At 42.6% G+C, this 144,179-nt stretch overlaps 1 protein-coding gene across 1 annotated transcript; it reads right to left on the reverse strand.

The window, feature by feature from the left end:
• Window positions 1–33,058: 33,058 nt before the first annotated feature.
• On the reverse strand, window positions 33,059–107,848 carry LOC145392090 (uncharacterized). The gene is made up of 8 exons (XM_080266545.1): window positions 107,754–107,848; window positions 103,941–103,991; window positions 93,286–93,499; window positions 82,673–82,731; window positions 65,106–65,470; window positions 54,326–54,393; window positions 33,924–34,075; window positions 33,059–33,097 (listed from the first exon to the last, which is right to left on the reverse strand). The coding sequence occupies exons 1-8, from the start codon at window positions 107,838–107,840 to the stop codon at window positions 33,059–33,061; spliced, it is 1,035 nt and encodes a 344-aa protein (XP_080122671.1). The 5' UTR covers window positions 107,841–107,848.
• Window positions 107,849–144,179: the final 36,331 nt, after the last annotated feature.

Below are 144,179 nucleotides of genomic sequence, written 5' to 3' on the forward strand. Positions count from 1 at the left end.
TGTTTTCCTCTCTTCCTCTCTACATATAACTCTCTCTTCCATTTCTCAACTTCCTGCATGCACCTGTTTCTCATCCACTCACTATATGCTTTCTTCTTTTGAACCACAGCCTGTCCTACCTCTTCATTCCACCATGCTGTTCCTTGCACCCCTTTTCATCTTCTCTTCACCCTACACACCACTTCCCATGGTGCACAGATTACTTCTGTGAATATCTTGCACATACTTTTCACATCCCCCATCTGCCTTCTGATCATATTTACCCAATCGCTCCTCCACTTCTCTCTTATATTATCTCTTTTTTTCCAACCTCCTGCAACCTTTCTACCCTCCTTGTATGGACTGCTTCCTCCTGTCCTTCCCTTCTTCTACTCCTCCATTTCATTTGAACCTTGACTTTCACCACCACCATGTGGTGGTGAGAAAGTTCACTTCCCCAACCTCTGTACGCTCTTGCATCCATTACACACCTTCTCATTCTACCATCCACAAACACATAATCAATCATTGCTTTCCATTCATTCAGTTCACCACCCACCCTTCTCATCACTCACCATGGATACCTGTGGATCATTTTGTGTCTAAAGAGGGTAATGGTTATTGCCAACCCCCTTCTTTACAAATGTCCACTAGTGCACTGCCATTCTCATCCACTTCTGCAGGCACACCCCACTCTCCAACTACTCCATTCACCTTCACAGTCCTTACTTTTCCATTCATATCTCCAATCAAAAACACTCTCTCATTCCTTTCAAACTTTTCCATGTACGCTTCCACATTTGTCAAGAACTCTTCTTTCACTCTACAGTACTTGCACGCTCTTGCGTTGGCGCTTACAGGCACACAATTGCCCACATTTGTAGTTCAACTTTCAATCTTACCCACACAATCCTTGAGCCAACGGATCCATACTCTCTCATATACATTAAGGAAAATCAGACATTATATATTAATAACACCCAATTACTTGGTATTATACAAAATTACAGGTATTGTGCATTACAATGTAGCAGAATTCCCATACATTATTATATGCTGATTTTAAGGCATTCTAATCACAAATTCTTGATATACAAAAGCTGTTATACTATCATTTAAAATATATACCTTTATACAAAAATCTCAACCTCACTAAACTAGTACTAATTGGTAACAGAAAGATGCATCATTGCAGCACAACATGCCCACTCCCATTTTTCTACATGAAAAAGCAAAATTCTTCCATTCAGTTCACCAAGACCCAAATCATAGGCCAATGTTTCATTTTTGTCCTTCATTTATCAGTAATGAAGTCACAATCATACAATTATTCTGACATCACATACCAATACAGTACATGTATCATTATTAAGCCACACAATTTGTTGGAATTATTAAATGCTACTGTGCATGCTGGTCCAGCAACACTGAATGGATGACTGTTATTAAGTGATTCACTCCACTGCTATCTTTCAAAATTTTATTTCTTTCACATCTCTTGTTCTGGTTATTTACTGCTTGAAATCATGATGTCTGATCAATATTAACACTACTAAATGAACATTCATAATTTCTTTTCATTTGGTTATATGAGCTCTGTTCAGAAAGTATCCAACCTCATTTTTTTCTCACCAACTTGTTGGAATATAGGGGCCGGATTTGTGTAACACAGAGCAAAACCTTCGTGCACAGGCGTGATTAATGCCAGCAACCACGAGTGACTCAGAGGCTGTCAATCGGTCTGTGTGCATCTTCCAGTCGTTGCAGTCCCGTGCTCGTCACAATGCTCGAAAAAACTGAATAACATTACTGCAACAAACTGTGCCAGAAACTAGGTTATACCCAAGTTGACACTATCAGGAAGATCCAGCAAGTCTGGGAGGTTGAAGTCATGGGGTAATGTAAATAAGGAGTGGTACAATCACTTCAAAAATGGCCAAATGTCAGTTGTGAGTGATCCACGTCCTGGGAGGCCATCAACAAGCAGAAGTACTGAAAGTGTGAAAAAAGTCTGTGATCTGGTCATGGAAACTTGTCAGTTGACTGTCAGAGAAATTAGGAAAATTGGAATTGGTGATGGATCAGCACAAAAAAATATTACCAGATGATTTGGGCATGTGAAGAGTTGTTGCCAAGTTTGTTCCAGAGCTCCTTTCACATGAACAACAAGCTCTGCAGATGACCTCTGATCATGACATATTGGAATGTGCAAATTGCACTCCAGACTTTTCTGAAGACTGTTATCACTGGAGATGAGACTTGGGTGTACGGGTACGACCCAGAAACCAAAGCAAAGTCGTCCCATTGGAAGCATGCGGAGTGGCTTCAGCCAAAAAAAAGCATGACAGGTCCACAGGAAGGTGAAATGCATGGTGACAGTTTTTTTTTTTACTACTTTGGTGTTCTGCATCACGAATACGCACCAGAAGGTCAGACTGTCAACAAGCGTTAATATCTTGATGTTATCTGTCGCCTTTGTGATGCAGTTGGACAGAAGAGACCAGACCTTTGGAAAGTGGCAAGTTGGAAGCTGCACCATGACAATGCCTCAGGCAATTCTTCTCAACTGATTCATGAATTTTTGGCCAAGCACAACATCCTGCAGGTCTGAACAGCATCTTGCAGGTCTGGCAGGCTCCCTACTCACCAGACATGGCTCCTTGCAACTTTTGGTTATTCCCCAAGCTCAAAACTCCACTGAAGGGATCCCAATTTGAGACAAAAGAAGAGATCATGAAGAATGCGACAAAGCACCTGCAGAAGAGACCAAAAACTGACTTTGAAAAATGTTTCAGGCAGTGGAAAGAATGCTGGGCTACGTGTGTCAAGTCAGAAGAGGCCTACTTAGAGCGGGATTAATGTCCTAGCTCAACAGGTTAGCTATTTAATTTTTTAGAGCCTAAGGTCGGATGCTTTCAGAACAGACCTCGTATGACAGCAAATGAAAAATCCAGATGAGTGCATCCTCCTTTACAGACATATTACAATAAAAAATACACATTAATTGTACATCAATATAAAGAATGACTCATATAAAGTTTTCAAACCTAGATATGCATATTTGTCTAAAAAAACATAAAATCGAGATTTAGATGGCAAAGACAATACGAATTAAACAGCGCTTATCTCTGCTACATGAGATCAGAATGATATACTGTACTTGTGTATAATTGCTGCCAAAAATTAAGTAATTGCAACAGACAGTGCTATGGACATAAAATAACTGGAATGCAATCAGTAATTAACGTTCCCAAAAATACATTCATACAACCATTGTCAACTTCTATTTAAAAAGTTCAAAGAAGAGTAAACTCTCGGTTATCCGTTGTCGCAACATCCAGCCCAGTGCAATATCCGGCGCTGCTGGCTTGGCTCTATTAAAGCACTATCCGGCACCAAAATGGGAAGTAACCTGTGGTTCTATGCAATATCTGGCATTGAGGTGTATCAAACATCTTATAAATGGTAGCCAACTGGTGCTGTATTACTGTATTTTATCATTACTTTATTATATTTTATGCTTAAGTTTCATCTTCTGCTCATGAGAGAGTTTTTAGGATAGAGGTTCGAGATGGATAGTAACACAATATCCGGCTCAGTGCAGCATATTGAGCCAGTGAGGGGTACAATGCAATATCCAGCATTTTACTTTAGCCCACACAGGGCTTGGGTGAATTACGCCGGATAATTGAGAGCTTACTGTAGTTTGCAAAACTGTAAAATAATTCAAGTCTGCTTTCCCTCTGACAACTCTAAATATGATCTTTAGCTTATTATAGTGAGGTCCATCTTTACAAAATCGGTTGGGTGAAAGTTCATTAATGAATAATTAAATGCAATACATTTATAAACATAAGAATATAACACGTTTTAACTCAAAAGTTACAAATGATAACTCACACACACCACTAATTAATCTGATAAGCTGGTTTCTGATCCACTAAAGTTCAGTCTCATATAAATTAGAGGTACAGGCAGTTGTCATAACAGGTCTACAATATGTTCTAAAGTTCTGTATCAACTTTTTCAATATAACTGATACTGTAAGCTTGGTGAAACTGGCATATCAGCTTAACAGACTGCAAGGAACTTTAATGGGCAACTTTAATCTAATTTAATGTTGGAATAACAGCAAAAAAGTATGTGAAAAATGGTAACAATGAGGAATTGTTGTACCACTGAATCCTAGAAATATATATATATATATATATCTGTACCATATAAAAATGCAAGCCAAAGCTGCGGTGGTCAGGTGGCTAGCATGGTTGACTATGAAGCTATCAGCTTGTTGGAGTCAAGGTTCAAATCCTGGTGTGGGCAGCTGGCACCACTCAAGCCAGGTGTTCATCCACCTTTTATGGGTTGGTAGGTAAAATGAGTACCTAGGGTAACACTAGGGGAAGTAACTGCGGTAACGTAGATGATGCAATGGTCTTGTATCACAGGATATTGGATGAAAAACTCACTACAGGCTCAAAGGTCTGTGTTACTGAGATAAGCACTGAGGGTAAGCACCTCATGGCATCTGCCTGGCCTTTATGTAAATACCAAAGTGTGTCATCACTGGAGCTACCAAAAAATAAAATATTTGTTACCATATTCTGAATCATATAAAATCCTCAGTGTTCTACTGTACGGTATATAAAAATTTTAAGAATGTGGGATTAAAATTAACCTACATAAAGTCATATTCAAACCTCATATTATTGATCTTTATTAGCAGAGAAGGAATTTTAAAAAATATAATCATTGTATATAAATACAGTTCTGACTATAATGCAGGACTGGTTACATGTATGAACCCTTGAATCTTCTGCTTCAAGATTATTATATTCAAGTTAAGAAATGCGCTCCTACAGAAGCAAAATTTAAGAGATGTCCCCAGGCTATAAGGGTTAAAACTGGTGGCTTGCATTCTCAGGTACACCTGAGGAAAGTTCTGCGTTATACATTCGCTCACCCCTTCAAAATACAGTAGTACATGTGAGACAAGTGGTATCGAAGCAGGAGCCAACATTCATCTACCTGGTATCTGTGAGAATGATGGTGATGGAAGAGGGAGGTGTAGGAACTATCAGCTCCCCCAGTCTTTCTCCTCCCTTAACCTCTTCCCTCCCACACAGTGGTACCAGACATTTGAATGTCTGGCTACTGCATCACTAGTGGTTGTCTCACACATAAAGGTCCGAACTGGCAGGCGGGTGTGTAAGGTGAAACTTTCCTCGGATGTACATATCCGAAGTGATGAACTGCACTTTTTTTTTTTTTTTTTTTTTTTTTTTTTTTAAAGCTAGAATCATCTTAAATAATACAGTTCAAAATCTAAAGTGAGACAAGTGTAAACTTAACATCTGACTGGTCAAAAACTCTCTGATTGTTCAGATTTCTCTCAGTTCAACACTCATCTATATTTACATGAATAGTATAACTGACAGTCTTTGAGTGCAGTTAACAAAAGAGGACTGTTTAAAACAGACTTTACCACCATGACTGCTGGAAATTCCCTCTTATGCAAGCCTGAACAAGATACTTTAATATGTCCATTATTAAAAAAATTATAAGGAAGCTGATACACAAAGAGAGTTCAGGTCACTGGTGATCTGAAACTTAACAGTAAGTTTATGAAGACTTGATCATGAGAAAAACAGACCACCATGATCATCACTGCTAGGCAGAGATCTCTGCTATGAGTTAAGCTCAGTCTGAGACTCTCGTACTGTTCAAGTAATATTACATAGCTGACCGACTGACAGTTCTTTTTACTTTTATTTAGTTCCAGCAACCGATGGGAAGTATGGTACTGTAATCAGCTGATTTAGCCCATCAACTGTACCATGCTAATCTTAATATGGAGGTTCCTTCACACCCTCTGGATCATATCGTAGCAAAAATTTGCTTAAATATTAATGAACTGTCATGTTGGCAGGTTTGATTCTTCATGTTTTAATAAGATAATGCATGGAGTTATAGTCCACTGGCCAGTAAAGTGTTATTTTTTTTAAATGGGATCTGTCTAGAACTTGAATCATGACTGGCAAACTGAAAAAAAACTATGTGTGCTATGACCTTTTTACACAAGGTTAAACAGTCAAAACCACCAAATCTGGTCTTGGTGGGTTGTAGGCTCTCCCTCTGACTTTACTCATGCACAGATGATGGGAAACTCCTTCAATTCAATGATGAATGATGTGATGCATAAATATGTGGGCCAGTAAACATGGGGGTCAGCTTGCAGTGGTAATGTAAGACTGGTGCCACATGTGGAGGGAATGTTTTCTATTTGCCCATACTACACTTCAGGAGGGTAAGTTTTCTATTTATCCAAGCTATAGGCCTAGCACATGCATTCTAACATTTAACTATGGTTTTTGCTAGCAATATGGTTAAAAGTCAAAAGGGGAACTCTGGGCTCAAGGTAGGGACAGAAATGAATATTCCTAAAGTTATACAAATTACTGTCAAGTGGGGTTAGTGGAGGATTAGTGCCCCTCCCTGTAAAACAATTAACTCTAAGCCCTTGGGCACCCCGTTTGGGATACATGGCGTCTGGCAATGAATGAATGAATATACAAATTACATAATGCATATAATTTACAATGTGATATGCAGCCGGGACGGAAACTGTGCACTGTAGGCAAGTGGGTTGTACAGTATTGTAATCTGACGTGAGAATGGCTCAAGTAGTGGATAAATCATTAAGTAGGCAAAGCTGCAATTTACATTACTCCACACCAACGTAATGGGAATCTGGCACGGATATGTCGGTGCCAATTTTCTGTTTCAGGACTTTACACTACGTAACAACCCAAATGGTTTCCTGTAACTCAAGAAACCATGTACTCTGTACTGCACTGTACTAGGCTGGGTGGTAACCAACCAAGAAATGGATGCATGGTGGTCCAGTGTGTTAAGGGACTCCAACCAGATGTGGCCCAAATTGGTTTAACCCTAGGGGGTAGTCAGGGTTTACTGTTCACATAATGCTGCTAAGAGCAACTGTCTCAAATACAAACTGTCACAAGACTGAAAGTGGTTAAAGTACGTGGATCTTGATACCCTGCCTGTACTCCATTCTTTCTGTTGGGAGGCCCATTCCACTCAACATGCTGTTAATAGTTCTACCACTTTTGTACTTTCTCTTTCCCTGATTTTGGATCCTACATCACCTCATGTTTAGGTGGGAAAGATGATGAAGATTATGATAATGAAAACTATGGTATGAGAAGTGCCTATGGCAGTATTTCCAACTGAGAACCCCAGAGCAATAAAGGAGTGTCCTTTTAGCTTCATGTTCCCATTCTAAAATAGCATCCAGACTATTCAGCCAGTTACCCATTATCCACTGAGAAATGTATCTCTGTTCAGATATTTATGAGACAACTCAAAAGTTCTCCTTTTCCCCAAACATATAATCCTATTGATGGTACTGTGAGGGATTATTATAAGGTTAAATAGGTGTCATTGCTCTGATCCAACAATACAGCAACCCCTCCATATGTGTAACTAAACATTAACCTTGGCTTCCATGCATACAAAATCCACATAAACAGATCTCTTTAACCTATTATAAATCACATGTGTTAACTAGATTTCTGGCTTGACTCTAACTTGCCTACAAAAAACATTATGACCTCAACTAGAATATGCTTCTTCTGGGCATAACCTACTGTAGAGTATACAGTATAAGTAAAACAGATAAAAGAAGCAAGAGGTTTAAGGCAGTAAATAAGTAGGAAATAAGTACAGAACTGCACCCTCAGCAGCCTTTTTCTGCATTAATTGATAATCTAGTTATTTCCAGGTTATGAAAAACTGACACCTGATAAAAAAAAACATCAACTATTGTTCTTCATACTGTATCCTGCTTGGTGCATGACAGTTCTATTTAAATACACAGAGACAACTGTCTGAAAGGGATACCAGTAATCTTTAATCCATTCAATCCCACAATGAATTTTTGCATTGGCGATATTCTTCCTACCACTAGACTATTTTGTTCATTTTTGGAAAGTCCTCCCATACTGAAGGACTTGTGGAAGGCTATAATTAATCTCTACATAAAAGTATCCAAAGGATATGAATAAAATGAAGAGTAATCAGTATATACCAACACACTGAAGAGGTTAAAACTTGTAAGACAGCATATTTTATTCTGGCTAGAGTCAGAGAATTTTACAAAGATTAGGAGACATTCCTCTGGCTAATGATATTTCAAATGGTTTAACTGGGAAACATCTGTTGGACCAACCATAAAATCACCATGGGATACAGTATTTACCTAAACAATTTCTTTCATATCTACACAAACTGTAAAAATATAATAATACCAGTTTAGACTTATACAAGCACTTCCGACACAGAATAATGAAAGTACCAGTAATAGGCAGTATGGGGCTCTGACATCCTCATGTCAGCTACTGCAATGTTATTTCACAGAAAAATTAAACACTCACAAAAAGGTACCATATTCTTATTAATAAGAGACCTGACAATTGTAAGCGAAAAGTACCACTGCATAAATGTGACTGGTCATACAAGAGAATGATCCTGTATCCTTATTTTATCCAAACATGTGGTGCTGAAGAGGGGTGCTTTCACATGCAGGCACCAATATAATCAGGCAGCTTCAATGCCTAGTTACACAATAGTCTTCAACTTCCTCTCTCTATCCCTCAAAAGGAGGACGGTGAGCTGCAAGTAAGGTATCTTCAACCTGCAGTCCCCTGGGTTCATGCTGAACTGAGCCTGGGGCCACAACAACAACAATAATTCAAATATATAGTGAACCTTCTTCCATTATACTTCCTTCAATTAGCTGTTAATAATAGAGTATATACTGTATTTGACTTAGTATGAAAATACTTTTATACAACAAAATTCACCTTATGTTCCTACCAAGTCATGAAATACAGCCAGTAAATGTAGATGTCAAGGTGTCTTGTATTTATAGCACTAAATAGAGACCTTCATCTTATTTGCTGTATTTCTTTTGTCATGGTATTACAGATAACAATAACCTAAAATACAAATCACACATGGGGTGATATAACAATTAATTATTATAAACTGCCCCTTCCTCAAGTATCAGGTTTGCTGCCAGCAGTGTTGGGACATAAAGTGAGTAGAGTGGTCCCTCATTTTGTGGCTTCATTATCTACCGGTAGGTGGGGACAACTGTGGTACGTGGGGGTGCTCACCATCCACTCACTTGATGTAGTGCTGCTCTCGGGTGTCTTCCCTTTCCTCTCCTCCATCCTTTTTCCCTTCCATCCTCTTCTGTCATTCCTTCATTCTTTCCTCATCCTTCTGCCTACGGGTGACTTTACGCTTCCTCTTCTGTCTTTCGTTCCTTCATTCTTTCCTATTCCTTCTGCCTGTGGGTGACTCTACACTAGGTGACAAGCCAAATGATTTCCTGTACACCAGGAAACCATTTGCTATGCTGGATGGTAACCATATAACCAGATTTTGGTGCCTGGTGGTTTAGTAGGTAATTATGGCGCTCCAATTAGATTGAGCCGGTGAAGGTTTATATCCAAGGGATGGTTGGGGTGTATTGCTCACCTAATGCCACTCAGGGATGAGTAAGGCTGGTCACTCTCATCTTAAATGTCAGGATCAACTTGCCTAGCCCTGGACTCCTACGCTTCTCATGGGGCGACGTAGGATTGGATGATGGATGGATGGATGAATGGATGGATGGATTATCTACAGCTACTGTTACTAGTGGGTTAATAAAAGATCTCAAAATACACTAGTTTAACCCATAAACTATGACTTACCTCAACAGAGATGTGGTTCTGACTGTAACATACCTCAATAGAGAACAAAGTGAAACTGAATTTCCCACACTTTTTTATTAGTGCTTGATACTCTAAGGTACAACAGATACTGACCCTGAAAATTTGTATATCCATGGTTTAGCTTGCCCTCTTCCATCTAATACCCATACCTCTGACTTGATTTAACAATCATCTCAAAATACATCTTAAACAAGTCATGGTTTAGCTTGCCCTCTTCCATTTAATACCCATATCTCTGGCCTGATTTAGCAATCATCTCAAAAATACACCTAAAACAAGTATATCCTTATGTCTGATAAGCTGGGGCATGGAAGAAGGTTTTTGGCAATCACACAAACTATGACTGCAGAGGATTTTTTTTGAGGGGTACTATCTCAGATTTTGCCATTCACAAGGTGAATAATACACATCCGCAGATATGGAGGGCCCAACGTGTGAATTTTTTCAGGTCCCATCAAGGTTTTTAAATTGATCAATTTTGATTTTTCATTTGTTTTAAGACAGTTTAAAACAGTATACTGTAGTCCTTGGTTTATAATGTAAATTAAGGACTACAATATACTATAAGGCACCACTCCTAGTCATATCATCATCAGACTATCCCTGCTCCCAATAATACATGGGATGAGCATGGTTCACAGACAGGAAAATTAAAACACAAACAGAACTACCAGGAAAATGTCTAATAAAATGGTCTGTTCATCAATATTACTCACCAATCAAGTTTCATGAAATTATGTCAATCATGCTTCACCTATTGGGCAAAACCATTCAGTGTTTGTACAGTCACAAATTAATGTAAAGAATTCAGGTCATGAATATATTAAGCTGCATTAAACTAAGCTAGAAAACAGCTGTGGTTTTAAAGAATTCATGTAGGGTCATGAACAAAAGTTTGCCAATAATCTTCTGCCAGCACTGTGTTCTGCCTTCCAAAGTGTATCCTTTCTTCCTTCCCATATTCTTTTGTTGTGTGCTTCATATTGATATCACATAAAAATAGTCCATGAAATAGAAGTTCAGGAAGCTGTTGCCTCTCCTGACACTGAGAGGGCTAACCCTCCGTGCTAAGGGAACTTTGTAAGCAGCATGTGCTAGGGGTGTAAAGCTGTATGGTAGTGAGACCTGGGCACTAAAGGAAGAGGATATTCGAAGGCCACAAGTACAGAAATGGCAATGATTAGGTGGATGTGCTCTGTGTCCATGAGGGCAAGGCCGGGGGGGGGAGGGGTGTAGGTATACGATAGAAGAGTTGAGAGGTGGGATGGGACTGGAGCGTACTGGTGTTGTGATAAGGAGGGGTAGATTGAGATGGTTTGGGCATGTGGAGAGGATGGGGGATGATAAGTGGGTGCAGAAAGTGAGAAGGTTTAATGTTGGGGGTAGGGTAGGATGTGGTACACCGAAAAAGTCCTGGGAAGAGTGCACTGAGTGTGGCCTCAGGGATAAGGGACTAAATAGGGAAGCTGCCAGAGATTGAGCAGCATGGAGAGCTGCTACTAGGTGACCAAGGCCGACGCATGCAAGCATGTTAGAGCCTTCAAAAACAAAACAAAAACAAAACAAACACCCTCCACTGCCACAATCAGCAGAGATGTGTCAGCAAACTTTTGCTCATGGCTGTACACTACTATATGGTGTTGTACTTTAGCCTTGCACAGGAATTTTAAGTTCACTGTAATAATGGCAGCATTGAAATTAATGCTTCCTGTGTAAAAACATGCACTGCCCCTAAATCCTGTGTTAGTAATATCTGTCAAAGTCTATGATTCTACTACACAGGCAGCATCTTCAACTAGTTTATGATATATGCAAATTTACATATCCAGCAGTATGGAAACCAAAATATGCACTTTGAAAAGAGTAACTGAGAAAGTAAAAAAGGATGTGGACTAGCTAATTCAGTTCATCCACAAATACAAAATCTACAGTATTTTGGATGCCTGAATTAAGTGACAATGGATGGTTACATTAGTAAAGTTTAAAAAAAATTATTTATCTCATCACATGAATAAGGCAGAAATTTAACAGATTTTCCCCTATACACTATGGTTAGCTCCTTGTCTAAAAGCAAATAGGAAAGCTGCACATGCACAAAATATTTGCATGTCTGTACACACACACACACACACACACACACACACACACACACAAACCAGACGTGTCTCAACCACCTCTGCAAACCTCAAGCAGTTTCCAGGAATTATGTTTGTCCTGTCTCCAAGAGCCTTTTCTAAAATTTAAAGTACCATCTGTTAATATAGTCTGCCAAAAATGTAAAGAGCCACTGTCAGTAAATATTTGGGTATGCATGAATGTTCATAGGAATATCTATAAAATATGTTAGTACAACCATCAAGCATGGATGACCATGTAAAAATTGAGGGATCTCAAATTCCAGGATTTGGCAGTGAAATAAGTGTGATGGATTTCGTTAAAATGCTGATTATGAGAATCAGCGAACTGGAAAGAAAGTGGAGGATCAAGTATAAAGAAACATGCCCAAAATGACCAAAAACACTGTACAGAGTCTCATACAGACCAATAAGAACTCGAATCGGGAGACCGAGAATTTGAAACGAGAAAACATTGAATTATGGAGAAAATTAGAGGAGAGCAGTAACAAAACGGAGAAGGTGAGTACTGTGTTAGAAGAGCAAAAGACAGAATGGGCATATGTGGACGAAGAACAGAAAGGAGTGGTCAGCTTAAGAGAATTCATTCAGAAGGAAAGAGAGATGAACAAGAAAAAAATAGAAGAAAATGTACAGAAAATATTGAAGAAGAAAGACAAAATAGTGAGAGAAACTGTAGAAAGGAACAGATGTGTGGTACTATTTGGACACAGGGAGGGAGAGGAAAAGGTTAGATCTGTGAAACTCGAGAGACTTGAATAAAGTGAGAAAAATATTGGGCAAGATTGACCCTGAAGGAAGCAAGTGGGAAAAAGAAATGAGGAAGTAAAGAGGATAGGACTGTATAAGAAAGGGAAAGCATGACCAATGAGACTTAAGTTGTCATCAGAAAGTGTAGTAAATGACATACTTAAAGTGACCTGGAAACTAAGTAAAGAGGTAGGGATGGAAAATATTATAATAAAGATTTGAATGAAGCAAGAGAAGGTTTAAAATCTTTGAAAGAACAGGTAAAGGATAAAAATAACAGAAGGACAGAGGAAGAATGTAAAAATTTTTTTCTGGAGAGTGATGGATATGAAATTAAGCAAGTGATATGTGGGGAACTAGAAGTGATGGAAACAAGGTGGATGGATGTAAATACTGTAGGAAAATGAGAAGAATGAGTAAAGATAAAACTGGGGCAGTATATCTAAAAATCATGTATAATAATGCAGATGGAATATTATCTAAGAAAGGAAACTGGAGACTATATAAACGAAATGAAACCTGAAATGGCTGGCTTGGTGGAGACTAAATTGCCCCCGTGATGTTGATACAAAATTATTTGGATGGAACAATTACAGTATTATATTTGGAGGAATGATACAGAAAGCAAGTCTGGGGGAGGTGTAATAATTTTGACTCGAACTGACTTAAGAACAAAAAATATATAAACTGAAAATACAATTGAACTTTTGGGAATGGAAATAGAGGGCTGTTATGGAGAAAATAGATGTAATAATATTTAATATGCCCCCCCCAAACTCGAGCATGGACAAAAGTAGATTATAAACAGTTAATAAGTGAATCATTTATAAAGCTAAAGATGTTAACTGAACGAAGAAAAAGAATAATAATCCTGGGGGATTTTAGCTGCAGAGAAGTCGATTGGGAATGTATGGTTGCTGGGAACAGTAGGGAATCATGGGGATATAAACTGATGGAACTGGTGATGCAAAACATGTTAACTCAATTAATTAAAGAAAATACAAGAATTAGAGGAGACGATGAACCAACGAGGCTCGACTTGGTATTCACAGAGGACTCCAATGATAAGCAGAACATAACCTACTAATGCCCCTTTGGTAAACATGATCATCTGGTTATTGAGATGGAAGTGGTGGGAGTAAGGGAAGAAGCAAGAGATGAAAAACACAAAGAAAATAGACAATTAATTATGGGATGACAGATTCTGCTTCCCTGAGGAACTTTTTTCAAAATGTGGACTGGAGTAAAATGAATGCGATCACAAACGTTGATGAGAAATATGAGTTTTTCATAGAAGTATATAAAACAGGAGAGGATGGAGGGTGAAAGACTGACGAAGAGAATACTGTATATGTGAGTGAGGTGGAGGGGGGGAAAGGGAGGGGGAGGCCGAGGATGAGATGGAGGGATGGGGTGGAGAGGTATATGAGAGAGGGGGATGTGAGTTGGAAGCAGGGCAGTGAAATGGCAGGGGACAGGGCGACGTGGAGGTGATTTGTTTGTGGCCACCCCGAATGGGATTGAGCTGTTTGGCAATAAAAAAAATATATATATAAAACAGGAGTCAGTAAATACTGTATGTCCCAAAATTTTCCACAGCAATGGAAAGGAAGAAAGAATGGTTTAACAATAGGTGTAGAATGGCATCTGAGGCAAGAAACAAAGCATGGAATAAAGTGAGAAGAAGGTATAGTGAAAGGGATTGGGAGGAATACAAGCAGGTAAGAAATGAATATGCAAAGGTGAAGAGACAGGAAGAAAGAGAATATGAAAAAGACATTGTAACTAAATGTAAAAAAGAACCTAAACTATTCTACAGGTTTGTGAATGGTACAATGAAAGTTAAGGACAATATAATACGACTGAGGGATGCGGATGAAATTTACGAAAGAGAAGAAGAACTGTGTGAAATAATGAACAACAAGCTGCTGTCAGTCTTTGTGTTGGAAGATGAATTTAGGGAAACTGAAATGGAACCCAGGATAATAAGAATGGTGGAAACTGCAGTTGACGTGAATGGGGTGCTACAGCTGATGAGGGACTTGAATGTGAGGAAAGCAATGGGACCAGATGCTGTGGCTGTATGGATCCTGAAAGAATGTGCTGACCAGTTAGTGTGGCCTATTTGTCATCATTAAGAGCTCTCAGTATAATGGACAGTTACCTAAAGACTGTAAAGGAGCAAATACTGCGCCAATCTTCAAGTGAGGAGATAGGGAAGATCCACTCTATTATTGATCAGTATCGCTTACTAGTGTTGTTTGTAAAATCTGAGAAAATTATTAGAAAAAGATGGTTTAAATAATTAGATGACAATGAAATGATAACACCAAGACAATATGGTTTTAGAGAAGGATGATCTTGTGTTACTAACCTATTAAGTTTCTATAGTAGGGTAACATATGTCATACAAGAAAGAGAGAGGGGTGGGCAGATTGTGTCTATCTTGACCTCAAGAAAGCATTTGCCAGGGTCCCCTATGAAAGACTGCTGTGGAAGTTGAAGACTTTTGGAGGGGTGCATGGGAAACTATTAAAGTGAATGGGAGATTACCGGTATCTGATAGGAAGGCAGATGAGAAGAGTTATATGAGACAAGGTTTCACAATGGAGAAATGTGACTATACTTCATTTCACCGAGTCTGGCACCATCAGTGATGTCCTCAACACCTGTATCATTGTTAAAGGTCTTTAGTAATGGATATACCTTTTTGTACTGCCTTTACATATTGGTTCTCAAAGTAATAAATACAGGTTCACCTAGTGCACAGGGTTTACATCAACACTACAAGCATTGAGGACATCACTGATTGTGCCAAACTTCGTGAAATGGAGTATAATGCAGTAGTAGTAATAGTAGTTGTTCCCTAGGCAGTCTGGCCAAACAGCCCCGAGTCCCTACGGAAGGCCACGGCTGAGACCGGACTTTCTCACAGAGCTCTCAAGGAGTGTATTTTGTGTTGTTGGTGTAGGTGATTGTGTGCAATGCAGACTTCCATAATGTGCTTAATAGTATGGGTTGCTGTGTTACATTTTGGACAGGCATCAGCGACGGAGTCATCCAGCATCTTCTGGTAACTTAAGAGGGCTGGATAATGCCCACATCTCAGCCTGGCCAGGTGGACCCTGTCCTCACGAGGGAGATAGGATTCAGAAGGATGGATATCAGGAGGCCATGCATGCAGCGGTGAGTTGTCTTAAGTGACTAGTGGAGTACCCCAGGGCGCTGTCTTAGCCACAGTAATGTTTCTGATATATATAAATGATTTGCCAGAATGTTTGAATAGTTACATGAGTGTGTTTGCGGATGATTCTAAAATCGGTAAACATATTAAATGACTGAAAGTTGTAAAAAACTGCAGAAGGACTTGGACAAACTCTACAGGTGAAGCCAGACTTGGACAATGGATTTCAATGCCAAGAAGTGTCATGTATTAGAAATGGAAGTGAGTGACTACATTGGACATATAAAATGGGCAATGAGATAATTAGTAAGAGATGAGAAGGACTTGGGAGTGATTATTCAGGATGACTCGTCACCAGAAAAACATATAAACATAATCACTGGAGGCACTTATGGATTACTGACCAACATGAGAGAGGCTTTTATTTATATGGACAAGCAAATGCTGAGGGAGTTGACAGTGACCATGATAAGACCAAGACTAGAGTACGCGGCTGTGGTATGGTCACCTGATTTGAAGAAGGATATTGATAAACTGGAGAAGGTTCAATGGATGGCTACAAGGATGATACCATGCTTAACCCCTTAAACGCGGAACGTCGCATTTGCGACGGTCGGCCCAAAGGACATAACGGCGGATCGTCGCGTTTGCGATTTGAGTAAATTTTGAATAACCGCGGGCAAGCAGGCTCCAGTTGGTATTGTCTATCAGTACCACCACCCTCTAGCTACAACTAGCATACTTTACCTTTGTACTACTGACCTCAGTTGTTGCCAAATATCGCGTTTTCCCCGCGTCCCCCCCCCCCCACCACAGCCCGGCCAGCCTGGCTGTGATACATGGCAGCGCTCTGAGCACTCAGAACTGTAAATCTGCGCTCTCCTCTCACAAGCAGTTTATGCTACTAGGAAACGCTTGTTTCCCCAGTTGTAACACTAGCTTTTTTTCTCACGGTTTGCCCCTGTTTAGCGTCAGTTTGCTGCAGGCTTTCAAAGTGAGATTATGGCGAGTTCTAGCTCTTCCCAGTCAGTGCAAGCGGCCGACAGGAACGAGAATAAAGTGGCGGACGTAAGGCAGAATAAAAAGCGCGCCGTGGTGATCTTTTGGGAAGTAATATGATTGAAAATAATGTAGTATACATGTTTTTAGCTGTGAAAATGGAAATGTTTGTTGAGTGACGGGAAGACCGCCGCCACAGTGCATGTTGGCCGTACGCTCCGTTGATTTTAGCCTTATTTTCAGTGCTTATTGTACAAATACGGATTCCTAACTACCTTTACGTTGTAGTATAAAGTTTACTGTGACAGAATGAGGCTGTGGTAGAGGGGAAACCGGGTTGCTGGAGGTGTGGAAGTGAAGATTTGGTTACCCAACTTTGCAAGTCTCCACAAGTCCTTGGGTAGTCCACGAAGGCTCAACACCTGTCTCTGGAGAAAGCTGAATGTAAGTACTATCTGCCATACCAAGTATAATGTTCTAGGATTAATCTCTGATTTTTGGCGAATATTTTCCTACAGGTACTCAGACCGCGTTACAACCTCGCCACTCGGGGGGGAACGACTGTACACAGCCGCATTTAAGGGGTTAAGGGAATTGACCTACGAGGAGAGACTGGAAAAACTGAAGTTACCAACACTGCAGTCACTCTCATCTTAAATGTCAGGACCAACTTCCTTAGCCCTGGGCTCCTACGCTCCTCATGGGGTAACTTAAGATTGGATGACAGATGGATGGACTACCACTGCACGAGAGAAGGGTAAGAGGTGACTTTATGACGATGTTTAGAACTGTAAGAGAAACGGAAAGGGTGGATAGAGAGGATCTTTTTGTGTTGGATGATGGAAGAACAAGAGGTCATGACTTCAAGTTGGGGAGATGTAGATGTCTTAATGATCTTAAAAGGTTCAGTTTCCAAAATTGATGCATAGGTATAGTATTTGGAATGATTTAGATGAGGAGGTGGTGCAGGCAAAAAACATTCATGTGTTTAAAACTAAACTGGATAAATGTAGATATGGAGACAGGACCTTAGCTCAATTCCTGCATACTACAAATGGGTAAACACACACACACACACACACACACACACACACACACACACACACACACACACAAACACTCTCTTTTATCTTTCATATATTTCAGTGACACATATTGTATACCTCTATTGCCATATTTCTAACTCTCTCCTGGTCAGTATAATCTACATCTTTTATCGTCACAGCTCTTTCATGTTTTCATTTACCCTACTCTACTTTATTAAGGCAAAAATGGATGGGCTATGGTTGGGGTACAAGTGATTTAGGATATTAAATCTGCAGCTTCACACTACTTCTTATGCCAGATAATTTTTATTCCTCGTTCTACTTCCTTTAACATTTAGCTATTGTAATAATCTTTTTACCTCTCTCTCTTTTAGGTGGATGGTGGTGGGAACCCTCATCCACTTACTTGATGTAATGATCTACTTCCTCATCTCTTATCATTCTGTTTCTGTGTCTGCTCTCCTCTCTTCCTAGTTCTCCCTGTCCTTCCTGCCATTATTTATTACTGGTATATAGGGAGTACTCTTCTTTCCACTTCAGGTGGCAGTAAAATGGGTGACAAGCCTAATGTTTTCCAGCAACCCAGGTGGAGAGATGCAAACGTGGCATCCATCCAGGAACTAAACCTCCACACTTTTCCCCACACCTTGATGTTGTGAGGCACCATCAACCACAAGGGAACAATGATTCACTACACAGGATGACCCTACAGAGGCAGCTGCTTGCCTGTGGTTGATGGGTCTGTTAGGACAGACAGACCCGGGTTGATCATCAACAATAACTATCTCCTTTCTTTTAACTGCCACTTCCTTTATACTTCCCCTAATTTAATTTCTGATTTTTACGTTAGCCTCTCGTCTTTTGTCACTGCTTCACATTTTCCTCCAACTCTCATAATTTTTGTACCATTTTTCCCGCCCTCTGTTCTAGTTCTCATCCCCTACATCCCAATTACCTTTACATATTCTCTCTCTCTCTCTCTCTCTGTTACCACCCCTCACTTCCTTCCCTCATTCTCTTCCTTCTTTCTGGTACAAATGCCTATTCTAGTAAATTCCTTCTTTCTTCCTTTCCTTGTGCTACCTTCTGTCTCTTATTTTCTCATCTTCTTCTCCTGTCTTTTTTCTTTTCTTCTACCTTCTGTAACTTCCTCTCCTCTATTTCTCTTTCTCCTCTTTTATCATACCTTCTTCCTTTTCCTATCTCTTCTATTTTCTCTCTTTTCCACTTTCCTCCATTCTTTGTCTCCATTCCATATTCTACTCCCCTTTCTTCTTATGTTTTCTGTATTCTCTTCACTTGCTCACTCCTTCCATTCTTCATCTCCTGTTTCATATCTTCTCCCCTTTATCTGCACAAACTTCCTCCCATTCTCTGTGTCCTTGTCATGTTCTGCTTCTACACCAACATTCTTGCCATACTGACCGCCATACCTACAAGCTTTCCTGGTAGTCGGGTGGATTGCTGGCTTGGGAGAGGGGCTGGTCCTTAGTCTGATCAGAAGCCTGCAGAGAAGGAGAAATAACTGATTAAAATCATGTAAACAACTCTCTCTCAGTTGGAACAATGCTGATATTCTCTTCTAGCTAACTTCAGACCATATGAGGTACTGGGAATGGCAGAGGTGAACTCGCCACCCGAGTGAAAGTTTGATTCTTATACAAGCATTTTCAGTAGACTTCACTCTACAATAAGAGAACTGATGGATGCGAGTTTGCTTCTGTCTTCCTAAGGTAAACCCCATGAAAAGCGATGGTGTATTCAGCCAAGATCACAAGAGTTGGTGTCTGGCTTGGGCTGACAGAGAGCAGCGGTGAACTCGCCACCTGAGCGAAAGTCTGATTTTTATATGAGCATTTTCAGCAGACTTCGCTCTACAATATGAGATTGGATGGATGCGAGTTCGCCTCTGTCTTCCTAGGGTAAACTCCACGAAATGTTATGGTGTATTCAGCCAAGATCACGAGAGTTGGTGTCTGGTTGAGGCAAATTGGCCAGTGGCACTCCTGGCCAATCACCCACTTCATCTCTTCCTTGAATCAATCAGCATGCGGAAAGGATGGTGTGAGCCAATGAGCATTATGCTACAGTCATTTCTGGGCAGCTCCAAGCTTCCCCCATGGGAAGTAGGCTTTCCAAGGTGACAATTTTAAGGATGGCAGGGTCTTCATTTTTTAAAAAAATTATTAACAAGGCTTTGCCATTACATCTGGCTATGACATGTCTCACACCAATGAACTCAAGCTTCAAAAGGGAAGGGCCCCAGCTTCAAACCAATCCTTAACTTAGTTGTAATACCCCTGCCACTCAAGTACCACCAAGCCATACAGATCTCCAAGAAAAATGTTGAAGACCTCAAGGTACACAGAGGATACTTAGGACAGTACCAATGTGGATTTATTTATGGTGTCATTGTCAGCCAATCAACTTTACTTGCTGCAGAAGAGGAAGTGGCATCAGATGATGACCAAATCACTAAAAATGACCAATCATACTCTGCTCAGTACATCAGCTTCTTAAGCAGAGCAGACATTTCATCTAAAGTGAGTGTTACCTTTGTTTAACATTTAGTTATTATTTACAATTATTCAAAATATAGTTTTTAGAACAAAAAGTTTTTATCTCATTAATTTCATTAATGTTCATTTCACACAATTATATAATTGAACACAAGTTTGCACAAAATCATAAATGATAGTTTAACCCTCGTTTTCTCAAAACTGTTTCGGTGAGTTCGCCCCTATCATTCTCAACACCTCACATTATTCAGTTGAGAACATGTCACAACAGCCTGAGTATTAATCCTATAAACATACAATGTAAAGTAACTCCAATAATTGTCTTCTCAATCTGAAACTACCTACCTACAGAAGAGACATACTCAGCAAAGGTTTTCTAGTTTAGCAAACATGAGTACAGAAAACCCAAAAGTCAGGCATCTGTGGATGCCAGGGACATTGAACAAAACTTGAAAATAAAAGGAAAGGATATGAGAGAGAGAGAGAGAGAGAGAGAGAGAGAGAGAGAGAGAGAGAGAGAGAGAGAGAGAGAGAGAGAGGCTTGAAGAAATGAGAAAGACAGGGAAATAAGAAGTATGTCAGGCACTGAGCAGTCAGAATGAGGAAAATACGAGGAATGAATCGAACTGTTTGGCAAAACATTGGGGGAGACTGTCCTGGAAGGAGAGCAGAGCTCCAGGGAACTGGAAGTCTGGTGTAACAGTTCTTCAATAATAGTTACTGATAAGGAACGAGGGAGCTTTGGGGACAACAGAGGAAGTGCAGACCAGATATTCATTTTACGATGTTTAAAGGAAAATTATTTAGAGAAAAGTTGTGTGCTGCTTCATGTGTAAAATATTTTTACTCCTTACATCATAATATCCCATGGTTTTATATATTTTTGTCATGATGTTATGTATTCTTTACATCAATTCAGTACAATATTTATTTTTTCAGGTGAACAATGACCATCCATCCATCATCCAATCCTACATTGCCCCATGAGGAGCGTAGAGACCGGGGCTAGGCAATTGGTCCCGACATTTAAGATGAGAGTGACCAGCCTCACTCATCCCTGCGTGGCATTACATGAGCAATCAACCCCAACCACCCCTTGGGTATAAACCTTCACCGGCTCAATCCGACTGGAATGCAATAATTACCCACTAAACCACCAGGCGCCAAAATTTGGTTATATGGTTACCACTCAGCGTAGTAAATGGTTTCCTGATGCACAAGAAACCATTTGGCTTGTCACTCAGTGTAGAGTCACCCACAGGCTGAAGGAAGTGGAAAGAATGAAGGAAAGAAAGACAGAAGAGGGAGAACAATGACATTTGAGACTAATATATTACCAATGAGCTCCTATATATTTTGTGATATTTATCCACATTCCTAGAAGGATATACCATAAGTAATTTAAAAGTTTTATCATAAGAGTCCCTGAGGGAAGGCTAAGCGCTGCACTAAGGAGAGAGATGCGTGCTCTCTCTGTGTTTTGACTTCTTGAGGGAAAGGGTATGTTCACCAGCCTGGAGCTTTTCCTTCTCCTATCCCTATTACGAGTTAGTACATCAACTTCTAATCCCCCAGAGGGTACTTTGATTTCATTAGACCTATGCCAGTAATGATCTGAAAGTGAAATCTTCCATGAAGATTGCGAGAAATGAGAAGATAGAACAGACATGTGGGGAGGAGCGCAGAACAGCTGTGTCAGCAGCTTGCTGCCCTGTGGTAAAACTATACAGTCACATACACAATTCTGATACTAAAAACTATTTTGTAATTATGAAATAAGAGTGATAAGTTCTTATCCTACGCAGTATCACCTTAACAACTAAAGGTTCAAGTGGTCAAAAGGGCGGCTGCATTATCTTAATTCCCTGAAATACTCCTATGAAAAATTTTATTTTTCACATCAAGTATAATACTTTCATCTTAGTAATTTGCTTAAAACTACCTGAAAGTTCTAATACTTTCAGGGGTGTAAGTCTGGGAGTGTTCTTCAACCAAGTTCTGGCATAGTTATCTACCACTGAGACTGGATTGAACGTGGACATTGTTTGGCTTTCAAGTACCTTAAAAGTCTTGCCCTGATCAGATGTATGGAGATACAATGAGTTAATAAAGAACCACCATCTACAGTAAACTGTTTCGTTGACAATCCTCTCTTTCCCAGAAAAGTGAAAAATCCTCAGAAGTCAAGAATCTGGATATCTCGTACTAATTTGGAGAGTCAACTACCATGCATATCTTGTGCCCTTCGGCAAGTTATAGCGTAGACACCTCTTTATATTAGGTCCATTTACTATTTTTTATGGTAGGTGGGGGCACTCACCATCCACTCACTCGATGCAGTGCTGCTTTGGATGTCTGCCCTTCCCTGTCTTCTTTACGTCCTCTTCTTTCTTTCTTTCTTTCCTCTTCCTTCTGCCTACAGGTGACTTTACACTCCCTCTTCTATCTTTCTTTCCTTCACTCTTTCCTCTTCCTTTTGCCTATGCATGACTCTACAGTGAATGACAAGCCAAATGGTTTCCTGTACACCAGGAAACCATTTACTATGCTGGGTGGTAACCATATAACCAGATTAAGGTGCCTGGTGTTTTATTGAGTAATTAATCTCTGTAAAGACGGGCACTGGAATGTTTTGACATACGCTCAGGACAGGCATAATTGGTGGATGGGATATGGTGGCGGGGTTGTGGGGTGGTGCAGGGGGATGGGCTGGGTGGTGCAGGGGAGGTGGGGGTGGGGGTGGGGGGTAGGGTGGGAAGTGAGGGTTGGGGAAGGGGGTGGGGGTGGTAAGGGGGTGAGGTGGCAGTGGAGGTTGGAAGGATACAAGTGTTGGGGGTGGTCGGGTAGGGGGTAGATGGTGGGGGATAGGGGGTTGGGGAAGTGGAGGATGGTTGGGTGGAATAGGGGGGTTGTGGAGGGCATAGGGGGTGGGTTGTGTGAGGCTGAGGGTGGGGAGAGTGGGGGTTAGGGGTGGTAGGGGCAGTAGGGGCATTGGAGGGAGTTGGGTGGGCAATGGAGGGCATTGGGGGGGGGTGGCAGGGGGATCAGGGTGAGGGGTGGTGTGGGTAGGAAGGGTGGGGGTGGGGTGTGGGTGTGTGGGACGTGACCACATTTGCAGACACCTGTCTTTCTGACCCTAGTACCCTTGGATAGCATATGCAGACACCCGCCTTTTAGGGGTTACAACACTCCAATTGGACTGAGCTGGCTTTATATCCAAGGGGTGGTTGGGGTTTACTGTTCAAGAAATGCCACTCAGGGATGAGTTAGGCTGGTCACTCTCATCTTAAATGTCAGGACCAACTTGCCTAGCCCCAGGCTCCTACAGCCCTCATGGGGTGGCATGGAACTGGATGATAGATGGATGGACTTACATGTCCCAACAGTCATAATTTTCATATACTGTATTCATAAACTCTTAAACTCAAACGTAGTGGTCAATTATAAATGAATGTGGTTGTTTCAGCCAATATACACGGATCTGGAGAAAGCTTATGACAGAACAAGGAAGGGATGTAGAGGGCGATGAAAATACTTGGAGTACATGGGAAACTGTTGAATGCTGTCAAAAGTATGTATGAGAGAGCACATGGGGCTGCAGTGCATGTGGAAAGTGAACTGATTTACAGTGGAATCTCCTAAATCGCAGCTTTATGAGACTGAGCACACACCGCGATATGAGAATTCCGTGAGTTAAAAATAATCTTATGAGGAAAATTACTTATGTATTGTGTTGTCACCTCAGAAAAGTTGCCCCCTTACACCCAAATCTTCATCAAACTGGTCACCAATGAACACTATCTATCTATCTATCTAATGCCAGACGCCTCAATCCCGTTCGGGGTGGCCACAAACAAATCACCTCCACGTCGCCCTGTCCCCCGCCATTTCACTACCCCGCTCCCAACTCACACACCCCTTTCTCATATACCTCTCCACCCCATCCCTCCATCTCATCCTCGGCCTCCCCCTCCCTCTTCCCCCCTCCACCTCACTCACATGTACTCTCTTCGTCAGTCTTTCACCCTCCATCCTCTCCACATGGCCAAACCACCTCAGTGTATAACTCCTAACGTTTCCTATCACATCGACATCCACACCACAACGCTCCTTTATATCCTCATTTGTCAGCCTGTCTCTCCATGTGACTCCACAGGCTCCTCTTAAATAACTCATTTCCACTGCTCTCACTCTTGACTTGTGTCCTCCCAGCAACGTCCAAGCTTCACTTCCATACCTTAGAGTTGGTATCATAATACTGTCATGTAGTAATTTTTTCACTTCCATGCTCACTTCCCTGCTTCTTATCACTGCTTTCAAGGAACTAGCAACCTTTCTTCCCTGCTGTTCATTTTCAAGCACTTCCCCCTCCAAACCTCCATCCTTACTCATCACACCACCCAAGTACTTAAATGTGCTCACATTCTCCAACTCCTCACCATCCAACCTTGCTGTACATTCATTGACTTCGCCTCTCTCAAAGACCATCACTTTACTCTTCCCTACATTCACCTTTAGATTCCGTTTCTTACACACTCTCCCAAACTCATCTACCAAGCCTTGCAGCTCCCCTTCATCTTCACTCAACAATACAGTACAGTATCATCTGCAAACAACAGTACAGGGAGTTTCCAAACACTATCCTCTCTCACCAGGGCCAATCCAACATCCACTACCCTACCTTGTACCTCTTTTATTACCCCATCCATGTACAGATTGAATAACCATGGAGACATGACACATCCTTGTTTCAACCCAACCTTCAAAGAGAAAAATTCACTCAGTTCACCATCCACACGCACTTCAGCCTTAGCAGCATCATACATACTCTTCACAGCATTCAACAACTTCCCATCTACTCCATATATTCTTAATACTTTCCACAATCCTTGTCTATCTACCCTGTCATATGCTTTCTCCAAATCCATGAAAGCCACATACAACTTCTTTCCCTTCTCTAGAAACTTTTCCACTAAAGATCTAAGAATGAATATCTGATCTACACAACCTCTTCCCTTCCTAAAGCCTCCCTGTTCTTCTCCAACTAATTCCTCTTTTCTTTCTCTAACTCTGTCATTAAGTATCCTACCATACACTTTCCCTATTATACTAAGAAGATAGATGCCCCTATGATTACCACACACTTCTTTTTCCCCTTTTCCTTTGTACAAGGGAATAATTATACCTGACTTCCAATTCTCCAGGACTCTACCTTCCTCCCAGGCCAATCTGCACATTTTCCACATCCATTCTACTACTCTCTCTCCCCCATACTTCAGCTTTTCACCACACACTCCATCAATTCCTGGGGCTTTCCCCAATTTCACTTTCTTCATTGCTTCCACAACTTCTATCCTACTGATTTCTTCCTGTCTTCTCACCTCCCTCCTTCTCCCAGCCATTCCCCAGCCACTTATACTCGCATTACTTCCATCCTCTATGTTCAACAATTCCTTAAAGTGTTCTCTCCATCTGCTCACTTTTTCTCCCTTCTCCACTAGTTATCTACCATTTTTATCTTTCACTCCCCTACTAACTTCACATCCACCCTGTCTTACTCTTTTCACCTCTTTCCAGAACATTTTCTTACAGTCCCTCCACTTTACACTCAAGTTCCTTCCAAATTCCTCATCTGCTCTCTTCTTACTCTCTCTTACTATTCTTTTCACCTGTCTCTTTCTTTCTACAAATAACTCTCTCTTCCGCCTCTCAACTTCTTCCACGCCCCTATTTCTCATCCATTCATTGTATGCTTTCTTCTTTTGTGCCACAGCCTGTCTCACCTCTTCATTCCACCACGCTGTTCCTTGCACACCCCTCTGTCTTCTCTTCATCCCACACACCACATCACACGCTGCACATATTTCTTGTGTAAATATCCTGCACACACCTTCCACGTCCCCCATCTGCCCCAATTCATATTTGCCCAATTGTTCCTCCACTTCTCTCTTATACTCTGCCTTTTTCTCATCCTCTTGTAACCTTTTCACTCTCCTTACAAATACTGTTTCTTCCCGTCCTTCCCTTCTTCTATTTCTCCATCCTAAATGGACCTTGATTCTGGCCACCACCAAGTAGTGGTCAGAAAGTCCACTCCCCCAACCTCTATAAGCTCTTGCATCCATTACACATTTTCATATCCTTTCATCCACACACACATAATCAATCATTGCCTTCCTTTCATTCAGTTCACCACCCACCCTTCTCATCACTCGCCATGTATACCTGTGGATCATTTTGTGCCTGAAGAGAGTATTGGCTATCACCAACCCCTTCCCAGCGCAAATGTCCATTAATGCACTGCCATTCTCATCTATCACAGCAGGCACACCCCACTCACCAACTATTCCATCCACCTTCACATTCCCTACTTTACCATTCATATCACCGATCAAAAACACTCTCTCATTCCTTCCAAACTTTTCCATGCACACTTCCACATTTGTCCAGAACTCTTCTCTCACTCTGTTTGCACGATCTTGCATTGGCGCATACACACACACAATCACCCACATTTGTATTCCAACTTTCAATCTTACCCACACAATCCTTGACCCAACTGATCCATACTCTCTTATGCTCTTCTTCCATCTTTTACAAACTCCTTCTTTTGCAAACACTAACAACCTGGAAAAGAAATTAGTAATGTATATATAATGGGAATGAACGATATTGTAAGATTCTCATCTGACTCTGACTGATGACATTGCTTAACCCCTAACCCACGGGGTTGTTTTGGCGCTCCTTGCGTGTCCCGCGGGGATTTTCGCGCTTCGACAGACTTTGTAAAAATATTTGCCAAAAATCAGTTATTAGTCCTAGAGTATTATAATTATATATGCATATGGCACATACCTTTAGCTTTCTCCTGGGATGTTTGTTGAGCCTTCGTCGAGTACCGTAGGACTTGTGGAGACTTCTGAAGTTGGGTAACGAAGTCTCCACTTTACTGTACACTTCTCGACACCCCGTAATATGATTACCACAGCCTGATATTATTACTATAAACACTATTCTATGATTTTCAAAAACTTTGGAATCATACTTAAAAAAAAAAAAAAAAAAAAAAAAAAAAAAAAAAACACTGTGAAAGCAATGAAAATTATGAGCGCATACCAGCTTCCCACTTGCGCTCGTTCGCTGCTGGTATTCTGTCATTTATTGCTCATAAATACACACTTTATATTTCTATTACTATATAACACTTACATATATCTGCAGCCTTTATCCATAAGTTTCCTTCAGTAATAGTAGTTTATTGTCACTGTAGGGATTCAATTTCTCTTTCAGTAAAATATGTAGCATTCACTTTCTCGTCCTGTATGCTAGCGTTGAGAGCGAATCTGTCACTTTCACTTTCACAACTCATAGTATTCATACATGCTAGAGTGAAACTTTCACTTTCATTACTCCTAGTAAATATACTCGTATTCTTATATTACTACTCATTTACATTTCTATTTATATTCTCTATTTTATTTACATTATTTACATTTCTATATTATTTACACTGTGTTTTGCACTGTCACTTGCAGTAACTTATAAAAGCATTTTCCACTGTTCACTTATATTTACATTCATTGCTTTCACTTGCTGTTTACATATTATTTACATTTCCACTTGGACTGTTTTAGTCACCAGAAAGATCGTAGTCACTGTCCATCATTTTCATTGATAAATTAGCCAGTTCACGTTCCACAGCAGTCACTTACCCCTTTACCCCTTTCCACACGAGGTTTAGTAGGGGTAGAGGTCACAGGGCCCTTTGCATGGGGCTAAAAAGTGGCGGAATTGGAAGGCGCGAATCCGACGTGGTTTCACCTTGAAAGACGACAGTATACTGAATGCTGTGGTGGCCTAGGGGCAGTGAAAGGCTGCCAATGTCAGCGTGGTGACAGCTGCTAATGTATGTGCTATGAAATGATTGGGAGGAAATCTAGACAATACATAATAAATTAAGCAGTTCTAGGTGAATGTAAATATCACTTAGGCTTCTCCCTTCCTTTCTTATATATATTTTTATTACGAGAATAGATTACACGGCATAATTCAAGGGGAAATAAACAGGGAAAATTAGCAAACGAGTGCAGATGAGGTGTTGTCAGGTGATAATTAGCCAATTTCAGGTGTATGGCACTATCACTTTCCTTATTTCTTTTTTGTATACTGTATTCTATTTTGTATAAGAATAGGGCATAGGGCTTATTTCAATGGATGAAATCAGTGGAAAATTCCGGGGAAGATTTACTTAGCGCAGCGCAGCCGGGCAGGCGAGAGGAGAGGGTAATGGAGGGGAGATAGGGAGGGGAGTCAAGAATGGGGAGAAATGACTAAATTGTCAACAATGGATGGGAGTACAGATGAGATTAGGAGTGCTGACTAGTGTTGGACATTGGCAGTACTGATAGATGATAGAAGCCACCACTTGAAAGCCCGGACAAATTCAAAATAACACAGAATCACAAAAGTGACGCCCCACGGTATGATCCCTTGCTCCTAAGCGTCACGAAAGTGACGCCCCACGGTTAAGGGGTTAAATGGACAGGGGAGGGGTTCCAAGGCTTGAGGCGGACTACGGCCTCTCAGCACGAAGCAAGTGTGCTGCTGCCTCATGCTGCCGCCCCTGTGCCACTTCCTCCTCATCAACTTCCCTCAGGAACTCCTCAAAGCCCAGTGTGGAGACTATGGAAGCGCTGTCGTCGTCACCTTCAGATGCTTGCATGTTGTCATAAAAGTCGTCGATTCATTGAGAGTAATTCTTCACCAAGCTGGTGTGGCCTTTCCATATTTTCTACTGAAATGAGTCTTTCACAGATTACTTGTTCTTATTCCTGGATTACCAAAGCTGCTGGGCATTTTTATAAAGTTACCTCTGAAAGCTATAAATGAGGATTTAGAATGTGCGATGCACTGAAGTACCCAGTCAGAGCGGTGGTTGGTAAACAACTCGGCCAGTTGGAAAGATCATCAGTAAACAATGCTGCGGGCAACCTGCCCGCTTCCTTAACCCATAGACGTTGGACTTACAGGCATATTTCCCAAAATAACTTTTTTTCAAACCTTCACATCTGGGAAAGTATAACAGTTAGGGAAACAAAGACCATATTACTCACCAACTCTTCTTTTGGCAAATGAAAGCATCCCCAGGTCTGCAGGTCACATCAGTGAGTATGGACATGAAGATGTGTAGCTTTTGGCACTTGAAGCAGGACGTCTCCGTGCGTGTGTGCATGGCCCCGACTTGTGATAACACTTACTTTACTACTTATGTTCTATAGCACTTATTCTATTTGTACCTGATATAACATTTAGCTTATATCACATATTTTACATTGTAATTTCAAGGCCAATAAAAATACAGATGCTCAACCCAAAACATTTCCTACAGGCATGACTTAGGTTGTCTTTCATTATAGCTAGGGTGACTCAAGATATTTACAAACTCAACTTCACTTATCAGCTTTGAACATTCATTATCACTTATAAAATACAGACAAATAATCACATTACTTGCACATCAAGTATCCTTGGGCAGAAGCTTGGCAGGGTTGGATGAGGAAAGGGGTCCACATGAGGCAGGAACAGAATCAGACGAGGCGGATTCTTATGACATTGCTCTACACCTGGCTAAGTCACTGAGAAGACTGAGCAGCTCTTGCATGGGGTGGCAGGATTCTCTCCCTACCCTTTGGTGACAAGCCCAAATGGCGGCCAATTCAAACCGTGGCGGGATTGCATTTGCGGATCTTACTCTCACCCGGAGGTAAGCATCCATCCCTTTAGCGTCAATCCCGACTGATGCACAGTGCGTAAGGGTTAAATACCCCCAAAATAGGTATACAGGCATACCTCGATATATTATACCTCTAGATGCAATACCCCGGCTTAACGAAGGGGGCAGAAATACAGAAAACCCTCAATGTAATGAACCCTGGTATTGCGAATTTTGGATATGACAAATGGCCAAATTGCGACCAAACTTTCCCTGGATTCTGCGAACAAAGGTCGTTAAATGAGGGGGAAGTTCGGGACTCAGCCCATGGTGATAACAGCAGAGTAAGTGTACTATAACAGTACTACACTATACTGTATTCTTATTAAGGTATTATATTTATATGTACAACTTCATACAGTACTGTATTTACATGTACACCTACATAAACCATTGAATTCTCCATGTAAAACTTCATACAGTTAGTTTAAGTTATGTCTGAGCATGCAGGACCGAACAACTCCCCTCATATAACGACATGAGTTCGGTAATCACTCGGAAATACAAACCCTTCATAATTAGCGAACTTTTGGATATATTGACACACCCCTCTCCCCAGTTAGTTAGTTATATTAAAGGTTTCCTGTACCACCATACTCCACCTAATGATGGCCAAACCCTGATTTAACGAAGGGTTTTGATTTTTTTTTAACGATTTTTATTATATTTTAGACTAAAATTGTGTGTCTAGGTTGGTTTACAAACTGTTTTTAGACTTGGATTAATGTGTTTTAGCCATAGGTGGGGTGAACGCTGTCATTTTGGGGTACAGTTTACTAAGCATGATTGTTTCCAGACTTATATTTGACGATTTCCAGATTACATTTGTAGGTTTTAGTGTATTATTTACAGGTGTTAGGGTTATGTTAGCTTCCTTTACAGCTGTTAGGCCATTTAGATTGGCTTTAAACTTGTTTTTGGGCTCATCTGGGTGGGTTTTGGACTTGGTTTGGGGAGAAACCCAAGGCTGAAAAACGCATCCCTTTACTTCATATGTTAAATCTACCCCGATATATGATACCCCACCTAATGATGGGTTTTTACTTAACCAACAGCATCGTTAAACTGGGATATACCTGCACTCAACCCTCAGCTATCACGGGTTCCGCTATAGCGTATCTTGCTATCACGCCTATATAAAAAACTACCCAAATACCTTTATCATGCACTAAATGCCTGCTATTGCGCATCACAAATGTTCAAAAATTTCAAAAAGGCCAGGCTCCAGTGCTCTGCCTAACCAACAAAAGCTTCACTTCGTGATTGGTCGTGTGACGTCAGCGCCAGCCGAGCGCTGATTGGCTGCCCAATCGAGTCTCCTGCCCGCCAAACCATTCAAGTGCGTGCCCTCAGACCGTTAACAGTGATAGTGAGAATAATAACTTTTTTTATGATATGACCATGGCCAACGTACCACCTCCCCGTCCCCCTACCATCACCCAACATAATGCTGCAGCACCTGGCAGGGAAATATATAAGAGGAAGAACCTAAGTTATGCAGATAAACTGGAAATGTGAAACTTATAAAGAATGGTGGGACCAAGCGAAGTGTGAGGAAGAAACATAACATCAATGAATCAACTGTGAGGGGTCTTTATAAGAATTGTGATCACATCATAAAACATGCTCATTTTTAGACTATTATATATTAATATGTGGTACAAAAAAGGTATCTTAGGGGTAAATATTGAGGTCATGGCACCAATGAGAATTACTACCATAAGTTCTTCAATTCGGCTATCATGGTTTCGGCTATAACACAGCCATAGCGGGACCAATTGGGAGTGATAGCCGAGGGTTGAGTGTATTTTGTTTTTTCCACTCACTTCTTGCAGGCACAATTCAACAGTTAACTACCTGTGTTGCATATGTACCAAAATTACTTAACTTGAGAACATGCGTTTGTTATGATACAGGTAGAGTCACCGCACCTGTCTGGTAATGAACTACCTGGATGACTGAGTCAGTAATGGTGGGCAATTTTGGTTTTCTTCTCACTGCCGTCAATCCTTATGATATCAAACTTTTGGGTAGTTAACAATGGCTTCTTCTTCCCTTTCCTCAAAGAAGTTGTAGGCTTAGGAGGGTTACAATCAGCCATGATAACACTGGGCAAGTGAAGCATGCATGGGGGGGGGAGGGGGGGTCCTCTCACCACTACAGAACCACACGCTAACAATGGGGAGGAGACAAGACACTGAGCCGGGCACCGGGGCATCAAGTGTGCACGTCCTTCATGCTTGGCATGGGAAGGATGCACTGTGATTGGCTTACAGTAAGTGCTATGCTCGAATATGATTGGTTTAGTAACTGCCATGCTTGACTACAAGTGGTTTACAAGCAGCTAGACATGCAGGCTTGAGGTAATGGTGGTGTGTATTGCACTAGGTATCAGAAATGCATCACTTTTAAGGCTGCATTCGTGAATTTTGTGTACTTTCTGCGAGTTACTGATATTGCAAGCAAACTGTTGCATTAAGCTGCTGCGTATTATGAATCCACTATTTAGGATTGTACGATTTAGATTCCTCTGCAGTTATTTGAATGTTGGGATGAAACAGGGATATATCATATCTCCATGGCTGTTCAGTATCTTTCAATCTATCTACTCATCTATTTGTCTATCTCGACGGATAATTTCATAAATGAAATACAGTACTAGGTAGCGTTGTGGATGCAGGGGCATTCTTAGTGGATAAGGTTTGGAAAATGCCAGTGCAGTATTGTTGTCTGCTTATGAGAATGCACTGTTAACTGATGAAGAGTGGGAGCTGCATGGCTTGGTGAATGAGTTTGGAAGTGTGTATAAAACAAATGGTTATAAATGACTTTAGCTACAGGTAATGTCTTGGAGGGGGGGGAGAAATGAAGTCACAGGGTACACAGTGAGGCTGGCTGGTCAGCAACTACCTTGACACGTACAAGGTCAAAAGCAGATTATCAGAACTATTAAATCACCAGTTATGAGGAAGATAAGAGGAAAGAGTCACTTTCTCTGAAAAATAAAAATGAAAGTGGCAGAATCATCGCAAACAAAGCAACACTACACACAGCCCGAAGTCTGACTGCATGATATTTTCCTGCAAGGGCAATTCACATCACAAATGGGACGAGTCCCTCATTTGCTCACTGGTTTGCTACAGTAAATGGTCATGCAGTATTGAGAGGGGACGGGATTCATGCTGTGTTCATCTAGGCCAAATCTGGTGGGCTTTAATGTCAGAATTTCCCTTCTGTTCTATGAATCTGTAAAATCACTTTCTCCAAGGATTTTTCAGTCACAAGTCACATTCTAAACATTTCACATTGTATACAGTGCATGATGTGTTGTATATGACCGTACTGTAAATACAAAATTCTGAACACAGCCTGTGGAGTCACATGGAGAGACAGGCTGTCAAATGGATATAAAGGAGCGTTGTGGTGTGGATGTGGATGTGATAGGAAGCGTTAGGAGGAACACACTGAGGTGGTTTGACCATGTGGAGAGGATGGAGGGTGAGAGACTGATGAGGAGAGTGTATGTGGGTGAGATGGATGGGGGGGAGAGGGAGGGGGAGGCCGAGGATGAGATGGAGGGATGGGGTGGAGAGGTATATGAGAGAGGGGTGTGTGAGTTGGGAGCAGGGCAGTGAAATGGCGGGGGACAGGGCAACATGGGGGCGATTTGTTTGTGGCCACCCCATACTGGACTGAGGCATCTAGCAACAGATAGATAGATAGACAGAACACTTACAGCTGAGGCACTTGAGTTGATAAGGTCATCTAGCGACAAGTCCTCCTCTATGTCCTCTGTAACCTCCTCCTCCTCTTCCTCTTCCACATCCCCATCTCTGCCATCTCTCTCACTCATGGAGGAGAAATCATCTTCATAGTGCTTGTCATCACCTAAAACAAAGTGGGCTTGATATAACACAAGCGCTTAAGAAAAAGCTTGTAGTTTTCATACATGATCCATAAAATACCTGTAAATTTGGGTTAATTATCAGAAACATACAAAATAAATGAAGGGTAAAGCATAGGCAACAACAGTTACCAGTAAGTAAATAAGGAGCCTACTCAATGCATTTTTTTTTTTTTTTTTTTTTTTTTTAATACAAGGAAGAAGGAACCAAAGGCCAGGAGCCTGCAAGACTGTTCCCTCCAAGAAAAAACAAAAGCAAGATAAATGAAAGCCCAAATTCAAGATCAGTTCATTTTAACCCCTAACCGCTGGGCTAAAATTCTGCTTTCACCTCACCTCAGTACAGAAAAAACACAATATAGCTCTACTTCTAACCTTAATATCTCAGAAACTATAGCAATTAGGGAAACGCATTAAAGACCGTATAACTCACCAACTCTCTGTGTTGTAAATGAAAGTACTGTATCCCCAGGTCTGTAGGTTGTTGCATCGATGAGTAATGACGTAAGGAAGAGGACTAATTTTCACCACAATAACAGAATGTGTTCATGCATCTGCCCATGGCCCCGACTAAGGCTTTGCTCTCAACATGAGAACTTCTCTAGATAAACTAGACACAGTGTCCAAGGCACGCCCTATGGCACTATCACTGAGTACTTTCCTATTATCCTTCGAAGGAGGCTTAGCAGGGGTGGTCGAGGCAAAAGTCCATGTGAGTCGGGAACGAAATGGGACGAGAAAGGTTAAGAAAAGATCGTCCTACACCTGGCAAAGTCACAAAGAAGACTGAGGTATGGTTGGGCGGGCTGGTGAGAGTCTCCCCAGAACTTTTGGTAACGAGATAAAATGGCCGCCACTTCAAACTGTCTGTATTTCCTACTTCCTATGATCTCCAGTCTTTCAAACACAGTGTGACCAGGCATCTCAAAATGAAATGAATGGATCTTGAATTTGGCTCTCTTTTGTATTGTTTTTGTTTTTTTCTTGGAAGAAACCATATGTGGGCTCCTGGCCTTTGGTTCCTTCTTTCTTGCATTAAAAAAAAAAAAAAAAAAAAAAAAAAAAAAAAAAACTGTGCTGGAAAAACAAGTGTGGTTCTTACCGACACTTCACACCACCCGGCCACCGATTTTTTGACAGTTCCAACTGACATCTGGTGGTGGCTAAGATACACCTGCAGGTCAAAGGCAGTGAGAAATGCAGACAAAGGAAGACAGTTCCAAAGCTGACTTGTTGCATACATGAAGAACTAGGAGTAACAGTTAACTGTTGCATTAGAGAGTCGGACAGAAAAGGGATGAGAATTTGTTGCCAGACGGGTGCTACACACCCACTGTTGTGCTGGAGGAATGCAAGCTCAGTTCGGGGTATGAATATACTGTAGTACATTAACACTTTATCCTTGCATTCAGAAGTCTGCTTTATAATATGCTTCAACTCCCTGCAACACATGAGGTATTTTTTTTCAAAGTATTCCCTGAAAATCACTTCAAAATACAAAGTTATCAATGAGTTCTATAAATACAGGCAAACCTCACTTTACAACTGGGATGTATTACTGGAAAACCAATTGGATAATGACTGATAATAAATTGCACAACTATAACATGGGTTCAATGGAGGTATGTTTCCGGAAATGGTCAACAATCTGACATAACTAAGGTTCCATCTCATCTAAACTGGTGGATATTTTGCTTCACTGCACTTCACTTCCTACTTTAACCCGTCCCGTCCCGACTGATTTTCCACCACTGACTCCCCCCAATCCCGACCAATTTTGGGAAAAAAATTATCTGGCTCAAACCTCTGCTTTTGGTGAGACACATTGATAATTCATAGATAAATCGCTCACCTGAGGTTTAAAATAGTCGATACAGGTAGCAGTACCCCTTACCTCACTAGGTTTTCTATCAGGCTGGCTCCAAGGAAAACAAATTCTATGGGAGGGTAACTATTCCACACCACTCATAAACGGTATTTTTTTATTTATTTGGTATGAATTTATAAGAAGTACGAGAGTATATTGGTTTTCACACAGTAATATAGGCAATATAAGCATTGTTTCACTCACCAAACACATCAAAATACCTGATCATCATTTCTGACTGTTTCTTCCTCTAATGCTACGTAAACTTTGTCCTCCACATTGTCATCGATTGGGGAATCACTCTGGCCCTGAATTTCGTACCATGGCACGACATGTCTTTACTGGCCAGGTCACTGGCAAAAGGTGAATTGCTGAGACAATGGCATGTGGAGGGGGGGGGTCATGCAGGGTAAGGCATTGTCCCTGCCTGGCATCTTGTAGAGGAAGGTGTCCCATGTACAGTAATCCCGCATATTTCGCGGTAGTTACGTTCTTGTAACCCCCGCGAAAATTTAAATTCGCGAATACTCTATTAACAATTGAATCTTGCACTTGTGTCCACCATGCTGCCCATCACACAGTCCATGTCCATACTGATTGCGAGACAATTCGCCGTCAGACAATTCCCCGTCAAAACATGGACGATTCCCCTTCAGAACAATTCGCACCCTGGATGATTCCCCGCCATTCTATAAATATACTAATCAATACTTTTATAAATATACTTATTATTAATTAATCAATACTTTAATAACTATATTTCAGTGGAATCCAGCAAAGTCTATGTTCAGTAGCGTAGGTTCTGGATATTATTTATTAGTTGCACCTTTAGTCAATAATTAACTTGTTTCTTCCTCGCTGTAGTCGCCTTTGAATTATATTCTAGCGTCACCCATAGCTATCTTCATTAATGAAGGCGAATTATCTTGTGTGTTTGTTGTGACTGCGAATTGTCCCGAAACCTCCATACTCATCCCGAAATACCTTCTTACAAGATTGAAAGCACATACTCCATTATGAAGGAAAAACGTAAACATCGTACTGTAATACACAATTATCTACACATTTATTCACAAAACAGTACAAAATGAAAAGATGCATTAACTGGTGATAGCAAACACTCGCACGGTCGCTTCTTAGCTTGTCCAGTAACACAATTTTCTCTGCTAAGGTCATAACTTTTCTTGATCGTTTTGTCACTTTGGAGTTCTTACTAATTGTATTATTAGCCTTTGGTGAGGCTGGCTTACGTCCTGGGGCCATGTGGAAAGCAAGTGGGAGGCAAGAGGCTCGTATCATAGTGCGGTTGCAAGTACACCACACACGTGAGGCAGTCAGGCATGGACTGAGGAATGCGGGGCACAGAGCAGTGTTGCCATACCCAAACAACGAAATTATGCTAGGGCAGTGAAAAAATTATGCTAGATTGAGCAAATTTGTTCCAAGTAAAAAATGAATTATGCTAACTTGAAGCTAAATGATAAAATTCTATACATATTCATACCACATATTAATCATGTACTGTTTATTATGAAAATATTAAAATGAACCTACACACAGTAAGAGGGTAAATATCGGTTTTCTGCCCATACTGCTTTTTCCCACGAAACTTACGTTTTTCTGATGGATTTTGATGTGATTCATTCGATTTTGAGCATCATTTCCATCGGAAATAACCAGATTTTGAGATATGACCCCCCCCCATCCCCCTGCAACAATGGGGGATCTTTGGGGAATCGGGGGTTATAGGGAGGGGAGGAAACACAGAAAATAGTCATTTCCGACCGAAATGAAGCTGAAAATCAAATGAATCATACCAAAATCCATCGGAAAAACCTAGGTTTCATGGGTAAAATACAAAGCTCAAACTTATCCTAACCTAACCTAACCGAACCAAACCGAACCTAACCTAAAACCTAACCTAACCTAAGGGGGCGCGGTAGCACAGTGGTAGCACGCTGGACTTGTAATCGGGGGATTGCAAGTTCGAGCCTCGCCAGGGCTGCCGTGCCGGGAGGGGTAGCTCCCTCCTGTAACCCTAGTGGGGCTATATAGTCCAATACAGGGCTTAGCTCGGGGGAACTCCATTTCTCCCATAACCTAACCTAACCTAATCCAACCGAACCAAGCCCAAACTGAAAGTAACCAACTATTCAAACCTTACATTTTCTTACCTTATTCGTCTCTCTCTCTCTCTCTCTCTCTCTCTCTCTGATTTGTAGCTTTTATAAAATTCCAAAAATATTCCATTCCATTCAAAATTATGCTAGAATGATGCTAAAACTTCTAATATGCTAAAAAATATTCCAGACTCGAAATTTTATCAAAATTGTGCTAAAAGAATAAAATTATGCTAGATATGGTAACACAGGCAGAGGGGCCGCGGGAAAGGGACAGAGGGTAGCGTGAGTTTACCGCGCTACAATTGGAAGTTGCGGGAATTTCAAATTTTTTGTTTTCTGTATATTCAAGGATATTTCAGTTGAACTTATTAATGCTAAGAAAATCCGCGAGAGGGCAAAACCGTAGACAAAAAATCCGTAAAAAATGCGGGATTACTGTATATGTACCAAAAATCAAGCGCAAAAATTGAAAATTGTGCAAATTAGGGACCTTGCAATTGATGCGCGTTTATAAACATCAACGGGACTGACAGTGACAAAAAGTGTGGAAGTATATATACGTCAACGGGACGCGGCGGGTTAACACCAGTGCTACACTTTTGTTTGATCACTGACAATGACATACCAGACAGTGATTGAGTTCAAAGGCCATTTTGGAACAGACATGTGAGTGTAGACAGCAGGCTTGTGTTGGTGACCACTGAGACTTTGTACTAGATCACAGCAACTGTATAAACAAAAAGGGCAACTGCTGTCTATCCATCTATCTATTGCCAGATGCCTTAATCGTGTAAGGGGTGGCCACAAACAAATCGCCTCCATGTCGCCCTGTCCCCCGCCATTTCACTGCCCTGCTCCCAGCTCACACTCCCCTCTCTCATATACCTCTCTACTCCATCCCTCCATCTCATCCTTGGCCTCCCCATCCCTCTCCCCCCTTCCACTTCATTAACATACATTCTCCTCATCAGTCTCTCACTCTCCATCCTCTCCACATGGCCAAACCACCTCAATGTGTCTCTCCTAACGCTTCCTATCACATCCACAACCATACCACAATGCTCCTTCACTTCCTCATTTGTCAGTCTGTCTCTTCAAGTGACCCCACATGCTCCTCTCAAATATCTAATTTCCACTACTCTCACTCTTGACTTCTGTCCCTACAACAAGGTCCAAGCTTCACTTCCATACGTTAAGAGTTGGCATCACAGTACTGTCATGTAGTAACTTTTTCACTTCCATGCTCACTTCCCTGTTTCTTATCACTGTTTTCAAGGAACTAGCAACCTTTCTTCCTTGCTGTACCCTTTCAAGCACATCACCCTCTAAACTTCCATCCTTACTCATCACACTACCCAAGTACTTAAATGCACTCACATTTTCCATTTCCTCATCATCCAACCTCACTGTACATTCACTGACTTCACTTCTCTCAAAAACCATAACTTTACCCTTCCCTACATTCACCTTTAGATTCCGTTTCTTACACACTCTCCCAAACTCATCCACCAAGCCTTGCAGCTCCCCTTCATCTTCACTTAACAACACAGTATCATCTGCAAACAATAGTACAGGGAGCAACTGACCAAAAAACTGTTTAACCCGCCGTGTGCCAGAGCCGTTTTAAAACTGTCTGACATAATGCCGTGGCCAGTGCCAGTGTCGTTTTAAAACGGTCTAAAATAAAAAACTTCACTGTGACCGCATTTTTCAAGATTCACGGGTAAAAATTGGCAGGCATGTAAGGTAACTGTTCCTCTACCATCCCCCAGGCTGTCAAGGCCATACACTCACTCGCTTCCCCCCTCTCGCTCTCTCTGCCTCACTCTGCCTGTGTGCCTCACCCAGTGCTGTATATAGTGAAGGCATTTTGTAAATATTTTCATGTTAGTGTATGTTGTAAATATTTTCTTGTAAGTGTAAGGACTATATAGTGAAGTCAAGTTGTAAATACCTTCTTGTAAGTGCCAGGACTGTATGTAATGAAGTCAGGTTGTACCTATCTTCAAGTATGTGTAAGATAATGCATTCACAGTGAGAAAGACACGAAAATTGTGACGGATGCTGAAGTAATAAGTGATCAGAAAAATGTACTGAACATTGCTATACCTTCCCAGCATAAATACCTGAGTATACCTTACACAGAAAGCAGCTTTCTCTCATGTACATGGTGAGCGTTAGAGAGTGGCTATACCTGTACACGAGCATGTAGGACTCAATGATACTCATTTTCGAGCCTCGGTGAGCATTTTAACGGCGAAATTCATTGTTTCCACATCAAAATCTATCATTTTAGCCCCCCCCCCCAAAAAAAAAGGTAGAAAAATGGCTGGCACTGGGGTGACCCAGAGGGCTAAAAATAGCCGGCAAGCGGCGGGTTAAACTGCTTAAAAGAAATAAATAAATAAAAATAAGTACATAAATAATGGATGGAACATAACTCTTTTCATATGGAATTGCAGCAACTGTTTAAAGGAAAATGTGCTAAAATCTTATGATCATAATTATGCTGTATGTCAAGTATTGTTTAATGGTCAACTGTAAAACAAGGTTTACCTGTACAGACCGTCCTCGTTATTATGATGAGATGCGTTTGGGAAAACACATCATTGAGCTGATAAATCGTTAACAGGGGATAACACAAAAAGTATCGGGACGCGTTGGAAAGCCTTGGGATTCCCCCCCACACCAAGTCCAAAACTCACCCAAAAGAGTCCAAAAGCAAGTTTCTAGTTCACCTAAACTCCCAAATAGCTTTCAAACATGCTAAACTAAGTCTAAAAGCAATTTATAACTCACCTAAACCCAAAAATAATACTGTATCTGAAAATCATGAAAAACAAATCTGGAAAGAAATCTAACTTAGTAAACTGTACTAAAAAATGACATGTTCACCCCACCTATGACTAAATCACATTAATCTACAGTCACTACTCGTTTTACGATGGGGTTACTTCAGGTCATACCTTATCGTATACCGATTTTCTCGAAAATTGAGAGATTGAAACATTATAAAAGGGGAGTTACGTCAACTCAGCTTCCCAAAGTCACCTACCCAAGACTGAAATAAAAATGACAACCCATCTTAATAAACAGGCTCGAAATAGCCCCAGCCAAATCTACAGTGACTCTTCTCACAAACTGGACAGCAGAACACAGTCACATCCCACACCTCACCATAAACAACACCCCCCTACCACACACACACACACACACCCAAAATCTTTGGTGTAACATACAATACATCAATGTCATTTAAACAAGACATCACAAACATTAAAAATAAAATAACACCAAGACTCAGTGCTTTGAGGTCACTTGCCCATACAACATTTGAACACAACAAAGAAACCACCATCACAGTATAAAAACAATTCATACGTTCAGTGATGAATTATGCAAGCCCTGCCTGGGCTTCTAACCTCACCAAAACACACTACAACACTCTACAGACCATACAGAACAAGGCCCTAAAAATAATCACAGGCTGCACAGCTACTACACCCACAGACCACCTACATCAAGAAACCACAGTCCTCAAAGTCAAGGATCACCTAGACATGAGAGGCACCCAGTTTCTTGCTACAGCCTCCACAAACCCACAACATCCACTACTGTACTTGGCAGCACATCCACCCACACCAAGGAACATGAAAACAATACCCAGCACACGATACCATACACAAATACTGTCAAACCTTCCCCCCTCGCCCACCTCAGACCAGCTTCCAGAAGCATATCCACACTCATATCACTCGCCGCTCCAATCAGTCACTTAAAGACAACACACAGCTGCATGCACGGCCTCCTGACATCCACCCTTCTGAATCCTATCTTCCTCGTGAGGACAGGGTCCACCTGGCCAGGCTGAAATGTGGGCACCATCCAGCCCTCTTAAGCTACCAGAAGAGGCTGGATGACTCTGTTGCTGATGCCTGTCCAGGATGCAACACAGCACCCCATACTATTAAGCACATTATGGAAGGCTGCATTGCACACAATCATTTGTGCCAACAACACAACATACACTTTTTGAGAGCTCTGTGGGCAAGCCCGGTCTCGGCCATGGCCTTCCTAAGGGACTCAGGGCTGTTCAGCCAGACTGCCTAGGGAACAACTACTACTACTACTACTACTACGTCCTGAGTCGGTCCAAGTCGTCTCCAAGACCAAAACAAACACTATCACACCAATACAGGCAGCGATACTCACGTACAGTAAATCGTTCCAACAACACAACAATCACACTTGCGTAACGTTGGTCTGGTGCTACACAATGTATAGGCCTGCTGTAGCACAATGCTTGGCTGAGAGGTGACAATGGCGGGGGGTGGGGGGACACACGTGAACGAGTGGAAAAGACAGGGCTTTGAAGGGATGGCAGGACCGCAACTGAACCAAAACAATGCTCTGCACGCTGGGGCCGCCATCTTGCCTGAGACAAGTGACTGTCGCCTTGCATGTGCCTGGCACTTCGTACAAAATTTTCCGAGGGCAATATCATTATAGCAGGAAATTCATCAGAAACTGGATTTTGGGCTGAACTTTTCTGTTATCATCGTAAAGAATTATCGTATACTGAATCAACGTAAAACAAGTAGTGACTGTATGTCTAAAAACAGTTTATAAATCAACCTAAACGTTTCTGTCTTTTGCTTTTGAAGGTTTCAACAAGCTTGCATGTGTCAGTCTTGGTCACCTAATGGCAGCTCTCTATACTGCTCAATCTCTGGGAGCTTCCCTACTTAGTTCCTTAACCCTGAGGTCAAACTCAATGACCTCATCCCACGTCTTTTCGGTCTACCTCTCACTACCCTTCCCCCAACATTAACACTTCTCACTTTTGGCACCCAAATTATCATCCCTCATCCTCTCCACATGCCCAAACCATCTCAATCTACCTCTCATCACAACTACAATACATTTCAGTTCCATCTTACCTCTCAACTCTTCCATTGTACACCTAGCGCCCCAAGGCCTTGCACTGAAGGACATGCTGCACATCCAACTAATCACTGTCATTTCTGTACAGTTGAGCCTGTGAATATCCACTTCCTTTACTGCCCAGGTCTCACTACCATACAGTATTACACTCCCAACATATGCCACATACAAAGATCCCTTAGCAGGGAAGGAGAGCCCTCTAAATGTTAGGAGAGGCAATAGCTCCCTGAAATTCTTTCAACCACTCCTCACTCTAGCCACAGAATTAGCTCCTGCCCCACCTCCAGCACATAACATATCTCCCAAATAACAAAACTCTTCCACACACTCAAGAGACTCACCAGCTAATTCAATCTTTTCACGCCTGGCAATCTCCACACGCTGTCCCCAACACACCGCTCACATGAAATCAGCATTATCTTGCAGTCTACCTCTAATACTACTACATCTCTTGTGCACCCACTTATCACAAACACTGTACAAGATATAATTACTTCCCATGTCCTTGTGACAAATCACACATGGCCACTCTCCCTCTTCTCTGACAGCATTGTCCCAGCCCTAGATACCATCACTTTTGTTTTATCTGCATTTTCTCTTATGCTCTTGTGCCTCATACCATCTCTCCACTCCCTAAAAATTTCCTCTGCCTCCCTTTTATTCTCTGCAACCAAAACCAAATCATCAGCATACAACATCTTCCATGGGAGTCCATTTCTGAAGTCACGTGAGAGGGCTTCAAGTACCATGATAAACAACAAGGGGCTCAAGACTGACCCATAATGCACATCAACATTCATGGAAAACTCATCACTCAAATCTTCATTCACCCTAACCTGGGTGCGAGCACCCACATACATTGCCATAATGACCCTAATGAAAGGGTTTCAAGTACCATGATAAACAACAACAGGCTCTAGACTGACCCATGATGCACATCAACATTCACGAAAACTCATCACTCAAATCTCCATTAACTCTAACCTGGGTGCGAGCACCCACATACATCGCCATAACAACCCTAAACAGCCACTCCTTCATCCCAAGCTTTCTCGCTGTCCACTTCGCCACCTCTCTAGGGACTCTGTCAAAGGCCTTCTCCAAATCAGCAAAAACAAAGAACAGTTCCCTTTTCTTTGCTATATATTTTTCCCGAAGCCACTGAACAATATGGCATCAATGATCCCTTTGCCTGGCAAAAACCCAAACTAAGTCTCATCATTATTCACTCTTTCTCTAGGCATAGCTTCTAGAACTCTCTCCATTACCTTCATTATATTGTCTAAAAGCTTTATGCCTCTATAATTTCCTCTTTTCAGGGCATCGCCCTTCCCCTTGTACACATTTACAATTACACTCTTTAGCCAATCATCCAGGACAACACACTCATATATGATCGTATTTATCAGGTCAGTGACTAACATCACTTCTATTTATCAGGTCAGTGACTAACATCACTCCTATATCTTCTGAGGCTTTCAACATTTCAGCAGTCAACCCAGACACACCTGCTGCCTTCCCTACCTGCATCCTGCCTATTGCCCTGCTCACAGTGGCAGCATCAATCAAAGGCCAAGGGCCAAACACTGGCTGCTGGCTCCAAACTTTCCTTGTCCCAGTCAAACTCCTTATTCAACAAAAGGCTGTAATGCTCTCTTAATGGGTTTAAAATATCCCCACTGTTCACCACAATCCATCCTTCATCATTCTTCACACACTGCTCACCTACGATATCCTATTCTCCCTCTTCATCTGATTTGCCACCTTAGCCCCTAAAGTACTAAAAGGATCGACTGATCCATTTTCAGGATTATACTAGATGCCGAATGTGATCGATAGAGGAGCCTTTATAAAAAACTCCGGACACTAGGCTTTGACCCGATTGTGACGTATATCGATGCAAACCAATGAGAACTAAGTCCTCTGGCTACCTTCCTCTACCCCAATACCTTTGTTCCCTCTCCCCTTCCCTCGCCTCTGACTGTCTCCTGCTCCCTCCCTCCCCCTCCCCCATCATCCTCCATCATGCCACCATGGTTCCCCCCCCTTTTCCCCCCTTCCCTGTCTCCCTGGGGAGGGTTATATCCCCCATACCCACCCTCCACACCCCTGTACTCCCTCTCTGCCTGTCCTCTGTCTTGTGGTGTCTGTCTCCCACCTCTATACCCTCATACCACCCCTCCAGGCCTCTCCCCTCCCCTCCCCACCCCACCCCACCACCCACCCCCTGTAGTATGCCGTCCACTTACCTTCCCCCCCCCCCGCCTGGAGTACTATACGTCATTGTTACTATTCATGTTGCGTGTTTTCATTCAACACCAGATTATTGTTTGTGTAACTGCATACACCAATACACGAAACATAGAATGTAAGTTTTTTTTTCATGTTTTTTAAAATGAATTTCCATGTTTTCTGCATGTTTTTTTGGGGGAAAAGCATGTTACTGGCACAATTACGTACAGTAGGTGTGCATAGTACTTGAGTTTATGAGCGGCAGAGGAGGTCACTTACTAGGAATTCGCGTACTGTGAAAACATAAACTTGTGGGAAAAATTACATACGGGAGGCACCCCCTTTCATCGGTAACCCTTAAGACTCCTTTCAGACCTAAGTACAGTACCCTTGCGTCCATCACGCGTTAGTTCAGAACGATTCACGTCCAGCACAGAGAGCAAATAATTAGTATTATTTAATACGATTTAATTACTGCAACACGAGTGTGTTAGCATAACACACACAGAGCTCCGAGAAGTGGGCGAAATCCGCAGAGTTCACCTCTAGCACGATCACCCCCGGTCCAACACGGTCATACTGGACATTCCCATGATGATGATAGCCAATGAAAACTTCTGATCAAGTAGCCTTCCCCGCCCGCTATCGTGACGTGATCGTGATGCCGCCCAATTAAAAATGCTTCTGCTGACACGTGATGTTTTGTTTAAATTTCTCCCGCCACAGTGCCACTCAGTCGCATAATTCACATTGGAAGGTGCTTTTTTCTTGCTGCATTTTCTGCCCTTGTTACTGCATTTTACCCTGCTCACGATGCCTAAGAAGCCTTCCGAGAACCCCAAGAAGCGTCGGCACCTCCTTCAGGCCACCAAGCTAGAAAGCATCGAGAGGAAGAAGAAAGGGGAGAGGAAAGTTGACATTGCCAAGGCCTACGACATGAATGAAGCCAACGTGAGGACCATAATAAAAAACCAAGACAAGATCCTGGCAGCCGAAGGCTATCACACGGCACTTCATACCAGGTTTGCCAAGGATACGATGGTAAATCAGAATGGTAACGTGGTAAAATTGCCGACGATACCACGGGCATTTGGAATTCATCTGGATGGATTCCTGCCGAGGATACGACGGGCAAAACAGTGTGACCAAAACCCAGGCGACTCGACAGAGAATGTATTGTACTACAGCATTGAACATTTAGCCTGACACTGAATACATATTAATATTTTAGAATAAATATCAATCGTTTTGAAACCCTTCTCATCGGCGTGTGTACCAGTTTATAAACAAAGTTGCTTCTCCTAATTCTCTACCGAGTCAGCGACAGCGATCACTTTCCACAGTCACGAGACGGGGCTCTGGCAAAAGTGTGAGAAGCATGCCCTTTGCCGAGGATTACAGAGTGCTAGGACAGGCAGAAGCAGGACCTTCCATGGCTGTGGACAAAGATAGTGATTCTGAGTGTGATTTCGAAGGATTTATGAGGGAGGTTGAGGAGGAGCAACAGCCATTACCCGCTAGAGACGCCAGCAGCCATCCTCCGGGGACCCAGTAGGACTACCTACAGCCTTGGATACCACCTTCCATTCCCAGCAAGCCCACCAACACTATCCTAAAAGGTTAGTTATCATTCATAGCACAGTACCATTTATTATAATGACAATAGTACCAATATATGTATAGGTATATGGTAGGTATTTAGGGTGACTTTTCCTAGGGTTGCTGACATAATTCATTTTTCCCCATAAGCTCTATTGTTAGTCCAACACGTTTTTGGTCCAACACGTGACCCATGCATGACAATATTACCGTGTTGGACGCGAGGGTAATGTACTGTACAGTACAGGGAAACTATCTAAGACATATTAGCTAAGATAAAGTAAACCAACAAGATTATGGCTTTACTAAATCAACAAGGATATAGCTTAATTAAACCAACAAGAATATGGCTGCTCACCTTAACCCAGGAGGACAACAGGCTTGATGGAGGTAAGAAGGGGATCCGAGGCAGGGTGAGGCACCTAGCATGCACCTCCTGCACCACCCGCCACACCACCTTCCTCACCACTCTCGTCACCAGCACTTTCGACACTTTCACTAGCTAATGCACTCACATCATTCATAAACCCTTCAAGGTCTATTTCTGACACCTCAGACATCACATCATCTTCTTGATCCACTCCAGGAAATGGATCTTCTGATGTTGAAGGGAGTGATTCCTCACTTTCCTGATGCCGCAGGTAATGGGTGATGAGGGTTCGCATCCTTCTATTAACTTCCTGATTGTGCCTGTCAGTGTAGTAGCAGAAGGTTCTGTCCAGTGAAGTCATTACTTCCTCCAACTCGCAACTGACAGTGTTCAATGTCTTTCAATTCTTCCTTGAATTTATCTAGGGCACACAGTACCTGGCTGACCTCCATCATCGACAAGTCTCCACTCTTCATTGTTGATGGTGCTGGCTGTTCTGCTGCAGTTTCCTGCTCTGCGTTGGCCTCGTCCACTCGTTCCATGATTTCCTGGGGATCCTGCTCCACTGCTGCCGTACGTAAGCCCCTGATCTCCTCCAGCGTGACACCCTGAAACCCGGGCACAGCTTGTGCAGTTGTGAGAGTGGCTGCCTCGGCAGCGGCCAGGGACTGAAAGCTGCTTGCCAGTGTGATGTCACACAGGTGCGGAACGAGAAGGCGCCAGGCATGGTTGATTGTTGCGTTGGTGATATCTGCCCAAGAAGACAACAGGAAGTTGATGGCATCCTTCAGGATGAATGACCACCAAAAAGCTATTACACTCTTATCAGGAGTTGAAGCGGTTGGTGGTGCGGGTGCTGTGCATGGAGCTGATGGAGCAGGTGAAGTGGGAGGCGAGTCCCAACCGTCCTCGGCATCCATGACATCATTCCACACGGTGTCCAAGGCAAGGATTACCTGCAGTTCCTCTGGGTTGTCAGTTTTGGTGCGGAGGTGGTCATAGGGGAGCTGGTGGTATAGCTGCTTCACCATTGCAAGCAACTCCTGATCTAGCAGCTGGATGAGAGAGGTTGTTCTGGGTGGCAAAAAAATGATCTTGCAGTCCCTACTGAGGTCTGCTAGCCAGGTTGGATGACTTTGGGTGTTGTCGAGGATGAGGAGCACCTTGAATGGGATGCCAAGATTCCGGGAATTCGCCTTGGTGTCAGGGATGAAGTGCCGTAGCAGCCACTCCTACATGATGCTGCTCGTCATCCAGCTGCTGGAGTTGCTGTACCTGTACACCCCACTGTCATCCATGCAGCGAAGATTCTTGTAACATCTGAGGTGTGCTGCGGTATGAACCACAACAGGCTGCATCTTGTGTGTGCTTGATAAGTTCATGGCGAACAAGACCGTTATCCTGCTCTTGTCCATTTTTCTCCCCCAAGCCTGCCACTGATGTTTACTAATAAAACTGAACTTCGGCAAAGCCTTTTAGTACAGGGCCGTTTCATCAATATTGTAGATTTGGTCCCTGCTGTTGCCACCCTCGTTGATTATCCCCTTTAGGATGGCTGGATGGTCCTTGGCTGCCATTTCAACCGCCGATGCACGCTTGCCAGTAAGGCAAACGTAACATAGCTCCTTCCTCTTCAGGAACCGGCCTAGCTATCCCACGGAGGCTTTGAATGGTTTCTCAACATCAAGCTTCTGAGCTGCAGCCTTGCAGAAAAGTTTTACCTGGTGCCTGATGTAGCGCCCATTCAGTGGCACTCCCTCCTCCTCTTTCCTCACGATGTATGTTGCCAGGTACTGCTCCATAAGAATTATTGCCTGGTTGGTCAGCCTGCTTCTCCCGTCAAGTGCTGCTGTCCCATACGTCTTAACAGTCTTCTTTATGGCCTCCCTGTTCGTTCATATTGTCCGTACCGTCGATTCTGCCAAGCCGAGTTCCTTCCCAATGGTAATGTTACCCTTGACCTTCTCCTGTCTCTTGATGACTTCCATCTTCAGGGCATGGCTGATGCACTTCTTTCTGGATGACACGGCAGACATCCTGGCGTAGTACGGCAATCACGGGAACGGTTGTAGCACACAAAACAATAGCCAGAGAGTAGAAGAGAACGTAGCTGGAACAGTGAGTGTACCCACTGTGCACACGTGTTTCCTCTGCTGGGCCTCTCTCTTCACATCTACCCTCCACGAGGTGCACTGGGCATCATGTCATGAGTGTACATCATCGACATCACATGGTGGGCGGAGCACAGGCAACCGTTGGAGCTTCTTGGGGTGGCAATGTTGCGTGCTCAGGGTAACCCCAGATTTGGGCCACTCTTCACTGCCGTCTCACCTATTACGAGTTCAGTTCGCATCACCATTAAAAAATACACTAAAATTCGATAAAAAATAGGTCCTCGTATACAATGAGATTCGCGTACTGTGAGCTCGCGTACTATGCATACCTTCTGTACCTACCAAAGGTTTTTGCATATGCTTTTCCATTTGATGTAGTTCTTTGTGTTTCTTTTTGCTCTTTGTTTGTCAAAGCGCATGATAAGTCACTCTCTCTGTGATGTAGAGTTTCAGCTGAGTCTCAGGCAATGTCAGCTGCGATTAGCACCCAGGTAATTTTTCCCCTTGAAATTCTTACAGCTACTTGATTTGACAGCTCTGAGGGGATGGGAGGGGGAGGAAGGGGTGAGGGGAGAGGGTGCTGGAGTGTGTGAGAAGCAGCAAGAAAAAGATTTTTTTTTTTTTTTTTGTTTTTTTTTTGACAACTACACAGCTATGAGGGAAGGGGATGGGGGAGGGAAGATGGGGAGGGAAGTGTTGGGGGGGAAGGGTGTTGGAAGTGAGTGAGGAACACCAACATAATCATTGTGCATGCTATTGTTTGAAAAAAAAAAATGAGCTGGAAAATTCTTACAGCTACTTGATTTGACAGCTCTGAGGGGAGGGGAGGGGATGGGGGGGAAGGGGTGAGGGGAGAGGGTGCTGGAGTGTGTGAGTTACACCAAGAAAAAGATTTTGCATGCTTTTGCTTTTTTTTTTTTTCTTTTTTTTCCTGGACAGTTATACAGCTATGAGGAAAGGGGATGGGGGGGAGGGAAGATGGGGAGGGGAGAAGTGTTGGGGCGAAGGGTGTTGGGAGTGAGTGAGGAACACCGATATAATTACTGTGCATGCTACTGTTTGCAAAACAAATATGAGCTGGAATATTCTGAAGGGTAGGAGTAGGAGGGTAGGGGTGGTAGGAAGGAGGGGAGGAAGAGAAGGAGGGGCTGATGGGAGTGGGTGAGGAAGGTCATGGGAGGGGAGGAATGAGGGAGAGATGGGGTGGGAACGGACACAAAACTGGAGTCACCCTGCCTGGAAGGGAATCTTTTTTCAACTTTGACAGGCTATAGCTCATGAACCAGTTGGTCTAAAATGCTCTGGTTTGCAGCATAAGGTGTGTAAATTCAAGCTCTAAACCATGGGCATAAAACTTTTTATTTCTGTAAGAGTTGAAGAATCAGCTCCATATACTGTACTGTACAGGTCTTCAGGGAAGCTCGGTTGATTGAATTGCATATCCTAGGGGTTAAATATCATATTCTTCCCTTCCATAGGCTTTAGGTTATCAAGTAAAAGCCTCTGTGACTCAGACTTCGCCTTGTAAACCTCTTTTCTAGCCCTACGCTTGGCAGCCAAGTCTTCCTCTTTGTTACCACCTTTCTTACATTCCCAGAAAAGCCTTCTTTTCTCCTTAACTGGAGCCTCTACACCCTCATCCCACCACCTAGTCACTTTATGTCTTGGTGGGCCTCTTGTCCATCCACATACTGAATCAGTAACTCTCAAGAGGTTGGTCTTGGTTCTGTACTGTTCATTAACACTTTCGCCCACATCTCCCTGTTCAGCCACCACCCTCATCTCACTACAGAAGGCATCCCTTACTGTTTGGTTTTTCAACTTCCATATTTTCCCCCTAAACACAAAATTTAAGTCTAAAATATCATCAAAATCAGTTAAAAAAGAAACCATCAGATAACTTGGGACTGGTCATCGATTGGTGGGAAAGGGTCACTTTTTTTACATCGCTATCGCGGGGTATCATATAACTGGGTATGCCTGTATTATTAGTTCACTAATGCATCGTACAGATCTCTTTTTTATATGTACAATATTAGCACTTCCAGTGACTCAGGTTAGCACTGCAGGGTGGGGGGTACTGCATGTCTCAATGACTCTACAGCGGAGCCAGAACTGAGTCAGGGAGGGTGGCAAAAGACACCAAACAGCTTCTAACATGCCAGAACCCACCAGCTACTTCAATAACTGTGCAACTAAGCAGTGCCACAAGAGTCCAAAGAGTATATATACTCCACTTATAGTGGCCTGGAGAAAGAGTGTGGGAGTACCAGTGTACTCCACCCATAGATTAAGGGTTAATTCATGAAGTCAAGAATATCCTGTACAGCACAGCACTGCAGTAGCCTCTCATGAAAGAAATGACTCCAAGCCTCTCTAACATTCATTACTACCCCATTCCTCCCACCACATGCCCTCAAAACTTCATTTCTACATACTACTTCACTTCAGTATGTTGTTAACTTAATTTCTACATACTATTTCCTTTTTGGTATGTTGTTAACTTCATTTCTACATACTACTTCACTTTTGGTATGTTAGAGCATCGTAGGAGAGGACACCAGGCCTCTACAATGTACTGGTAAACACAAGCATGGTGAGGGTGTCATCTCAACTCAGCCATAAGTCAAGCAGCAGGAGCTGTAATTCCACTACACCTGTGAAACTGATTCAAAACCCCAAAAATTTCATTTTGTTGTGGAATGCTGTGGTAATGAGGATTGAAGTGAACTGAAGAGTCGGTTTTCTTGTCATCACATCCTATTCATTTCCACCTTGTGGCACTGGCTTTATTCTTTCATGGCGAGTTGTTTTAATCACATCTGGACTAGTACTTGTTATTAATCTCATCTGGACTAGTACTTGTTATTAATCTATCACCTGTGCACACAATGTGTTTACATGTTTCCTTATAATATTACTGAAGGCTGTGTTTGGAAAAGCATCCACTTTGTAAGTGACACCATCCCAGCATGATCTGCATACCAACAGGGGTTGTCATCATCACCACAACAGGCAAATTCAGTTAACATATTCATCCTGGCAACCAGCTTCCTTCATACAGGAGAGGCTACCCTGTTTCACTCAAGAAAAAAAGTATGACTCATCCCCCAATCAGTGCTTACAGAGACACCTTTTGTAAAGGGTCCTTAACCCCTTGGCTGTGACATTCCTTTTAAAAGGTATGAATGACAGGCTGAGATGTTCCTTTTAAAATCCATGAATCAATTTCAAAAGTTGCTGCCTGTATTTTGGCACAAGTACTTTGTGTATTCATCCACCCATGCTTGGAGTCCCCAGTTTGTCCTTTTAGCATCTTCCACACTGTATCAAGCATTACATAACCACGTGAGCCCAGTTTGCATCAGGAAGTCATAGCATCTACAGGTGGTCCGTTGCGTTCGTCCCAGCCCTCAACTAAGCTTGGTGTTACCAAGAAAAGAGATGCTAGATGTCATATACCACAGAAAAGGAAGTATGCACCTACTAGTGATAGCAATTCTAGAGATTCTAGTGTGGAATATATTGTAGAACCTCTGAAAAAACAGGCCAGCACAGCACGCTCCATGTGACACCAACCCACAGACGTTACACCACCGTGACTTTCACACACTTGTCAACTTCTAACTCCTCTAGAAAAGTGACTGAACAAATGTAAGTAAGTGATAGAGAGCAAGTGTAAATGACTAAAATATAGGGAAAATGAAAGTGTCTGGTATAAGCAATGTAAATATCTTTCACTGAATTTAGCATTACTGTATTTACAATTATTTCATGGTTCAGTATCACATTATTTTATTTTATAATGTTTGTAAATCAATGATTTTGAAGTGCTATGTGAACCATTCAAGATAATACAAAGAAAGTGATGCACATAGTGGTGCATGGTTGGGAAATAATGTCATGAGTGGCAGTGAGGGTGGTGGTGCGTGACAGACAGCTACAGCAACGCCCCCAAAAAAACACCGAAAATGGCATTGCTTCAACCTTTCTCTGTGACATCGTAGGAGCATTTAAACATTCATTGATGTGCTCATAGGTAAGAAAAATGGTTTTGCTTTCTTGTGCATGTTTTATTTATTTATTTATTTTTATCTTGTAAACTACCGCACTGAAAATGGGTAACTTTTGTGAAGTGTGGTGAGTGGCGGTGTGGGTGGTGGTGCATGACGGACAGCTACAGCAAAAAAAAAAAAAAAAATGAAAATGGCATTGCTTCAACCTCTCTCTGCAGCACTGCAGGAGAATCTAAACATTTAATGATGAGCCCATAGGCGAGAAGAATGGTTTCGCTTTCTTATGCATGTTCTATTTTTTTTTCTTTATCTTGTGTATTAATATGAAAATCATTGCACTGAAAATGGGTAACTTTTCTGTGGATTGCCGCAACAGGGGTATCGCTCTTGCCACCTTAACTGCAGCCAAGGGATTAAAGTGGGGTATTCTACTAGATGTCACAGTCAAGAGGATCAAATAATTATCACAGCATGGAAACGAACGCTTCCATTACAAGGATGAAGGAAACCACCTCTCAGCATATATTGAAACTATGGTCAAGAAAGTAGGGACAAGACCCCAGTTTTTTACAATAATTTATGAAGCATGTCATAACAATGCAACGTCTGAACTTTTTGTATCATTACTGACTACATTCCATAATGTGAGATGGAAGTTGACTACACCTAACCTTTACAGGTGTTCTATAGAGCAATAAAAAATTAGGAGCTTCTTTTCATTTTCGCACACTCACTTTTAACATTATGTTTGTAGGTTTCACACCACTTATGGTAAAAGAGGCCAAAGGAACTTTAACTAGGGGCAGCTGTCTCCTGCAACCAAAGTCACCAGAGAAATTTGAAAGCCTGGCTCTACATACTTCTGCCCTATGAGAATATGAAAATATGGTTTGGGATGATGATGTATTTTCTACTCATATCTTGCCGTGGCTTAGTTCCACATTCACCCAAATGAATAAGTAACCTTACCATTTATCAGGCTTTCAGCATCTTGTTTTGTGGCTTCTTCTGCTAACTCTGGAGGACTACAGTCATTTCTGGAGAAATTGAGAAAATAAATAAATGATTTATGAACTCAAAATGGCAAAAAATCAACAATTAGAACAGACCCAGCATATTCGTAAACATGCCACAAGTGCTGGACAGTACGAGTAAGACATAAGATTAAAAAATACGGGAGTTCAGGCCTTTCGGGCATTACAGGACTGTGCAAATGGCCTGCAAGTCTCTCCCTCCCCCTTTGGCCAATTTCCACACCTCTCACTGCTAATTTTGAAGCAGCCATTACAATACCGATGAAGTACTAACCCAGAGATTCAACAACCAATACTAACTATGGGACTGATTTTCATCTCTGAAATAAGCCTATCAGGTAAGTGCACATCTTTTTCTACAGAATGACGTATATCATGGTATTACACGATCAAGAATTAAAAAAAAAAAAAAAAATGGTGGAAAAGGAAAAGTTCCTTTCATTTTAGTGTGATGCTTGGCAGGAATATCGAGGAATACTGTATTTGTACATGACTCATCATAACTGATGCAAGGTGTACCATAACTATTTCACATCAAAGATTAATAAGCCAAGTTCCACTGGACAGTCTGATGTGAGCTTGGAGAAAAAAAAGAAAAAAAAAGAAAAAAAGAAAAGAAAAAAAAAGTCGCTTCTTGGAGAGAAAAATCATAAAGGCATCATGTTTGGTTGTTACAGTGGGTTAATAAAGGTAAATATTAATCACTGTACAATTAAAAAGTCTCCAACATGATTACATGCATAGGCTTCAGTCACTTAATAATGGCTCTTTACATTACTCGATCTCTGGCAGCCTCCCTACGCAGTCCCTCATCCCTGAGGTCACACACTATGACCTCGTCCCAGATCTTTCAGGTCTGCCTCTGATAGCCCTATGCTCGATGTTCACAATTCCTTCCTTCCACACCCAACTGTTCTCTTCCATTCATTCAATATACTCAAACCATCTCGATTTACCCCTCCTCATCACAACACCAATACATTGCAGTCCCATCCTTCCTCTCAACTCTTCAGTTGCTATCCAAGACCCTCCATGCCTTGCATTCAAGGATGCACTACACTGCCATCTAATCACTGTCATTTCTGTAGGTTTGAGCCTACAAATTTCCTCTCCCTTTGCTGCCCAGGTCTCACTACCATACAGCATTACACTCCTAACACAAGCTGCATACAATGATCCTTTAGAACGGAGAGAAAGCCTTCTCACTGTTAGGAGAGGCAACAGTTCCCTGGACTTCCTCCAATCTCTCTTTATCCTGGCAACAGAGCTAACAACAGCACCTCCTGCACATAACATGTCCCTTGAATAACAAAATTCCTCCACACACACACACAAAAATCTCCAGCAAGATTAATCCTTTAATGCCTGACAATCTCTAGAAGCTCTCCCGACATACTACACACACAAAATTAGCATTATTTTGCTGTCTATCTCTAATATCACTGCATCTCTTATGCAACAACTTATCACAAACACTAGACAAGATGGAGTTACTTCCCACACCTTTGTGGGAAAATGCACATGGCCACACTCCCTCTGCTTTGATGGTACTGCCACCAGTCCAAGATATCATCACTTTTGTTTTATCTGCATGTACTCTCAAACTTGTGTCCCATTACATCTCCCATTTCTTACATCATTCTTCTGCATCCCTTTCATTCTCTGCAGTCAACAACGATTCATCTATATATACACACACACACACACACACACACAGATATCCCTCATTTATCCTGACATAATAGAGCCAAAGGCATGTTTGGGTAGTGGCAGCATCTGGATAATGAACACTATTCCCCTACCATGCTCAGACCCTACCTATACTCAACCTTCAACCTATACCCCTATTTGTAAAATACCTATGCTTAATTTGGCAGTGTTTTCCAGTCATTCAGGCATATCTGGACATCAAAACACACATAGGAGTATCCAAAGTCATGCTAAACACCGAGAAAACCATGCAGAAAAACCACTGACAACCAAATACTGTAACACCCTATCTATACACTATTTTATGTACAGCACCCCTCCTTATTTTGGCACTATTTTCCAGTGACTCTGCCATATTTTGATATCAGAACATACACAGGATTATCCAAAATAATTTTCAACACCAAGAAATCCATTAAAAAAAAAAAAAAAAATGAAAACCAAAAAACACCCTACCTGTACACTACTGTATGTACAGTACCCCTCCTAATGTTGGCACTTGTGTCAAGTCAATATTCCATATTTAGACATCAAAAACACACACAAGAATATCCAAAGCAATGCTAAACACCAAAAAAGCCATAAAAAGAAAAGAAGAAGAAGAGAAAAGAAAACCATCAAGGACCCCACCTATACACTGCTGTATGTACAGTATCCCTCCTAATTTTGGCACCGTTTTCCAGTCATTCTGCCATACTGAGACATCAAAACACACATAGGATTATCCATATAAATGCTAAACATCATGAAAACAACACATAAACTACAAAAATCCACAAAAAACCTAAAGACAGTTCGAAAATCAGTTACCTGTAACGAGTGATTGCTCCCGGGGAAAAAAAAAAAAAAAAAAAAAAAAAAAAAATCCATGGCCAAATATGCCACCAGATATTAGTATAAATGGTATACCATCAGCTTCGTTGGTGTTTATACTATAGGGAGAGCTATTCAAACACATAACAATGAAAAGTAAGATTGGATGATGGAGGAATGGATGGATGAACAGTGAAAAGTAAAAGTACACAAATTCAGCAGAAATAAAGTGTTCAGGAGTAACACTTCCATTCACCCATCATCCAATCTTATGTCGTCCCATGAGGAGCGTAGGAGCCCGGGTTAGGCAAGTTGGTCTTGACATTTAAGATGAGAATGACCAGCCTCACTCATCCCTAAGTGGCATTACATAAGCAATAAACCCCAACCACCCCTTGGATATAAACCTACACATGCTCAATCCAATTCGAGCCCCTTAATTACCCACTAAACCACAAGGTGCTATAATTTGGTTATATGGTTACCACCCAGCACTGTAAATGGTTTCCTGGTAAACAGGAAACAATTTGGCTTGTCACTCAGTGCAGAGTCACCCATAGGCAGAAGGAAGACGAAACAGTGATGGAAAGAAACACAGAAGAGGGAGTGTAAAGTCACCCGTAGGCATAAGGAAGAGGAAAGAATGAAGGAAAGAATAATAAAAGAGGAAGGAAGGAAGATGTGTAACACTAACCTTCATATAAGTTCCCACCATCCTAGTGCAATATTTTGACAGCACCTTCCAAGAGTTAAGCATATGTCTAGATGCAGAATTTCATGATATTCTCGTGGATTTTGCGGAATTTCAATACGACCACTAGTAGTCGAATAAACTGCAAAAAAATGTAAAAACTCACGAGTCAGTGTTATCACCATGAAGGAGGGTATGGACTGAGGGAGTGAGGGGGGAGCCAGGAGGGTACGGAGATGGGATGGGCTGTGGGCAGGATTCTCCCCCTTCTGTCAAGAGACGGATGGGCGCTTTTACCATACATTTACTTGAGGCTTGTAGTCTGTTAGACGCCAAGTGCCCATGCAGAAACACAACTCATGGTGACCAGGGGACTTTCAACGTTCAGTAGAGAGGCAGATGGCCGCTGTCACCGAACAAGTACTCGTGGCTTGTGGTCTGTGTTGCAATCTCAAGGGCAGTTATGAAAGGCTTAGGCCAGTGGCCGTGCAACTTAGACATTGGGTGGGGATGCGCCCGGACGTTTTGACACCGCCTGTGGGTTACAGTTGTATTACTCGGGTGCTGGAGGTTCGCTGGAAGTGATCAGACAAGCGCGAGACTTTGGCCATTCAGTACAGGGGGAGAACAGATACAATATTTTGGATATTTTAGCTCTGGTTATGAGTTAAGCCTACTCTGCACTCATGGCTCGAGCCCAGTGGCCGTAATACCGAATGTTTGAATATATTAGCTGGCTGGCTGAAGTTCTCGGGGACTTTTACGTCCAGACAATAGCAAGTAAATTTGGCTAATGGTTTAATACAGCCAAGATCCAGCGTCCTGGTAATGAACACGTCCGGATAATTGAGGGACTACTGTATATAAATAAAAAAACAACACATACAGCTTTCCAAAGTATGGTTACTTTGCTTCATGTGTTTGGAGAAAGAATAGAAAACTGTTTTGCAGTGATAAGAAACAGGGAAGTGAGCATGGAAGTGAAAAAGTTACTACATGACAGTATTGTGATACCAACTCTAACGTATGGAAGTGAAGCTTGGACGTTGTTGGAAGGGCACAAGTCAAGAGTGAGAGCAGTGGAAATGAGTTATTTAAGAGGAGCCTGTGGAGTCACATGGAGAGACAGGCTGACAAATGAGGATATAAAGGAGCGTTGTGGTGTGGATGTGGATGTGATAGGAAGCGTTAGGAGGAATACACTGAGGTGGTTTGGCCATGTGGAGAGGATGGAGGGTGAAAGACTGATGAAAAGAGTGTATGTGAGTGAGGTGGAGGGGGGGAGAAGGAGGGGGAGGCCAAGAATGAGATGGAGGGATGGGGTGGAGAGGTATATGAGAGAGGGAGGTGTGAGTTGGGAGCAGGGCAGTGAAATGGCGGGGGACAGGGCGACGTGGAAGCGATTTGTTTGTGGCCACCCCGAACGGGATTGAGGCGTCTGAATATAGATAGATAGATTGAATGTTCATCCATCCATCCACCATCCAATCCTATGTTGCCCCATAAGAAGCATAGGAACCCAGAGCTAGGCAAGTTGGTCCAGACATTTAAGATGAAAGTGACCAGCCTCACTCATCCCTGAGTGGCAATACATGAGCACCACCCCTTGGATATACCTACACAGGCTTAATCCAACTGGAGCACCTTAATTACCCACTAAACCACCAGGCACCATAATCTGGTTATAAGGGTATCACCCAGTGTAGCAAATGGTTTTGTTTCGTTTCATTTTTAAAGGCTCCAACATGCTTGCATGTGTCGGCCTTGGTCGCCTAATGGTGGCTCTCCACACTGCACGATCCACTGCAGCCTCCCTGTTCAGTCCCTTAACCCTAAGGTCACACTTAATGACCTCGTTCCATGTCTTTCTCGGTCTACCCCTCATAACCCCACCCCCAATATTAACACTTCTCACCTTCCTCACCCAATTATCATCCCCCATCCTCTTCACATGTCCAAACCACCTCAATCTACCTCTCCTCATCACAACACCAATACACTCCAGTCCCATCCTACCTCTCAACTCTTCCATCATAAACCCAGCCCCTCCAGGCCTTGGATGCAGGGACGCACTGCACATCCACCTAATCATTGTCATTTCTGTACGTCTGAGCCAGCGAATATCTTCCTCCTTCACTGCCCAGGTCTCACTACCATACAGCATTACACTCCAAACACGTGCTGCACACAAAGACCCCTTAGCATGTAGGGAGAGCCCTCTCAATGTCAGGAGAGGCAAGAGCTCCCTGAACTTCTTCCAACCACTTCTCACCCTAGCCACAGAGCTAGCTCCAGTCCCACCTCCAGCACACAACATGTCGCCCAAATAACAAAACTCTTCCACACACTCAAGAGATTCACCAGCAATCCTTTCACGTCTGACAATCTCCACCTGCTCACCCCGGCACGCCGTACACATAAAATCAGCATTATCTCGCAGTCTACCTCTGATACCACTACATCTCTTATGCACCCATTTATCGCACACACCGCACAAGATGGAATTACTTCCCACGCCCTTGTGGCAAACTGCAAATGGCCACTCTCCCTTGTCTTTGACAGTACCGCCACCAACCCTAGATATCATCACTTTTGTTTTTGTTCCTGGGGTGCAAGAAACCATTTGGCTTGTCACTCAGTGTATAGTCACCCATAGGTGGAAGTAAAAGGAATGAAAGAGGAAAAGAAAGACAGATGAGGGAATGTAAAGTCACCTATAGACAGAAGAAAGAGGAAAGAATGAAAGAAAGAAAGACAGAATGGGAAGGAAAGAAGAGAGGAAAGGGCAGACACCCAAAGCAGCACTACATCGGGTGAGTGGATGACGAGCGCCCCCACCTACCACTAATAATCAGTAATGTTAGTGTAAACTATTACAGTCTGACAGAAGAGGTTTCAAGCTAAAAAACAAACAAAAGGGCATGATGATCATGGTGATATCTTGATGGCTGAGGAGATAAAGGCATTTTGTTTATTATTTCTGACACATGTAGAGTTCTTCCATTAGGCAACTCTTTGTATTTAGTAACTTTTTTGCAATCTCTACATGGTCTATGTACTGTACTGTACCAGCAGGAAGACCCCACAGCAGCTGCTTACCTGTGGTCAACATGTCTGCTCAGCCAAGCAAACTAGCATTAAGCAACAACTTATTTGCAACAGGCTATAGCATTTATATACAACTAGTGCAGAGGAAAATGTGATGATTTCAATTTGATTTTTAACCAAAGGTTATGCCCCTCTGCACAGCTAGCCCCTCTCTAATGCATCTGCCTCGATCTGTTTTAAACTTTATGGGCTAATCTCAATTGGGTTTCTGAATGGTTCGGGCTATTAAACTCATGCCAAATGAAGTTTCACTTCTTGCATAAAAAATACAAGACTCATCATGATAACTATACACACTGTGCTGATACCTATAAAAAACACAAGTATGCCCTTTCACAAAACTTACTGCAGTTAATCAAGAATGAAAAAATTAATGCCATGCAAATGAAAAAAAATATTCCTGACTAAAGTTAGGTAGCTTTTTAAGAGACCAGATGGTTGTGGTGGGACTGGTATTGTCTAGGTCTCTTCATAATGGTAATGGTAGTGAATAAATGGTGCTGTTTAGGGCCCTGAACAGACACCTTCATTACCACCTTCAAGATCTCACCTTTAATATCATATACCGGTACAGGCACCACCATTAACATGGTCACCACCACCATCATCACTCCAAACTATAAGCCTCACACCCATACATCACAACCACCACCATTACCGCTGCCTTGACACCACTATCATCACCACAACCACCAAACTACACAGAATCCCTAAAAAATATCACTTCACCCATCACTTCACCACACAAACATACACATAACCATTACAGCTATCCAAAACCTTAGGCACAGCATCCTCTAAGGTCCTCCACAAGAAGTAATCCCTCTAATATCCGAACGCCCAATATTCGAACATCCCCACTAACCGAACATAATCGTCCCGGGATCCAATATTCCCAAAATGGTCGGGGAAAAAAAAAAAAAAAAAAAAAAAAAAAAAAAAAAATCCCGCTCATAATTTGAACTTGTTGCGCGCGGCACGAGACAGCATTGTTGTGGCGCGTCATTCCTCCGACATCCGATAGAGCGGCGCTGCATCCTCCCCACTTTCCGCCCGTCTCTCGCCGCGAGTGCACGCTTGTCGTTATGGTTGCCCACGTGATCGCTTTTGTGGTGGTGCCTTACCTGCTGCAGGCACTCCTGCTGCTCTCGGGCCTCCTATTAGTGTGTATGATGATGGACCCGCCACCTGAGAAGAGGAAGAGAGTGGTGTTGACTCTGGAGAAGAAATGGGAGATATTGGAAAAAGTAGATGCGGGGTGGTCTTCTTCCCGCATCCTCCGCGAGTTCAACCTGGCCCGATCTACTTTGTTCGATATTAAGAGATCCCGAGACAAACTCATGCAGTACACGGCTGACTTCTCGTCGAGAAGCAAATGCAACGTGGAGAGGAAGGTGATGTTTACTCCCAAGTCTGCTGAAATCGACCGCTCCATGTTGATTTGGTATCGACAGCAACGTGCTGCTGGTGTGATGGAGCTGAAGGCTGCTGCTGAGAAGTTCGCCAGGCTTCACGAAGCCCTAGACTTCAAGGCATCCGAGGGTTGGCTCTTTGCGTTCAAGTTACGGCATGGCCTTACCAACCGTAAAGCTCATGGCGAAGCTTTGGACACTAACGAGGATGGAGTTGACGAGTTTCGGCACAAGGTGAAGGGCTTGATTGACAGGGAGGGCCTCACTCTTGGTCAAGTCTACAACGCTGACGAAACTGGTCTATTCTATCGCTCTTTGCCAACGAACACTCTAGCTGAGGAGACGGAGAAGCGTGTACCTGGCTGCAAGCTCTCCAAGGAACGGATATCTGCTTTGTGTTGTGCCAATGCTAACAGCATGCACCGGCTTAAGCCCGTTGTTGTTGGCCATGCAAAGTAGCCTTGGTGTCTTCGTAAGGTGATGGATGTCCTTCCTGTCGTCTGGTATCATTCTTTGAAGGCATGGTTTACAGCCGTGATCTTCAAAGACTGGTTCAACCACCACTTCGTCAAGGAGGTCATCAATTACCAGACGAAGACACTGGGAATCAAGCGCGACCAGGTAAAGGCCCTCCTTCTCCTCGACAATGCACCTGCCCACCCGTGCGACAAGGACTTGGTTGCTGAGAATGGCCGGATTAGGTGCATGTTTCTGCCACCTAATACGACTGCTCTCATCCAACCAATGGACCAAGGAGTGATCGTGGCAACAAAGCGCCTATACCGACGGAAGTTCCTGGACGAGGTGATGGTTGTTCTCGAGGACAAGGACGAGCGCAGGGAGGGACGGGACACACGAGGCCAGCGGACTTTGGAAAACCTTCGCCGCTACAACATCAAGTCTGCACTCTACAACTGGGCTAGTGCATGGAAGGAAGTCCCTGTCAAGACTCTGGAAAATGGTTGGTCTCGTCTGCTTCTCGGAACGGATGTGGCGTACGATTTTCTAGGGTTTGACGTGGATGACTTCCATGCACGGCTATGTACGCACAGCGACGATGTTGATGTGGACGATGTTCGTGAGTGGTTGGATGACGACGAGGGCGATCCTGGGTATCAGACATTGTCTGATATCGAGATCGTGTCTTCAGTTGCAGGTGTCAGTACCGAGCTTGAAGATTCTGACGAGGAAGGAGACGATGATGCGGACTCCTCTCAGCAGGACACTACTTCAGCCATCCTCAAGCTGAGCGCACTTCGGGAACACCTAGAGTTCGTCCTAGACTACCTGGAGCACCCGGACTGTGACAGGGAGATGGGGCCCTTGGGACTTGTGGAGGAAGTGCGTGCTTTCAGGCAGCGCATCATCGATTGTCAGAATTGTCAGTCATTGCGTCAATCAACCATTGACAGTTTTTTCAGGCCCGTGACCCCCGCTGTGCCCAGCCCTGGCTCCACTCCGTTGCCTCCCCAAGACAGGCCCTCATGCTCCGAGCCACAGCCCAGCACATCAGCCACGGTGGAGTCACCGCTCGACGTGAGTTTGCGTCTGTCTTCAGAGTTGTCTGCAGTGGGTACGCCATCACCACGACCCAGCGACGCACCCCTAGGTCACCTGCCAGTGATACTCTCGGACTCTGACAGTGAATAAACAGCAAGAACTTCTCCACTAGCCCACACGGGAATTTACAGTGTTGTGTAGTGAAAAAAAAAAGTGTGTTGTGTTAAGGATTTACAGTTGTGAGTGAAAAGACTAATTTGGAACAAAATTTAACGTAAATAGACTTGTTTGTTTTTGCTTTAGAAAATTATTAGAAGAATGGGAAAAGTTAAAGTGCAGAGTACAACACTTAGTAAGTTACAATGGAGCATTAGTTAGACAAGAATGCGCATTGTGAAGAGAACGGACTTCTGAGTGCGATTGACTAAGTTCAGGGCAAGACTTCATGAACAATGTACTGGAAGTGCTTCAGGAAATCCTTCTTACTGTCAGAGTCCGAGAGGAGGCGGTTATTCATCGAGGTGGCCATGGACTTGCTGTAAATAGGCAGAATGATTCATACTGTACTTTTTTCCATACTATACTTACCTCAAACACCTCATTTCACTCTTTAATGTCCTTTATTGGTGTGAATAGAGTGTTAGGAGCTATGTATGTGCAGTTGGAAGGTGTTTTTCTGAGTTAGGCTAGGTTAGGGTCCATAAGTACCAGTCCAAGAGCCAGTAACCAGAATGTTTAAAATTGTATGAACCTACTTCTAAACCCTCATTTTATGCTTCTTTTGCATTTATTTCAGTCATTTATGTGCCTTATTGGTGTGATTTGGGTCTTAAATAGGTGCTATGCATGTCCAGAGGGAGTTGTATAGGTGTTTCTCTGAGTTAGGGTCCATAAGTACAAGTCCATAAGCTGGGGCCCAATATCCAGACAGGACCAGTATCCAGACCTGCCTATGGCTCTAATACGTCAGATATTGGAGGGATTACTGTATTCATCTCTAAGGATATGCCATTCTCAATGAGAAGAGAAATATTTCACCCAGCATGACTATGATAAGACCATTACTTAGTGCCTACACAAACTATAATTTAAAAATAAATCACACTGCCCTCACGTTAATGATGTCTCCCACACCAAAACACACTCACCTCATGTACTTAGCTCTCACAGCACATTAAACTTTCAATATTATCTCAAAAGAATACCTCTGGGTATGCAAGCCTGGCTGAAATTACTAGATTTTTGCAGTCCAGATAAGCCTAAGGTCAAGACAAGAATAAAAATATATGAAGACTGGTCACTCTCATTTTAAATGTCAGGACCAACTTGCCTAGGCATGGGCTCCTACGCTCCTCACCGGATAACATATGATTTGATGATGATTATGATGATGATAAAGACTGGCAAAAGACCATTTACCATACAGTACTTTACAAAGGTTAAACATGAGAAAAATGTGGTACATCTCAAATATTACATACCTCCTGATACCCTCACTTCTGGCTGTTTCTTTTCCTCTGTTTTCTGACACTGTTAAATAGCTTCCATTTCTTGATTCCACTTTCCCGTTTTCAACATCCTGCTTATGACTGGAGAGAGAGCTTGTGTCTTTCCTTTCCTGTTGTAATGACACATCTACTTGACTGGAGTGTGACCCTTTGCTGGCATCCTGGCTTAGAGTCCGACTGGATGCATTTGAGTGCGAGATGGAGTTCTCAGGTGAATTACTGTTGATGTCTGCCAAGTTAGAGCTGCCACCTGCTGAACTGCTTATGCCTACTGAATGGGGATCCTTTCCACTCTTGCTGCAGATGCTGACTGAATTGCTTGTCTCACCATTTCTCTGCTGTAATAAAAACACATTATTTCCTACTTCCTTCATTAACCCCTTGGCTCCTGCAAGCATCTGCGAAGGATGGGTCGACAGACTGCTACAAGCCTCTCAGAAGGCTCTTAACTAATGTTAAGAGCTTAGCTCAGAGCTCTCAGTAGCCTAGGGGTTAACATTCCATGAATATACTTGTCCATACAGTAGTGTAAACTGGAAAAAAAAAAAAAATCTACAGAGAATTTGTGCCACTAAATGAGAGCTGTTCACCACTATCAATACTGAAATATGCTCCATATATCTCAGACAGGACATGTATAAAACTGTACAACTGCAGTCATAAAAATGACCCACTGACTATTGTTCCAGTCTTGATCTTTCTACTCACCAATTTCTATGGTGTAAAAGGGAGAACAAGCAGTGGAAGTGATGGGAGGAATGGGTGAGGAGAACATGAGGAGTGGTGGTAGAAACATGATATACAGATGGAGAGTGGAGGACACATGATATGCAGATGGAGAGTGGAGGACAAAGATAGGAATCAATTATCTTTCAGTTTGGATAAGCAATATTACTCTTGGAAGATATCACTTGTGTTTAAGGTTATGTATTCAAGTGTTTTTTATGTGGCTTTAACAAAAGAACCCCTGAACTGAGAAAAAATGGACTGCCAAGTTTGGGAAACTATCAAACAAACAACCCAATAGTAGAATGCATGGCCTACAAATTGAAAGCAGAAGATACAGGAGTGGGGTTGTTGCTAACTTGATAAATACGATCATATATGTGTGTGTTGTCCCAGATGATTGGCTGAAGAGTGTGACTGTAAATCTGTACAATGGGAAGGGTGATGTTCTGGGAAGAGGAAATTATAGAGGCATAAAAGCCTTTGGACCAGATAATGAATGTACTGGAGAGAGTTCTAGAAGGCATGATTAGTAAAAGAGTACATATTGAGGAGATGCAGTTTGGGTTTATGCCAGGCACGGGTACCACTGACATCATACACAATGTTCGACAGCTCTGGGAAAAATATATAGGAAAGATAAGGGATCTGTACGTTTTTTTGTTTACTGGGAGAATCCTAGGGAGGTGGTAAAGTGGGCAATGAGAACGCATGGGATCAAGGAGTGGCTGGTTACAGTGGTTATGGCTATGCGTGTGGGTGCTTGCACCCAGGTAAAAGTGAATGGAGATTCGAGTGATGAGTTTTCCATGAATGTTGGTGTGCATCAGGAGTCAGTCTTGAACCCCTTGTAGTTTATCATAGTGCCTGAAGCCCTCTCACATTACGTCAGAAATGGACTCCTGTGGCAGATAATGGATGTCGATGATTTGGTGTTGACTGCAGAGAATGAAAGGGAGGCAAAGGAAAGATTTAGGAAGTGGAGAGATGGTATGGGGCACAAGGGTTTGAGAGTAAATGCAGAAAAAACAAAGGTGATGGTAACTAGGACTGGTGGCGGCACTGTCAAAGAAGAGGGAGACTAGATATGCGGTTTGCCACAAGGGCATGGGAAGTAATTCCATCCTGTGCAATGTTTATGAAAAGTGGGTGCATAAGAGATGCAGTGGCATTAGAGATGGACTGTGAGATAATGCTGATTTCAGGTGTGCAGCGTGCCGGGATGAGCAGGTGGAGAGTGTCAGGTATGAAAGACTGATCTGGCTGGTGAGTCTCTCAAGTATGTGGAATAGATTTGTTATTTGGGAGACATATTATGTGCTAGAGGTAGGGCTGGAGCTTGCTCTGTGGCTAGAGTGAGGAGTGGTTGGAAGAAGTTCAGAGCTGCTGCCTCTCCTGAAACTGAGAGGGCTCTCCCTCTGTGCTAATGGATCTTTGTATGTGACATACTTTAGAAGTGTAATGCTGTATGGTAATGAGACCTGGGCAGTAAAGGAAGAGGATGTTCACAGGCTCAAACGTACAGAAAAGGCAATGATTAGGTGGATGTGCAATGCATCCCTGAGTGCGAGGCCTGGGGGGGGGGGGTGTAGGTTTACGATGGAAGAGTTGAGAGGTATGATGGGACTGGGGTATGCTGTATTGGTGTTGTGATGAGGAGAGGTAGCTTGAGATAGTCTGGGCATGTGGAGAGGATGGGGGTTGACAACTGGGTACAGAAAGTGAAAATTGTTAACATTAGGGGGCAGGGCTGCAAGAGGTAGACCAGAAAAGACCTTGGATGAGGTAGTAGTAGTAGTAGTAGTTGTTCCCTAGGCAGTCTGGCTGAACAGCCCCGAGTCCCTTAGGAAGGCCATGGCCGAGACCGGGCTTTCCCACAGAGCTCCCAAAGAGTGTATGTTGTGTTGTTGGTGTAGGTGAGTGTGTGCAATGCAGTCTTCCATAATGTGCTTAATAATATGGGGTGCTGTGCTGCATCCTGGACATGCATCAGCGACGGAGTCATCCAGCCTCTTCTGGTAGCTTAAGAGGGCTGGATGGTGCCCACATCTCAGCCTGGCCAGGTGGACCCTGTCCTCACGAGGAAGATAGGATTCAGAAGGGTGGATGTCAGGAGGCCGTGCATGCAGCTGTGTGTTGTCTTTAAGTGACTGAATGGAGCGGCGAGTGATCTGAGTGCGGATATGCTTCTGGAAGCTGGTCTAAGGTGGGCGAGGGGGGAGAGATGACAGTATTTGTGTATGGTATCGTGTGCTGGGTGTTGTTTTGATGTTCCTTGGTGTGGGTGGATGTGCTGCCATGTACTGTAGTGGATGTTGTGGGTTTGTGGAGGCTGCAGCAAGAAACTGGGTGCCTCTCATGTCTAGGTGATCCTTGACTTTGAGGACTTTGGTTTCTTGATGTAGGTGGTCTGTGGGTGTAGTAGCTGTGCAGCCTGTGATTATTTTTAGAGCCTTGTTCTGTATGGTCGGTAGAGTGTTGTAGTGTGTTTTGGTCAGGTTAGAAGCCCAGGCAGGGCTTGCATAATTCATCACTGAACGTATGTATTGTTTGTATACTGTGGTAGTGGTTTCTTTGTTGTGTCCAACTGTTGTATGGGCAAGTGACCTCAAAGCATTGAGTCTTGGTGTTATATTATTTTTAATGTTTGTGATGTGTTGTTTAAATGACATTGATGTATTGTATGTTACACCAAGGATTTTGGGTGTGTATGTGTGTGGTAGGGGAGTGTTGTTTATGGTGAGGTGTGGGATGTGACTGTGTTCTGCTGTTCAGTTTGTGAGAAGAGTCACTGTAGATTTGGCTGGGGCTATTTTGAGCCTGTTTGTGGTGAACCATTCGTGTAGTGTGTTGAGGTAAGGTTGAATGATGTGTGCAGCTGTGTTTGCGTTTTGGCGTGTACATGTAAGTGTTATATCATCTGCATAGGAAGCAATGTGTATCTGTGGTGTGTGGGGTGTGGGTACGTCATGCATGCATAGATTAAAACGTGTAGGGGACAAAACAGATCCTTGGGGGAGGCCGTTTGTGAAGTTTCTGATGTTAGAAGACTGACTGGCAAATGTTACGTGTGCTTACACCCTGCTTAGGGAAACTCTTTCGCCTTTGTCTGTCAACTTGTACCTTTCCTTCTTGCTGGAAGTCTGCTCTCATTCAGCCAGTCCCAAAGAAGGGTGACCATTCCCAACCCTCTAACTATCGCCCAATTGCTTTAACATCCTGTATCTCAAAAGTTTTTGAGTCTATTCTTAATAGAAAAATTTTAAAGCATCTTTCCTATCACAACCTTCTTTCTGATCGTTAGTATGGGTTCCGTCAGGGACGCTCCACAGGCGACCTTCTCATCTACCTTTCAGACTCCTGGTCATCCTCCTTTCGGGACTTTGGCGAAAGCTTTGCCATTGCACTTGACATCTCAAAGGCTTTCGATCGAGTCTGGCATAAATCTTTAATTTCCAAACTGCCCTCTTATGGTTTCTATCCTTCTTTCTGTGCCTTCATCTCTAGCTTCCTTTCTGGTCATTCTATAGCCACTGTTGTAGACGGCTATCGTTCTTCTCCTAGATCTATTAACAGTGGTGTTCCTCAGGGCTCTGTCCTATCACCAACTCTCTTCCTTTTATTCATCAATGGCCTTCTCAGCTGTAGATCTAACCCTATCCACTCATACGCTGATGACTCCACCCTTCACCTTTCCAATCGATTCCCACAACGTCCATCTCAGCAGCTACTTCAACAGGCAAGGGATGAGGCTATGGCACACCTAATGTCTGACTTGGCTCGTATCTCTGACTGGGGTAAATATAATCTGGTTGTTTTTAATGCATCAAAGACTCAGTTTTTGCACCTATCAGCCCGACAAAATCTTCCACAGGTATACCCACTTATGTTTAATAATACTCAACTTAATCCTGCATCATCCTTGAACATGCTTGGGGTTTCATTTGCTCGGGACTTGTCTTGGAAAGATCATATTACATCTCTTGTAAAATCTGCTTCCAAGTGATTGGGTGTGCTAAGCCGACTCCATTCCTTCTTTGCCCCTGCACAATTGTTGACTCTATACAGGGGTTTTATCCGCCCCTGTGTGGAGTACAACTCTCATGTGTGGGGAGGCTCCCCACATACAGCTCTTCTCAATAAGGTGGAGTCAAAGGCTCTTCGTCTCATTAACTATCCCCCTCTTACTGACTCCCTTCAACCTCTGTCTCTTCGCCACAATGTTGCATCTTTATCTCTTTTCTATCGCTACTTCAATGGTCACTGTTCCTCTGAACTGTCTGCATGCATTCCTCCACTTCTACGACGGGCGTGTAGCACCCGTCTAGCAGCAAACTCTCACCCCTTTTCTGTCCAACTCTCTAATTCAAGAGTTAATCGTTTCTCCCAGTCCTTCATTCATGCAACAGGTCAACTCTGGAACTGTCTCCCTCTGTCTGTATATCCTGCTTCCTATGATCTCCAGTCTTTCAAACGCAGTGTGTCCAGGCATCTCGAAATGAATGGAACTTGAATTTAGCTCTCTCTTGTATTTTGTTTTTCTCTTGGAAGGAACAGTTTTGCAGGCTCATGGCCTTTGGTTCCTTCTTCTTCAGAAAAAAAAAAAAAAAAAAAAAAAAAAAAAAAAAACATCTGCCTGCTAAGTAGTTTGCCAGCCATCTTTTTGTGTTATTGTGCATGTTTGTGTTGAGTATTTTGTTTGTGAGGTTGTGGCAGGGGATGGCATCAAAAGCTTTGCTGATGTCTAGTGTGATTAGGAGTGTTCTGTGTGGTGGCCTAGCTGAATTCATGCCATCGAAAACTCTCTGTGTAAGGTCTATAAGAAGGGTGTTTGTGGTGTGTAGTGGCCTAAAGCCATGTTGTGACTGGGCTAGGGGAATGTAAGGTGTGACTATGGTCTGACAAATCTTAACTGGCGGCTCGGGTGTGGCGCGACCCTCTGTACAGTGGTGCCACGTTTCCCAAACCCGCGATGTGAAACGGCTGTTATATATGTAAAAGGCATCACAAATATGATAAACACATATGAATACAATGTCTATCTATCTATCTATTGCCAGACGCCTCAATCCCGTTTGGGGTGGCCACAAACAAATCGCCTCCAAGTCGCCCTGTCCCCCGCCATTTCACTGCCCTGCTCCCAACTCACACCCCCCTCTCTCATATACCTCTCCACCCCATCCCTCCATCTCATCCTCGGTCTCCCCCTCCCTCTTCCACCCTCCACCTTACTCATATACACTCTCTTCGTCAGTCTTTCACCCTCCATCCTCTCCACATGGCCAAACCACCTCAGTGTGTTCCTCACAACGCTTCCTATCACATCCACATCCACACCACAACGCTCCTTTATATCCTCATTCGTCAGCCTGTCTCTCCACGTGACTCCACAGGCTCCTCTTAAATAACTCATTTCCACTGCTCTCACTCTTGACTTGTGTCCTTCCAACAATGTCCAAGCTTCACTTCCGTATGTTAGAGTTGGTATCACAATACTGTCATGTAGTAACTTTTTTACTTCCATGCTCACTTCCCTGTTTCTTATCACTGCTTTTAAGGAACCAGCAACCTTTCTTCCCTGCTGTACCCTTTCAAGCACTTCACCCTCCAAACCTCCATCCTTACTCATCACACTACCCAAATACTTAAACGTACTCACATTTTCCAATTCCTCACCATCCAACCTCGCTGTACATTCACTGACTTCACCTCTCTCAAAGACCATCACTTTACTCTTCCCTACATTCACCTTTAGGTTCCGTTTCTTACACACTCTCCCAAACTCATCCACCAAGCCTTGCAGCTCCCCTTTGTCTTCACTCAACAACACAGTATCATCTGCAAACAACAGTACAGGGAGTTTCCAAACACTATCCTCTCTCACCAGGGCCACTCCAACATCCACTACCCTACCTTGTACCTCTTTTATTACCCCATCCATGTACAGATTGAACAACCATGGAGACATGACACATCCCTGTTTCAAACCAACTTTCAAAGAGAAAAATTCACTTAGTTCACCATCCACACGCACTGCAGCCTTCGCACCATCGTACATACTCTTCACAGCATTCAACAACTTCCCATCTACTCCATATATTCTTAACACTTTCCACAATCCTTGTCTATCCACCCTGTCATATGCTTTCTCCAAATCCATGAAAGCCGCATACAACTTCTTTCCCTTCTCTAGAAACTTTTCCACTAAAGATCTAAGAATGAATATCTGATCTACACAACCTCTTCCCTTCCTAAAGCCTCCCTGTTCTTCTCCAACTAATTTCTCTGTTCTTTCTCTAACTCTGTCTATAAGTATCCTACCATACACTTTTCCTATTATACTAAGAAGACAAATGCCCCTATGATTACCACACACTTCTTTTTCCCCTTTTCCTTTGTACAAGGGAATAATTATACCTGACTTCCAATCCTCCGGGACTCTACCTTCCTCCCAGGCCAATCTGCACATCTTCCACATCCATTCTACTACTATCTCTCCCCCATGCTTCAGCATTTCACCACACACTCCATCAATTCCTGGGGCTTTCCCCGATTTAACTTTCTTCATTGCTTCCACAACTTCTATCCTACTGATTTCTTCCTGTCTTCTCACCTCCCTAGTTCTCCCAATACAATGTTAACGTGTGTATTATAATATATGAAAGAACAGTAAACTTATTATGCATAAAATATTTACACGGCAATACAGAAACGTGGCATAAATTTTTTACAGTGTTGCTAAAAAAAAAGGTAGTCACCTTTATTGGCTTTTACCGTATTTCTGGTGTGGGTAATAATGTCACAATAATGATTATAACATAATGTGTAGGAATATAAGTAAAAATATGCCAATTTCTTAGTAAAAAATAATAATACATTTAATCCTCGTGAGCGGCAACACTCAGATCCAGTCTGACCTGGCCATAGCCTCTCATCCATAGAAGAGAGAGAGAGAGAGAGAGAGGAGAGAGAGAGGGAAGGCAGGCCAGGGGAGGTGTTGAGGGAGATATGGAGGAAGGGAGGGAAGGAAGGAAGGAAGGAGTGATTGAATAAAAAGAAATCATGGCACCGCACCAGCGAGGTCATCTGGCGACAAATGTAAAACAATATTAAATAATTTTAAATATAATTAGATATAATAAAAAACAAAGAAATGAAATCATAAGTTTATAAGTCACTCATAACAGAAACAAAATTCCCCAGGGTGATGCAAATCTCCTCCAAGAGAGAGAGAGAGAGAGAGAGAGAGGTGGAGGAAGGTAGGCCAGGGGAGGTGTTGAGGGAGAGATGGAGGAAGGGAGGGAAGGAAGGAAGAAAAGAGAGAGTGATTGAATAAAAACAAATCATGGTGCCACATGAGCGAGGTCATTTGGTGACAAATGTAAAACAATAGTAAATATTTTTAAATATAGTTAGATATAATAAAAAAATAAAGAAATGAAAGCTTAAGTTTAAAAGTCACTAAGAAAAGAAACAAAATTCCCCAGGGTGACGCACATCTCCCCCAGGAGAGAGAGAGAGAGAGAGAGAGAGAGAGAGAGAGAGGGCATCGCGCTATGGAAAACGTGGCAACACTGTACAGAGCTTCGTGCCCCACCCTAGCCGCCAGTTAAGATTTGTCAGACCATAGTTGTAGTATCAGTCGTTCAGTGACTTTAGAGGGGGTGCAGAGGAGTGTGATGGGGCGATGTGAGAAGGGTAACATGGAGTCTTTGTTGGGTTTAGGGATAGTGATGATATTCCCATGCTTCCAGATGTTGGGTATAACTGAGTTTGACCTCAGGGATAAGGGACTGAATAGGGAGGCTGCCAGAGATTGAGCAGCATGAAGGACCATCATTAAGAGACTGAGGCCGATGCATACAAGCATTTTGAAGCCTTTATAAACAAAACAAAACAAAATGAGTTAACACTATCATATATTGATATTTATTATAAGTTCTTAATCCTTAATGTCACCAGCCGCCACTCTAAAACATCAGAAACTGAAAATTTTTCCAAAACCATAATGTACACACTGCACTCTCACACGAAACAAAACTCATAAACACACAGCAGACTTCAAACATCAGACATCACTCACACATCTGCACAGACAGAACTGAGGCCTATGGAGGAGGCACTATTACTTATATTTACACAGGCACCATCTACACTGAAACAACACAAACAACATAATCCCTCTTCCAGAATGACATCACACTACGAATATAGCCACTCAGTGTAGAATCTGGTCACAACCAAGAAATCATTTTTAACATTTATATTTATATATAAGAAAGAAAGGCAGTGTGAAAGGGGATATAGTAGGGGAATGAAAGATATGAATAATAGACTGTTGGTGGAGAAGAAAGAGAAATTGAGATGGAAGGAGCACTTTGAGGATTTGTTGAATGTAGAGAGTGAGAGCAGTGCGAGTATAAGTGGTTGGGGAATGGCTGGGAGAAGAAGAGATGAGAGGAGGGAGGAAGAGATCAGTAGGGCGGAAGTGGTGGAAGCAATGAAGAAGATCAAGTTGGGAAAGGCCCCAGGAATTGACGGAGTGTGTGGTGAAATGCTGAGGTATGGGGATGAGAGTGTTGTGGAGTGGATATGGAAGTTGTGTAGATTGGCTTGGGAAGAGGGAAGGGTTCCAGAGAACTGGAAATCAGGTATAACTGTTCCTTTATACAAAGGAAAAGGAGAGAGAGAAGTATAGGGTAACCATAGGGGTATTTGCCTTCTTAATGTGACTGGTAAAACATATGGTAGAATACTCATTGATAGGGTTAGGCATATGACAGAGGAGCTAGTTGGAGAAGAACAAGGGGGATTTAGGAAGGAAAAAGGGTGTGTTGATCAGATATTTGTTCTAAGGTGTTTAGTGAAGTATCTAGAGAAGGGAAAGAAAGTGTATGCTGCCTTCATGGACTTGGAGAAAGCTTATGACAGAATAGATAGGCAAGGTATGTGGAAGGTATTAAGAATATATGGAGTGGAGGGGAAATTGTTGAGTGCTGTGAAGAGTATGTATGAAGGAGCTAGGGCTACGGTGCGAGTGGATGGTGAGCTGAGTGAGTTCTTTGATCTCAATGTGGGACTGAAACAGGGTTGTGTGATGTCTCTATGGCTGTTTAATATATACATGGATGGGGTTGTAGAGGAGGTGCAAGGTAAGGCAGTGGATGTGGGGCTGGCTCTAATGAATGAGGGTGAGATTTGGAAGATTCCGGTGTTGCTGTTTGCTGATGATACAGTATTGTTGAGTGAAGATGAATGGGAGCTCCAAGGTTTGGTGAATGAATTCGGGACGGTGTGTAGGAGGAGGAATCTGAAAGTTAATGTAAACAAAAGTAAAGTTATGGTGTTTGAGAGAAATAAAGTCACAGAATGTACAGTGAGGATATGGAGAATGTGAATGCATTCAAGTACTTGGGTAGTGTGATGAGTAAGGATGGAACTTTGGGGGATGAAGTGCATGAAAGGGTACAGCAGGGAAGGAAGGTTGTTGGTTCACTGAAAGCAGTGATAAGAAATAGAGAGGTGAGTATGGAAGTTAAGAAGTCACTGCATGATAGTATTGTGATCCCTACCCTGACGTATGGAAGTGAGGCATGGACCTTGCAAGAGGGGAACAAGTCAAGAGTGAGAGCAGTGGAAATGAGTTACCTGAAAGGAGCATGTGGAGTGACATGGAGGGACAGGTTGACGAATGAAGAAGTGAAGGAACGTTGTGGGGTGGATGTGGTTGAGAAGATTAGGAGAAATACACTGAGGTGGTTTGGACATGTGGAGAGAATGGAGAATGAATGACTGACTAAGAGGGTGTATGTAGGTGAGGTGGAGGGAGGGAGAGGGAGGGGTAGACTGAGGATGAGGTGGACAGATGGAGTTGCGAGGTATATGAGGGAGGGGGGGGTGAGTTGGGGGGAGGGTAGTCAAATGGTGGGTGACAGAGCGACTTGGAGGCGTTTTGTCTGCGGCCACCCTTTGCGGGATTAGGGCGTCGGGCTATAGATAGATAGATAGATAGATATTTACCATGATGTTTCCTCCACTGTTCCAGAGCAATACAAGCCTCAGCTCCTCCTCCAGCACAGACACCTAATTCTGTTATTGCTGGAGACTTAAAACACTAATAATACAGCTTGGTATAAAAACACACAAAACAACTGCCAAGGCCTTGACTTTGCATCTCAGCTCAACAACCTCTACATTCTCTATGACACCTAACAATACATCTACATCTCACACCATGCATACCGTACCCCCTCCTCTCCAGGCATCCCATTATATTCGCCAATATGGTGGTAGGTGGGGGTACTCACCATTCACACACTTAATGTAGTGTTGCTTTTGGTGTCTGCCCTTTCCTCTCTTCCCAACTTCCTCTTCTGTCTTTCTTTCCTTCATTCTTTCCTCTTCCTTCTGCCTACGGGTGACTTTACACTCCTCTTCTGTCTTTCTTTCGTTCATTCATTCCTCTTCCCTCTGTCTATGGGTGACTCTACACTGAGTGACAAGCCAAATGGTTTCCTGTACACCAGGAAACCATTTACTATGCTGGGTAGTAACCATATAACCAAATTATGACACCTGGTGGTTTAGTGGGTAAAGCGCTCCAATTGGATTGAGCCTGTGTAGGTTTATATCCAAGGAGTGGTTGGGGTTTACTGCTTGCATAATGCCACTCAGGGATGAGTGAGGCTGGTCACTCTCATCTTAAATGTTGGGACCAACTTGCCTAGCCCCGGGCTCCTAAGCTCCTCATGGGGCAACATAGGATTGGATGATGGATGGATGGACGGACTAACACTCACCACCCTCTGGCAAATGGAACCCAGAGTCACTCAAGACCATCTATTAGTCACTATTACAAGAGGAACACACTTCAAACCAGAGCAATTACACATCACATACAAAAACTATAAGAAAAAGACTGGACAAAATTCAATGAAGAAACAGAAAAATAGTTCAGCATGCTAAACAACATACCCATCATCAACATTAACATGCACATTACAAAGTTTAACATCATACTCAATGCAGACATATATCACATTCCACAAAGGAACAAGACATTACAATCCAAACTTTACACTAGAGACTGCTTGTCTCATAAAACAATGTGACTCACTCAAACACAATTCTCCTCTCCCAAGCACACAAGCACCATCACAAGGCTCCAGCAGATAAACAATGAAGAAAAAAAAAAAAAGGGAGGGGGGGGGGCTTTGTAACAACAGTCACTCAATCCACAGACCCCTCTCAGCTCTACAATACTTAATAACACCTTCAAGACCTACACCACAAGTACCTCCGACACCCAACACCCCCCTACAAAGAACATGCAAACATACTCATGAACTACCACATAAACATAATTCACCTTACACCAACAAGGACTGTGACTGAAAAACAATCTTCTCAGCATAGGCAATCCTTTCCACTAGACCACAATGCAACCCCCTTCATTTTAGGAACAGACATGCAACATTTTCATTAAGATAACAAAGGACACTACAAGCACACAAACGGATGGGATCAGCAACCTACACTGCAAACATTTAGGATCACAACATACAGACCCTCAAAAACATAAGCATCCTCTTGTAGGTATACTGTAGCAGTCCTCATATCTGGAGAAAAAGACACTATCATCACTATACTTAGCCCAAACAAGAATCCAACACATCCTTCTTCCTACATACCCACAAAACTACTCAGAATGCCATCCAAGATAACTTAATGCCAAATTCTTAACAAAACCCACCACATGTCCCCTTCCTCACGATACAGTTATAAAGCACTAAACTCCACAAATGCCTTAAAAACAACCTCACAACATGCATCTGATGGCATCAACTCTGTATGTCCTGCCGAATGTACACTTCTTTGATGCCAGCCCCTGATACAGACTAATCACCAAGACCTACAGCACAAACATGGAAAACAACAGCAAATGCTGGCTTGACAACAATTTATCTGGTAGACATGCACATACAATATTACATTCCAAGGCATGTCATCACCAACACGAAATTTACCTAACGGAGTACCACAGGACTCCATTCTTTCACTTATGCTTTTCAGCCTGTACATGCATGATATTCTCGTACCACAGCCACTCAAACAATGCCTCATAAATAGACGACATCACCATAACAACCACACACCATACTGCAGACACAGACTGCACACTGCAACAGGACTACCTCAACACACTTCAGACTAGGATAAAAAACAACAGATTGAAAATCGCACAAGCCAAATCCACCATCACATACATCACCAGTAACAATCACAAACAGATACACCTCTAGCATTACGCTTAACAAGGTACATGTGATACACATCTCCTCCATTAAGATCCTTGGAGTAACATAGTGACGTATGACACTTGACTCACCTTCATGGAACACATACATCAACAGGCAATGCAATGTACTCTCAGACTCAAAGCACTCAGGGTAATTACAAGGACAAACTTTGGGCAACAAAAAAAAACTCTCCCTCCTCTACAAACAACATACCTGTAATACCATACTGGTGATGTCCTATACCTCCCCAGCATGGGCCCTACTCCTACCTAATACTACAATATCTTACAGACCACACAGAACAATGCCCTAAGCATCACCACTAGTTGCACCAAAACCACTTCCACAGCTCGCTTACACTCTGAAAATAAAATCTTCCCTGTTGGGTTCTATCTTAATACGAGAGGCACACAGTTACTATATATACAGCAGCCTGTGCCCATTTACAACACTACTGTCATTACAATCACCATATAACCATTACCAAACCCTATACAACAACATCCTACCTCCAGACAATCCAATGCTAGCAATGAAGAAATGTCTACATAGGGCATTACAATACACTGATCAGAACAACAGGTGCAATGTGTGTTGTGCACTGGTGACTTTGAGCTTTAGTCTAACATTAGCTGCACCACACTGCCACATCACTTAGTCACTGAGGTACAAATGCTTGAGTGAACATGTGTTTGGTGCACCTGGCGATTTGTTGGAAGCTGATCAATGAAGGATCTTGAAGAGCAATGTGTCTGCATGAAATTGTTTCAAACTGGGAAAAAATTTTAATTTCTGAAAAGTGTTTTAACCCGTGCCGTCCCGAGGACGTACTTCCACGTCCTCACGTTTTGTCACAGCTAATCCCGAGGACGTACTTCAACGTCCTGCAATTGCAAGGTTCATAATTTCCACAATTTTCAATTTTATGAGTCATTTTTGAGTACGTATACACGGGACACCTGCCTCAACAAGATGCCAGGCAGAGACAATGCCTTACCCAGCATGACCTCCTCCCCCCCCTGCATGCCCTTTTCTCAGCAATTCACCTGTTATCAGTGACCTGGCCAGTATAGCCATGTCATGCCACGGTACGAAATTCAGGGCCAGAGTGATTCCCCAATCAATGACAATGTGGAGGACAAACTTTACATAGCTTTAGAGGAAGAAACAGTTAGAAATGATGATCAGGTAATGTGGCAAAAAAGGTCAGGTATTAGCGAGTGAAACAATGCTTATAATGCCTATATTACTGCTTGAAAACCAATCTACTTTTGTACTACATATAAATTCGTAACAGTAGATAAATAAATACCGTTTATGAGTGGTGTGAAATAGTTATCCTCCCATAGAACTCGTTTTCTTTGGCGCCAGCCTGATAGAAAACCCAGTAAAGTAAGGAGGCTCTCCTACCTGTAATGAGTATTTTAAACCTCAGGTGAGCGATTTCTCTATGAATTTTCGATGTTTCTCACCAAAAGCGAAAGTTTTAGCAAAAAAAAAAAAGGTCAAAAATTGCCCGGGATTGGGGGGTACCAGTGGTCAAAAAGTGGCCGGGACTGGGCGGGTTAACAGATGATGAAATGTGAGTGTACAGCTACGCTGCTGGAACAAAAAAGCAGTCATCACAGTGGGCTGGAACACTGTCATTGTGTGAGAGAGAGAGAGAGAGAGAAACACACACACACACACACACACACACACACACACACACACACACACACACACACACATATGCAAAGTATGTCAGAGTCACTCAAATGTGAAAGTGATGTTGATCATCATCTTTCGACCAGAAGGGTGTTGTTCACCATGAGTGTGTTCCACATGGTCAGACAGCTAATAAAGCATTCTACTTGGATGTCCTGAAGTGTCTGAGGGAGACATTGTGAAGGGAGATGCCTGAGATGTGGATAAACAAAACCTGAATGCTGCACCACGACAATGCACCTGCTCATGCATCGCCCCTTATCCATGACATTTTGGCGAAGCACGAGACAACTATCGTCCGCTTGCCACCCTACACTCTGGATTTGCCCCTTGCAGGCTTTTCTTTGCTCCCAAAATTAAAATCCACCCTGAAAGGTTGCCGACTTCAGATGACTGAAGAGACAAAAAAATATTCACCAAGTGCACTAAACACACGTTCACTCAAGCACGTCTGCCTCGATGACCAAGTGACTTAATGTGACGTGGATAGTGTTAGACTAAAGTTAAAAGTCACTCATGCACAGCGCTCATGTCGTTATCACAATGTGGCTGCTGGTTGGAGCACTATTTAAAATGCTCAATTTCTTTCTGGGCAGACCTCAAGGAGATGACTAAGTTCACCTACCAAGCCTTAGATAAGGCCATCACCCAGCCCTCCTCAGTTACCAACTTGATTCAACGGGAGTGGAATCTTAGATGATATGTGCTCCACTTTTAAAATAACCCTACACAACATAAAACAAATAATGGAACACCACACCACATGCCATATTAAGATGCAGATACATCAACAGTGCATGGGGCTTACGGGACAACCCCACTGGGACAATAGCTTACCTGTGAAAGACAGGTCTGCTCAGTCAGACAGACTGAGATTGCACAATGACAAAAGCTAGGCAATCCACTGTTTCCCAATTCAGAGGCTTTTTTGCTGAAGCTACATACAGAATGCTTGAATACAAAATCTACTACACAAGTACTGTACTGGTTATCTTCCCAAAAGTAACACTGCTTATCTGAAATGTGAGATAGCTGGGTCCTGTCTCCTTCACTATCTACCTGTATCTCACATTTCTGCCATCACTCCTCACCTCTTCATCCACTCCCCCCAACACCTCCACCCCTTTCCCTCCCTCTCACCCCATAGTAACTAGCGGCTAGAAAGGACAGGACCAGACCAACAGCGGGAGGTTCATTTTTTAATATGGTACTGTCATTGTTATAGCAATGAGGCAGTTTTTAACATGTGTCAATGGGTGTCTGGGAAAGGAAAGAAAACTGTTTAGACAAAATGGCAAAGCAATATTACAGTAATCTCTCAAGTTACCTGTCGTCACAATATCTGGCCCAACACAATATCCAGAATTGCTGGCTCAGCTCTACAGTAATAATGTAATATCCGGCACCAAAACAAGACATAAACGAGAGCTCTATGCTATATCCGGCATTGAGGCATATCATCCGGCTCATAATCGGTAGCCAACCAGTACCGTACTACTGTACTGTATCATTATTTTACTACACCTTATGCTTAATTTTCATCTACTATTCATGGGACAGTTTTTAGGATAGAGGGTTGAGATGGATAGTAACAGTATCTGGCTTGACGTCAAATGCCGAGCCGATGGGGGGAAGGGGCTACTATGCAATATCTGGCATTTAACTTTATTCAGCGAAGGGCTTGGCTAAATTATAACGGATAACTGAGAGTTTACTGTAATCTGAATTTCCATCATAAGATCAGCAGTCCACTCCTCTACAACAGGCTACCTATACCACCATTCCTCAATTTACCACCTCTATAACGGAGTTCTCCAACAATGAATATATTCATATGGTGGTAGCTTTAATGAAAAAATAATGACACCATGCTGAAGAAGTTAGTTTTCTAATCTTCAGGTCTCTCTCAGGCTGGACAGTCATAGTGTGGTGTGTGTGAGAGAGAGAGAGAGAGAGAGAGAGAGAGAGAGAGAGAGAAATTGCATTTTACCCCTTGAATGCTAAGGGTATCTTCCAAATTTAATAACAATGCTTAGTGGTAAATTTAAACAAAATAAAAACACCCTTATACTGAAAGAACAACAGGAAAATCAAAGTGCAATTCAGGATACGTATACTGTACTTATGATTGCTACCACGGGCAAGACACCATGGTGTAGTGCTGATCAATTACTATTATAACTGAGTGCACAAAAGCATAAACAAATTCCTAATTGTTGATGGTCATATAAAGGACTGTGCAATAGTCAGATTTGATCAGTCTGCATCCCACATAACATAGTAACAGCAGCAATACAGGAAAGTCAGATATGTTCTACTATCACCGCATGCTCAAAAATTTGGAACTTGTTGACACTTTCATGCTCTTAGTTCTAATAATACACCCTTACAGTCAGAACCTGGTGGCTAATGTGAACAGGAATTTGGCTCTCTATTGTATTTTGTTTTTCTCTTGGAGGGAACTGTTACTGCGGGCTCATGGCCTTTGGTTCCTTCTTCCTCGCATAAAAAAAAAAAACAAAAAAAACAAACAAACAAACAAAAGGAAGGTACTATTGTAAGAAAAAGAAATTGAGATCAAGTACTTTAAAAAGCAATGAAATGTTCGACCCTGGGAACATAAGTAGGGACAAAGTTTTGATAAAGATGTAAAATTCCAAGCAAACTGAGCCCCACTAAAGTCTTGCTATGGTAATCAGAATACTTTTGCATAAAAAGAAATATCTACAACATGTACTTAACACGTGCTGATAGAGGAGTAGATTTGGGGAAGGGGAGAAGGAGAGCAGGAGATGGAAATTTTCTTACCTCAACTCCTACTGTCTGTCTTGCTTTCACCAATTCAACCAGCAAAGGGATTCCACTGCCTGGAACATCAAGCAAATACATTGTGGTATAACTGTTGTCGGAGTGTAATAAATAAAAACTGCATCAACAAGCAAACAAAAGTCAAATTTGTTAACATTCTTCTCTTATTACATGTGTATTGGTAAATTGGCATCTAAATGAATGGTTCACGATCACTAGTGGACGTGCGACAAGACTGTGTGATGTCCCAATGGTTGTTCAATATATACTGTATATGGACAGGGTGATGAGAGACGTAAAAACACGAGTAATGGAGAGAGGGATGGTGTTGGTAATGAATGGTGATAGATGGAATATCTCAAACTTACTGTATGGTCATGATTCAGTGCTACTAGCAAATACCGAACAAGAACTTGGTAGACTAGTGCGGAGTTTTGCTGATGTTTGTGAGCGTCGTGCCTTGAGAGTAAATGTAGAAAAGAGTAAAGTGATGGTACTCGAGAAAGAAGGTGACTCCCAGTGTGATGTTACAGTGAATGGAGAGATACTGGAATTGGTGAGAGAGTTCAAATACCTAGGTACAGTGACAGAAAAGAGGAAAATGTGCAAAAGAAGTGGAAAGTAGAGTGACACAAAGAAGGAAGGTAGCTGGCACTATGAAGGCCTAGATAAACATTAACAACACACAGGTACCCAGTCTAACTTTAGTTATTATGTACGACAGTCATGCAGTTTCCAAATTTCCTGTTGGGAAGAAGTGTTCACAGGATCCTTCTTTAATTTTTTATAGCTTAGCATATTGTGTTCTTTTTTTTTAATGATTATTAAAATGTTTATAAACAGAAGATTCCATTGCTGTACTTAATACTGTGCGTATCTTATATTTTATGCACTAGGAAGTGATTTAATTCAATTGATGAGAGCTACTTTACTAACCTACACCTTATGTTAACAGATGTCTCCTGTGTGATGTACAGTAGCCCAACTAAGTTTTGCAACAAAATATTACTGTATTTTGATAATCTGGCATTCCAACCTACAAACTACTCTCGTCCCAAGCCTGTATGTTGATCCCTAATGGGTGGATCGTTGGAACAGCTCGGCTACACCCCCGAAATATCAACAGAACGGAAAGGGTTGAGGGCAGGCGCAACGTCTAATAATATAGGAATCGTGATTATTTTGTTTCATAATAGAATATCGTCTCTCTCTCCGTACAGTTACACACACATATGGGTGTGACAGTTAATACAAATTCTCCAAACCGGAATCGAATCAACGGTTCAATCAGGCATTCGTTTAAGAGAGTATGATGGGTCGATCATTTTTTTCTCTCTCTCTCTCTCTCTCTCTGCTATACGGATAGATTTACATGCAATACACTTTGTGCAGATTAATGCATAACACACATACATACACAGGATTAATCTAAGAACAAGGAGTTGTATAAAATGTATTCCATGATCTATGTTACATTTTACAGACTTTTTTTCATGCCTCTCCATGCAATAATGGTTTGAATGGGTTAAGGAAGCATTGTAGACTTGACCGAGAGTGAGGCCCTCCCTGTCGATCAAGCCCTTCACCCTGTGCCAAAACTCGTCAACTCCATCCTCATTAGCATCCAAAGATTCGCCATGAGCTTTACAGTTGGTAAGGCCATGCCGTAACTTGAACGCAAAGAGCCAACCCTCGGATGCCTTGAAGTGTAGGGCGTCGTGAAGCCTGGCGAACTTCTCGGCAGCAGCCTTCAGCTCCGTTCCACGAACCATCACACCAGCAGCACGTTGTTGTCGATACCAAATCAACGTAGAGTGGTCGATTTCTGCAAACTTGGGGGTAAACATCACCTTCCTCTCCACGTTGAGTATGCTTCTCGACGAGAAGTCAGCCGTGTACTGCATGAGTTTGTCTCGGGATCTCTTAATATCGAACAAAGTAGATCGGGCCAGGTTAAACTCACAGAGAATGCGGGAAGAAGACCACCCCGCATCTACTTTTTCCAATATCTCCCATTTCTTCTCCGGAGTCAACACCACTCTCTTACTTTTCTCAGGTGGCGGGGCCATCATCACACACACTAAGAGGAGGCCCGAGAGCAGCAGGAGTGCCTGCAGCAGGTAAGGCACCACCACAAAAGCGATCACGTGGGCAGCCATAATGACGAGCGTGCACTTGCGGCGAGAGAGAGGCGGAAAGTGGGGAGGATGCAGCGGCGCTCTATCGGATGTCGGAGGAACGACGCGCCACAACAATGCTCTCCCGTGCCGCACGCGGCAAGTTCAAATTCTATCTATCTATCTATAGCCCGACGCCCTAATCCCGCAAAGGGTGGCCGCAGACAAAATGCCTCCAAGTCACTCTGTCACCCACCATTTGACTCCCCTCCCCCCAACTCACCCCCCCCTCCCTCATATACCTCTCAACTCCATCCCTCCACCTCATCCTCGGTCTACCCCTCCCTCTCCCTCCCTCCACCTCACCTACATACACCCTCTTAGTCAGTCTTTCATTCTCCATCCTCTCCACATGTCCAAACCACCTCAGTGTATTTCTCCTAATCTTTTCAACCACATCCACATCTACCCCACAACGTTCCTTCACTTCTTCATTCGTCAACCTGTCCCTCCATGTCACTCCACATGCTCCTCTCAAGTAACTCATTTCCACTGCTCTCACTCTTGACTTGTTCCCCTCTTGCAAGGTCCACGCCTCGCTTCCATACGTCAGGGTAGGGATCACAATACCATCATGCAGTGACTTCTTAACTTCCATACTCACCTCCCTATTTCTCATCACTGCTTTCAGTGTGCCAACAACCTTCCTTCCCTGCTGTACCCTTTCACGTACTTCATCCCCCAAAGTTCCATCCTTACTCATCACACTACCCAAGTACTTGAATGCACTCACATTCTCCATATCCTCACCATCCAACCTCACTGCACACTCTGTGACTTCATTCCTCTCAAACACCATAACTTTACTTTTGTTTACATTAACTTTCAGCTTCCTCCTCCTACACACTGTCCCAAATTCATTCACGTGGGAAAAATTCGTTTTTTTTTTTTTTTTTTTTTTTTTTGTGGTTTTCGGACCATTTTGGGAATATTGGATCCCGGGACGATTATGTCCGGTTAGTGGGGATGTTCGGATATTGGGCGTCTGGATATTAGAGTGATTACTTATCATTGCTGTATCTGAATTGTAAATGACTTATGCAACACTGTGCATTAATTACTCACTATAAGTTTGTGCTTCTGATTTGACACTTTTTTTTTTTCCAATCACATCCACTCGTACTCGAAATCAGAAAACACTGAAACAATTTAAAGTTCATTTAAAACCTGTCAAATGTCGGTGGTTGAAATAATTATGTTAAATTCCCCCAAACAGTAGGTAACTTAACAGTAAATGTATAATCTACTATAATGCCACAGAAGAACGTATTTGGTACCAGTATAATTTAATTGTCGCTTATAATATCTTTTAAAATTTAATAAAATCTTAAAGTCTAGGCCTTTCAGCCTTATGTTAATACATTTTTTTTTTTCTGAATACCAACACCTGATGCAGTTTTTGCAAAATAATCTTTAACCCATAAAAACCATCACAGCAAGGAGAGGCATTTAAAAGAAAATGTCTACTTTTAAAAAGTAACATAGATCATGGAAAAGATTTTACACAATTCCTTGTTCTTAAATTAATTCTGTGTGTGTGTGTGTGTGTGTGTGTGTGTGTGTGTGAATGTGTTATGCATTACTCTGCAGTGTGTTGTGTGTATATCTTTTCGTATTAACATAGAGAGAGAGAGAGAGAGAGAGAGAGAGAGAGAGCTACTGTATCATACTCTGTATTGAACGAATGCCTGAATGAACCATGGATTTGATTCCGGTTTGGAGAATTTGTATTAACTGTCACACCCATATGTGTGTGTAATCGTAGAGAGAGAGGAGGGGGGGGAGGGACGACATTCTATTATGAGACGATAATAACGATTCCTATATTAGTAGATGTGGTGCCTGCCCTCAACCCGTTTCGTTCCGTTGATACTTCGGGGGTATAGGCGTTCCAACAACCCGCTCACTAGTCATCTACATACAGGCTTGGGATGAGAGTAGTGAGTAGGCAGGGATGCCAGATCATCAAAATATAGTAATATTTAGTCGCAAAACTTAGTTGGGCTACCGTACATTAAGATTTACTTTATGATCACACCTACTTTTGCCACTGCATCATCGTATGACGATTGCACCATGATTAACGAACGCTCTTAGTGCATAATGCTGTTTTGGCACAGGTTTTACTTAATGCACATTTTAGTTTGCACGCTGTTGGGTAAGTTATAATCATAGCTGGGTCTGGGGGATGAAGCCTTCCAGTTTGGTTTCAGCACTTCAGTTAGGCTTCAACTGCTCTTTATGGTCTTAAACTGTATACATTTGAGTTTGTTTTGGTGTACTGATGTCATGTCCAGTCAGAGGGACTGGCAGTAAACATATTATCAGGTGTTCAGGCGGCTTTCTGTAATATCGCTAAGTAGGTACTGTATTTTTCCTTTGTTCCCCAATATTTTGAGATCAAAAATCAACTGGTATACATGGCGAGTGATGAGAAGGGTGGGTGGTGAACTGAGTGAAAGGAAGGCAATGACTGATTATGTGTGTGTGAATGAAAGGATGCGAAGATGTGTAATGGATGCAAGAGCTTATAGAGGTTGGGGGAGTGGACTTTCTGACCACTACTTGGTGATGGCCAGAATCAAGATCAAAATAAGAGGGAGAAATAGAAGAAGGGAAGGACGGGAAGAAGGAGTTGTTGCAAGGGGGAATGGAAAGGTTACAAGAGGATGAGAAAAAATCAGAATATAAGAGAGAAGTGGAGGAACGATTGGGAAAATAAGAATTGGAGCAGATGGGGGATGTGGAAAGTGTGTGCAGGATATTCACAGAAGAAATATGTACAGCATGTGACGTGGTGTGTGGGGTGAAATGAAGACGGGGGGGGGGGGGGGGTGCAAGAAACAGCATGATGGAATGAAGAGGTGAGACAGGCTGTGTCACAAAAGAAGAAAGCATACAATGAATGGATGAGAAATAGGGGCATGGAAGAAGTTGAGAGGCGCAAGAGAGAGTTATATGTAGAAAGGAAGAGAGAGGTGACAAGATTAGTAAGAGAGAGTAAGAAGAGAGTGGATGAGGAATTTGGAAGGAATATGAGTGTAAAGTGGAGGGACTGTAAGAAAATGTTCTGGAAAGAGGTGAAGAGAGTAAGACTGGGTGGCAATGAAGATAGCAGGGGAGTGAAAGATAAAAACGGTAGATTACTAGTGGAGAAAGGAGAAAAAGTGAGCAAATAGAGAGAACACTTTAAGGAATTGTTGAACATAGCAGATGGAAGTAATGCAATTATAAGCGACTTGGGAATGGCTGGGAGAAGGAGGGAGGTGAGAAGACAGGAAGAAATCAGTAGGACAGAAGTTGTGGAAGCAATGAAGAGAGTCAAACTGGGGAAAGCCCCAGGAATTGATGGAGAGTGTGGTGAAATGCTGAAGCATGGGGGAGAGATAGTAGTAGAATGGTTGTGGAAGATGTGCAGATTGGCCTGGGAGGAAGGTAGAGTCTCGGAGGATTGGAAGTCAGGTGTGATTATTCCCTTGTACAAAGGAAAAGGGGAAAAAGAAGTGTGTAGTAATCATAGGGGCATTTGTCTCCTTAGTGTAACAGGAAAAGTGTATGGTAGGATACTTATTGACAGAGTTAGGGAAATAACAGAGGAATTAGTTGGAGAAGAACAGGGAGGCTTTAGGAAGGGAAGAGGTTGTGTAGGTCAGATATTCATTCTTAGATCATTAGTGGAAAAGTTTCTACAGAAGGGAAAGAAGTTGTATGCGGCCTTCATGGATTTGGAGAAAGCATATGACAAGGTGGATAGACAAGGATTGTGGAAAGTATAAAGAATATATGGAGTAGATGGGAAGTTGTTAAAGGCATGATGAGTATGTATGATGGTGCTAAGGCTGCAGTGTGTGTGGATGGTGAACTGAGTGAATTTTTCTCTTTGAAGGTTGGGTTGAAACAGGGATGTGTCATGTCTCCATGGTTGTTTGATCTGTACATGGATGGGGTAATAAAAAAGAGGTACAAGGTAGGGTAGTGGATGTTGGAGTGGCCCTGGTGAGAGAGGGTAGTGTTTGGAAACTCCCTGTACTGTTGTTTGCAGATGATACTGTGTTGTTGAGTGAAGATGAAGGGGAGCTGCAAGGCTTGGTGGATGAGTTTGGGAGAGTGTGTAAGAAACGGAATCTAAAGGTGAATGTTGGGAAGAGTAAAGTGATGGTCTTTGAGAGAGGTGAAGTCAGTGAATGTACAGTGAGGTTGGATGGTGATGAATTGGAAAATGTGAGTACATTTAAGTACTTGGGTAATGTGATGAGTAAGGATGGAAGTTTGGAGGGTGAAGTGCTTGAAAGGGTACAACAAGGAAGAAAGGTTGCTGGTTCCTTGAATGCAGTGATAAGAAACAGGGAAGTGAGCATGGAAGTGAAATAGTTACTACATGACAATATTGTGATACCAACTCTGACGTATGGAAGTGAAGCTTGGATGTTGCTGGAAGGACACATGTCAAGAGTGAGAGCAGTGGAAATGAGTTATTTAAGAGGAGCCTGTGGAGTCACATGGAGAGACAGGCTGACAAATGAGGATATAAAGGAACGTTGTGGTGTGGATGTGGATGTCATAGGAAGCGTTAGGAGGAACACACTGAGATGATTTGGCCATGTGGAGAGGATGGAGGGTGAGAGGCTGACGAGGAGAGTGTATGTGAGTGAGGTGGAGGGGGGGCGAGGGAGGGGGAGGCCAAGGATGAGATGGAGGGATGGGGTGGAGAGGTATATGAGAGAGGGGGGTGTGAGTTGGGAGCAGGGCAGTGAAATGGCGGGGGACAGGGCGATGTGGAGGCAATCTGTTTGTGGCCACCCCGTATGGGATTGAGGCATCTGGCAATAGATAGATAGAAAAATCAACTGGTAATCACCTGAGATGAATCTAGCACACTTTGGTCCAAATCAGTGTGTGATCAAACAGCACGATTCCCAGATAGTGTGAGCTGTCTCTTAATATCCACAATGTCTGAAACTAACAATGCTGGTGAAGCCACCACAACAGAAGATGTGATTACGGCAGCATCTATCAAGGCTGCACTACAGGAGGTGAGACAAGAGGCGGTTACACCGATGCCAGCAACACCAAAAACACCAGGAGAGCTCTCCACAATGCAGATCAATCGAATCTTGGCTGAGGTACGTGCCTTAACCCTTTGGTTGCGGCGACAGCCTACTGAATGTAATACATGCAGAGATATAGGGAAAAAATTGTGTTTTCAACTCGTGTTTTAACCCACTTATCCTCAATCTTAAGAGCTAAAATTTGTCAGACAAACTTCAATCTTTCTACTATTGTTTGCAACAAACTGCATGTCTGTAGGTACTCCCAGCCTGGAGAACAATTTGAGAGAATACAAGGTGTATTTTGACCATCTGACGTGGGAAATAGCCCAGAGAGGCGGAAGTTTCCACCAAACCACGATTTTTTTTTTTGTACAAAACAGGGTTACTGCCACATTACCTCATCACAATAATTACAATAATAAAGACACACACACACACACAAACTTCTAGCCAGTCTCACATTATTTTATTTTGATATTCTACAGTGTTTATGCTAGACTTTTATTACCACTTACTGTTATAAAACTTATTGATATAATGTCATGAGTCACTTCATAGCATAGCTGCACAGTTTGCAACTGCAAAAGTGTTTGTTAGCCAATGCACTTAGAATAATTATGACCATTGATTATCACAAAACTATCACTAAATCACTTGTATTTTAGCACAATAATTCACAGAATGATATAAATAACATGTTCAGCCACTCTCGTGTGCTTTCAGTGCAATTTAGGTTTATTATTTCGTATTATTTACGAGAGAGAGAGAGGCAGAAAACCAGTTTAGACCAGCTCATCGAGGATACGTGTACACGTGTGTGTGTGTGTGTATGTATGTATATTATTAATAAGTACTAGGGTAATTATCAGTGTTTAAAAGTTTAACCCCTAAAGTTGAAGTCACTCATCCACCGAATGAATTTTTCCCCATAAGTTATATGTATCAATTAGTGCAATATCAAAAAGTGCATGCTCACACATCCACCATATAGGAACGTTAATTGGGACCTACGTGTACTAAAATTATTTTCCTTGAGAATGTAGGTCTGTAAGAAAACAGCTCAAATCCCTGCATCTGTCATTTTTATTTACCCTTTTGTCTGTTAACCCGAGGTGTCCCGATAAAGCATGGATACGTTACCACGTTTTGTCATGGTGACACCCGACAACGTATCCATACGTTGTGCAATTGCAAGGTCCATCATTTGCCCATTTTTCAAGTTTCATGGGTGATTTTTGGTGGACATATTAGACCTTCCTCTACCCAATGCCAGGTGGGGATAATGCCTGGCCCCACCTGACTCCCCCCCCCCCCCCCGCATGCCATTTTCTCGGCAACTCACCTGTTAGCAGTGACCTGGCCAGTAAAGACATGTCGCACCATGGTCTCACCAATGATGAAATTCAAGGTGAAAGTGATTCTTGAGGAGGAGGACAAAGGTAGAAATAAGCCAGAGGAAGAAACAAGCAGAAGTGATTAGGAGGTAACGTCGTAAAAGAAGGTGCCATATGTTGATGTTTTTGGTGAGTGAACAATGCTTATATCACCTATATTATTGTCTGAAAACCAATATACTCTTGTACTAAATATAAATTCGTACCAAATAAATAAATATCTAACCAGTTATGAATGGTTTGGAATAGTTACCCCTCCCATAGAAAAAGTTTTCTCTCGAGCCTAGCCTGAGAGAACACGGTAACAAGGTAAAGGTACTCTTACTTCTACTGTATTTCTAAACTCAACTGAGCACTTTCTCTCTGAATTTTCGATGTTTCTCATAAACAGTGGAGGTTTTAGCCAGAAAAAAAAAACTTTTCAAAAATCTGCTGGGATTGGGGGGGGGGTCAGTGAAGAAAAATCTGCCGGGATGCAGCAGGTTAGCGCTATTTTGATACCATTCATGGTCTTAATTAAGAAGCAGTTTATTTCTTTCAGTGTTTTACCTGATGGTGGGTATAAGTAGGAAGTAATTTATGTAGAGTACGGTGGTAAGATGGGGTAAAGTGAGAGTTTTTGAACGTCACCAGACTACACTGCACCATTATACCTGCAAACATATTGTTTGAATGACGCGGGTTTGAGTACCATGGTCTGCGTCCGTCTATATCACTGTATTAATATAGCATTAAACAAAAACAAAAGTTAGGCTGGGTACCCGTGTGTTGTTGATGCATTGCTCCCCAGAACTCTCCCCCTGCCCCCCACCCCCAATGTTGTTGTTGTCAAAAAGTTTTGCTTTCTCTCGTGTCATGTGGCCTTCCTTAGGCACACTGTTCTTTCTCTGGCACTCCCTATAACACCTTATGAGCTTCTCAGTCAGCTTCAGGACAACATTATGAACCTTCACTGCTGCCAGGTTCGCATCACCAAGGTTTCCATGCACGATCTTCTTTATCTTCAACTTGTCCTTTTCAATCGTTCTCATGGAGTTTTCATTCACACCATGTCTTTGCCATTTCTACCTGCCACTTTCCCTGCTCTAATTCCTTCACTATCTCATACTTCTGGGCATACGTGACGATACACTGCTTTCTGAGTATCTAGGGCTGATCACATGCCATGACTATGAGTCAATGTCCTCGCCTGACACTCAAACACACAAAAAAATCTTACCGCACAGTGTGGGCAGAACTCGGTGAGACGAGAGAAAGGAATGATAACCACACGCTCAGTCGGTCCGAATTGTGTTGGGAAATGCGAAAATGAACGAAGAATGTGGACTCGAACACTAACTTACGAGAACACAAAGATGAAAGCGTAATTTTTTTCTGATTAGCAAACATTTTCATTCCATTTCATCCCCCAATATTGCAAAAGCCATAAATCTTTGTCTAAGCATATGGCCTTGAGTGTGCCTACGACAGGTGCCTGGATGTAAGCTGGCCAATCATGGTGAGTCTGGCAGGTGACATCATCACATGCAATTTTCAAATTTTGTCACCAAGCCAGCCGACTTCCTGTGTAAGCTCGAGTTTTTCCCCGTGTTGATTATGACCTGTTGCATTATGCTAAGCATGTTAGAACAAAAACATGTTACTCAAGGACTGACTGTATGATGCCAGTCGAGAAGAAGTGATATGGAAAGGATGCAGAGCCATGGCATTGTCTTTTTCTATTACTGAGATGTATGAAATAAGCTGCAAAAGGATGAAAACCTATGAAAATCTGCATCAAGTTGGAGTAAAAAGAGGATACTGTAATGGTAAAAGGTCCTTTTTATATATCAGGGATATGTACCAGAACATCACAATATTTTCCATACAGCTAGAACTGTGAAATGGGGGAACTAGTGAGTGATCGGGCAATTTTTTGTAATTCACTTATAACTTAAAATCATAAAATGTGCACATACTGGTGACTTACAACAAGGACTGCCACTACTCACCTTTTTTGACATGGCCAACATGAAGGCGTGAAGCAAGTGTGTCTATAGATGGAAGACTCCATGCACTTGGGTGACCAGACTCTGGAGCGAAAACTGCAAGCGAAAAATCGAGGCCAAGAGTGTGGAGGAAATCGTGGACGAGGGCAGCTGCAGTTGCTCCCTCAGGGGTGGCCAGGAGCTTGCGGGTGGCTTGGCTAACTAACGGTTGATTTTTCTGTTAGGTAAATGGATGACTGATGCTGTAGTACACACTGGATACATATTGGACATTATAAAAGGGAACAGTAAATGTACAGTTGAGTTCAGGAGTCCCTGAACACACCTGGAGACATCTGGCATTCCTGGTCTGTTAAGAGTATCCTGTATCTATCTATACCCAGAAGCCTTAATCCCATAAGGGGTGGCCACAAGCAAATCACCTCCATGTCGCCCTGTTCCCCACCATTTCATTGCCCTGCCCTCAGCTCACATTCCCCTCTCGTACATCTCTCCACTCCATCTATGCATCTCATCCTTGATCTCCCCCCCCTCCACCTCACTCACATACATTCTCCTTGTTAGTCTTTTGCTCTTCTTCCTCCCCACATGGCCAAACCAACTCAATGTATTTCTGCTGACACTTTCTATCATATCCACATCCACACCATAATGTTCTTTCATTTCTTCATTTGTCAGTCTGTCTCTCCATTTAACTCCACATGCTCTTAAATAATTAATTTCCACTGCTCTCACTCTTGTAGTTAGCAAAATTCCATGAATAAAGAGCGTCTGATTCTTATGGTGTATTGTGAACACTGACTGGATTACTGAACCCAGAATTAAAGGTTTCTATTTAGTGTACAGTAAGAAACCATATTTTTCAAGAATAAGATCACGCAAATTATTCATCTGTGCTGGTAAAGTATTACATTCATACAAAAAGTGGAGAATAAATAATTTTCAATGCTTTACTATTATTGGACTTGTCATATTAATGCTGATAATGATAAGAAAATTAACCAAAGAGCTGGTAGTATCCTACTGACTTTGCGCTGGTGAAGAATTACATCCATAACGAAAGAGGAGAATAAATAATTTTTGATGCATTACTATACTGGACTTGTCTTAAAACACTGATAATGATGAGAAAATTAACCAGAGAGCTGGTGACATCCTATCTATCTATCTATCTATCTATTGCCAGACGCCTCAATCAAATGGTTTAAATACAATAATAAAAACAAAATTGTTGCTTTACTCTAAGTTTTGGGATATCTTTAACTTGTAACTAAACTTACAAAAAGTATTCAACGAGATTTATCGTAATTCCATTTTGTAATTTAATTCAGAATTGAAATGTACACCAAAACACAGAGTAAATTTTATTATTGTATTTGAAATATATGACACTGTTGAGTTGCAACTGAGGTCAGTGGGATGTCACCAACTCTTCTGATAACTTTTCTCATCATTATCAATGTTAATATGGGTAGCTGGAAGGCTAGAGAGGAGGTTGTAGTAAAGAGTGTGAGTAGGAGGTGGATAGATGATGGTTGCATACAGGAAGTCAGGTACAGGGGAAGACCAGCCAGAATGACTGCCAGAAGGGTATAAGTTATTCTGTCAGGGAAGTGCAGACATACAGTATATGGTGGTGTGGGTGTACTGGTTGAGGAAAAATGGGTGGAATGTGTCATGAATGTAATGAGAGTGAATGAAAGGATTATACCAAAGAAAGTGTTGTTTGGTAAACTCATGATTACAGTTTTATTAGGATAGGCTTAACAGGCTGGCTTGGATGATGCAGAAAAAGACAGATTCTGGGATAACTTGATACGTGTGGTATGGGGTATGATGAGATGGCTTGGACGATGTAGAAAAAGACAAATTCTGGGATGACTTGATATGTGTGGTAAGTGGTATGGGGTATGATGAGACTATAGTTTTGAGAGAAGACTTAAATGATCATGTGGGTGCAGCAGCTCAAGGTATGACATGGAAACTGCGAATATGGTATGGGGAATGTGGATGAGGCAAGGATACTTGAATTTGGGGAGGCAATGAACATGATTCTGTACAACACACATTTTATGAAAAGAAAGGGAAGGCAGATTACACATGAGTCCCGGGGAAATAGTAGACAAATTCACTATTTTCTGGTCACAAGGGCTGATAAGAAGTTGGTGAGGGATGTTAAAGTTATAGAGACCAAAGCATTTGCGCAGCAACACAAATTATTGATATGTGACATGATGCTTATGGAGCAGGTAGTGAAGACACAGACCTATGCACCCAAGAGGAAAGTACGGAAATCGAACAAACACACAGCAATGGATGCCTTCTATACCAAGATGGATAGAGTGGTGGCTTAACAGGGGGCTGTTGAAAGAGGTGTTGATGAACAGTGCAGAGATCTCAAAAACAATCGTGGTGAAGACACAGACCTATGCACCCAAGAGGAAAGTGTGGAAGTTGAACAAACACACAGTAATGGATGCCTTCTATAGCAAGATGAATAGAGTGGTGGCTTAGCAGGGGGCTGTTGAAAGAGGTGTTGATGAACAGTGCAGAGATCTCAAAAACAATCTCCTGTGAGTTACTGATTCAGTATGTGGATGGACAAGGGGCCCACTGAGACATCAGGTAAACTGGTGAGGGGGGGGGGGGTTAAGGCGCAGAACATGCAAAGGGGGAATTGTGAAGCTGCCTACCGCTAGAGGCCACCACCATTAACCCCTAAAAGACGGGCATCGTAATGTTTTGACATGCTCAGGAGGGGCATAATCGGTGGGTGCAATATGGTGGGGGACTTGTGAAAGGGTGTGGGGGTTGTTGGGTGGTGCAGGGATGGGGACTGGGTGCTTGGGGGAGGTGGGGGATGGGGGTGGAGGGTAGCGTGGGGGTGGTAAGTGGGGGGTTGGGAGGGGGGTGGGGGTGAAAAGGGTGGGGGTGGCAGTGGGGGGTTTGAGTTGAGGGATTGTTTGGCGGGTGTGGTGGGTTTGGGAGGGTGGGGGTAGGGGGTGGAGGAGGGTAGGGGGTTGGGGGTGGTGGGAAGGTGGTAGGGGGTGGAGGATAGGGGGTGGCAGGTGGTGGGGGGATAGTAGTGGGTTGTGGAGGGTGGTGGGGAAGCAGTTGGAGGGATTGGGGATTGTGGGGGGTGTGGGAGATGGAGAGGGTAGGGGTGGTGGGAGGGTGGGGGTTAGGGGTGGTAGGGGGTTGTGGATGGTACTGGGGGGACGGTGGGGGGAGTTGGGGATGGTAGGGGTTTGGGGGTGGGATGGTGGAGGGTGGTGGGGGGAGGGCAGGGGGGAGGAGTAGGGGGACAAGGGTGGGGATGGGTGGCAGGTGGTGTGTGGGTGTGGTGGTAGGGGGATGGGGTGGGTGGAGTGGGTTTTGGGGGGTGGGGGGGTGACCGCATAAGCAAACACCCGTCTTTTTGGCCCTAATACCCATGGACAGCATATGGGACACCCGTCTTTTAGGGGTTAACAACTTCTCCGCCCTGTACCTGTTAAAGCACAGTGATTTTTTTCTCTGTTGATGTGAGAACCCGTGCAGCACAATACCATCACACACTACTGAAGTATTAAAAAAAACTTTGTAACAAAAATACAACAGGGGAGAATACACTGCCCTCGTTGTTTTATTTCCCTGAAAAAGAAGCCTGAATTTTGACAACCTGGCACTTGTACATTTCTTTTTGTCATTTTTAATGAAGCTGCTACAAACCTCAGTTAATTCTTGCCTCCTGAAATATTCGATATATACTGCAGTTTTCACCAAAAACTTGTTTTGTTTGTGTCAGTCTCTTTTTTTGCAGAAATGTAATGATGATGTATTAAATTATTCTACATCAGCCATCCATGCTCAGAGACAGTCCCCATTCCAAGATCTGGGGAAATGTGTAAGATGGTATATTGCCACACAGGTTTTCCCAACAACAGAGAAAATCATGGTAAATGGACACGTACTCAATGCGGAGAAGCTTTCAAACAGTGAGAGACATCTGGTGGCAAACGATTTCCACTAGTTCCCCATTAAGGAGAAAAGAAAGTTTATCTCAAAATGGAAAAGGAGTGGTAACAAAGAGGAATACTTGGCTGCCAAGCATAGGACAAGAAAGGTGGTACAATATACAGGGCAAAATCAGAGTCCTAGACTTTTACTGGATAATCTAAATAGTGCAGGAAAGAAAAACAGAGTATTGAAGGTGCCAGTTGGATGAACAGTGAAAACAAGGCTATCATAGGTAAGCAGTGTGTGAAGAATGATGAAGGAAAGGTAGTGGTGGACAGTGAGGATGTTAAAGATGCCTGGAGAGAGCATTATCACCAGTTGCTGAGTGAGGAGTCTGACTGGAACAGGAACGGTTTGGAGTCGCAGACCCACTGTTTGGCCCTTGGCCTTTGATTGATGTTGCTACAGTGAGTAGGGAAATAGCCAAGATGCAGTTGGGGAAGGCAGTAGGTGTGTCTGAGTTCACTGCTGAAATGCTGAAGGCCTCAGGAGATACAGGAGTGGCCGCTTTGATAAATGTGATTATATAAGGGTGTGCCATCCCTGATGACTGGCCGAAGCGTGTAATTGTATGTGTACAAGGTGAAGGGTGATGCCCTGGAGAGAAAAGAAAGACTTGGGAGTGCTGGTCCAGCATAATTTGTCAACTGAAAAACACATTAACAAGATACCGAGAGACGTATAATCTCTTGACTAACATAATAGCATCAATGCATTACATGGATGAGGAGATGCTGAAAAAACTGATAGTGGCCATGATCCACCCCAGGTTGGAATATGTAGCAGAAGTGTGATGCCCACATAAAAAGAAAGATATAAGCAAGATTGAGAAAATACAAAGGACAGCAACCAAGATGGTCCCTATCCCTAGCCTGGCAAATCCGTCATACAGGGAAAGGCTGGAAATGCTAGATCTGCCTACCTCAGAAGAAAGGAGAGAAAGAGAGAGGAGTGACATGACTGCAGTGTTCACGGTCATGATGGGAAGAAAAAAAACAAAAAATTGGCAGAGAACACCTGTTTGTATGGGATGGGAGAGTAACAAGAGGACAAGGAATGAAACTAAAATAGCCAAGTTGCTTGAAGGATATCAAGAAACGTAGTTTTCCATACAGACGCACTGACCTCTGGAATAATCTGGACAAAGAGATCGTCCAGTCCAAAAACCTAAACAAGTTCAAAACAAAATCTGACTTATTGAGAAACGGAGGGTTCCATGAGGATGGAAAAAAGGCAAAATATATGAGGGAAGTGGAGGAGCAATTGGGTAAATGTGGACTGGAGCAGACGGGGTACATGGAAGGTGTGTGCAAGATATTCAAAGAATTAATCTGTGCAGCATGTGAGGTGGTGTGTGGGTTGAAGAGAAGACGAAAGTAGGTGCACGGAACAGGATGGTGGAATGAATAGGTGAAAGAGGCTGTGGCACAACAGAAGAAAGCATATAGTGAGTGGATAAGAAACAGGGGCATGGAAGATGTTGAGAAACACAAGATAGAGTTATCTGTAGAGAAGAAGAGAGAGGTGAAAAGATTAGTAAGAGAGGGTAAGAAGAGAGTGGACGAGGAATTTGGAAGGAATTTGAGTGTAAAGTGGAGGGAATGTAAGAAAATGTTCTGGAAAGAGGTAATGAGAGTTAGACAGGGTGCCAAAGAAGTTAGTTCACGAGTGAAAGATAAAATGGTAGATTACTAGTAAAGAAGGGAGAAAAAGTGAGCAGATGGAGAGAACACTTTAAAGAACTGATGAACATAGAGAATGAAAGTAATGCAATTGTAAGTGGTTGAGGCGAAACAGGGACGTGGAAGAAGTTGAGAAACAAAAGAGAGAGTTATATGTAGAGAGGAAGAGAGGTGAAAAGATTAGTAAGAGAGGGTAAGAAGACAGTGGATGAGGAATTTGGAAGGAATCTGAGTGTAAAGTGGAGGGAATGTAAGAAAATGTTCTGGAAATAGGTAAAGAGAGTTAAACAGGGTGCCAAAGTAGTTAGTTGGGGAGTGAAAGATAAAAATGGTAGATTGCTAGTAGAGAAAGAAGAAAAAGTGAGCAGATGGAAGAAACACTTTAGAGTACTGCTGAACATAGAGAATGAAAGTAATGCAAGTGTAAGTGACTGGGGAATGGCTGGGAGAAGGAAGGATGTGAGAAGAGAGGAAGAAATCAGTAGGATGTAAGTTGTGGAAGCATTGAAGAAAGTTAAAATGGGGAAAGCCCCAGGAATTGATGGAATGTGTGGTGAAATGCTGAAGCATGGGGGAGAGATAGTAGTAGAATGGATGTTGAAAATGTGCAGTTTGGCCTGGAAGGAAGGTAAAATCCCAGAGGATTGGAAGTCAGGTATACTTATTCCCTTGTACAAAGGTAATGAGGAGAAAGAAATATGTGGTAATCATAGGCATTTGTCTTCTTAATGTAACAAGAAAAGTATATGGTAGGATACTTACTCACAGAGTTAGGGAAATAACAGGAATTAGGTGGAGAAGAATAGGGAGGGGAAGGGAAGGGAAGAGGTTGTGTAGAACAGGTATTCATTCTTAGATCTTAAGTGGAAAAGTGTCTCGAGAAGGGAAAGAAGTTGTATGTGGCCTTCATGGATTTGGAGAAAGCATATGACAAGGAGGATAGACAAAGATTGTGGAAAGTATTAAGAATGTATGGAGTAGATGGGATGTTGCTGAATGCCGTGAGTATGTATGAGGGTGCTAAGGCTGCAGTGCGTGTGGATGGTGAACTGAGTGAATTCTTCTATTTGAAGGTTGGACTGAAACAGGGATATGCCATGTCTCCATGGTTGTTCAATCTGTATATGGAGGAGGTTACAAAAGAGATACAAGGTAGGGCAGTGGATGATGTTGGAGTGGCCCTAGTGAGAGAGGGCAGTGTTTGGAAACTCCCTGTACTGTTGTTTGCAGATGATACTGTGTTGTTACGTGAAGACGAAGGGGATCTGCGAGGCTTGGTGGATGAGTTTGAAAGACTGTGTAAGAAAAGGAATCTAAAGGTGAATGTAGGGAAGAGTAAAGTTATGGTCTTCGAGAGCAGTGAAGTCAGTGAATGTACTGTACAGTGAGGCTGGATGAGGAGGAAATGGAAAATGTGAGTGCATTTACGTACTTGGGTAGTGTGATGAGTAAGGATGGAAGTTTGGAGGGTGAAGTGCTTGAAAGTGTACGAAAAGGAAGAAAGATTGCTGGTTCCTTGAAAGCAGTGATAAGAAATAGGGAAGTGAGCATGGAAGTGAAAAAGTTACTACATGACAGTATTGTGATACCAACTCTAACATACGAAAGTGAAGCTTGGATCTTGTTGGAGGGACAGAAGTCAAGAGTGACAGCAGTGGAAATGAGTTATTTGAGAGGAGCCTGTGGAGTCACATGGAGAGACAGACTGGCTAATGAGGAAGTGAAGGAGCATTGTGGTGTGGATGTGGATGTAATAGGAAGTGTTAGGAGAAACACACTGAGGTGGTTTGGTCATGTGGATAGGATGGAGAATGAGAGACTGACAAGGAGAATGTATGTGAGTGAGGTGGAGGCCAAGGATGAGATGGAGGAATGGAGTGGAGAGGTATATGAGAGACGGGTGTGTGAGCTGGGAGCAGGGCAGTGAAATGGTGGGGGAAAGGGCGATAAGAAGGCAATTTGTTTGTGGCCACCCCTTTCGGGATTAAGGAATCTGGCAACTGATAGATATAAACGAAGACAGGACCCCATAAGTGTAGCTCATTTCCTGTATATCACAACTAAGCAAATACACACAAGGGAGACAAGCAGGGGTGGGTGAGGGAGGGGAGATGGAAAGGGAGACAACCAGAGGTGGGGAAGGCGGGAGGACAGGGAGGAAGACATGCCTAGCAGTGCTAAGCGTGGTGGGGAATGGAGGAGGGACGCGGAGAATAGGGGATGCAGGGAGAATGGGAGGAGAGGGACCACCTCATTTCAAACCTAGGGAGAGATGGGGTATTGGACTAGCGAGACGACGGCCATTCAAACTGTTTGGATTGTTGGAATCTTCCCCTATTTCTTATGTTCAGTCTAGTGAAGTGTCGGTTATCGACACACTGGATAACGGGGTATGGATGTATAGTAATTCCTCACTGTGACCTTACCGTTCATATTTTATGTATATACATATTTTTTTCTATCTGGTCAATAGTCTATCTATCTATCTATGGACCGATGCCCCAATCCCGCAAAGGGTGGCCGCACACAAAACGCCTCTAGGTCGCTCTGTCACCCACCATTTGACTACCCTCCCCCCAACTTCCCTCATATACCTCTCATCTCCATCCCTCCACCTCATCCTCGGTCTACCCCTCCCTCTCCCTCCCTCCACCTCACTTACATACACCCTCTTAGTCAGTCGTTCATTCTCCATTCTCTCCACATGTCCAAACCACCTCAGTGTATTTCTTCTAATCTTCTCAACCACATCCACATCCACCCCACAACATTCCTTCACTTCTTCATTCGTCAACCTGTCCCTCCATGTCACTCCACATGCTCCTCTCAAGTAACTCATTTCCACTGCCCTCACTCTTGACTTGTTCCCCTCTTGCAAGGTCCATGCCTCGCTTCCATACGTCAGGGTAGGGATCACAATACTATCATGCAGCGACTTCTTAACTTCCATACTCACCTCCCTATTTCTCATCACTGCTTTCAGTGAACCAACAACCTTCCTTCCCTGCTGTATCCTTTCATGCACTTCATCCCCCAAAGTTCCATCCTTACTCATCACACTACCCAAGTACTTGAATGCACTCACACTCTCCATATCCTCACCATCCAACCTCACTGTACATTCTGTGGCTGCATTCCTCTCAAACACCATAACTTTACTTTTGTTTACATTAACTTTCAGATTCCTCCTCCAACACACTGTCCCAAATTCATTCACCAAACCTTGCAACTCCCATTCATCTTCACTCAACAACACTGTATCATCAGGAAACAGCAACACTGGAATCTTTCAAATCTCACTCTCATTCATTAGTGCCACCCCCACACCCACTGCCCTACCCTGCACCTCCTTTACAACCTCATCCATGTATATATTAAACAGCCATGGAGACATCACACAACCCTGTTTCAGTCCCACACTGAGATCAAAGAACTCACTCAGCTCACCATCAATTCGCACCGTAGCCCTAGCTCCTTCGTACATACTCTTCACAGCATTCAACAATTTCCCATCCACTCCATATATTCTTAATACCTTCCACATACCTTGCCTATCTATTCTGTCATAAGCTTTCTCCAAGTCCTTGAAGGCAGCATACACTTTCTTTCCCTTCTCTAGATACTTCTCCACTAAACATCTTAGAACAAATATCTGATCTACACACCCTTTTCCCTTCCTAAATCCCCCTTGTTCTTCTCCAACTAGCTCCTCTGTCATATGCCTAACCCTATCAATGAGTATTCTACCATATATTTCACCAGTCACACTAGGAAGGCAAATACCCCTATGGTTACCATTTGTATAAAGGAACAATTTTACCTGATTTCCAGTCCTCTGGAACCCTTCCCTCTTCCCAAGCCAATCTACACAACTTCCATATCCACTCCACAACAATCTCACCTCCATTCCTCAGCATTTCACCACAAACCCCATCAATTCCTGGGGCCTATCCCAACTTGATCTTCTTCACTGCTTCCACTACTTTCGTCCTACTGATCTCTTCCTCCCTCCTCTCATCTCTTCTTCTCCCAGCCATTCTCCAACCACTTATACTCGCACTGCTGTCATTCTCTACATTCAACAATTTCTCAAAGTGCTCCTTCCATCTCCTCAATTTCTCTCGCTTCTCCACCAACAATCTATTATTCCTATCTTTCACTCTCCTACTATTTCCCCTTTCACACTGCCTTACTTTCTTTACCTCCTTCCAAAACAATTTCTTACTCTCCCTCCATTTCACACTCAGATTCCTCCCAAACTCTTCATCCACTTTCTTCTTACTCTCCTTCACCAGTCTCTTCATCTCCCTTCTCCTACTCACATATACCTTTCTCTTCTCTCTCTCATCATCCCCCCTATCACTACTTGCCAACCATTCACTATATGCCTTCTTCTTTTGTTCCACAGCTCATTTCACCTCATCATTCCACCATGCTGTCCCTTGCATCTCCTCCTCTCTCCACAAACCACCTCACACACTGCGCCTATCTCTTCCGTAAATATCTTACATACGTCTTCCACCCCTTCCATCTGCTCTAGCTCATACCTTCCCAATCTTTCTTCCACTATGCTCTTATACTCTGCCATTTTCTCACTATCTTGCAAATTCTCCACTCTTCTCACAGGAGCTGTTTCCTCCTGTCTTCCCCTTCGTCTCCTCAACCATTTTCTTTGCAGCTTTACCTTGGCAATCACTAGGGGATGGTCCGACACTCCATGCACACTCTTGCATCCAACACTTGTCTTCTCATTCGCTCATCCATACACACGTAGTCTATCATTGCCTTTCGTTCAATAATAAGTTGCATATAAAACTGCAACAAGTTTTATTGGCACATACAATACTGACTTAACAGTTTTCCTCATTTTACAGTAAGAATTATATGGCAGAAGTAGTGATATTTTGGAATAGAATGCTGACTTAACAAGGACTGCCTGTACTGGATACTGGTATTGGTACTGCAATGAAGTCTTACCTCTCTAAACTCCTCCTCCAATGCCAAGAAGACACTTGCACGCAGTTGAGCCTGGGTGAAAGATATAATGTGTAATATGATGTCAAGCTGTTCAATATGATAAGCTGGCATCTGTAATTACTGTAAATAAAAAAAAATGTACCGGTAGCAAAGTTTATTTTCCTTCATCCATCAGATTTGGTTTCCCGCAACAGTACAAATGCCCAAATCCGAATATCCACTTTCCTAAATATTTTTTTCATGCTATATATGGACATTGATACACTATCACCTGTCCTCAGAATGAATGCTTATTTGAAGACCTAGTTCTTTTACAGACATGTACAAGAGCAGATAATGAATTACTAATGGAACATACTTCAGTTAATTTACTGTTCACAGTTCCCTAAACTGCTTATTATTACATGATATTCTCATGGTTATCATTATGATGTCACTTTTCATTTTCCATAAAGCCTTTGGAACCAAGGATTTTGGATTTGAGAGTTTGCACTGTACTATATTTTAATGTGATGGGTAGAAAAAATAAAAATAAAAGAGAAGGAAAAGCTACCAACATTAAGTAGTAAACTGAGCCACATCTGTTCACCCAATAATCAAACCTTCCATGAGTACAGCTGATGTATCAAATGCCAAAATTAATAAAAGGTGTGAGATTCTAGTCATATTCTTATACTTTGCTAGTTCACACCTCTAGTTCTATTCTCTGATGCCAGAAACAAAGAACCCAAGGCTGTGCAAGGAAAACTAGTCCTTAAAAAAAAAAAAAAAAAAAAAAAAAAAAAAAAAAAAGGTCAGATTCAAGTACAGTAGTTCATTCCAACATGCCTGGAGAGACACTTTTTAAAAGCCTGAAGATTATAGGCAGTGGAAAAAACAGACTGTAGAGAACAGTACCAGACTTAACATATTGCATACATTACAAACTGCGAACATTTGTGCAGGGAGGGGGTTGGTGATAGCCAAAACCCTCTTTAAACACAAAATGATCCACAGGTATATGTGGTGAGTGATGAGAAGGGTGGCTGGTGAACTGAATGAACGGAAGGCATTGATGATGTGTGTTTGGATGACAGAATGAGAAGATGTGTAATGGATGCAAGAGCATACAGAGGTTGGGGGAGAGGACTTCCTGACCACCACATGGTGGTGGTGAAAGTCAAGGTTCAAATAAAATGGGGGGATAGGAGAAAGGAAGGACAGGAGGAAGCAGTCCATTCAAGGTGAGTAAAAAGGTTGCAAGCGGATGGAAAAAAGGCTGAATATAAGAAAGAAGTGGAGGAGCAATTGGGTAAATATGATTTGGAGCTGATGGGGGATGTGGAAGGTGTGTGCAAGATATCAACAACAGAAATCTGTGCAGCATGTGAGATGGTGTGTGGGGTGAAGAGAAGACAAAAGGGGAAGCAAGAAACAGCATGGTGGAATGAAGAGGTGAGAGAGGCAGTGGTGCAAAAGAAGAAAGCATATAGTGAGTGGATGAGAAACAGGGGCGTGGAGGAAGCTTAGAAATGGAAGACAGAGTTGTATGTGGAGACGAAGGGAGAGAGGTGAAAAGATTAGTACTTGAGTAAGAAGTGAGTGGATGAGAAGTTGGAAGGAATTTGAGTGTAAAGTGGACGGAATGTAAGAAAATGTTCTGGAAAGAGGTAAAGAGAGTTAGACAGGGTGATGAAGAAGTTAGTTGGGGAGTGAAAGATAAAAATGGTAGATTGCTACTAAAGAAGGGAGAAAAAGTGAGCAGATGGATAGAAGACTTTAAGGAACTGCTGAGCATAAAGAATTAAAGTAATGCGAGTGTAAGTGGCTGGGGAATGGCTGGGAGAAGGAGGGGGGTGAAAAGAGAGGAAGAACTCAGCAGGATGGAAGTAGTGAAAGCAATGAAGAAAGCCAAATGGGGAAAGCCCCACGAATTGATGGCGTGTGTGGTAAAATGCTGAAGTATGGGGGGGAGACAGTAGCTGAATGTACCATATATGGAAGATGTGCAGATCAGCCTGGGAGGAAGGTAGAGTCCCGGATGATTGGAAGTCAGGTATAATCATTCCCCTGTACAAAGGAAGATGGGAAAAAGAAGTGTGTGGTAATTGCAGGGGTATTTGTCTTCTTAGTGTAACAGGAAAAGGATATGGAAGGGTACTTACTGACAGAGTTAGGGAAATAACAGAGGGATCAGTTGGAGAAGAACAGAGAGGTTTTAGGAGGGGAAGAGGTTGTGTAGATCAGATATTCATTCTCAGGTCTTAAGTGGAAAAGTTTCTAGAAAAGAGAAAAAAGTTGTATCCGGCCTTCAACGATTTGGAGAAACCACATGACAGGGTGGATAGACAAGGAATGTGGAAACTATTAAAAATATATTGAGGAAATGGGAAGTTGCTGCATGGCACAAAGAGTATGTATGGAAGTGCAAAGGCTGTAATGCGTGTGGATAGAGAACTGAGTGAATTTTTCTATGTGAACATTGGATTGAAACAGGGATGTGTCATGTCCCTATGGCTGTTCGATCTGAATACAGATGGGGTTATAAAAGAGGTACAAGGTGGGGCAGTGGAAGTTGGAGCAGCCCTAACGAGAGACGGCAGTGTTTGGAAACTCCCTGTACTGCCTTTTGCAAATGATACTGTATTGTTCTGTGAAGACGAAGGGAACTGCAAGGCTAGGTGAATGAGTTTGGGAAAGTGTAAGAAATGGAATCTAAAGGTGAATGTACGGAAGGGTAAAGTTATGGTCTTCGAGAGAAATGAAGCCACTGAATGTACAGTGAGGTTGGATGAGGAGGAAACTGAAAATGTGAGTGCGTTTAAGTACTTGGGTAGTGTGATGAGTAAGGATGGAAGTTTAGATGATGAAATGCTTGAAAGGTACAACAGGGAAGAAGGTTGCTGGTTCTTTGAAAGCAGTGATAAGGAACAGGGAAATGAACATGGAAGTAAAAAACTCGCTGCATGACAGTCTTGTGATATCAACCTTAATGTATGGATGTGAAGCTTGGACCTTGTTGGAAGGGCACAAGCCAAGAGTGTCAGCAGTGGAAATGAGTTATTTGAGAGGAGCAGGTGGAGTTACGTGGAGAGTAAGACTGACAAATGAGGAAGTAAAGGAGCATTGTGGTGTATTAGAAAGCATTAGGAGAAATACACTGAGGTGGTCTGGCCATGTGGAGAGGATGGAGAGCGAGAGACTAACTAGGAGAATGTATGCGAGTGAGGTGGAGGGGGAGAGAGGGAGGAGGAGGCTCAGGATGAGATGGAAGGATGGAGTGGGGAGATGCATGAAAGAGGGGGGTGTGAGTTGGGAATAGGGCAGTGAAGTGGCACTGGACAGGGCGACATGGAGGCAACTTGTTTGTGGCCACCCCTTATGGGATTGAGTCATCTTGTAATAGATAGAGGTAAATAGAAAAAAGAAAAAGTGGACCCTACATGCAGTTTGGAGGCCAGACAGGGTGGGAGAATTGCAGTCTTTATGGGTTAACTTGGCCTAAAATTGTCATCTCTTCATCTTGAATGCCAAGTTGTAACATCAGCTTAATCCTTGCTGAGCTGCAGACCTCATATGAGGCCCAATAAAGGTCTGCACGAGTCACACCGGAAGTCTCATATGAGGTACAATTTACACCGGTTATAACACAATGATTGAAAGCAAAGAATCAGCCCAGCTGGAGTTAATATCACAATATGAAGCTAGTCTGATAACACGTGTGGATAGGAAGCAGAGCTGTACCATCACCTTTTTCTGACATTGAGCTACGTGAAATAAACTTCAAAAGGGCAAAAATTTGGGCCAAATTAAGGTGAAACTGCTATAGCCAACCTGAATCTTGCCGAGGACTCCGTTACTCTGAAGAGTTCTTGTCACCAGCTCCTTTAAACTTGCATCCTCCTCCTCCTCAATAGACATAGTGGCAGTGGTTGTACTGCAAGAAGATACAACGGTATTACAGTAGGTTCTCCACATAAACTGCCTTCTGCTGACATTCTTTTTGCCTGTTAAATCCAAATATTCATATTAGTAGTAGAGTATCCCCAGTATGTCATGCCAGGCAAATGCTTCAACCATAGACAAGCAATCGCCCTTTCAGGGCCATCACCTGCAGTGAACTGATGTTCCTATGCAGTGGACTGCAGCTCAACTCAGAGAGGCAAAAGGAAAAATGTGGAGGTTTAGATACTGGATGGACACTGCATTTGGATCTTTCTACACAGTTAACAGGGGCACCAAAGTAGGCTCCATATCACCCTGTTAAATCCAAGCAAATTATGGTACAAAAATATTGTCTATTAAAGGTCCATTGCTCCTTATATAGTAGATGTGCTGGTTCCAGTTGTAAGGAAATAATTAAGATTTTTAGAACACATCCTTGACTAATAAAAAGAACTGCCTGTGCATCACTTAGCCCTTGTCTTGGAAACTATTTAACAATAGCTATCAAATAAAAATGTTAAGAATGACAAGGCCAATTACACTGCACTGCAAGTGGAGCAATGAGGTGATAGCTTCAAATCAATTGCTGAATCATGAAAAACTTTTAGTGAAAAATTAGGTGTTATTAACCACTATCTTAATTATGAAACAACTTTGAGTTGCTGTTGTTATATACAGCACTGTTACTTAACCCTGGCTTGTCTGACTGAGCAGATCCATTGTCAAAGATAAGCAATTGCTTGTGTGTGACCTACAGGTGCAGTACATTACATACACCATGCAAAGAAGCTGGGCTCCATTGTGGTAGGCAGTGCCTCACCATGGCTGAAATGGGGTCCTTCCCAAGGTGAAGTTCAGGGAAATGGGGAGGTCTGGCTCCTAGGTGGTCACTGCAGCTGTTCAACCCAGGGGGCACAGTGTCATCACGAGTAGGGGCATCCTCAGTGCTACTTTAAGTGAAATAACTTAACTGCTTGTACTTTATGTGAAACAGCTTAATAATTACAGGTATGTGATATGTACAACAGTGGATATAAAGCCTTATTCTATCATGCCATTCACAACAAATCACTCCCCTACCACTCTTTTTCCCTAAGCCTGTATTCATAAACTATCTTGAGTCCAAGTTGTCTTTGAGATTGCTGATTCATATTTCCATCTTCATTCATTATGACAAGAAACATTTCATAACCAAACTAGAGTGAATATCAAAGTGAACACAGTATTATGGCAAAATATGCTTATTCTTGGTAATAACTGACTACTAAGATTTGCTTAAGGTATACATTGGCTAAGATCCTCACTGAACTTGGTTCCTGGTCACAGGAATGTGGATGAATAACAGCAACATGACAACCAACACACTGTACAGTATGGTATATACAAATATAGATGGAATGTACACATGCATGGAGTATACACACACACACACAGAATACAGTACATATATATATATATATATATATATATATATATATATACACACACACACAGAAATCCCTCATCCATCTGGACATAATAGAACCAAAGGCATCTCCGGGTAGTGGCAACATCCAGATAATGAACACTATTCCCTTACCATACCCAGACCCTACCTATACCCACCTCCAACCTATGCCTAACCTATTTGTACAGTACATATGCTTAATTTGGCCGTGTGTTCCAGTCATTCAGGCATACTGAGACATCAAAACACACATAGGAATATCCAAAGTAATATTAAACACCAAGAAAACCATGCAGAAAAAACAATGAAAATAAAAAGAAAAAACCTACCTAAACTCTACTCTATGTACACCCATGAGCAAAAATTTGCCAACAGTCCCTGCCAGGCATATGTTTCCAAATATAGCTAATAGAGGGCGCAGTGCTCGTCCACTATAGTAAGGGAGAAGGAAGTGTTATGTTAGGTGTTTAAGAGGCGGCTTCCCGTCCCTAGAATGCCTAGAGTGCAGCTGGGTTCTCTTTCTAGACCAGAGCTTAGACAAACAAGAAAGGGCCAGGGCATAAAAACATAAAAACAACCTTACATGTATATTGACAAATTCAACTGATGTGGAACGAGTAGACAATCCGGTACAATTTCATAGACAACAATCAATACATATGCTGGTGTTAGTGGGTCTAGTATTGCGCAGGATACAGTATACACAGGAGTCTAAGTTTGGGTCGAGAGGGCAAAGGCACTATTACACTGTTCGTGGTGGTGAGGCATTGTCGCGAGGCGTTCACTGCTATGGCACTGAGCTTACAAGCTGAAGACTGGGGAGGGGGGGGAACATTACTGACTTGCACAAGGGAGGGGAATAATTACATGTGTCATTACAAGGGGACAAGAGTAGGTAATAATCACTGTCTATGTTTCCATGTTCTAGAGTCTTATTTGGCCCTACTGCCACTGGAATTCACTAGGGCGCCTGTTCCTTTTCATGTACTTGTCTTGGTCTTTTCTGGCCTCACTGTATTTACTGTAAATTTACTTTTCACTGGTCTTTTCTGGCCTCACTGTATTTACTGTAAACTCACCTTTACACTCTTAGTGCCGATGCAACTGGTCACCATAAGTTCACTGTCTTTTTAGGCACACTTGATTTCACTGGGGAAGGGAAAGTCCACAGCTCACAACTCTCAGCCTGGGGTGGGCAAAGGCCCTGTGGGAGTCCATTCGTTCCGCGGCCACGGGACCACTCTCAGGGGCGTCGTCTCTCTGCTAGGGCTCGAGCTGTGGGTGGCGAAAGGCCCCACACTGTTGGGGCTGGATACTGGGGTCTGGCCCTTGGGACTGGGGCCAAACAGGCGTTGGAGGCGCTCATTTGAGCGCTTGGTGGAGGACAGGCGTCGCTTTCGTCGGGGTGGGGAGTAGCCCACCCAGGGGTCTGGGGGACGTCCTCGGAGGGGTGCCGCCATCAGGGCTGGGCTGAGGCGTCGCTCTTGGCCGGAGTCCGTCAGGTAGGCGTCCTCTTCCTCCAGGCAGAGGGAGAACAACCCCGGGGTCTGTACTGGGCCGCTCCACCAATCCGAGTGGTGGCCCTCCTCCTGAAGGTTGCCTCAGTCTGGGTGGACAGGCAGGTAACCTGTGCTCCTGCTGGAGGGAAGGACTGAGCACGGCTCACCGTGTCATTGCAGAGTCACAGGAGGTGAGAGACTTTGGTGACTCTCCTCAGCCCAGCTATCAGCCATCATTAGGTTCCCTTGGGCAACAGATGGAGGGCGACTACAGGCCGTCCCTTCGCTGTCGGCGCGGCTATTGGCTGTCGCCGGGACCCGACTCCCTAATGGGCACTCATGCAAGGTGAGGCTATGGGACTTCGCCTGCCTGCTGGTGAGGCTATCGGCCGTCATCGGTGGCGTGCCCTCCAAGGCAACTACAGAAGGAGAGGAGACGTACCTGTCTCCCCCCAGCGCGGCTATCGGCTGTTGCTGGTTTCTGCAGAGGGTGTGAGCAGCACTGGGCAGAGCGGCAACAGGCCATCTCCTAATTGATGGTCCAGCTATAGGCCGTGATCTTTTCTGCGAGCGGCTATAGGCCGTCTCTGGCTATAGGTCGTGGCCCTTTCTTTTTGGTGAGTGGCTATAGGCCGTCTCTGGTGCCCGGCTATAGGCTGTGGCCCTTCTTTTTGGTTAGCGGCTATAGGCTGTCTCTGGTGCCCGGCTATAGGCAGTGGCCCTTCTTTTTGGTGGGTGGCTATAGGCTGTCTCTGGTGCCCGGCTATAGGCCATGGCCCATCTTTTGGTGAGCGGCTATTGGCCGTCTCTTTAAAAACTGAGCAGCTATCAGCCGTCTCAGGTGCCCGGCTATAGGCCGTGGCTGGGGTGTTGCTCTGAACTGTTAGGCCAGTTCCACCCCAATCTTGTTGGTGGTCAGCTCGCCCAGAAGGTAGTGCACTTTACTAAGGTGGTGGCAGTGGGCGAGTTCCGGGGAATAGGGGCGCGTGGCCTGGGTGAACTTATGGCCCTGTTGCCCAGGCGTACTCTGCGCGCCGTCCAGCCCTCCATGTCCTCCTCCTGGGGGAGTGGTGGCAGCTTGTGTTGCCGGCATCTTAGGGAGGAGATGGAGAGGGGGAGGGGGAGAGGAAGGGAGGCAACAAGACGAGAGGGAGAGAGCCTGTGGTGATGGTAGATGGCACATATTGGGTGTTTTATTATTATTTTTATTTTTATTATTATTATTATTATTATTATTATTATTACATATTATCATTATTATTATTATTTATAAGACAAATATAAGAAAGGACGACGTAATCCAGCATTAGCCTTTAAAAAATGGCTGACATCATTAGTATTTTTTCTGGCTAATTCTAGATGATGTTTCTTGTGTGATGGAAGCACTAGTGATATCCAAAGGCTAAAGGTTTGATAAAGTCAAGCAACCCATAAACAGTGGTTTGAATCTGATCCAGACGATCAAAGACGCCACAAGAAAATCCCCATTGTCTAAGGGTTAAAGAAGTAAGAAATTAATTTTACCGTGTCAGGTAACGTGACGGTAGCGTGCGAGGCAGAAACACGTAGACTTAGAGGCAAGGAAAAAGAGAGAGAGAGAGAGAGAGAGAGAGAGAGAGAGAGAGAGAGAGAGAGAGAGCACAAGTGAAACACATAAAGGGAAATGCCCAGTTGGGTGGTAAGTGGGAGAAATGGTGGCTCGATCGGTAGAGAGGTGGCCTGCAGTCCCCACTGGACCCAGGTTCAAATCCCCGCTGAGGCAGGAAACAGTTTAAGGATTTGAATTTCATAAAAGCAGACTATACTGATCTACCAGAAAACCTGCCGACATGTAAAAATATCCCTGTTAATACCCATACACCAGTCCTGCATGAGACAGCCCTAGCATGTATTCAATATGGGCACCGAAGTGGTGACATGTAGAGGTGTATGGTATGTAGGAGGACTACTGGGCCTCGGAAGCAAGCTGCAAAGCCTATCCCCAGAGTCAGACACATAAAAAAGAAAAAGTACTTGGGAATCATATAATTATACACCTGTACTTCAGAAATGAAAGTTGATAAATACAGTTATGATTCACTCTCATCTTAAATGTCGGGACCAACTGCCTAGCCCCGGGCTCCTGCGCTCCTCGTGGGGCAATGTAGGATTGGATGATGAATGGATGGATACAGTTATGATAATAACTTTTTAAAGTATTAAACATAATGAAAACTCATTGTTTTGATGACGAAAAGGCAGGGTTAGTGCTGTGGTTACATTCAGGGCTTAAAAACGAAATTATTTTCAGACAGTTCGTTCTTAGCAGAAACAGTATAATAACGTTTCGTTTTTCGTTCCTCCTCGAAACTTAACGTTCCTGAACTGGTTAGAAAGAATTGAAAACCGGTTAGAATGTTATTTTCAAACCACACCAAAAAGTTTACTTTATAGTTTATACATTACAGCAAATATTGCCACATTTTCTGTTAAAGTACGAAAACTCCTAACTTGGCAAAGTTATCTAGGACTTAAAGCTGATCCATGTTACTGGCACGGTGTAGGCCTACTGTTAAGACAACGTAAGAGATTGTTATGAACTTGCTCTATTGTCATATTTTTGATGCAGAAATATGTGTGTGTGTGTGTGTGTGTGTGTGTGTGAGAGAGAGAGAGAGAGAGAGAGAGAGAGAGAGAGAGAGAGAGAGAGAGAGAGAGAGAGAGAGAAAGAATGATAAATCCTGCCTCAAACTGAAGAATGCTTGCAGTTAAAAGATGTATTTACTTAAATCATTTGGCTACTGGAAGTGAAATTGGATACTGACCAAATATGGCATGGAACGAAAAATTAACATTGTCAACCAGTTACAAGGATTTTAAAATACCATTTTTGTTCCGGAATAGTAAATATGATAACGTTTTCGTTTCCGTTTTTGTTCCGAGCATAATTTTGTTTGTTTTGGTTTTCGTTCCCTTAAACCGTTTCAAAGCCCTGGTTACATTTCTGATGTTACACACATATATACCATGTCTATTCGACCAATGGTGTTGCCATGCTGTGAAATGCTCAACAAATCCCCTTCAGTTGGAGTGGCAATATTACATAATGTCTATCAGCAACAGAATTATTCTACTGCCTTTCACCTCCCATTTCTGAAGTATCTAATAATATTATTCTAAAATACTTACCACCAAACTAGGCATTGCCCTTTACGTGTTTCACTTGCTAACACCTTGTTCTCTCTCTCTCTCTCACGCTGAAATACATCAACCTTTCTTTTATTTATGTTATATATTATAATAATAATAATAATAAAACACCCGATATGTGCCATCTACCATCGCCACAGGCTCTCTCCCTCCCGTCTCCTTGCCTCCCTCCCCCTCTCCATCTCCTTTGTTCTCCCTTACTCTGGTGGATGGGCGCTGCGCCCTCTATGGGCTATGCTTGGAAACATATGCCTGGCAGGGACTGTCGGCAAACTTTTGCTCGTGGGTGTACAGTACCCCTTCTTATTTTGGCAGTGTTTTCCAGTCATTCTGCCATATTTTGACATCGACACATACATAGTACAGTATTATCCAAAATAATTTGCAACACCACGAAAACCACGCAAAAAAAACACAGAAAACCAAATACAGTGAGCTCGCCTAATGTGGGAGCTCAGAGTGCGCGAATCGCATTGTGCGTGAGTGACCAAAATAACCAAAAACCTTGAATGCGCGAGTTTACCCCACAAAATGCGAGGCAGAGGCAAGGAGTGGTTCAAAAACGCCATTTTCCGTGAGTATGCGAACCCCCCCCAAACACAACCCCCCAATAGTGACCTAGATGCTCGTGGGGAAGGTGCTCAAGAGGAGTCTACAGTAAGATCTCACCAATAACAACTTCGACAATAACGTTTTTGGCAATAACAGTAAGATAGAATAGATACCGTACCCAGTTTCTATAATAACGACGATTATTTCGTGAACATCAAGTTTTTATACTGCCAATACGTCCATAACAAGATGAGGAATGAAACAAACAAGCAAGAAGAGATGAAGGAAATTGCCTAAGATGTGAGCAGTAGCGAGGGAGAGAAGGAGGATCCTCCCCTCACCACATCCCGACTCTCCCGTCACCGACCCCTCCTCCTCCACTGCCCCATCTGACTCACCAGCCGCCTCCCCCTTCACCTCCACAGCCCCACCTGACCCACCTGCTTCACCTGGCATACCTGCAACCCCCACCATAATGACTGTTGCTGCATTCTGGAAGAAATGTAACATTCAACAGGCTGTAAATTTTTTTGTCAAAGACTGGAATAATACAACATTGGCAACTGTTTAACAAGTGTGATGCGGCCAGGGTGGCAGTGGGGGCACTCTAAGTGTGTTGCCAAGCCTCGGAACCCCTGTTATTTAAGTCCATTAGGCCTGTTGCCTACTGTTGTTAAGGTGACTGTCCATATTTTTGTTATTGTAGCTATATCTGTAGTACAATGTCTGAAAACTTTGATCTTTATTATGTCTCTAAGGGCCAAAAAAGGTCCAGGTATGAGGGGGTACCACCCATATGTAATTTTTCCTATAAGATTATGTATTCTCAGTGCGCGAATTCACACTGCGTGAGGTCGCAGACTGCCCAATCTCTCGCGCACTGTGCAAGCCCACTGTAACACCCTACGTATACACGACTGTATGCATCAGATGCCGGTTAATCGAGCTTTCACTGTACTTCTGCACTTCATCCCTCCATTCATCTTTAGCCTCCCCCTCCCTCTCATCCCCTCCACCTCACTCACATACTGTAAACTCCCCTTGTTAGTCTCTCGCTCTCCATCCTCTCCACATGGCCAAACCATGTCAGTGTACTTCTCCTAATGCTTTCTGTCCAGGGTTCGAAGAAAATCACCGATTAAAAATAAAAAAATAAAAAATCAATATTTTTTATTTAAATCAAATTTTTCAAATTTAAATCAGATTTTTTTTTCCCAACCTTGTTTGTGCCTTTGGGAATTCTGTCAGAAGAGTACCATACTGGACCTTTTTTTCCTCCCACTTGCTGCAATGCGTCCATTAGGCATGATTATATATCACTGTTCAAATAAACACTTACAGAATTGAAAATAATAAGTGTGAATGGGAAGTGGGAGCAAGGTAGTGCACCACGGGCTAGCACTTCTTGGTATGGGGAAGGTTACTAACACTCAGGGATGGAAAAAATGGCAGAGAGAGAGAGAGAGAGAGAGAGAGAGAGAGAGAGAGAGAGAGAGAGAGAGCCTCTGTGGTACAGTGGTAAAGTGTGCGTCTTCGAACACTGAAGGACGAGGGTTCGTGCCCCGCCAGGGTAATAAACTTTGGGAGCATTCTTCAGGCCACATACCGCATTGGCGAACACAAGGGATGCTGTGGTTGAACCAGCGTCGCATACTGGAAAGTATGCTTGCACCCAGTTGACTTGCGCGGGCCGATTACATTTGGTTCACTGACTACACACACATCGAGAGCCACTCCAGCACTACAACTACACTTACAAGCACTTCTCACCCTACATACAATCTCTACAAGACAGCCTAAGCCACATGGTAGAGATACATTGGCTGTATCGTCCCCACTTCGGTTGGGATAGGTCAGTCCTGCAGTGAACACTCAATTGGTTGATGAGATGAGACATATATATACCATATATATATATATATATAAAACTTTAATCCATCCATCATCCAATCCTACGTTGCCCCATGAGGAGCGTAGGAGTCTGGGGCTAAGCAGTTGGTCCCAACATTTAAGATGAGAGTGACCAGCCTCACTCATCCCTGAGTGGCATTACATAAGCAATCAACCCCAACCATCCCTTGGATATAAACCTTCACTGGCTCAATCCGACTGGAGCGCAATAATTACTCACTAAACCACCAGGCGCCAAAATTTGGTTATATGGTTACCACCCAGCTTAGTAAATGGCTTCCTGGTGTACAGGAAATCATTTGGCTTGCCACTCAGTGTAAAGTCACACACAGGCAGAAGGAAGAGGAAAGAATGAAGGAAAGAAAGACAGAAGAGGAAGTGTAAAGTTACCTGTAGGCAGAAAGACAAGGAAAGAATGAAGTAAAGGAAGACAGAAGAGGATGGAAAGAAAGAAGGATGGAGGAGAGGAAAGGGCAGACCCCCGACAGCAGCACTACATCGAGTGAGTGGATGGTGAGTGCCCCCACCTATCAACTTTAATATTTTATTTAAATCAGATTTTTAAATTTAAACTGCTTGTTTTACTTAACTGATTTTTTTTTTTTTTTTCACCTTTATGAAGATTTTTTTTTTGTACTAAGCCTTTACCAATCTTAAATGAAATCATATTTTGGTATCATACATTTACTACCCAAAAGTTGCTATGCAACTTGAAAAGACATGATGCATTCATGGCTTTCCTAACCAGAGCACTTATTATTATCAAAGAGCTTCCTTTCCTCTGATTTTTAATATTTGCCTTGTAACAAAAGGCAATCACTTGTGCCTGACTTGATCAAGATCAGTACAGGAAGATTACAGGCAAAGCAGACCTGATGCATCTGTACAATACACATCCATCACATTCTGTCTTTTTCATTTTTACTGTGTTTATATTACACAAATCAATTTTGATTTAAATCATGATTTTTTCACTCTGATTTAAATCGATTTAAATCAAATGATTTGATTTAAATCATAACAACCCTGTATCTGTCACATCCACATCCACACCACAATGCTTCTTCACCTCCTCAATTGTCAGTCTGTCTCTCCTTGTAACTCCACATGTTCCTCTCAAATACAGTAAATTGTTTCCACTGATCTCACTCTTGACATGTGCCCTTCCAACAAGGCCCAAGCTTCACTTCCATACATTAGAGTTGGTATCCCAATACAGCCACTGCTTGCATAATGCAGGATTCTTGTACCCTGAAACTCCTGCTTTATGAGAATTCTGCATTATAGGGCCATGTGTCTACATGTTAAAAGGTTTCATGGTACCCAAGCCAGCCCCAAGTTCACCTTGTGAGGCAATTTTCATTTATTTTTCCAGGACATTTACCTATGATACCTAATAAAGACTTTATTACATACAAACACTAGAGGATTTCCCACCTTGTATGGAAGAGGTTGTGGGATTGCTAGGAGGAAGTGGAGTGGAGTTCGGTGGCCTTAAAAAAGAGCAAACATCACACAGAGCACATGTGCAGCCAGAGCAGTGGGAGAGGGTTAGCTCAACTGGGGCAGGAATGCTCAGTGGACCGTGACGACACCCCACACAGACACGTGACAGCCATACACCACAGGCAAATGTAACCCATGCTATGTTATCACTTGCTGCATTATGTCTGTTCCCACTGTGTTGTGACCCTATTTTGCCGTGTTATGACTGTTTGAACCACAATTTGCAGCCTCTGGCCGCGTTATGTTTATCGTTGCCATGTAGTACAGTTTTAAAAAATTGGCAACTTCCTCCACCTGCGTTATGTCTATCATTTTCGCATTGTGACTAAATTTTGGCATCAAATTTTGCCTTCCGTGTTATGTGAGTTTCGCTCTGTAGAATCGCACGTTATGCAAGTAGTGACTGTACTGTACTATCATGCAGCAACTTTTTTACCTCAATGTTCACTTCCCTACTTCCTATCATTGTCTTCAACGAACCACCCATCCATCCATCCATCATCCAATTTTACGTTGCCCCATGAGGAGCGTAGGAGCCTGGGGCTAGGCAGTTGGTCCTGACATTTAAGATGAGAGTGACCAACCTCACTCATCCCTGAGTGGCAAAGAACCAGAAACCTTTATTCCATGTTGTAACTTTTCCAGCACTTCATCCACCAAACTTCCATCCTTACTCATCGCACTACGTGCACTCACATTTTCCATTTCCTCATCATCAAACCTCATTTTTTTTCAGTGACTTCATTTCTCTTGAAAACCATAACTTTACTCTTCCTTAAACTCACCTTTAGATTTCATTTTTTACACACTCTCCCAGACTCATTCACCAAGCCTTGGAGTTTCCCTTCACTTAATACAGTACCATTTAAAAACAACAGTACAGGAAGTTTCCAAACGCTGCCCTGTCTCATTAGGGCCGGTCCAACATCCACTGCCCTACCTTGTATCTCTTTTATAACCCCATCCATAAACTGATTGAACAACCATGGAGACATGACACATTCCTGTATCAATCCAACATTCAGACAGAAAAATTCACATAGTTCACCATCCACAAGTACTGCAGCCTTAGCACCCTCATACATACTGTATTCTTCACGGCATTCAACAACTTTCCATTTACACCATATATTCTTACCAGTAATATTTTTCCACACTCCTTGTCTATCCACTCTGTCATATGCTTTCTCCAAATCCATGAAGGCCGCATACAACTTCTTTTCCTTCTCTAGAAACTTTTCCACTAAAGACCTAGGGATGAATATCTGATCTAAACAATCTTCCCTTCCTAAAACCACCCTGTTCTTCTCCAACTGATCCCTCTGTTATTTCCCTAAATCTGTCAATAAGTACTCTACCATATAATTTGCTTATTATACTAAGAAGACAAATGCCTCTATCATTATCACACACTTCTTTTTCCCCTTTCCATTGTACAGGGGAATAATTATACATGACTTTCAATCCTCCAGAACCCTACCTTCCTCCCAAGCCAATCTGCACATCATCCATATCCATTCTGTTACTCTCTCTCTCTCCCCCATGCTTCATGATTTCACCACACACTTCAATTCCTGGGGCTTTCCCCATTTTGACTTTCTTTACTGTTTCTGCTGCTTCCATCCTACTGATCTCTTCCTCCCTTCTCATTTCCCTCATCCACTCTCTTCTTACTCTCTCTTACTATTCTTTTCACCTCTTTCTTTCTCTCAACATATACCTCTTCCATCTCTTATCTTCCTCCATGCCCCTGCTTCTGATCCACTCATTATATGCCTTTTTTCTTTTGTGCCACAGCTTGTTTCACCTCTTCATTCCACCATGCTGTTTCTTGCACCCCCTTTCATCTTCTCTTCATCCCACAGATCACCACACTTACGTACAGATTTCTTCTGTGAATATCTTGCACACACCATCCACCTCCCCCATCTGCTCTGCATCATATTTACCCAATTGCTATTCCATTTCTCTCTAATATCCTACCTTTCTTCCATTCTCTTGCAACCTTTCTGCCCTCCTTGTATGGACTATTTCCTCCTGTCCTTCCTTCCTATTCCTCCATTGCACTTGAACCTTGACTTTCACCACCACCAAGCGGTGTTCAGAAAGTCCACTCCCCAAACTCTGTACGCTCTTGCATCCATTACATACCATCTCATTCTCTCATCCACACACACATAATCAATCACTGCCTTCTGTTCATTCAGTTCATCATCCACTCTTCTCCACACTCGCCATGCAGCTATACCTTCGAATCATTTTGTGCCTAAAGAGGCCCTTACATTCCATGGCATATATCTCCAAAATAAAGGTAAAACATTACAGAATAATAAATGCATATTTTCACCACAGAAGTCATCTATAACGTTTGTTGGTAAGGTTCTGAATCATGCTATATATATACTGTGCAGCAAAAATTTTGGGAAAATATACATTTTACTTTAAGCAGCATATGGACCTTACAAATTCAAGTGCTATTACTCCAGTTTGCTCTCTGCATTTTTCTGTTTTTACGGTGGCAAACAACTGTTATCTGTTGATGTTTTTTTCCCTTGATATCATCATGTCCCTAATGCCTCACCAACATCTGTACTGGCAGACTTGCTAAGACTTACTCAAATCTCGGTTATGCAGGGGTTAGGTTAGATTAAACTGCTAGGTTAGGTTAGGATAAACTGTTAGGTTAGGTTAAATGAGGTTTAAACAGAGGGTTAGGAAGAGGTACTAAAGGCAACCAGGATGTATCTCAAAAGTGTCTACACTGCACTCAAGGAACAGTTCACACAATGGAAGGAACATCTATCTATCTATCTATTGCCAGACACCATAATCCTGCAAAGGGTGGCCATTTGACACTGAGTTAGTTATTTTACAGGGAGGGGCACCAACCCACTTGTTGACACGTAGGGAGCACGTATGGTTTGGTTATATGGTTACCATCCAGCGTTGTAAATAGTTTCTTGGCTTACAAGAAACCATTTGGCTTGTCACTCAATGTAAAGCCATCTGTAATGGAAAGAAAAGGAATAAGAAGTGACAGGAAAGATAAGAGAAATAGGAAGAGAGGAGGGCAGGCACTGAAAAAGAACGATAAAAGCTAAGGAAGTATGCAGCATTACATTAGGTGAGTGGATGCAACTGGAAGGAACACGACTAGTGCAAATAGGGAAAGAAATTTACCGTGACATGTTCATTTAGTTACCATCCCCAAAAGGCAAACATGCACTTCACTTTTAGCAGCAGAAGCACCTTATCAAATCAGTTCTTCTTCATGACTCTACATTTTTCTGATTACTGTATTTCTGGGGTGGTAAATAAACGTTTCTTGCCAAATCTGTTTCCCACTGTTTTTCTGTCAATCTCTTGCCAGGTGCCTCAATCCCATAAGGGGTGGCCACAAACAAATCGCCTTCATGTTGTCCTGTCCCCTGCCATTTCATTGCCCTGCTCCCAGCTCACATCTCCCTCTCTCATGTACTATTGTTTTTAACTACTGTATTTTATGTTGCGCCAACTCATTTGATTCGTCTGCATAATGGCAGAAGGGACTGTCCTAACTTATGCGTTTAACTAAACCTAACCTAACCTAGCTTAATTGTACCTAATAATTTAATCTAACCTAACCTAATCTATCATCCAGTTGGGAAACAAAATCCACTATTGAGTATGTTGAGTAAGATTCTTTCATTATGTTAGAAACAAATAATTGTAGGTATGGCTTAAGGAACTACAGCTGCTGCAAACTGACTTAGGACCTCCCCCCACAAGGTATTAAAAAACACAGAAATCATAGTACAGTATATCACAATGTTTGTACATGAAGTGTCATTCATTAACATGAAATCATCTTTCCCATGTTTTTCAGGACCAGTTGGATGCATTTTGGCATGGAATCACTTAGATCTCTAAGGCAATCTAAGGACATTTCTTTGCACCAAACATTTGTCAGTTCAGTCTTAAGGTTGTCCAGATTGGGTGTCTTCTCTGCCATGATTTTCTTCATCTTTGCCCAGCAATTTTCTATCACATTTAGGTCCAGACTGCTGCCAGGCCAGTCGAGGACCTCAATCCGATTATCCTGAAGCCATTTTGTCACCTTTCTTGACCTGTGACATGGGGCTGAATCGTGCATGAAAAAGTCACACCCATGAATAGCAAAAAAGTTTACAAATGATCTTTCAAAACTTGAATGTACCAGCAACCATTCATCATCAAGTTGTTAGGATGAAAGTAGAGGCCTCCCCTTCCCATTTCACCTGAGAAACACCCCCATACCATCACTGATTGTGGGTGCTTAACAGTCAGTACCGTGTAGGCAGTGTCATATTGACTATGGGAGGCAGGGCAATGAACCTTGGCAGAATACACCTGAAACACATGAAATGTGCTTTCATTGGAAAACATAACTTTTCCCCACCCATCCAATGTCCAGTGTACATACTTCTTGGCACACTGAATGCTCTGCTTCTTCATGCGGTTAGTGAGAAGCGGTTTCTTGGCTGCAGTGCGGCTTTGCAAAACCAGCTCCATCTGCAAGCGGTGTTGGATAGTTCAAATTGAGATGTCTTATAACAGCTGGGGATGCATTCTCTTCAATTCTGCTACTATCAGTCGAGGAAGCTTGATTACTTCCCTCTTCAGAAGCGTATCTGTACCTCTGGAAGTTGTCCTCTTCTTTCTACCACCATGCCTGTTCTCTGGTACGGTACGACATCAGGTGGCAGGCCACGAGCTGCAGCAAGAATCTTCATGCTGGTCGACTTTGTGCGTCCAGTACATTCACAAATTGTAATGACAGGGACATTATATTGCCTCCGTGCAATGATACGGACCCTCTCATCTCTTTAGCAGTACTTTCCAGGCATGACAACTTGACTCCAGGAAAATAACAAGGTAAACAGAAATGCGTACGAAAGAAGAGGGAGGTGCAAGCTCAGAGTGACGGGAACATATACTTTTGCTTCTGGGCAAGGACTGACATGCTGAGTGTTTCATCACCTCCCGCCAACACCAGAAGAGATGCCAGTTACTTCTTGCCCTAAATATTCACTTGGTAGAGGTGGAAACACAAAGCAAAGACAGACAACTTTCCCATAGCAATTCTGTGTGTAGGTCCTATGTCAATTTGCAGTGGGTGTAGATGATAAGTGGGAAACTTTTCATCAGGAAAAGGTAATTTACAAGCCTGGAAATAGTAAGAAAAATACAGAAAACAAATTGTAGATGGTCTTTAAAACAGATTTACGAGCTTTTGCTCCTTTTTTTTCAGTATTTTAGACAATTTTAAGACACTTTTCATCTACGGCATTTTCACTGCAAATTATTTTCATTTTACTCTTGAAGGTTAGGTTGGGTTATCTGCAAGAAGAATAAAAAGTTTGCAATGAAAATGCCATTGAACAAGTGTCTTCAAATTGTATAAAATACCAAAAAAAACGTATCAAAATCTTGTAATTCTGTTTTTGGCTAAAACTTTAATTTTACTGGTCTTTCTACTGCTTCAAGCATACATTTACCTCCCAAAATAACCATAAAAATATATTACCAGGAAGAACTGCTTTGGCAATGTGTTTCTGCTGCATAAAGTATATGTTTATAAATTTTTTTTTATAACACTAATTAAAAAATGATCAAATGCAGTTGTGCTATTTGTCTCTATCTCTGCCATGACGTATTATAACATTAAACAGCTACAGCCGATTACGGTAGAAAACTTTTGGCTTCCATAGACAATTTGTTTTCGTTTACATTTCACAACAAATCTTATCCAATCTTCATTACTCCACCTTTGTCAAACTTAACTGACGAAGTGCCAAAAGTGAGGAATTCTGTTAATACAGAATATTCAAGCGGAGGTGCAGATAAGACGTGAACGCTTACAAAGTTTTGTTTACATTTGTCAGTACGTTCAAGAACTTCGCAGACTCTTCTCAGTCTTGGAAGTTGGAAGCTATTATTCCTCTGCTTTATCTAGTATCAATTGAATTTTAGTATGTAACTAGTCAGTAGAAATAAACTATATTGATAAAATGTTTCTAAAGAATCTTCAGAGGTAATAAACATATTTAAAATAAAGTCTTATTGAAACAAATAAATTTTATATTTTCAACTTTCTGAGAAGTTTATGAATTATTTCGAATAATACTTTCACTGGATATAAATAAGTTAACACTATAATTCAATTTACACTTGCCTAGCTTTAGATTTGTAATCCTTATATTGCATGACAGCACATGTGCCACATATATTACATTTACGGAGTTGTGTCCCACAGAGAAAAAAAAATATTGCATTGATGTTCATGATTACATCATTAGATTTATTCTTATTTAGTCAGGGCTTGCTTGGCCTAAGATATATGCATGAGTTTTAAGAAAACAATGGTTCCCTTATAACCGTGACACCACCGCACTACAGCACAACAAATTCAAACTTTTGACTTGTGAAGTATGGCAGATAAGAGGTGAGGCTAAAATATATCAGTAGTTGTTTATATTTCAGGTAACATAAGCTCGCACAAAGATGCAACTGGGTTTTATCGGCCGTGAGGCGAGCACAAAAGGAAAATGTAACAGTGGATTTGCCGCAACCATATCGCGTATGTGTTTACTGTCCACCTGTGGTTATCATAACTATCGTATGCACAATATTGACCTTACGGGACAATTGTTGGAGTATCTCATTCTCTTCTGGACATAAGTGTGCATTATGAAGTCAAAGAGAGGGAGTCCACCGTCATTAAGTGCTTTTAACATGATAGGTAATATTTTATTGCCAGCATGTTGAAAGTTTGAAAAAGTTAATTGTAAGTTTCGGTAGCATCTTCGCTGGAGTCAGTGTGAGTTTTACTCTACCTTATGATGAATACTGGATGCAGGCTTGCTAGTTCACCAACTTTTTTTCATTCTTACAGTTTCTTACAGTTGTGTCACTGGAAGAGGCTCTTTACTGAGCCTGTAACTTCAGCTCTATATCCTGGCAACTTTTTTTGGCAGTGGCTATGTAAGGTGGACATTTTTTGTGCTTTGTGATTAAGTTTTTGTTTATGACTTTCCCAAAATTGCCAAGTCTTCTCTCAAATTCTTCCACTGTTCTTGATGTCACTACACTCTGGTAAATCATTTCACATGTTTACAACTATGTGTGGGAACGAGTATTTTCTTACATCCAGTCTTGCTCTTGTCATATATTTTCATTGAATGGCCTCTTGTTGGGTTATCTTCCCACAGCTGAAACAACCTATCTATCTATCGACTGGTATCTATCAATCTATTGCCAGTTGCTCTAATCCCATAACGGGTGGCCACAAACAATTTGCCTCCACATCACCTAGTCCCCCACCATTTTGCTGCCGTGGTCCCAGCTCACCCCCCCCTCCCCATCTCTCATAAACCTCTCCACTCCATCCCCCAGCTCTTCCTTGGCCTCCCCCATCCTCTCCCTCCTTCCACCTCACTCACATACACTCTCCTCATTAGTCTGTCACTCTCCATCCTCTCCATATGGCCAAATCACCTCACTGTAATTCTAACGCTTTCTGTCACATCCACACCACAACGCATCCACCACCACTTCCTCATTTGTCAGTCTGTCTCTCCATGTTGCTTCACATGCTCATTTCAAATAACTCATTGCCACTGCTCTTACTCTTGACCTGTGTCCTTCCAACAAGATCCAAGCTTCACTTCCATACGTTAGAGTTGGTATCACAATACTGTCATGCAGCGACTTCTTTATTTCCATGCCCACTTCCCTGTTTCTTATCATTGCTTTCAGAGAACCAGTAACCTTTCTTCCTTGTTGTACTCGTTCAAGCATCTCACCCTCCAACCAAACATCCATCCTTACTCATCACACTACCCAAGTACTTAAATGCACTCACATTTTCTGTTTCCTCATCATCCAACCTCACTGTACATTCACTGACTTCACTTCTCTCGAAGACCATAAGTTTAATCTTCCCAACATTCATCTTTAGATTCTGTTTCTTACACACTTCGTTTCGTTTCGTTTCGTTTCATTTTTAAAGGCTCCAACATGCTTGCATGTGTCGGCCTTGGTCACCTAATGGCGGCTCTCCACGCTGCACGATCCATTGCAGCCTCCCTGTTCAGTCCCTTAACCCCAAGGTCACACTTAACGACCTCGTCCCATGTCTTTCTCGGTCTACCCCTCATAACCCCACCCCCAATATTAACACTTCTCACCTTCCTCACCCAATTATCATCCCCCATCCTCTCCACATGTCCAAACCACCTCAATCTACCTCTCCTCATCACAACACCAATACACTCCAGTCCCATCCTACCTCTCAACTCTTCCATTGTAAACCCAGCCCCTCCAGGCCTTGGACGCAGGAACACACTGCACATCCACCTAATCATTGTCATTTCTGTACGTCTGAGCCGGCGAATGTCTTCCTCCTTCACTGCCCAGGTCTCACTGCCATACAGCATTACACTCCTAACACATGCTGCATACAAAGACCCCTTAGCACGTAGGGAGAGCCCTCTCAATGTCAGGAGAGACAAGAGCTCCCTGAACTTCTTCCAACACTTCTCCAAACTTATTCACCAAGCTTTGCAGCAGTTCCTCTTCGTCTTCATTTAACAATGCAGTATCATCTGTAAACAACAGTACGGTACAGGGAGTTTCCAAATGTTGCTCTCTCTCATTAACCCCTAACAAGTGGGCGACGTCACGTAACGTCTGTGCATGAGGAGGTGGGTGACGTTACATAACGTCCAGTCTTTTCGGTCCAAATTTATTGGTGAAATTGGGTGATGAGGCATCCTTGTCATCTACTGTCCTGCCCTTTACTCTCCCAAGCCTTGAAACAAGTAACAGAGAATATATATATATATATATATATATATACAGTATATATATCCGGTAAGTTGTAGTGTTATATTTGTTCAAGTGAAATAGTATATATGTATGTAAGTTATATTGTTATAAGTGTTCAAGTAAAACAGAAAACACATACATAAGATTTTGAAGACAATGAATAGTGTAAAGAAAGCATAAATGATAAATATAGTGTTCAGTGGTGAAGAAAAAGCAAATGAGTGAATAGTTTGCTAGCCTCACCCCAGGTGTGCCTGGTAATAAGCTGCCTGCCTGCTCTCCTCCCTCACTCCTCCCCTCCTCCTCCCACAGCCAGCAGGGACATATTACCACGCATGTGACACCTCTTGCCTTCGTTTTTCATCCATTTTCATCAATTTATGCATGTTTAGGCTTATTCCTTGATACTTTATTTTTCCGAAAATATGCCACCCTACATGGTGGTATACCGGAAATTGATAAGTTGCCCGTCCATAAGGGGTTAAAGCTGCTCCAACATTAACAGCCTTACCTTGTATCTCTTTTATAACCCCATCCATGTACAGGCTGAACAACCATGGAGACAAAACACATCCCTGTTTCAGTCCAGCATTCAAACAGAAAAATTCACTATCCACACGCACTGCACCCTTAGCCCCGTCATACATAGCTACTCTTCACGGCATTCAACAACTTCCCATTTATTCCAAACTGGTATATTCTTAATATTTTTCACATTCCGTACCCATCTATCCTGTCATATACTTTCTCCAAATCCATGTAGGCCACATACAACTTCATTCCCTTCTCAAGAAATTTTTACACCAAAGACCTAAGAATGAATACCTGATCTGTGCAACCTGTTTCTTTCCTAAAACCTCCCTGTTCCTCACCAACTAATTCCTCTTTTATTTCCCTATCTCTGTCGATAAGCATCCTATCAAATGCTTTTCCTATTACACTAAGAAGACCAGTACCCTAATGATTACCACAAACTTCTTTTTCCCCTTTTCCTTTATACAGGGGAATGATTATACAGTAGAAGTCCGAATTTTCGGCATCTATGGGACCAGGCAAGTGCCGAAATATCAAAAATACCGAATTATCGAAAACCCTACCCACTCAGTACCTTATATGTTTCGGTGAACACTATCATCATTACTCATATCATTACAAATGTGTTTGGAGAGAGTACTGTATACTGTTTGATACTGTACAATACTGTAATGAATACAGTACTATACATGAATATGAAAAATAAAGAAATTAGTGAACATACTGTATATAAATGTAATGGTACAGTAGGCCTACAAGTTCACATGCACTTACCTAAACTTATAGTAGGTTCCTTATTTACATATGTACAATAGAAGGGGTTGATTGGAGTCTGCTACTGCTGGAAGAAGTCCACATCTTATGTGTATGCTTCTTGCTAACACCAGTTAACTTTCCACACGTGGAGGCCATTTTCAAAGCACGCAGAAGATGTTTATACTGTTCACAACACACGGCTGGTCCACTCAGGTGTTACAAAGCTCCTGTCTGATGTTACGGTGCTTACAGCACACTCGAATAGTAATTTCAGAGGTATTTCGGCACGATTTTCACAAAGCACACAGAAGAATCAAGAGAAGTCGGCAGCAGCACGGCAACAACTCGGAAGAATGGCGAAACAGATTCTCTTTCCCATGCTAGACTCACTACATGTTTGTCCTCTCTTTATGCTATAGGAGAAAGAGCTAGCCTCTGAGCTTCATGGCAGTGGTAGACTCGTTCCATCACTTTCACTATCTCACTCACTAAGGCGGGTAAAGGCGGGTAGCTAGCTGGCGAGCCTCATGGAGAATTTCAAGACTGACGAAAAAAATCGGAGAATCTGCCGAACGATCGGAGATTTTCGTAAATGGGACTATTTCTCAAAACTGCCGAAATGTCAGATTTGCCGGGGAATTGGATGCCGAAATATTGGACTTTTACTGTACCTGACTTCCAATCCTCCGGGACCCTACACCCACTGCAAATTGACTTAGGACACAGAATTGCTATGGGAGAGTTGTCTGTCTTTGCTTTGTGTTTCCACCTCTACCAAGTGAATTTTTGGAGCAAGAAGCAACTGGCAACTCCTCTGGTATTGATGGGAGGTGGTGAAACACTCAGCACGTCAGTGCTTGTCCAGAAGCGAGAGTGGGAGTATATGTTCCCGTCGCTTTGAGCTTGCACCTCCCTCTTTTTTCGTATGCATTACTGTTTGCCCTGTTATTTTTCTAGAGTCGAGTTGTCATGCCTGGAAGGTACTGCTCAAGGGATGAGAGTGTCCGTATTGTTGCACGGAACCAGGATAATGTCCCTATCAACACGATTTGTGAATGTACTGGAAGCACAACGTCGACCGTCATGAAGATTCTTGCCGCTGCATGCGGCCTGCCACCTGATGTCGTACCATACCAGAGAACAGGCATGGTGGTAGAAAGAAGAGGACAACTTCCAGAGGTACAGATACGCTTCTGAAGAGGGAAGTAATCAAGCTTCCTCGACTGATAGCAGCAGAATTGAAGAGAATGCATCCCCAGGTTTTTTGTTTTTGTTTTTGTTTTTTCTTTTTTATGTGAGGAAGAAGGAACCAAAGGCCATGAGCCTGCAATAACAGTTCCCTCCAAGAGAAAAACAAAATACAAGAGAGAGCCAAATTCAAGATCCGTTCATTTCGAGATGCCTGGACACACTGCGTTTGAAAGACTGGAGATCATAGGCAGCAGGAAATACAGACAGAGGGAGACAGTTCCAGAGTTGACCTGTTGCATAAATGAAGGCCTGGGAGTAACGGTTAACTCTTGCATTAGAGAGTTGGACAGAAAAGGGATGAGAGTTTGCTGCTAGACGGGTGCTATGTGCCCGTCGTAGAGGTGGAGGAATGCATGCAGACAGTTCAGAGGAGCAGTGACCATTAAAGTAGCGGTAGAAAAGAGATAAAGATGCAACAGTCCGGCGAAGAGACTGAGGTTGAAGGGAGTCAGTAAGAGGAGGAGAGTTAATGAGACAAAAAGCCTTTGACTCCACCCTGTTGAGAAGAGCAGTATGTGGGGAGCCTCCCCACACATGAGAGCTGTACTTCACACGGGCGGATAAAACCCGTGTATAGAGTCAACAATTGTGCAGGGGTAAAGAAAGAATGGAGTCGGCTTAGCACACCCAATCTCTTGGAAGCAGATTTTACAAGAGATGTAATATGATCTTTCCAAGATAAGTCCCAAGTAAATGAAATCCCAAGCATGTTCAAGGATGATGCAGGATGAAGCTGAATATTATTAAACATTAGTGGGTATACCTGTGAAAGATTTTGACGGGTTGATAGGTGTAAGAACTGAGTCTCAGATGCATTAAAAACAACCAGATTATTTTTACCCCAGTCAGAGATACGAGCCAAGTCAGACATTAGGTGTGCCATAGCCTCATCCCTTGTTTGTTGAAGTAGCTGCTGAGATGGGCGTTGCGGGAACCAAATTGAAAGGTGACGGGTGGAGTCATCAGCGTATGAGTGGATGGGGTTAGATGTACAGCTTAGAAGGTCATTGATGAATAAAAGGAAGAGAGTTGGTGATAGGACAGAGCCCTGAGGATCACCACTGTTGATAGGTCTAGGAGAAGAACGATGGCCGTCTACAACAGCGGCTATCCTTCTATCTGTGCCTTCATCTCTAGGAAGCTAGAGATGAAGGCACAGATAGAAGGATAGAAACCGTAAGAGGGCAGTTTGGAAATTAAAGATTTATGCCAGACTCGATTGAAAGCCTTTGAGATGTCAAGTGCAATGGCAAAGCTTTCGCCAAAGTCCCAAAAGGAGGATGACCAGGAGTCTGAAATGTAGGTGAGAAGATCGCTAGTGGAGCGTCCCTGATGGAACCCGTACTCACAATCAGAAAGAAGGTTGTGATAGGAAAGATGCCTTAAAATTTTTCTCTTGAGAATTGACTTGGAAACTTTTGAAATACAGGATGTTAAAGCAACTGGACGATAGTTGGAGGGTTGGGAGTGGTCACCCTTCTTTGGGACTGGCTGAATGAGAGCAAACTTCCAGCAAGAAGGAAAGGTACAAGTTGACAGACAAAGGCGAAAGAGTTTGCCTAGGCAGGGTGTAAGCACAGAAGCACAGTTCTTGAGAACAACAGGAGGGACTCCATCAGGCCCATATGCCTTCTTAATATTGAGGCCAGTGATGGCAGAAAATATATCAGCTGAAGAAATTTTAATATCAGCCATGAGGAAGTCAGAGGTGGGAAGTGATGGAGGAACAGCACCGGAATCGTCTAAGGTGGAATTGGAGGAGAAAGTCTGTGTGAAGAGATCTGCTTTATCAGTAGAAGAAATAGCTACAGAACCATCAGAGTAGAAAAGAGGAGGGAAGGATGATGAGGTAAAGTTGTTAGAAAGGTTTTTGGCAAGGTGCCAGAAGGAGCTGGAAGAATTCGAGTTGGAGAGTTGAGAGCATTTAGTACGGATGAAATTGTTTTTAGCAGAGCGAAGATCAGACTTAGCACGATTCCGGGCAGAAACGTAAAGATGATGTGATTCAGGGGTGGGTTGGCTCCGGTACCTTTTGTAGGCCCTCTCCTTGTTGTGGACAGCATGAGAACAAGCGTGATTAAACCAAGGCTTTCTTGCTTTAGTCAAAGGATATGAGAAAGGAATGTATGCTTCCATGCCTGAGAGAATAACCTCCGTAATGCACAAGGCACACCCAGATGGCTCCTGGCCATGGAAGCAATAATCATTCCATGGAAAATCAAAGAAGTACTGCCTGAGTCGATAGAAAAGATGTTGGCTTGTTCACCAGGTGGATCAGTGAAAGGAGAGTAGAGCCAAAGGTGGTGGTGAACATTGAAATCTCCTAGAATGGAGATTTCAGAGAAAGGAGAAATGAATAGAATGTGTTCCATCGTAGAAGTAAGATAGTCGAAGAATTTTTGATAGTCAGTAGAATTAGGGAATAAGTAAACAGCACAGATATATTTAGTCAGAGAATGACAGGAAAGCCGAAGCCAGAGTGTAGAGAATTCAGAAGAATCGAGTTCAGGGACACGAGAGCATGATAAGTCGTTGCGTATATATACAAAACAGCCACTTTTGGCTTTGAAATGAGTATAGAGAAAGTAGGAGGATACAGAAAAGGGTTTGCTGTCAGTTGCAGAAGGAGCTGGGTTTGCAAAGCCGCACTGCAGCCAAGAAACCGCTTCTCACTGACCGCATGAAGAAGCAGCACATTCTGTTTGCCAAGAAGTATGCACACTGGACATCGGATGAGTGGAGAAAAGTTATGTTTTCCGATGAAAGCTCATTTCAAGTGTTCCAGGTGCGTTCTGCCAAGGTTTGTCGCCCTGCCTCCTGTAGTAGATATGACCCTGCTTACATGTTGCTGACTGTTAAGCACCCACAACCAGTAATGGTATAGGGGTGTTTCTCAGGTGAAATGGGAAGGGGAAGCCTCTGCTTTCTTCCTAAGAACTTGATGATGATTGGTGGCCGGTACATTCAAGTTCTGAAAATCATTTGTTAAACTTTTTTGCCATTCATGGGTGCGACTTTTTCATCACGATTCAGCTCCATGTCACAAGTCAAGAAAGGTGACAAAATGGCTTCAGGATAATCGGATTGAGGTCCTCGACTGGCCTGGCAACATTCCGGACCTAAATCTGATTGAAAACTGCTGGGCAAAGATGAAGAAAATCATGGCAGAGAAGACACCCAATCTGGACAACCTCAAGACTGAACTGACAAATGTTTAGTGCAAAGAAATGTCCTTAGATTGCTTTAGAGATCTTAGTGATGCCATGCCAAAATGCATCCAACTGGTCCTGAAAAACAAGGGAAACATGATTTCATATTAATGAATGGCATTTCATGAACAAACTTTGTGATATACTGTGATTTCTGTGTTTTTTAATACCTTGTGGGGGGAGGTCCTAAGTCAATTCGCAGTAGCTGTACCTTCCTCCTAGGCCAATCTGCACATCTTCAATATCCATTCTACTACTATCTCATCCCCATGCTTCAGCATTTCACCACACACCCCATCAGTTCCTGGGGCTTTCCCCATTTTGACTTTCTTCATTGCTTCCACTACTTCCATCCTACTGATTTCTTCCTCACTTCTCACTCCCCTCCTCCCAGCCGTTACACAGCCGCTTATCCTTGCATCATTTTCCTTCTCTAGATTTAATAGTTCCTAAGAGTGTTCGCTCTATCTTCTCACTTTTTCTCCCTTCTCTATTAGCAATCTACTATTTTTATTTTTCACTCCCCAACTAACTTCTTTATCACTCTGTCTAAGTCTTTTTACCACTTTCCAGAACATTTTCTTACATTCCCTCCAGTTTACACTTAAATTCCCTCCAGTTTACACTTAAATTCCTTCCAAATTCCTCATCCACATTCTTCCTACTCTCTCTTACTAATCTTTTCACTTCTCTCTTCCTCTCAACATATAGCTCTCTCTTCTGTCTCTCATCTTCCATGTCTCTGCTTCCCATCCAATCACAATATGCTTTCTTCTTTTGTGCCACAGCTTGTCTCATCATTCCACCATGCTGTTCCTTGCACCCCTTTTCATCTCTTCACCCCACACACCAACTCACATACTGCACAGATTTCTTATGTGATTATCTTGGACACATCTTCCACATCCCCCATCAGCTCCAAACCATATTTATCCAGTCGCTCCTCCACTTCTATCTTATATTCTGCTTTTCTTCTCCATCCTGTAACCTTCCTACTCTCCTTGTAGGGAGAGTTCTTCTCTCCTTCTATTCCTCCATTGCATTTGAACCTTGACTTTCATCACCATGACTTGGTGTTCAGAAAGTCCACTCCCCCAGCCTCTGTATGCTCTCCCATGCATTACATACCTTCTCATTCTGTCATCCACACACACACAATCAATCATTGCCTTTTGTTCATTCAGTTCACCACTCCCCCCTTCTCGTGACTCTCCTCGTATAGGCTAGCTGTGGATCATTTTGTGTCTAAAGAGAGTATTGGCTTTCATCAACCCTCCCCCCTCACAAATGTCCACTAGAGCACTGGCAGTCTCATCCACTTTTGCAGGCACACCCCACTCACCAGCTATTGCATCCACCTTCACATTCCGTACATTTCCATTCATATCTCCAGTCAAAAACACTCTGTCATTCCTTTCAGACTTTTCCATGCACACTTCCACTTTTGCCTAGAACTCTTCATTCCCTGTCCTTGTACCATCTTGCCTTGGCGCATACACACTTACAATCGCCCACATTTGTATTTCTACATTCAGTCGTACCCACACAATCCATGAGCGAAGTGATCTATACTCTCTTATATTCTCCTTCCATCTCCTGCACACAACAATACATACTTCATCTTTTGCCCTCTTGCCCTCACCTATTCCCATGCATATACCCATCCATACTCCCATTCTCTCACACTCTCACCTCACCATTTATTCTCAGTTATTCCATGTATGTCCACTTTTGCACCCTCAAGCACCTGGACAGTCTCGCTTCCTGTTACCTCATCATTCACACCCCTTACATTCCATGTCACAATTTGTACCATGTCCTTTGTTTGGTCCTTAGTTATCACCTGTTGGTGAGTTTTGGTACGAGGCTTCTTGTTTGAATTTTTGGTTAGTTGTTTTCTGGGAAGGGGCACTAACTCTCTGCCAACCCACTTGTTGTCACGTAAAGAACACGTATTTGTTGGTTAAAAGGTTACCTACCATCCAGCTTTGTTAATGATTTCCTGGTTTACAGGAAATAATTTGGCTTTCCAGTCATTGTGGAAGTACAGTATCCGTAAATAGACTATTGCCACAGTAACAGTCTGTTTCATATCTTCCATAGAAAATGTTGTTTCAGTAAAATCCCCACGTGATCTGAAAGTTAACAATGGTAGATTTAGTATCCTTAGCCTCTCTTCGAATGGCATCTCTCATTCCAGGTAAGTTTGGTAGCCCTGCGTTGAACCCTCTCCGTTACCTCTATATGTTTCACAGGATGTGGATTCCAGATCTGGTTAGCATATTCCAGATGAGGTCTCACTGGTGCCACTTACAGAGATTTGAACATTTCATTATCCAAACTAAGGAAGGTCCTCCTGCTTATGCCTGCTGTCCTGTTTGCCTTGTTTATTTTTTCTGCTAAGTGGTCAGAGAAAGCCATCTTATCATCAGTGACAACTAAGTCCTTTTGTGAAGAACATTTATCCAGGTCAGTACCATAGTCATTTTGTAGTGGTGCTCCTTGATACTGCTTCTTCCTATTCTCGTGGATTGCTCTTCTCTAGATGGAAATTTAGGAGCCATTTTTCTGTCCATTCTTGCATATCATTTAGATCTTCCTGTAATTTTCAGCAAGCTTCCTTACTTTAATTTTCCTGTACTATATATATATCTGTATCATCATTATACAGATACATTTCACTGTCATGACCAGTGCAGTCTGAGAGATCATTTATAATTCTAAAACATTTTTGAAAATTAAAATTGAAGATACAAATTAAATAATAGGTTTTGAAAGTATGTCAAGGTTAGGACTAAAGAATATAGTTTTCTCAGAGAGGTTAATCCCTTTTATCATCATCATCATCACCATCATCATTTGGACCTTCTTTCCCACCCTAGGGCAGGGTGAGGAGTAGCAATGTCCAGATAGCCCAAATTTGCCCAGTCCAGTGGGCCACACTTCCATTCACTCATCACTCAAGCTCCTGGAATCCTGGCTCTATTGGGTATGCCAGAAACATTCACCATGATCTGTAGCTTCACACAAACGTATCCGATTGAGTCAGTCCGGATGCTGCCATGTTAAAAAGGGGTGCCAAAACCCTGGTTGTGCACTTCTCACAACAATAATCCAGCCAGCTCAATTTCTTGTCAGTTCCCTAGCCTCACCGACTTCCAAACCTCTCTTCCTCACACATTTATCCACCATATCTCTTCACCTTCTCCTTGGCCTGCCTCACCCCTCCCTCCTTCAAATTTGCTCAGATATATCTTTTTCACCACTCTATTGTTATCCATTCTCTCCACATGACCATACCATCTCAGTACACTCTCTTTGATTCTGGTGTCCTCTGACTTCCTCACTCCACATCTTTCACGAATCACATTATTTCGCATCCTATCCACCCTCTGTACTCCACATATATTCCCCGGCAGTCCCATCTCCACTGCTCTTACTCTTGACTTTCATTTTCATCCCACATCATAGTCTCACATCCATATGTCAAAGTTGGCATTAACATTCCTTCATGTAAACTTCGTGCAGCTGCAACACGCAAGCCTCTGTTTCTTATCAAGGCTTTCATTGCACCAGCTACTTTTCTTCCTTGTATCACTCCACTTTCAAGTTCTTTTGCACTGTTTCCTCTCTTTTCTATCACTGTACCCAGGTAGTTGAACTCTCTCACCAATTCCAGTCTCTTTCCATTCAGTGTAACATCACAGTGGGAGCCACCTTCTCTCTCAGTAACCATTACTTTACTCTTTTCTACATTTACTCTCAAGACATGATGCTCACAGACATCAGCAAAACTCTGTACTAGCCTACCAAGTTCTTGTCCAGTACTTGCAAGCAGTACTGCATTGTCAGCATACAACAAATTTGAGATATTCCATCCATCACCATTCATTACCAACGCCATCCCTCGCTCCATTACTTGTATTTTTACTTCTCTCATCATCCCATCCATATATATTATATATATATATATATATATATATATATATATATATATATATATTTATAGATATAGATATATAGATAGATAGATAGGTAGATAGATAGATAGATATATATATATATATAGATATATATATATATATATATATATATATATATATATATATATAGATAGATAGATAGATATGTACTGTATATATATATATATATATATATATATATATATATATATATATATATATATATATATATATCTACATATATATATATATATATATATACTTTATCTATCTATCCATTGCCAGACGCCTCAATCCCGTTTGCGGTGGCCACAAACAACTCGCCTCCACGTTGTCCTGTCCCACGCCATTTCACTGCCCTGCTTCCAACTCACACCCCCCTCTCTCATATACCTCTCCACCACATCCCTCCATCTCATCCTCAGCCTCCCCCTCCCTCTTCCCCCCTCCACCTCACACATACACTCTCTTCGTCAGTCTTTCACCCTCCATCCTCTCCACATGGCCAAACCACCTCAGTGTGTTCCTCATAATGCTTCCTATCACATCCACATCCACACCACAACGCTCCTTTATATCCTCATTCATCAGCCTGTCTCTCCATGTGACTCCACAGGCTCCTCTTAAATAACTCATTTCCACTGCTCTCACTCTTCACCTGTGTCCTTCCAACAACGTCCAAGCTTCACTTCCATACGTTAGAGTTGGTATGACAGTACTGTCATGTAGTAACTTTTTCACTTCCATGCTTACTTCCCTGTTTCTTATCACTGCTTTCAAGGAACCAGCAACCTTTCTTCCCTGCTTTACTCTTTCAAGCACTTCACCCTCCAAACCTCCATCCTTACTCATCACACTGCCCAAGTACTTAAACGTACTCACATTTTCCAATTCCTCACCATCCAACCTTGCTGTACATTCACTGACTTCACCTCTCTCAAAGACCATCACTTTGCTCTTCCCTACATTCACCTGTAGATTCCGTTTCTTACACACACTCCCAAACTCATCCACCAAGGCTTGCAGCTCCCCTTCGTCTTCACTCAACAACACAGTATCATCTGCAAACAACAGTACAGGGAGTTTCCAAACACTATCCTCTCTCACCAGGGCCACTCCAACATCCACTACCCTACCTTGTACCTCTTTTATTACCCCATCCATGTACAGATTGAACAACCATGGAGACATGACACATCCCTGTTTCAACCCAACCTTCAAAGAGAAAAATTCACTCAGTTCACCATCCACACGCACTGCAGCCTTAGCACCATCATACATACTCTTCACAGCATTCAACAACTTCCCATCTACTCCACATATTCTTAATACTTTCCACAATCCTTGTCTATGCACCCTGTCATATGCTTTCTCCAAATCCATGAAAGCCAAATCCCTTCTCTAGAAATTTTTCCATTAAAGATCTAAAATGAATATCTGATCTACACAACCTCTTCCCTTCCTAAAGCCTCCCTGTTCTTCTCCAACTAATTCCTCTGTTCTTTCTCTAACTCTGTCAATAAGTATCCTACCATACACTTTTCCTATTACACTAAGAAGACAAATGCCCCTGTGATTACCACACACTTCTTTTTCTCCTTTTCCTTTGTACAAAGGAATAATTATACCTGACTTCCAATCCTCCGGGACTCTACCTTCCTCGTATATATATATATATATATATATATATATATATATATATATACTGTATATATATATTGAACAACCATGGGGACATCATACAACCTTGTCGCATGCCCACACCGATCGTGAAGCATTCACTTAGATGACCATTAACCCTTACATATGCTTCACTACCACCATAAAAACTCTTGACGGCACCTAGCAGCTTACCATCTACACCGTACATACGCAAAACGTTCCACAATCCTTCTCTGTCCACTTTGTTGTATGCTTTTTCCAGATCCATGCTTGCCATAAACACCTTATGGTCCTTCTCACAAGCCTTCTTGTGCAATCTGTCTCACTGCAAATATATGATCCACACATCCTCTGCCACTCCTAAAGCCACCCTGTTCATCACTCAGTAGGACTTCTGATATCTCTCTTACTTTCTCTGTAATAATTCTTCCATATTCTGTATCTTCCCTACACTCACTCAATAAACTTATGCCACAATAATTCTTGCACTCACTTCACTCACCTTTATTTTTGTACGGGGGGTATAATCACAGCCTTTTTCCACGCTGCAGGCACAGTTTCACTCATCCATGCCTTCTTACATATCTCCAAAAAGCATTTCACTCCACTCTTTCCATTACACTTAAGCATCTCTGCATACACCTCATCAGCCACAGCTGCTTTCCCATTTTTCAGCCGCTTCACAGCACTCTTCACCTGTGTGAGTGTTACGTCTCCCGGCACTGCATCCCTTCTCTGCATATCCCCCAAAACCAATCATGTTAACAGTGGCTTTGCTCACTCTATTCCCATTTATCAGGCTTTCAAAAATATTCTTTCCATCTGGTCCTTACTTCATCCTCATACGTTAATAGTCTACCACTTTCATCCTTCACACTTTCGTTTCCACTATCATTTCTACATTTCTGCACCTATTTCCAGAAATACTTCCTATTTTCAGAGTAATTTGCATTAATTTTTCTTCCTAGATCATCATTTACCTCCCTTTTCCTCTTCACTAGTCTCTTTATGCGCTTCTTGTTCTCAATATACTGTATTCAGTTCTTATTTGAGTTGAACCCCTGTCCTGTAACCACTGTAGCCACTTCTTCCTCATTTCCTCCATTGCTCTCTTAACCTCTTCATCCCACCATGCTGTACCTTTCTTCTTTGTTGTTACTCTTGCCACACCACACACTGCTTTAGCATTCCTTACTAAGCAATCCCTATATGCATTCCACAGGCTGTCCAGATCCATTTCATTCCAGTTCACTGATATTGAATCTTCCCCTACTTTAGCCCTGTATTCATCAGCCATTTCTTTGATCCTCAGCTTTTTTACTTTCAGTCTTTCTCCCTGGGTGCTCCTCTCTCTCTCTCCTGGTCCACAGCTTGATCTTGCATACCAGACTCATATGATCTGACAAACCTCCACATCATCCTCTCACAGCCCTCATATCAGCAACCATTCCCAGCATCAACCTCTCTATGAGCATGTAATCAATTAGACTTCTTTCAACACAATCCCGGTTCCTTCTATATCATTTATATTGAGGTGACTCTCTGTTTGAAATGTGAGTTACAAATACACAACTTCCTTTCCTGACACATAGCCTTCAGTAGCGTCCCATTATCATTTTCTCCAGGTACTCCATTACAACCTATCATGTCATCCTCTGAACCAGTGCCTACTCTTCCATTCACACATTCACATTGCCCATTATGATCACTTTATAGCTTCTGGGCATTTCTCACTCCTGCCAGCACATGGTGCATATATTACAATCCTTGCCGCTTTCACCTTCTCAAACTTGAGCTTGACATACATACATCTCACATTCCACTATGCCACACCTCATTCATCAGAGAAGCAGCTTCTTCCTTACATCTTCCTTGCCCATTCATGCCCAATCTTATGCATTTCACACCCTCCCACTCCTCCACTTTACACCCTTTGATCTTTGTTTCAAACAGTGTCATCACGACATATGTCACACTCTTGAACACATTCACTTCTGCCACCCTCTTGCTATCTTCATTCACATCTCCCTCCATACAAATCTGCCCATTTGGTTGGGGCCCTGGGCAGGTACTGGGCCCTCCAAGGCCCTCTGAAACATTTGCCATGATTAAGTGATTTTAGATAGGGGCATGTGGGGGACACTTAACCCGGCCAAAAACCCCTGTTATATGGTTACCACCCAGTGTGGTAAATGGTTTCCTGGGTACACGAAACCATTTGGCCCGCCACTAAGTGCAGAGACCATACGGCATCCCTACACTGAGTGAGTGGATGATGGGTGCCCCATCTACCACCCATACTTCAGAAAGCAAGAAAAGAAAAGAGAAAGTAAACTCTTTCCCCTCCTTCACTACTGGTACTCACATTCTTAACTTTCCTCTTTGCCTTCTCTTCCTGTAATAGTGCCCCTCCTCTGGTATTGAACATCCTACTTGGATCTTTCGCTCTCTCCTCCAACTCCAGCATGTGCTTGTAAAGGTTCATGAATTTGAAAACATAGAGAATTTCTGAGTTCTCACAGTGATATGTCTTCCACTTCCTGATCTCAGCCTCGCAAGCTGCCAAGTTGTCCTCTGTGGCCTCTCCTGGGGATGCAGTGAATAATGTTTCTAGGATTAGTAGACAAGCAAATTTTAATGGTACTGTATTGTAATCTCTCTTTCTCTCTCTCTCTCTCACACACACACACACACACACACACACACACACACACACACACACACACACACACACACACACACACACACACACACACACACACACACACACACACACACACACACACACACACACACACACACACACACACACACACACACACACACACACACACACACACACACACACACACACACGGAGGCATTTAGAAGACTAATATACATAATTAGAAAGAGCTAAAAGTGAGGGCAGTTTTCAGTAGATAAGGGACTGAATAGGGATGTTGCCAGAGATTGAATAGTGTGGGGAGCCTCCATTAGGTGACCAAGGCTGATACGTGCAAGCATGTTGGAGCCTCTATAAATGATGCAACAGCAACCACAACCTGCTGCAGCGTGTACATGATTCTGTATAACAACCTGTTCTAGGTTTTACGGGATTTTGTATTTTCACAAGTTTTTACCCACGAATATCAATACCTTACTTTAAATTTTAATTTTTAAGGATTAGGATGATATTTATGGCTTGTCACCTGCACTTACACTATGTACCGTACTGTATAGATGTGTAGGGTTCCATCATTTTCAGTGTAGCTGCAGTTCATCTCTGCCAGCAGTATCCATGAAATCATCTCTAGTTCACATCTATTTATTTACTGTACTATTTTTTCCTTTATTTTTATGTGTACTGTACTGAAATATCACATCTCTCCATATACTGTATATGATTTGCTTCATATCTTAACTTCATCTCAAATAAAATTACCACTCATTCCATTCTAGCAGTGAGCTGCGTTTGTCCACACAGCGTGAACTTGACCAGACCCTAGAGCAGCTGGAGGCATTGTGGGATGATATTGGTATCACAAAGGAACAGCGTGATGACCGTATACAGCACTTCTATGGTCATGTTGTGGTGAGCAACTCTATGTCGAGTATTGTTAAAGAGGGAACACTGCCACATCCCTACTTCTTCCTCTGTTATTGGCCTCCCTCAAAGTGCAGAAAATACAGTTGTAGTACTGTACAGTATTAAATTATATCTCCATTGTCCTTTGGGATTCATATGCTTGCATCCTCTTATGTATAGGATCATGTTGCAGAAAAATAGTGAAGGGAAGAGAAAGCTTATGGGCCTGAAAGAAAAGTGTGGAATTAGGGGAATTTGTTTGCTGTAGCTGCTTTGTTTTCACATACTGGAACTTGCCCTGTCACACAGCTTGACTGTACTACAGTAAATCCTCATATTTGGATGCATTTTATTTCGACGTCTCGTTCTTTGCGCAAGAAAAATGTTTCCGAGTTGTCTCACAATTCACGAATTTCCCCACAGTTCGATGCTCCCAGCTGGCAGCCGACACTCAGCAGATGGTGTGTACTGATGCTTAGTCTAGACACTGTCCATTTTTCTGTGCAACAGTTTTCCATGATCTTTATACAGTAGGTCCAGCGAGGCAGTAGACACACCTGAGTTTGTTATTGTGTATGATCGTAACATACGATCTTCAGCCTTGTCATGAATACACAGCAGGTCCAGCTGGACAGTAGACACACCTGAGTTTGTTATTGTTTGTGATCGCCACGTACGATCTTCAGCCGTGTCATCCTACTATTTCTTAACAAAGAATCGTTACATGTTTCTCATAACACAATTTTTGTTTTGATGGACAAATACCTGAAATGGATGTAAAATAAAGCTTATCACACACTCACACACACACACACACACACACACACACACACACACACACACACACACACACACACAGTATGGACCATCGTACAGTAAAAGCCCCCCAGTTCGACCACCAATAATCTGAAGATCCCAATACTGTACTTCAAATTTTTCTGGGCTTCATCTAAGGAATTATCTGGCTTGGATATGCCCTTGGACTTGGATGTACCTGCCTGCAACTATTCATCTACACTTCTATGCATTGCCGGTGAATCAAATAATATCCCATGTCATTTCCATTCGGTTCCCGCAACGTCCATCTCAGCAGTTACTTCAACAAACAAAGGATGAGGCTGTGGCACACCTAATGTCTGACTTGGCTCGTATCTCTGACTGGGGTAAAAATAATCTTGTTTTTAATGCATCAAAGACTCAGTTTTTACATCTATCAACCCATCAAAATCGTCCACAGGAGTACCCACTAATGTTTAATAATATCCAGGTCAATCCTGTATCATCCTTGAACATGCTTGGGGTTTCATTCACACAGGATTTATCTTGGAAAGATCATATTGCATCTCTTGTAAAATCTGCTTCCAAGAGATTGGGTGTGCTAAGCTGACTCCGTGCCTTCTTTACCCCTGCACAGTTATTGACTTTATACCCGGGTTTTATTCGCCCCTGTTTAGAGTACAACTCTGATGTGTGGGGAGGTTCCCCACATACAGCTCCTTTCAGAAGGGTGGAGTCAGAGGCTATTTGTCTCATCAACTCTCCTCCTCTTACTGGCTCCTTTCAACCTTTGTCTCTTTGCCGCACTGTTGCCTTTCCTCCTCTTACTGGCTCCCTTCAACCTTTGTCTTTTCGCTGCACTATTCCCTCTTTATCTCTTTTCTGTTGCTGCTTCAGTGGTCATTGCTCCTCTGAATTGTCTGGTTGCATCCCTCCATCTCTACGACGGGCGTGTTGCACCCGTCTGGTAGCAAACTCTCATCTCTTTACTGTCCAACTTTCTAATGCAAGAGTTAACTGTTACTCCCAATCCTTCATTTATGCAACAGGTCATCTCTGGAACTGTCTCCCTCTGTCTGTATTTCCTACTTCCTATGATCTCCAGTCTTTCAAATGCAGTGTGTCCAGGCATCTCGAAATGAATGGATCTTGAATGTGGCTCTCTTTTGTATTGTTTTTGTTTTTTTCTTGAAAGGAACGTTCGTGTGGGTTCAGTCTTTGGTTCCTTCTTCCTCTCATTACAAAAAACTAAAAAAAACAAGGGTTTATTTAATGATCATGTACATATTTCTAATGTTTTCAGAGGTCCCTTGCAATACTGTAGTCCGAAAAAAATGCTAGTCCAAAAGACCCTCGGTCCCCTGTGCTTCAGATTACAGGACTCTTACTGTAATAGGAAAGTCATAGTGAGGGATGCTAAAGCTATAGGGAGTGAGGAGTGTGTGCAGCAACACAGGTTATTGATATGTGGCATGGTGCATGAGGAATGGATGATGAAAAGAGGATCTATGCACCTAGGAGGAAAATATGGACGTTGAAAAATCAAGCATTTAAGGATGCCTTCTATAGTGAGCTGAGTAGAGTGGTGACTGAACAGGAAGCTGTTGACAGAAGTGTTAATTAACAGTACAGAGCTCTTAAGAAC

The sequence above is a fragment of the Coenobita brevimanus genome, chromosome 21 (assembly GCF_032717465.1).
Source record: "Coenobita brevimanus isolate Jiangsu-jjx chromosome 21, ASM3271746v2, whole genome shotgun sequence".
Classification (NCBI taxonomy): domain Eukaryota; kingdom Metazoa; phylum Arthropoda; class Malacostraca; order Decapoda; family Coenobitidae; genus Coenobita; species Coenobita brevimanus.

Bases quoted from the DNA above. Each gene is read 5' to 3' on its own strand.
- LOC145392090 (XM_080266545.1), bottom strand. From the start codon at position 107,840: ATGTCTATTGAGGAGGAGGAGGATGCAAGTTTAAAGGAGCTGGTGACA. The intron at 103,992-107,753 runs GTTGGCTATAGC...TCTTTCACCCAG, and splicing joins GAGTCCTCGGCAAGATTCAG to GCTCAACTGCGTGCAAGTGT. The intron at 93,500-103,940 runs GTAAGACTTCAT...TTTACCTAACAG, and splicing joins TGGAGGAGGAGTTTAGAGAG to AAAAATCAACCGTTAGTTAG.